The sequence below is a fragment of the Lycium ferocissimum genome, chromosome 7 (genome assembly GCF_029784015.1).
Source record: "Lycium ferocissimum isolate CSIRO_LF1 chromosome 7, AGI_CSIRO_Lferr_CH_V1, whole genome shotgun sequence".
NCBI classification, from domain to species: Eukaryota; Viridiplantae; Streptophyta; class Magnoliopsida; order Solanales; family Solanaceae; genus Lycium; species Lycium ferocissimum.
This window is the reverse complement of record NC_081348.1, coordinates 42,776,423-42,919,002: the sequence shown is the minus strand read 5'-3', so window position 1 is coordinate 42,919,002 and position 142,580 is coordinate 42,776,423. Positions and strand designations below refer to the sequence as shown.

At 34.5% G+C, this 142,580-nt stretch overlaps 15 protein-coding genes and 1 long non-coding RNA gene across 21 annotated transcripts in view; 9 read left to right on the top strand and 7 right to left on the bottom strand.

Annotated features, from left to right (window-relative positions):
* Positions 1-366, bottom strand: part of LOC132065204 (expansin-like A1) — a 2,026-nt gene extending 1,660 nt beyond the window's left edge. The window contains exons 1-2 of the mRNA XM_059458477.1: positions 190-366; positions 1-99 (exon numbers count right to left, since the gene is read on the bottom strand). The exon at positions 1-99 is cut by the window's left edge and continues 11 nt beyond it. Coding sequence (XP_059314460.1) covers positions 1-99; positions 190-298 — 208 coding nt within the window. The 5' untranslated portion in view covers positions 299-366. The remainder of the gene's footprint in view (positions 100-189) is intronic.
* Positions 367-4,352: 3,986 nt separating this feature from the next.
* On the bottom strand, positions 4,353-13,929 carry LOC132065203 (alanine--tRNA ligase, chloroplastic/mitochondrial). 3 transcript variants are annotated; one of them, XM_059458474.1, is made up of 13 exons: positions 13,650-13,929; positions 12,228-12,344; positions 11,926-12,128; positions 10,854-11,032; positions 9,907-9,985; positions 8,574-8,708; positions 8,274-8,423; positions 7,911-8,021; positions 6,890-7,807; positions 6,515-6,787; positions 6,042-6,251; positions 5,362-5,519; positions 4,353-5,119 (listed from the first exon to the last, which is right to left on the bottom strand). In XM_059458474.1, exons 1-13 carry the CDS (start codon positions 13,912-13,914, stop codon positions 4,792-4,794), a joined length of 3,126 nt encoding a protein of 1,041 aa, XP_059314457.1. In that variant the 5' UTR covers positions 13,915-13,929; the 3' UTR covers positions 4,353-4,791. The 3 variants fall into 3 exon arrangements, with proteins under 3 accessions (XP_059314457.1, XP_059314458.1, XP_059314459.1); XM_059458475.1 differs by lacking the exon at positions 13,650-13,929 and having other exon boundaries at positions 11,926-12,148; XM_059458476.1 differs by lacking the exons at positions 4,353-5,119; positions 5,362-5,519 and having other exon boundaries at positions 6,082-6,241.
* An 18,017-nt stretch (positions 13,930-31,946) lies between these two features.
* Positions 31,947-32,756, bottom strand: LOC132062229 (uncharacterized). Its single transcript, XM_059454843.1, has one exon. It carries the CDS (start codon positions 32,754-32,756, stop codon positions 31,947-31,949), a length of 810 nt encoding a protein of 269 aa, XP_059310826.1.
* A 9,398-nt stretch (positions 32,757-42,154) lies between these two features.
* LOC132065202 (lysine histidine transporter-like 8) lies at positions 42,155-46,014 on the top strand. Its single transcript, XM_059458473.1, has 5 exons — positions 42,155-42,825; positions 42,922-43,058; positions 43,707-44,137; positions 45,074-45,205; positions 45,319-46,014. Exons 1-5 carry the CDS (start codon positions 42,272-42,274, stop codon positions 45,805-45,807), a joined length of 1,743 nt encoding a protein of 580 aa, XP_059314456.1. The 5' UTR covers positions 42,155-42,271; the 3' UTR covers positions 45,808-46,014.
* A 5,924-nt stretch (positions 46,015-51,938) lies between these two features.
* Positions 51,939-53,487, top strand: LOC132062866 (phosphoprotein ECPP44-like). Its single transcript, XM_059455342.1, has 2 exons — positions 51,939-52,268; positions 52,855-53,487. The coding sequence occupies exons 1-2, from the start codon at positions 52,044-52,046 to the stop codon at positions 53,281-53,283; spliced, it is 654 nt and encodes a 217-aa protein (XP_059311325.1). The 5' UTR covers positions 51,939-52,043; the 3' UTR covers positions 53,284-53,487.
* Positions 53,488-58,165: 4,678 nt separating this feature from the next.
* On the top strand, positions 58,166-63,572 carry LOC132065201 (L-ascorbate oxidase homolog). The gene is made up of 8 exons (XM_059458472.1): positions 58,166-58,500; positions 58,741-58,850; positions 60,142-60,412; positions 60,945-61,047; positions 61,311-61,656; positions 62,141-62,506; positions 62,853-62,931; positions 63,050-63,572. The coding sequence occupies exons 1-8, from the start codon at positions 58,339-58,341 to the stop codon at positions 63,260-63,262; spliced, it is 1,650 nt and encodes a 549-aa protein (XP_059314455.1). The 5' UTR covers positions 58,166-58,338; the 3' UTR covers positions 63,263-63,572.
* A 539-nt stretch (positions 63,573-64,111) lies between these two features.
* On the top strand, positions 64,112-67,385 carry LOC132065200 (GDSL esterase/lipase At5g55050-like). The gene is made up of 5 exons (XM_059458471.1): positions 64,112-64,414; positions 65,892-66,034; positions 66,177-66,398; positions 66,496-66,742; positions 66,979-67,385. Exons 1-5 carry the CDS (start codon positions 64,156-64,158, stop codon positions 67,200-67,202), a joined length of 1,095 nt encoding a protein of 364 aa, XP_059314454.1. The 5' UTR covers positions 64,112-64,155; the 3' UTR covers positions 67,203-67,385.
* A 249-nt stretch (positions 67,386-67,634) lies between these two features.
* LOC132065199 (protein kinase STUNTED-like) lies at positions 67,635-71,861 on the bottom strand. Of its 2 annotated transcripts, XM_059458470.1 has the most exons (7): positions 71,598-71,861; positions 71,055-71,322; positions 70,858-70,967; positions 69,738-70,515; positions 68,821-69,057; positions 68,587-68,736; positions 67,635-68,059 (listed from the first exon to the last, which is right to left on the bottom strand). In XM_059458470.1, exons 2-7 carry the CDS (start codon positions 71,304-71,306, stop codon positions 67,907-67,909), a joined length of 1,680 nt encoding a protein of 559 aa, XP_059314453.1. In that variant the 5' UTR covers positions 71,307-71,322; positions 71,598-71,861; the 3' UTR covers positions 67,635-67,906. The 2 variants fall into 2 exon arrangements, with proteins under 2 accessions (XP_059314453.1, XP_059314452.1); XM_059458469.1 differs by lacking the exon at positions 71,598-71,861 and having other exon boundaries at positions 71,055-71,587.
* A 1,502-nt stretch (positions 71,862-73,363) lies between these two features.
* LOC132065197 (uncharacterized) lies at positions 73,364-78,145 on the bottom strand. Its single transcript, XM_059458467.1, has 4 exons — positions 77,744-78,145; positions 77,384-77,650; positions 76,391-76,510; positions 73,364-73,800 (listed from the first exon to the last, which is right to left on the bottom strand). The coding sequence occupies exons 1-4, from the start codon at positions 78,032-78,034 to the stop codon at positions 73,786-73,788; spliced, it is 693 nt and encodes a 230-aa protein (XP_059314450.1). The 5' UTR covers positions 78,035-78,145; the 3' UTR covers positions 73,364-73,785.
* On the bottom strand, positions 75,164-76,384 carry LOC132065198 (uncharacterized). The gene is made up of 2 exons (XR_009416696.1): positions 75,778-76,384; positions 75,164-75,690 (listed from the first exon to the last, which is right to left on the bottom strand). It is a non-coding gene; the product is annotated as an uncharacterized LOC132065198 (long non-coding RNA).
* A 10,713-nt stretch (positions 78,146-88,858) lies between the features above and the next one.
* On the top strand, positions 88,859-92,537 carry LOC132065194 (rop guanine nucleotide exchange factor 1). Its single transcript, XM_059458465.1, has 5 exons — positions 88,859-89,317; positions 89,809-89,925; positions 90,025-90,563; positions 91,051-91,404; positions 91,818-92,537. Exons 1-5 carry the CDS (start codon positions 89,041-89,043, stop codon positions 92,241-92,243), a joined length of 1,713 nt encoding a protein of 570 aa, XP_059314448.1. The 5' UTR covers positions 88,859-89,040; the 3' UTR covers positions 92,244-92,537.
* A 1,912-nt stretch (positions 92,538-94,449) lies between these two features.
* On the bottom strand, positions 94,450-97,065 carry LOC132065196 (F-box protein SKIP23). The gene is made up of 2 exons (XM_059458466.1): positions 95,774-97,065; positions 94,450-94,892 (listed from the first exon to the last, which is right to left on the bottom strand). Exons 1-2 carry the CDS (start codon positions 96,971-96,973, stop codon positions 94,866-94,868), a joined length of 1,227 nt encoding a protein of 408 aa, XP_059314449.1. The 5' UTR covers positions 96,974-97,065; the 3' UTR covers positions 94,450-94,865.
* An 8,509-nt stretch (positions 97,066-105,574) lies between these two features.
* LOC132065192 (transcriptional elongation regulator MINIYO) lies at positions 105,575-116,330 on the top strand. The gene is made up of 10 exons (XM_059458462.1): positions 105,575-105,916; positions 106,897-107,761; positions 109,095-109,213; positions 109,341-109,525; positions 110,533-110,638; positions 110,713-110,970; positions 111,082-111,270; positions 111,377-113,515; positions 114,664-114,873; positions 115,981-116,330. Exons 1-10 carry the CDS (start codon positions 105,713-105,715, stop codon positions 116,188-116,190), a joined length of 4,485 nt encoding a protein of 1,494 aa, XP_059314445.1. The 5' UTR covers positions 105,575-105,712; the 3' UTR covers positions 116,191-116,330.
* A 3,075-nt stretch (positions 116,331-119,405) lies between these two features.
* On the top strand, positions 119,406-122,145 carry LOC132065193 (acetylserotonin O-methyltransferase-like). 2 transcript variants are annotated; one of them, XM_059458464.1, is made up of 4 exons: positions 119,406-119,887; positions 119,936-119,958; positions 120,525-120,877; positions 121,655-122,145. In XM_059458464.1, the coding sequence occupies exons 1-4, from the start codon at positions 119,535-119,537 to the stop codon at positions 121,955-121,957; spliced, it is 1,032 nt and encodes a 343-aa protein (XP_059314447.1). In that variant the 5' UTR covers positions 119,406-119,534; the 3' UTR covers positions 121,958-122,145. The 2 variants fall into 2 exon arrangements, with proteins under 2 accessions (XP_059314447.1, XP_059314446.1); XM_059458463.1 differs by having other exon boundaries at positions 119,412-119,958.
* Positions 122,146-126,672: 4,527 nt separating this feature from the next.
* On the top strand, positions 126,673-128,111 carry LOC132062865 (acetylserotonin O-methyltransferase-like). The gene is made up of 2 exons (XM_059455341.1): positions 126,673-127,167; positions 127,792-128,111. Exons 1-2 carry the CDS (start codon positions 126,744-126,746, stop codon positions 128,094-128,096), a joined length of 729 nt encoding a protein of 242 aa, XP_059311324.1. The 5' UTR covers positions 126,673-126,743; the 3' UTR covers positions 128,097-128,111.
* A 6,352-nt stretch (positions 128,112-134,463) lies between these two features.
* LOC132065191 (F-box/LRR-repeat protein 10) lies at positions 134,464-140,707 on the top strand. Of its 2 annotated transcripts, XM_059458460.1 has the most exons (5): positions 134,464-134,614; positions 135,352-135,724; positions 135,801-136,006; positions 136,227-136,320; positions 139,048-140,707. In XM_059458460.1, the coding sequence occupies exons 2-5, from the start codon at positions 135,539-135,541 to the stop codon at positions 140,494-140,496; spliced, it is 1,935 nt and encodes a 644-aa protein (XP_059314443.1). In that variant the 5' UTR covers positions 134,464-134,614; positions 135,352-135,538; the 3' UTR covers positions 140,497-140,707. The 2 variants fall into 2 exon arrangements, with proteins under 2 accessions (XP_059314443.1, XP_059314444.1); XM_059458461.1 differs by lacking the exons at positions 134,464-134,614; positions 135,352-135,724; positions 136,227-136,320 and having other exon boundaries at positions 135,866-136,006.
* The last annotated feature ends 1,873 nt before the right edge of the window (positions 140,708-142,580 follow it).

Sequence of the window (142,580 nt, the reverse complement as noted above, 5' to 3'; positions counted from 1 at the left end):
CACCACAACCAGCACCATCTTTGTGAAGGCTAGGAATAGCAGCAGCAAGGCGGCCCCCATAAAAGCCTATTGCCAAATTTCCATAACCACACGCACCAGCTGCAAAAATTGGAAATGAAATTTAGATAAACAAACAAAGAATATGTTACTTAATTTTGATCAAAATTAAGGTAATTAAAAGAGGCTTACACTGAAGGGCAGAAGCACTAGAAAAGTAAGCAACTTTGGATTGATGAACACAGCGATCACAGGCTGTAACAGAGGAGACAATAAGGAAGAGAAGGAAAATGATAGCCATAATATTGTTTTTGTTTTTTTGGACACTTGAAGAAGGATTTGAATGTTTGACTTACTAAATGGTGAGTACTAAGGCCTTTATATAATAGTTTGAGATAGTGGAGATGTTAAGTGGGGTTAATTAATTGGTGCACTGAACTATCCTTTCTATTGTTTTTACCATAAACAGAGGAAAGTTAAACGAATAAATAAGCGCAAACACATGATGGAAGAAAAGGAATATAGTGTTTAATACGCGGTGAAATCAAAGGAATAATTATAATGACTTAGGGTGTGTTTGGCATGGAGGAAAATATTTTTTAAAATGTTTTATAATTTGTTGATCAAGATATTTTAAAGAATATGATCTTTAGAAAATTAAGTTTTTTTTTTTTTAAAAAAAAAAAAAGAAAATCAGGAAATTACTTTTTTGGTAGGAGTAGAAAAAATAAGTTTCATAAATGACATTTCACGCTGATTGTCTCCGTCCAACCCTACCTTGTTATCGACACTTGCCCCACCCCAATAGCGTTTGCCTAGGTTATATATAAGTGGTTTTTGGATACTACCTTCGTTTCTATTTATGTAACACTTTTCGATTATCAAGATTCAAGAGTCAATTTGACTAATTTTCGAAGTTAAATTGAATTAGATCAATTCATATTTTGAAATTAAAATTAGATACTCAAAAATTATACGAAACTTACTATACGTTATAAGTCTTGACGAAACGTAAAGTTCTGATGTCTTTTTCTATGTCAATATAATGAGAAAATTTATTTTAAAAATATTGGTCAAAGTTCACATAATTTGAATCTCAAAAAGTAAAAAATAACACATAAGTTGGAACAGATGAAGTAATTTTTTCTGCTTCCTGATCAAACACTAGAAAATAAATAAGAAAATCACTTAGTTTTTTAGAAATCATTCGTCCTGGTAAATACGTTTTCTTCCTACCAAACACACCTTTATAATAGATTGAAAGGATATATAGTGCGATGTCGACAGTTGACACTTGACGCCACCCAGCTGCGTATGCCACATTTACAGCTGTGGTGTGAAAACCACTGATCGCCACTCTTTAGTCTGCATTTACATATACTCGTATTGCTTCTGCCCCTTCTTTTTCCCTTAGAGTGACCCACTTTAGTTATTGAATTATGTGTGCGGTTTATCTAAAAGTTTAAATAGGTGAGGATAATATAGTTTTATTTAATTCATTATAGATTTATAAAAACTTCGTCACTTGCTTTTACTGCATATCTCAGGCCCGAAATAAAGGAGATAGCCAAACTAGTTAAACTATGACAAATTTCTCATATAATATAAAATATATGGTTGAAACTTGCGCAACGTTTGATATGAAATTAAATAGAGTGACATGAAGTGAGAATTCATATCCCAATATACTTGAAATTGAGGCGACATAGTTATTGATATATTGTAGGTTTACTAACGCAACGTGTACTTGTTGCGTACAATATTTTCTGTTATCAAGCATATGAAAAGACATTATCTTTTATACTATGCAAAATTGTGTGACTCGCCTTATTTAATGCAACGATTTTCGTGTTCAATTTTGAACACATTATGCATAAGACCATATGTCACCAATTGAAAGTATTTATTCTTGTTTAGAATGAAATCAAGAGAAAGAAAAGAGTGAAGCAATTTGGGATCCATCTGTATTTGCGCGTTGCTCCCTCAAAGTGAGAAAATTTGGCCCACATTTACGTGTGATGACGACTTTCTTTGTCACGTTAGATTTTAGATTACTTGCCTCCACAAAGAAACAAGAACATTTGGTTGTATTACAAAAATTAGTACGAAAATTAAACATATATTCTTTTCTTAAATAGGAGATATTCGAAAGATGAGAGCTAAGAAGAAGAAGGCTATTGGAAAGTTACTTTAGAGGTTACATAATAAAATAATACTAAAAATATGATATTGCTTCAAAGTGAGTACGTGTACAGATAGGAACACCATCATTATCGTAAAACCAACATAATAGCAAACAGTTTGCTTTTGGACCCCCTCCATTGTTCTTTGGTTACATTCTTTTGAAGAATTAAAGTAATGGGCCTTTTTGTAGAGGAATATTCCAAACTTAAATTAATTTAAATTGTATTAAGACATAAACTTAAAATCAGTTTAAATTGTTGAGACATAAGTACTACTTAAAGTTCACAATTCTTGTAAGGTTCACAATTCTGGAATGCACATGTAACCAAGTTGGCTGGCATGCAGAAACAAGACAAAAACAAGGCAAGAAAGAATCCAAAAATTTGCGACGCATTGGATGGGCCACAAAATAATGGCCTTCCAAAGTAAACAAGCTAAAGCCAGCTAGATCATTTATGTTATCTTCTTAAAGTCTAAATCCCATGCCTGCCTATTCATACCTTGACTTGAAAATTACTGGACTATTAAAAAGTTGGGAAAACAACATTTTGGTTCATTAGTTATCGGTAAATTTATTTTTGGTCCTTGTGATATATGATTCTATATTTAACCTTGAATTTATTAAAATGTGTGTTTTGATCCCTTCTTGTAGAAAATGTGTTATAGTTAACTATTTATAGAATTATATTACAGTTAACTTTGTGAACAGTCACAAGCAAAATAGATCAAAAGTAAGAAATTTAGTTAATTGAAGGCTTATAATGTGTTGAGTCAGATATCACGAGGACTAAAATCATAACTTTCAATAATTGAGGGGCTAAAAAAGCTATTAACCCTAAAAGGTTACTAATGAAACAAAACTGAACTTGTAAAGTTGGATTCACAACGTGAAAATAAGATATGTTGTCAACTATTCGTATAACATATTAAAATTCACCGATCTTATAAAAATTCTTTCATATTTCAAATTGCTGGTGTATATAAGCTAAATCCACCCCCATAGAAGTAGAACATAACAATAGCAAAATGAGCAATTTTAGTTTCCTACGAATTCTTATTCTCAGAATTTGTGCGCATAATATCAACATATATTTCACCGTCCTCATTGGATCAAGCAGCCTACCTTGACCACTGACATCATCTACTATTGCCAAAGCCTCTTGTTTTAAGTAACTTTTGACTTTTGACCTTTGATGAAAGGAAGCAATCAGAAAATTACTAGAGTTCAAGAAATTCAGGAGTTGACCAAGGGGCACATATAAACACAAACTCTATTAAATGAGCACCGGAAGTCAAATACATATACATTAAACATATTCAATATATACAATAATACCACATGGCACTGGAAATAAATAATACTACCAAGATTTGTACCGGCATCCAAGATTCAGCTTAATTGGTTTTCATGACAAACCATTAATAGTCGCAGATATGCCTGTTGTGTGAACTACAAGGACATAAGGTTCTCTTTGCTGTCGAGCCTCAACGGCTAGAAGGTGTGGATGCAGTTATTTAATTGCGGGTTCATTTAAAGTTCGAATCTCAATACTTTCGATGTTGAACATAAATTTATGTTTAAAATCAGAAAAGTTTCAATAAATAATAGGTGTGAACCCATAATTTTAAAAGTATAATGGATTCAATGCTAAAAAATTTAAAGGTTGAACCCATAAAGTTTAAATCATAGATCTGCCTCTGACAGCCAGTGCTACCAGCACACCATCACATCGTTTTATCACTAATGACGAATGTGAAAGACTGTAATATATTCTCTAGGACCGTGATGGAAAATTGGCAAAAGAATCAAATCTGATTTTTTAAGGAGATAATTGTGTTAAAATGGAGGAATATGGAACCAAGCTCTGTAAATGCCAAGTGGTTTTGACGTTCAGTATGAGTTCAACATGCTGAGTTATATATGTTGCTGAGAGTTTTTAACTTTTACTTGGAACACCTTTTACACTCGAGTGGTGGCGGATGTACAGTATAAGTTATGGCTTCAACCAAACCCAGTAGCTTTGGCTCAGACCTTATATATGAGTTAAAAAAACTCCTCTATATATGTAAAAATATTAAATTTCAAACCCAGTAAACTCAAATTGTCGGTTTAGTGGCATCCCGAACCCATAAAGTTCAAATCTTAGATCCCCTATGCTGATTCGCATAGAAGTAACAGATGAACTTTCATTTATAGATAAACGCGGACAATTTCCATGTGGGATCCAAATTGATCATTATTAGTTTATTTCAATGACAGTTTAAGCAACCTTTGTAAAATCACATGTAACAAGATAACATGAAATTTCACTTGATCAGACCCTATTTCTGCAAGTGTATTGAATGATGCTTTGTATAGAATCCCATTTACAACATTCCCTCCTCTCCTACCTAGAGCAGCAACAACTCTAACCACAGAAATGAGAAAAAGAAAAACTAAGGAACAAATGGAAGATAGGAAAGAGAGATGAGAGTCTGAACTAGTTACATGTGAAATGTTGTGATTGAAGCAGATGCACTTGCATTCATGTTCTTTTTGTGTGTGGCGAGAGCTACTCACTCCAAAGATCGATACATAACGACTTCAGTTCATACTGCTAACATTAAGCATCATTTATCAAGCAGCTTTTTAAGCTGTTCTCGAGCTTCTTCAAGAGCGCCTGGCAAGTTCTCTGGTTTTCTACCACCTGCCTGAGCGAAATTAGGCCGACCACCACCTCCACCACCACATGATTTAGCTAGAGGCTTTATAACTTCACCAGCTTTAATTCCAAGATCAACAACTCCAGGGGTTAAAGCAACAACAAGACTAACCTTTCCTTCTCCCGGGCATGATCCTAGAACCACAGCTGCTGGATCTTTCAACAAATCCACCAGATATTCTGCAGCACTCTTGAGTGAATCGGCATCAATATCACCCATGGACTCAACTATGAGCCTACAAAATATCAATTGTAACAAGATAGAAAAATTAATTCCATGTGCATATATGTTTCTGATTTCACTGGATTAGAATTGCAAAATTTTGTTTATGTGTCTTTTGTTTGAGACATTATTCTGCAGACTACCACTTCCAAGATAAACAAAGGAACAAAAGGAAGCCTACGGAACAAGTAATTTTATTGGAAAAATGTGTACTTTTCTTTAAAAAGGACTATGGATATGACGACATTTGGTTACCTAATACTTTTTGAAGTTCCAACGGTAGATGCTCTGCTAGAAAGTGTTGATGCCTTATAGATTGCTGCTTTTGCCCGAGCAGCTGAAACTTCATTTCTTGTCAATCGTAGTTCTTCCAAAAGTCCATCTACCCTGCTAGTAACTTCTTCCGCTTTTACCTTCAAAATGTATGATTACACTTCAATACCATAGAATTAATAAAAAGTTCAAGAGCTGTTACCACTAGAGCATCTAGATGTACAACAGTCACTTCTTTACCATCCTAATTAAATTATTTATATAGAAAGAACCAAACATTCTGTTTTCAGTTAACTTGCCTATTGGTTTAGAAAAATTACAAAAACTCATTTCGAAAATCATAACCAACTTAATGGAAACAACTGTTGGTTTCAAAAATCATAACCAACTTAATGGAAACAACTGTTGGTTTCGAAAATCAAATTGAAATACTTTTTCAGAAACACAATATATTTTCAGAAAAACTTATAGAGAAGTTATAAGACTTTTTCCTAATATTGTTCTCCACAAATTATTATCAAAAAGAACAATTTTCCTTGAAACATAACTTGATTCACTTGCAATTATTTTTGCACTTAGCCATAACATTATCTCCAATAACATGTTGAACAATATAAACGTCGAAGAAATTTTCCAGTGAAAATGTGTCCATGAAACCTTACTTTGAGAGTGGAGCATAGCTGCTTCATGTAGTTATCTCTGGTAAGGACATACTCAATGAAAGCATCTCCAGCTACAGCTTCAATTCGCCTAACTCCTGATGCAATTCCCTGTTCCGATATGATTTTGAAGCCACGTATCTCAGCTGTATTGCCGACATGGGTGCCACCACATAATTCCATCGATACTCCAGGAACCTCGACTACACGTACCTATATAGGTTTTCATTAGGGAAGACATGAATCGAACAAGTTGAACTTTAACACATGGTAAAATCTCATTGTCAGACTTAATCCTCAAAATGAACAGATGTACAGGTTAATCTCTATGTGTCACATACTCATAAAAGAGAAGGGCTGTTGGTCACTGCATATCAGCATTAATAGCCTAAATTAGTAAAAAGATAGCAGCCAGAAAAATCTCCCCTGCTATATAATCATCGCATTCTTAACATAAAATGGGTAAGAATTGCCACCTGTTCTCCATATTTTTCCCCAAACATTGCAATGGCCCCAGCCCCTTTTGCATCAGTCAAAGACATGACTTTCGTTTCCAGAATTGCAGCATCGCCAATCCATTGGTTGATCAAACCTTCGATTTCTACAAGTTCCTTGTCTTGAAGAGGCCGATGGAAGTTGAAGTCGAATCTAAGACGATCAAAAGCAACCAATGATCCTGCTTGAGATGTTTCCTGACCGATTACTCTTTTCAGTGCTGATTGAAGTAAATGAGTAGCTGTATGGTGAACCTGAAAAGAAGCACAAAATTAGAGTAGACAAACTTCGACTAGATTGAAAATTTTCTGGAAATGGTTAATATCAAGAAAAATTGAAATGCAACAGTATAGTACTTTAGCCCGTTGCCTCAAGTTTGCATCAACAGCAGCTTCTACTTCTTGGCCAACCTCTATAGTACCTTCTGTAATTGTCCCCTTGTGGATGAAGATATTACCCATGGATTTTTGGACATCTTTTATCTCTACAATAGCTTTCTGTTCATTTTCAGCCTCCGTGATGCATAGAAAACCGTTATCCGCAATTTGGCCTCCCGACTCAGCATAAAATGGAGTCCTGTTCAGAAAAATTTCCACTTCACTTCCTTTGGAGACTTGTGCTACGGGACTACCATTTACCAATAAACCCTCAACCACTGACTTGGAATGGAGAGTATTGTAGCCAAGAAACTCGGTATCAGGGATATCTTCAGCAAGGTTTGCACCATTTTCAACTGATAGTTTAACTGTATCATGTGCAGCCTGAGATAGCTGTCTTTGCTTCTCCATTTCTATGTCAAAGCTATTCATGTCTATACTGATTCCACGTTCTTCAGCAACTTCCTTTGTTATCTCCACAGGAAATCCATAGGTGTCATACAATATGAACGCATCCTTGCCCGACAGACAGGTTGCGGTACCAGTTCCCTGAGTGTTTAATAATGCATCCGCCAGCATCTGGTCAAGAAGTTTTTCTCCCCTTTCTAGAGTCAAGACAAAACGAAGCTCCTCCCTTTTCAATTCCTCAAGTATGCGGGATGATCTTGTCTTCACATCAGCATCTATATTGGTGCTTAGTTCAATCACTTTTTTGGCAAGTATTGGCAAAAATGCTCCTTGAAGATCACCCATCCCATCTCCCTTTACACCAAGTAACCTGCCTGTTCGAACAACCCTTCTAATGAGTCGACGTACCACATACCCCCTCCCAATATTTGATGGGTTGACACCATCAGATATCAGATAAACAACAGCACGCATATGATCTCCAATTATCTGGATTGATCAGAATTAGAATGCTTTTAACATGTTAGAAGGTAAATCAGTTCACAAACAAAAAGACTAGTATAAATATTACAATCTTTCATTTGCAACGTACTTTAAGCTTTGTTTTTGTAGAATCATCCGCAAGAGAATATGAGACATTTGCCAATTCTGCAGCCTTCTCTATGATGGGAAATATTAAGTCGGTTTCGTAATTGTTGGGGACCTGTGAAAAATGAAGAGAACCTCTAAGTTGATCCTTTTTTTTTTTTTTTTGAAGGGGAGGAAGGGGGAATAGATACTGATTACCTTGAAAAATAACAATTTTGATCTACCACAATATATTAAGCAAAAGTATCATAAATCCTAAATTATGGGAGGTTTTCTTTGCCACCAAATCCAGTAGCAAAAGAAAAGAGAGATCCGATACCTAATTTGGTCCTACACTGACTCAGAGATGTTGTTGTCTCACGATTACCTTCTGCAGAATCCTGGCCATACGCTCTAAACCAAGTCCAGTATCTATATTCTTTTGCTTTAAAGGCTCAAGTGAACCATCATCCTTCTTATTGTATTGCATAAAAACAAGGTTGTAGAACTCTATAAATCTTGTATCATCTCCCAGATCCTGATATCCAGAAGACAAGGTTAGACAGTACGAAGAGGAGCAAATAAAAAGCAAAACAGAAGAAAAAGAAAAGAAATTATGAGACCACCTCACCTGAACATGAAATGAAAATGAAAAGGCAAAAAAGCATGTTAAATATCTAATACTTACAACATCGGAAGTGCCCCTCTCGGGATGGAAATCATAATAAAGTTCAGTGCATGGACCGCACGGACCAGTAACTCCACTTGTCCAGAAGTTGTCATCTTCTCCAAGTCTTATTATTCGCTCTTTAGGAACACCTAGCTGCAGAATGAAACAAGGATAACTGTGTTAGCACCTCTGCCTGGGTTCTCATAGTAGAGTATATGTAAGGCTTTTTTTTTTTTTTTTTTTTTTTTTACTTAACCGTGGTGTAGTCCAGCTTTTGCACACCTCGACTAATTCCATGCGGTACCTGCTATCTCCCACCAGCACAGGTAACGGGTAACTCTGTCCACGAAGGCTTGGGCAGATGTGAAGAAATCACCTACTTCCTCCGTTTCAATTTATGTGAACCCATTTGACTGGGCGAGAAGACTTTTAAACTTGTGGTGTAAAATAAGTAACATATATTTTGTGTGGCTATAAACCATTGTATAAAGGTAAATTGTTTCCAAATATAGAAAGAGGTCATTCTTTGTGACACGGACTAATAAGGAAATGGGTTCGCATAAATTGAAACAGAGGGAGTAGTATTTTTTAGCCTCCACTGGGATTTGAACTTGAGACCTCATGGTTCTTAACCCACTTAATTGACCACTAGGCCATACCCTTGGGTGCTAGTAGTATCTGTAAGTATTGAAGGTTAGAGGGTAGAAGACCAAGATACGTCAAAGATGTTCCATTCAAGATCAATGTTGAACTACGTGTAGTTCTTAAACATGGTCGCTATAGACTTCTCATATTTGGCAACAGGCACTCCAACGTACAAGTGGTTCCTTTGAGTTAAACTGAGATATTGAACAATAAAATGTGCTCTTCTAGCTTTTTTTTTTTTTTTTTTTTTTTTTTTTTGATAAGGTAAATAATTTTATTGACAATTAGGGGAACAACCCCGTACAATTCTAACTTATCAAAACAAATGTGTTCTTCTAAGTCATTAACTGAGTTAATCCCCAGGGAACCCAAGCCGTAATGGGGGAGACACATTCTTCAGCCTTGAAACTCATCTAAGCTTGAGGATACATTGATAGTTCACATTATGAACACAGTATACACATTTCAGGACCCTAAAATACAGTATTTGGTTGTCTGATACACTTTACTTCACTCGAAAAGCAAAGAAGTTCTCTAGGTATATTTGAACGAACACAATACTCCTCTGTTCAGACTAAATGGAAGGCCGTGCTCCAGCATTCATTTACCAGATCCCTAGCATGCATATCTAGTTAATTGCATGAGGATTTGATGTTACCACGTTACTAACGATATAATGCATCAGACAAATCTTCAAGTGCTGTACCTCATCATGCCATAGTGCAAAAGTTTCATCATCATCTTGGTAAACACTAATCCATAATCTATCACCTGGGAGTCCATATCTGCGGGGAAAAACTATTTGAAAGTCAGTTCTTTTCAGTGCAAAGAACAAGAATTGGTAAAACTATACATATGTTTGCATATATGGATGTAAATGTTGGGTTTCCTCAAAAGATGCAGCAGCAAGAAGGTTGAAAAATATGATAGAAAAAAATTTCTTTTAAATTTAATTAACAAGTTTCAAATAGCTAGATGGGCTGTCTGAACTAAATCATCCCCCTAAAAGGAGCTATTTCTTCATCACAATGCACAACATAGAACGGTTTATTGTAGTATTTCCAGGAGAGAAAGGCATTATGTTCTAGAGGTGGAAACCAGGACACATAGGCAGATGTAGCACTTATCTTTCGTACCTCCAGCCATCACGCACTCCATTAAAATGGCTAGAAATATTGACCCAACTGGGCCTGTTAAAACGGTTAAGCTATTAGACTCACATAAGAACACAAAAGGTAGAGCCTAAGCAGCTAATCAAAAAGAATACCCACTTGTGTAGTTTGGACAGTTAGCCCTCCTGCTGTATAAGGCACTCTTTTTCTCTATAAGAAAAGTGCTCTATTTCACATTTGATGATGAAGGATAATGACACTTTTCAATTGGTTGTTAAAATGTCTCTATTTGAACCAACAAAGTTGTTAACAGATGGCCAAGTTCATTTCTGTCCTTAATTATATGCCTGAAACCATCAAATAAAAACGTTTTAGATGCTTTTGTCTCCAATTTATGGCATTCTAATCTCTCATTTTTGAGAAGGGGTCTAGATTATGTTGCCACAATAATTTCTACTTGGATATATGGTGTCATCATACTTCAATCAAATAGCATACAAAGTAGCTGATTATGAGACTACATAAACAGGACTTATCGTACTCTGAGGTGGAGAGCTCCCATGCCCACTTAATAGCTTCCTTCTTAAAGTAATCTCCAAAACTAAAATTTCCAAGCATCTCAAAGAATGTTTGATGTCGGGATGTTCGACCCACATTCTCAATATCATTTGTCCGGATGCATTTCTGAGAAGTAGCTGCACTAGGCGCTTCCCTGGGTACCTGAATAAAGTAAACCAGCATTTCTTAAAATCAAATAGAAGTATTCACACAAATCCATCAGCTTGATATCAGCACCAACAGTAAAATAAGGAAAGAGAATCAAACAATTTTGGCGGATCTTTTAGTTTGTAAGAAATCAGTAACATTTTATGTTTCCCAAGTGAGATAATTAAGAGATTCAAAATGCTATATTTTCATGTAGAGTTTTCTTTTTTTTTTTTTTTTAAAAAAAAAAAAAATTATATTTTCATGTAGAGCATTACTCCTCTCGTTTGTTTTTCAAAAGAAAAATAACTGATACAAGTAATAACAATAAAAAGTTCAGTCTAACTTTTTTTTTTTTTTTAATCAAGGGAAAAAAAAAGCCCGTGTCACACTCAGCAAAGTGATTCCACGCATTTCATTACTAACTCTATGTCTTTTAGCTTTCAAAAATGCCTTCTGAATTATAAAGCAATTTGACAACCTTTACAAAAGGTTTTTTCTCTTGGCAAATAGTTGTTGGAGAAGAAGGTTCCAAACTTTGGTTGAACAGATGTCATTTTACTGAAGATTTGAGTGTGGAAGAAGGGGTTCTCAATGAAAAATGCCCTTGAAGACCTTCATAGAAAGAGTCTTTTGAGAAAACTGCTGAAAGAAAAAAAACTTAAAGCAAAAAGACTGGAATGCTTGATATTCGCAACTTTGTGGATCAAGTAATGGTAAAAAACAACTTTAAACACAAGCATACATATGTGATAGACATATTTGCTTGATGCCCTAGAAAGTTTTGTCAGACATATGGAGAATTAGATTTCATCAAACACATTTAATTTTCAACCAAATGCTTTCCACCAATTAGATGTTACTAGAAGTAAACCGAGACTTTAAAGTTGGGGAATCTCATGTAGAACCTTTCCAAGGAATATAGGCTTAAACTGAAGCATTCCTGCAATTGTCAATAGAACTGTCGGATCATCTGGGACAAGGGAAGCACTTGGAAGAACCTTGTGACCTCTTGCAGCATAAAATTCGAGGAAGCGCTGACGTATAGCGTCACCACTTGTCTGAGGATCCCTTAACTTATCCTCTACAAGTTCCTTAGCCACAGGTAGTGCTGAAGGTGAAAATGAGGTCCTATAAAATTTATATACCTCCCAAAATGAAAGCTGACAAGAGAAAGAAGTTCTTATTATCAACAAAAGAATGGATATACCTTTTGTGGCAAACTGTACTTCTCTTGGTCCCTTAATACTAGGGCGTCCATGGGATAAACTACTTGCATAAATTAAGGTCTGAGTCCTTACAATCAAACCTGAAGAATACCTATAACCTGCATCCAATTGTCAGCTTGGTGATTAATAGTTAGAGGAACAAAAATTTTCATACTTTCCAAAATTTGTGGTTGATTGAACAATCAAATTGGGCAAAAGCTTCCGACTTTTTTTTTTTTCTTTCAGAAACATTCTAAGTTATGTTACATAGGAGACAAAACTTAATTTCCAAGCTATTTGAGTAACCTACATAGATGGGTCTCAAATTCAAATTCCTGCCACACACAACCAAAATGTCCTTAAGAAAAAAACTGGAAAAACTATCATTCACAAACTGTTAAATGAAAAATGACCAAAATGTAAAAGTGGAAGAGGAACCTAATTCCTCAAAACAAAACTTGTAAAATTTAAAAGGATAAATCCATGAGTTACATTTAATCATTAAGGACGGATTAAGAACTTTAAAACTGCCTAAACCAACTGCATTTTTTTTTTGAGAAGGTAACATAACCAACTGCAGTTTTAAAAGTTCATTTCATTGATTTTGATTTTAGAAATTTACATACGAAAACCCTGATGTACTAGTTTTGTCCAAAACAATGCCTATAAAGTATCAAGAGGCAATTCCAAATATAATCGTATCCAAAAGAACTGGCACATTATGCCTAATTGATTAGAATATAAAACTTATATTCCTACTGTTACAAACATAACATTCATTGGGGTGGGGGAAGAATCGATCGAACCAAGTGCGTGTGTCTTACTGTTCCAGATATGTCAACGGAAGGTGATAACGAAACTGAAAATAGCTCTGCACTAAAGAGTGTGACCTAGTGGTTAATGCAGCAGGTGCAAACGTAGGAGATAAGGTTCAAATCCCATCGAAGACCAAAAACAGGTAATTTCTTCTCATCTTTGGTAGATAAAAGCTACACCATACTTGTGCCGGTAGGAGATAGCAGGTACTTGGTGGAACAGTCGAGGTGCAGGCAAGATGGCCAGAAATACCACCGTCTAAAAAAAAGAAAATAGTTCTACAATTCTCACTCTTTCCCTTGATACATACTTAAAAATCACTATATAAGACAAGACCCTGTTCTGTCATAGATAGCAGTCAAAAACCAATCAAATAAAAAAAACAAGTGAAAGGGGAACTAATTACTTATGAAGTAAAAAAACATGCAAGTTAAGGCACTTTAAAACCTCACAATAGCTATGAAAGAGTGTAATCCAATCCCATAGACACACCTAATTATTGATAAACAAAAAGAGCAGCTAGTCAAATAGACCCGAAAACACATCAATAGCATATGTTTCACACACTATATTAAAATGCTAATAGGGTAATTAGAGAAAATGATTACCTCTTGAAGAGGGAAGAAAAGGTTTTGATAGGAACCTTGAAGTGGGAAATAGGAGTAGGGAGTCCGTGCCATGGCTGGTCTTTAAGGAATAAGAAAAGTTGATGTTAGTCATGGAGGGAGTTTTTCTTGGCCTGTGCTGTGTCTGTGTGTGCTTCGTTTTAAATTGGCAGTTTATGTACACGTTGGTGGTGAGATAAGCCTGCCTTTGTGTTTGTGGGTGTGGCACATGACATATCCACATAATCTCCCATTTATCCTCTCTCATTGTCCATGAAGTTCCTCTGGGTTGGACACTGGATTTGGGCCATCGTTCTACTTGGGGCCATTTGCACGATTGGCCTTCAAAGGCACTGCTCTTTAATTTTTGTACCTCAAATTGGTGGTCTTTAATTTATGTCCTTCAGCTAATACTCCTGGATCCTGGGTTCAAACCCCAGCGCAATTTAAAAAAAAAAAAAATACAAGGTTGAGTTTCGTAGCAAAATTAGGCCTATTCGGGCAAAAGTTAGGTCTTAAGGTAGAGTTTTGCAAAATTTCAACTGAATAAAAAAAAAATTGTCTTGATGCAAACCTCTACCTTAAGGCAGAGTTTTGCCTTGCCATGGCTGAAGGAAAAACTCTACTTGATCAGGCAGAGTTTGAATAAGCGGGAATTTGAACCCGAAATCAAGGGTTTTTAACGAAAGGCAAAAATTAAAGGCAGCACGATTTGAGGGAAAAAATTAAAGACCAGTGCCTTTGAAGGGCATTCCGCACAAAAAAAAAAAAAGATTACGGATTAATGCACTTCGCTAATCTAGTTTACCAATTGTAGCCAAATTGTTAATATATTACCCCACTACCATTTTAGACAAAGTTTTGGTCCTCATTCTCACTTTTCTCTCTCCCACCTGCCCATTTCTTTCCCAACTCATTTTAAAATCTTTATCAAAATAATATAGTACTCTACTAGTCTACTTAACTGCGTAGGGGCCATATTACATGCCACACGCATAGGAATCAATAGAAATTTTGCTTGGCTGGACTCGAGCCCGGAACCAAAATGCCCCAAAAAAAATATTTTCAAGCAAAATACCCCAAAAAAAAAAAATGTTACGAAAATACCTTTAGCGCAGTAATTTTTGCGCTAAAAATAGTTAACGGAGACGGTTTCGTTAAGCGAGTATAAGCGCGATAATTCTTGCGCTATAGTGTTCGTCTTTTTTTTTTTTTAAATGCTTTAGTTAACCATCTTTCGTTACACTTTTTAACGTACTTTGACCATAGATTTATCATGCTTCGACGAGAAACGTATTTTATATAGAACATACTTATTTTTGTGCGATTAATAAGGTAGGATCAACACATCAAGGATACACAAAAGTTCGGATGGCGGTTTTAGAGGTTGAAAAGTGCTCGAACGCCATTTTCGTTTCAGGCTCGGTGACATTAGCTTAAAGTTCTTTACGAATACTTAAACTTGTTCATTAATAATTAATCAAAAGTTAGTCAAAATGGCGGCATTCATACAAAAAAAAAAAAAACTTAATTAAATTGCATCGTTCATTAACCTTGAGTAGATGAAAATACTTAACATACTAATATTCTTCAAAATAACGACATAATGATATATTAAACTTAAAACTAAAATCTGACATTCTTAATCATCGTTGAGTACAAGTCCTCGATATCGTCCTCGGAAAAATATTGGCGGTTTCTTAAGACACATCTTTTTCGGTAGCGATTGGTTCTCTCTTGGTTGATGATGCTTGTTCTTAACCAAACTTTAGCATGTAAAATCTACATCGTCTTGCCGACGTCACTGTTGTTTTCTTTTCTAATCCTTTACACGGCAAGCTCGCAGTTCGGACTACTTGAGGCATGGTTAAGGAGTACGCTTGTTGGGATTGGAGCGTTGAGATTTTTTCAAGTCACGAACAAGACGTTACGATTCGGCAAGCCGATGTGACCATTCTCGGCGTAAACCGCGATAAAATATTCCGCGGATACGAATATTTCACAGCTAAGAAATCATCATTCTGGCTACATAAGAAGGTGGGGATTTAGCTTCATCTGGTTTGAAATCCTTTGAGTATCGCTCGAAAAAAGCGCTATGATTTGAACTACCATCATCTTGCTATTTGGTTCTTTTGGAAGGAGTAAAGACCAAAAGCGAGTTTTATTACTCGACATTGAATATGGTGTAGTCTAATAACAAAGAAGAGGGCTTATATAGTTGCAAACCCACCCCTAAGTACCACAGGGAAGGGGGGGGGGGGGGGGGGGGTCTTTATGACCCTACTGCCTGCCTTATTGTAAGAAAAATATTAATCTTCATCGGACATTTCACGATCGAATCCCATGGATCTAAATCTCGTGCTACCATGTATACCATATTCTACCTAAGGTAACGTATTTGCATCCGATTGTTCTCTTCGCGAAAACGATTAAGAGCCAAATTAAACTCTTGTGGAGTTAAAGCGAGCATTGACATGGCACGTTTTTTTGCGTTTAAGCCCTCTTTTGGCCTTCTTGTACTCACGATGATGATTAAGAATGTTGTGATTTTAGTTTTAAGTTTAATATATCATTATGCTGTTATTTTGAAGAATATTAGTATGTTAAGTATTTTCATCTATTCAAGGTTATGAATGATGCAATTTAATTAAGTTTTTTTTTTTTTTTTTATGAATCTTTATTTTGACTAACTTTTGATTAATTATTAATGAACAAGTTTAAGTATATTCGTAAAGAACTTCAAGCTAATGTCACCATCAATTGAACGGAAAAATGGCGTTCGATTTTCAACCTCTAAAGCGGCCATCCCAGAACTTTGTGTATCCTTGATAGTTTAAGTAGGGTTCTATATAAAATATTGAAGTTTTAGTCCCGAAACATGATTAATCTATGGTCAAAATGTTAAAAAGTGTAGCGAAGGGTTAACCAAAAAAATGAGAAAAAAAAAAAAGGCGACACTGAGATAAATTATTGCGCTAAGCGTTCGGAGCACCGTCTCGATTAACTACTTTAAGCGATAAATTATTGCGACTAAAAATATTTTCGTAACTTTTTGTTGTTGGGGTATTTTGATTGAAAATGTTTTTTTTTAGGCATTTTTAGTTGATTCCAAAAGCACAGTATTTTTCACCCTCACTCGTTATTACACAACTAATATTTCATGAATTTGTTTTTTAGTTCTTGCACTTTCAGAATATTTCACGAAATATTAATTTCGTTTTAGAATTCTGTATTTAAAAATTTTGATTTTGATTTTTAGAAAACGTTGATTTTGATTTCATCATTATTACCTTCCTGGTAGTCAAATTAATTAATTGGACTTAAATTTGAACTTTTTTATTTGCCCTCGTAAGTTTGTTGTCCGATTAAATTTATATTAGAATCAATGGCCATTTTCCCCTTTTCATTTGGCTTGTTTTTCTTTTTCTTTTTTCTCGACTTTGTTATGTATGTTCAATGAAAATTCTAATAGAGTTTTTTCTTCTTTCCCAGCTTATGCAAACTGCCAGTTGTTCTATTAATGATGCTTGAGTATAATAGTGTATAACGACCTGCTTATTTATAGTTATACAAGCAGATATATTGTTTATACGTAGTTATACAAAGCAGATACATTATCTATACAATGTATATCTACTATATATACAATATATAATAGTGTATTAGTGTATAATGATGAATATGTAATATATGATAGTGTATAAAACCTGCTTATATATGGTCATACTAGCAGATACATTGTTTATACATAGTTATACATAGAAGATACATTATTTATACACCATATATGTATAGTATACACAATATGTAATAGTATATAAAAATGAATATGTAATATATAATAGTGTATAACAGTGTTATAGATCAAATAAGTTAGCTTTATTAAATATTTTTTAGAAAATATTCACAGTTATAAAAGAGGTACATCACACTGGTTAACCAACAAAGCAAGTGGTAAATAGTAAAATAGATGATTCAAAATTTGCTTATGTAATTGGAGTAGTTATCTTAAGCCAGAGCAAACACAATACTCCCTTCATTCCATAATAAGTGACCTTTTAGGCTTTTCATTTTGTTTCAAAGTAAGTGGTGTTTTAGGATTTCAAGAAAAAATTAATTTTCTTCTTCCAAAATGACTTTTTTTTACATAATCAAGAATCATTAAGCTTTTTTTTTTTTTTTGGAATTTAATTAGGGGTAAGTTAGTAAAAACACTCCTTCTAGGAGTTTTCTTAAAGAATAATCTCACTTATTATGAAATGGAGGGAGTATATAATACTGCAAACACGTTTAAGTATTGATCTTGTATATGTATAAATGGAATTTTTTTTGAGTAAGAACAATGGTACTAAACTTTGTGAGCAATTAGGAGTGTTTTTACTAACTTACCCCTAATTAATATAAATACATTTCTACAATGGTAGTCCAATCATTATGTTACTTTATTGTCTAATAGAATTGGAAAAAAACTTAAATAACACTTGAACAAATTTTTTGGTAAAGAAACCACGGAGGGAGTACCACTTAGTTAAATTTCTCTCACTTTTCTTTGTTTATAACTCTTACAAGAGCAAGAACAAGTGGATTAAATAGGGGGTGGTTGAGTAAGTTTAACAGCGAATCAAATTTGCTTTTAAGCATTTTTAACGTATATTAATGTTAGTCACTTAACTTTGTTGTGGTTTACATATTTATTGTTTCTAAGCATGTGCTTAATACTATTATACTCAATGGGACATATTTTGAATAACTCTTTCTCGCCCATAACTGGGTCCCACCCCTACCCCAGAAGAAAAAAAATTAAGTTGGTAACTGATCGGTGATTCACTGCTTGGTAGCCTTATGCCCTTATCCAGAGTCTTCTTAGTTAAACTTTTGCTAAGCAAGATGTAATCTTTGATTTGAAACCTTTGATTCGGAGTAAGTACATATAGTTAGTTAGCATTGAATAGACTATCAATATATTGAAACCTTTGCTTGAATTTGCGTGCATTTTTTCAACTCCTTTCATCTTAACTTTGAAAAATGAAGCTTATCAAATTTCATTTCCAGGATTAGTCAACATTTCACAGGACTATTATGATTCTTTTTGTGACTTTTTGTATTTCCCATTTCAACTACGAATACGACTTTTACTAACCTGCTTACAAATATTGCGTTGAGTCTGTTAAAGCTACTAGTAGCTGACGTGGTTTAAATTTTAACAAAGATCAAAGGTCGTTTGGTGCATGGCCAAAATTATCCCGGAATTATAATCATTTATCCTATATCTTGATATTTTATCTATAGTATAAAATGGTCTAAGCTTTATATAGGTATATGCATTTTATTTTGTGTGATATTAAATTTATCATAGTTAATTTATCATACCAAACACAGATACCACAAAATTTAGTCTTGCGATATTGCACTATAAATTTAAAGAACTAATACATATGCTTAGGAATAAATATAAAGGATAATTTTAGACCTACCACAGACATCATTCTTATCATTTTCTTACAAATATTGCAACAATTGATGTATTCAACATGTCTGTTACTAGTCTATTAAAAAGCATGTAAATAACTTAATCTGTTCGTTGACATTACCATGGGCGTAACCTCCTTTGCTCTTTTGAACCTTATTTTGATTCTGCTCACGTTTTCTCAATTACCTTACTTTTTCCCTTTAATCACCAAACCTAACTACAATAAACAGTGCGTTTTTACTACTTTATTGAAAATTGAAACTAATTATCTTTCCAGATTCATTTTAATTCGGTACTGAAAACTACTTATCCATTAATTCAGATTCGTGTCGTAAAAACTTCATTATAAGAAATTTTAACGTTTGCAATCAAGAGGAGACTTCATTTCTAAATTTCAAACACGAGATTTTAATTAAAGATGGAGCAACTTTACTATTATTCAACCACGTAAATCTCCTTTCTTGTCAACATTCATACTCTACAGTTGTCTCTCCTAGAGCAGTCCGCATTTCACACCGACATTAATTGTTTTTTGACTTCATTGTAATCTGTTTCCAACTAAGAATGCGACTTTCACTAACCTTCTCACAACACTTTCGAATCGTATCTAGCTTCCTATCTATGTCAAAAGTTGAAGTTGTTGGAGCTGATAATTTGGTAAAAGATAATCATTAAATGGGAGGTCAGAAACCACCTTTAGTACACCATAATGTGGCATCAACTTTATATATGGTCAACACCTTTATCCTTTTGTATTTTGAAGGGCTACTCCGATGAATGTGTGTTTTACATTAGGATCGATACCGTGACGTTTTCTTTGACTTACGACTCTATAGAATTTTTTTAATTAACCAATTATTCTTCTAGCTCATTCATTCGTATTAACGGAATCACATTAGTAATTAGTCTTTTACCTAGTCACTTAATTTGCAGATTTTAATCATAGTATGGGGCTAAATAGCATTAATTTACTCCATCTCTTTCTAGGAGTAAAACTTGTAACAAAATTGTCAAACTTATTTTAATTTGTATGTATATATTAGTATTTAGATATGGTTCCATAACCACTTTATGAGTAGTATAATAGACTAACAGTAGCTATTCCTAGCTGTACTATTCCTACTATTATCAAATTTCATTTTACGGAGAGTATTCTACAATTAAATCGCCTGTGTGTACTAAAATTATTTATATTTGACGCATGCAAGTCAATTAATATAGCAGGACTGTTTTATGCTCTTTTATTATGCTTTATAAATAAATGTACATAAACAGACAAAATTGCGTTTTGAGATAGTTTATTTATTAAACTAAAAATATAATTGAAAAGGAGAAAATGAAATATCGAAAATAAATTAGTTTAAAGGACTAGACTATTGAGACTTTCATAAGTAGTATATGAATATTAATTTTCTGAGAAGATCTAGGAATAGGGGTTTTAGGCATGGCGGAGCTAGCTAGAAGATTATGCACGAATTCGGCCGAATCGAGTAATTTTACTACAAACTATGTGTCTATAGTGATTAGCATATCATGTTGTTATTTTAAAATTTAGAACCTATGAAATTAAAATGTCGGTTTGGCCTTTGATTTAGAAATATATATTGCATTATTTGGATGTCCAAGTATTATAATTGGAATTCGAAAAATATGACGGAGAATAATTTGGTAGGCGCGAAAGGACCAGGAGAGGATGACAAACTTGGACTTCAATTTACACACATGGATTATTGTTGTCCTTGAGCAATAATTCTAAGCAACAATTTATAAATATTTGCATATTCCAAAATGGCAGCCAGTAGGTAATATCAAGCACAGCTTCTTTTTTTATTATTTAATATGATGAATAATTTTTATATTATTGTTGTCCTTGAGCAATAATTTTATCCGAGATATCATTTTTGCTTAACTCGTAGCTGAGAGAGGCGATAAAAGACACTTGTTATTATTGTCCCGAGGCTTAGTTGCTTACCAACTACTACCAGGTTGCTCAACCTTAGCTTTCACGTTTTAATGGTAGGCCAGGTCCAAGTCAAAATCAACACCATAAGGATAAGAGATAGCAACAAAATCTCTATATGGTATTTTAAGGGTTTTAGTTTTAGACATTTTTTTCGGGTAAAATATAGAATCATAACATCAGATTATTACTTAAAAATTAAGCCAAAGTAATTTGTTTATTGTTAATTTAAATTGACAATTTAAATATTTTCACTGCCCATATATGTACACACACTTAGGAGGTGTTTGGACATGCAATTTTGATTTCAAATTTTAAATACACCTAAAAGGTAGAATTTCAATTCCGTATATGCGATTTCAATTTTTAAAAAAATTTAAACTTGACACATATTTTAAAATTTATTAAAAAAAAAAAAAAGACTCATATTTATTGCAACAACAATTGCCCAAGCCAAATTTGTATCCTTACTTTACCAACCCATATTTATTATTAATGTGGCGCCGGGATATCTTAATCGCTTATTTATGAGCCCCTATGATTTCTTCGTTTGATAAAGATTGTATAAGAGTTGAGATGTTTTGGTAGTTTTCACAAATTGCGATGTTTTCATGTTTATGACAAAAAGTTAACATTTGAGATTCAAATTGTATGTTCAAACACAATTTCAACTTTAAATCAACCTCTATCCAAATGAATAATCTCAAGTTCATGTCCAAAAGCTGCCTAGTTACTATAATATGAAATTATATATGACGACCTGTTTTTTCTTTTGAAAAAATATTAGAAGGTCTCATAAAGTCTGCTAAACTTCTTAACTATATGTTATAGACATTCAAATCAAGGGAATATTGGGAAGAGAGAAAAGCAGCCAAGTTTGTCAAACATTGACAGGTTGCGTTCCTAGCTACTTGACTACTTCCTTGTTAGGCCATGGTCAGTTTCTTAAAATCATTTTTATTTGCCAATTTGTCAATTGAGGCTTTCTGGTCAAATCATCCCTACTAGCTTACATATGTCCTTATATATATATCTCTGCGTCCACATTTCACATTTCCCATGCACTTGAAGCACATACAAACTAATTAGAGAAGCAACGTAACCAATCGAGCTATCTTAGGCTCTTTTGAGTTTGTGACTTGTTACAAGTCGAAATAATATCATCATGAGTAGAGAAAACTTGGAAACAAAAATGGCTGATGTTGATGAAGTTAGTTCATTACCAAACTCGTTAGATAACGCCACGAACGGTAACGGTAGCTCCAACGTTCCATCACGATGACCAATTCGGCTCTTTACCAATAACTCCACGGACGGCGTCGATAGCACAAACTCCGTCCGCAGCATCATTACCAATAACTCCGCGAACGGTGTCAATGGCACCAACGCCGTCCATAGTATCGTTATCTCCTTCACAATTCCACTTACCATCTCTTTCTCGATCCCCGTTACTTCTCACGGGGGATCATGCTAGTGGTGGTGCAAATCGAGCCGTTAAAACTCCACGGTCACGTGGATTAACGCCCCGTTTCATCACTCCTTTGGGTTTTCTTTCTTTGTCAATACTTTAAATGTGAAGAGAGGACGAATAATAGCAATGCAAATTTGTACCAAAAGTTATACACATTGCATACTTTAACCAACTACTTTTTTATCCCACGTGGACATATGTCATAGTACTGAATATTTATTCTTTTCTCATGTATATAGTAGAAAACACCGTATGCACTTCATTTTTAATTTTCCGACATATATTTATTTCCTCCGTGTACGTTTACTTGTTCACTTTTGACTTTTCACGTTATTTAAGAATTAATAAATGAAGTACTCCCTCCGTCCCATATTACTTGGCCATATTACTAAAAATAGGGAAAAGGACACTGTGTGTCCACTCAGCCAAACTAATCCCACATTTAACCACTATTTGGGCTTAATTTCACTAGGTGTCCGTTCGGCCCAAAATAATGCCAAAAAATGGCCGGTCGGCCCCAAAATAATGCCAAGGCTGGCCGGCCCAACAATCCAGCGCTTAAAAAAAAAAAAGACTTTTTGTGGCGATTAAGTCGCCACAAAAACGTTGCCACTAAAGAATTTCTACAACATATATACATATGTTGGAATTATATATATACACTTTATATACAAGAATTATACATTTTATATACATATCTTGTAATTAATCTTACATTTGTTATATATTAATTATACATTTATTACACACATATTATAGAATAATGATATGATATTTATTTTTAACATATACAATAGTGATACATAATATACACCACAATGATACGGTCTCTATGATACATTTTTTATACGTATGACACACTTTCTATACAAGACTGATATAATTTATGTACACATGCTGGAATTATATATACACTTTCTATACAAAAATGATACATATTATATACAAAAATGATACAATTTTCTATTCTATAATACACATTATATACACAAATGATACATATTATATACAAAAATGATACATACCTTAGTGATTCATATTTTACACAGTTTCTATACATTATAGATAGGTACTGATACATAAATACACAAACGATACATATTATATACAACAATCGTCTCAGAGTTTTTTGGGATATTTCTTATTAAATATACACATATTATACATGTTTTGGGATATTTAACCTTTAGTGGCGACTTTTTTAATTGCCACTAAAAAGCCTAATTTTTCTGTAGCAGCCCTTTAGTGGCGACTTTTAGTCGCCACAAAAAGTCTGACTTTTTTTTTTTTTTTTGTTAAAGCGATGGGGCTATTGGACCACCCAGCCTTTAGTGGCGACTTTTTAAGTGTTTTGTGGCGACTTATAGTTGCCACAAAAGGCTTTCTACAGATTTTGGCTACCGGATGGGAATAGTTTATGGAAAATTTTTTTTGGGTTTGGGAATAGATGGGCGGCCATAGGCTTATTTATGGCCCGGCGGCCATTTAATGTCCTTTCTAAAAATATATGTCAAATTACTTTTCATTTACAAACCAAAATAAAATTAATTAAATGTTTCCATCTTACCTTCTTAACCGTCCATATTATTTGGCCACATTACTAAAAATATATGTTCAAATTACTTGTTCGTTTACAAAACCAAGATAAAATTAATTAAATCTTTCCCATCTTATCCTTAATAATAAATATTCTTGAAAATAGTTAATTTTGATCAAAATGTATTTATTTGAGAGAGATAGGGATAAGATAGTAAAATATATCTTTTATTTCTATCTATACAATATAGAAGTGGGAGTGAGGTTGGACGAACACAGCAATATCATATTGTACAAGAAGCTATCTCAACTGTACTTAAAAGTTAAGCCCTTTTAATGAATTTCTTTGCTTTCTACTGTGAACACGTGTATAACACCACTGTTCTAGCAAGCCACGCGTACTCTTCATTCCCCCAAATGGACCGAGCAGCTTTCTCTTTGTGTCCCTTTGCTTCTTTAGAGCATTGTACTTGTACCAAAAAGCTATATAAATTACACACTTTAATCAACTACTTTTTTATTTCATATGGTCATATGTCATAATATTAAATATTTATTCTCTTCTCATATATATACATCTGTACTTTAATTTTAATTCTCCGATACATTTATTTCCTTCGTGCATTTTTACTTGTTCACTTTTAAAATTTTAAGTTCTTTAAGAATTAATAAATGAAGTGCTCTCTCCATCCCATATTACTTGTCACTTTCCTTTTTGCATGCCCCTTATGATTTCTTAAGGGCCGTGCAAAAGGGAAAGTGGCAAGTAATATGGGACGGAACACTTCATTTATTAAGATTTTAGATAAGATATTTTAGTTTGGAAAAACTACTTTCGACTGAGGCAACAGTTACAAGAATTGTTAACATTATTCTATAAGTAATATATGTATTTGGAAAAGAATCAAGTCTTTTTATTTGATTGAGTATTTCGATTAGATCATTATCTTCTACTTTTATTATTTCTTTCAACACTTTTAATTCAACTAATAAATCTAAACCATCAATATCAAAACTATTTTGTGTTAAAGAAAGTTCAAGGTTAAGACAATATTTTTTCAAACTCTCATCATCTAGTGATCTCAATTTTTTACCACTAAGGGCCTGTTTGGAAAGCCACCCAGGTAATTGGAATTGGGTGTAAATGGGTGTAATTACACAATTTAGCTTGTTTGTTTAATTAAGTAATTATACAGTTAGGTGGTAATTGAGTGTAATTACGCTCTCCAATTCTCAAAAGGGGGGGGGGGGGGGGAGGGGAGGGTTGAGAATTAGTGTAATTACACCTTATAATTACAGGGTTACTTTTTGTTTCTTTTTATTTTAATTTATTTTTTATTTTTACTTTTTAATTATTTTTAGTTTTTAAAATGTTTTTTTCTTTTTATATTATTTATTTTTCATTTCCTTTCTTCTCATTCCCAACCTTTACTTCTTGTTTTAATTGCTTTTTTTTTTAATTCATTTAGCCTAACTGTGTTATTGTTCTAATTTTTGAAACTACGCTTCTTAATATTGGAAAGAATGAGTCATTAACAAACTTGATATATAACGAATGACGTTATTAAAGTATAATTTCGTTGTGAATGAGGTTATAGACTTATATTTTAAAAACTTTTGAATTATTGACTTAAGTTACGTTAGAACTTACATATGTAATGTTGGAATTTGACATAAGAGTATTATGTTAAACTTTTTCTTTTGGATTTTGAATTTAGGTTATATTTTCAATTTTCAGTTTTTTGCTTTCATATTGCATGTTGTTTATATTTCACTTACATTTGATGGATTTTTTGTGTCAAACATTAATAATGTGATGGCATTATATTTATAAATATTATTTTTTTGTCAAATATCTAATCCATGACGTTCTCACGAAAAAATCTCCTTTTAAGTTTTATAATTACTTAAAATTAAATATTATTAATTTGAAATATATATATATATATATATATATATATATATATATATATATATATATATATCAATTATTTTTTACAACATTAGTTACAAATATATGATTATTAATTAATATATTTTCATTAAACAATGTGTTATTAAATAACTAATTTAATATAATTTATAAAGGCAAATATTTTTTAAATATTAATTTTAAATTTTTATAATTAAATTTTATTTTTTTAATTAAACTAATTGTAGTGCATTACACTTGTAAAACAACACGCTTGTAATTACATTATGACAAACAAACAGGTCGTTTTAATTGCACTATTGTGTAATCACTAGGCAGTGCAATTACTACCCTAGTAATTGCATCAATTCCAATTATCAGGTGGCTTTCCAAACAGGCCCTAAATAAATAAAAAAACAAAAATATTTTCATATACTTCAAATTATTGAAATCTATTTTGAAGTGACAAAATGGCTCGGTCTATTATATATAAGAAGTAATCAACTCTAAAAGATTCTTCAAGAGACTTTGTGATTTCGTTATCAACATTTTCATCAAATTGTTTCTTTCTAAATATTACGCCTTTTTTACGAAATTCAAGTTCTATATTCATCTCAGACGCAATTTCCTTAGAAGAAATCATAGTAGTTGCAAATCCTTCTTCTCTATATTTTTGAAAAAATAATAATTAGACCTCTTAGTTGATCTATGGCGGCATCAATATGCATATATCAAGATTGTAAACTTTTAGTAATTGAATTAACTGCAAATAATATATCGTACGAAATAGTCATACCCAATAAAAATCCAAAATTTTCAAGCTCATATGTTGCTAAACAAGTAGCTTCACTTTTAGTTTTTGGATCATCACTAACTTCTACTAATTTCAATGAAGTATCTCTCATTTGTGGTGATTGAAATCTTAATGCTTTAATACTTTCAATACGACTTTCCCAACGTATTTGTGGCATTGATTTAAGCATTAACTTGGGTATAAAATCTTTTAAAACTTTCCATCGCTTAGTAGAAAAAGCAAATAGCGTATATATACGTTGTATCACTCCAAAGAATGATATAGCTTTTGTACAAGAATTAGCCATGTCACAAAGTACCTAATTTAAATTATGACAACCACAAAGTGTATAAATTGCTCTAGGATTTACATCGAGAAGTCTTTTTTGCACTCCTCAATGCTTTCCCTTCATATTGGGTGTAACTAACCATGAGAGTATTACTTTTTTTTTTTTAAAAGTAGTAGTAATATATAGAGATAAAATTTAAAAAAAAAAAAACTCTATTTATCAAACTTTTTTTTAGTTTCAAAAATTATAGAAAATAAAAAAAATAGTTGAGAAAATTACTTAAATTATGACTTTTCTAGTTTGTAAAAAAAAATCACACCTCAAATTATTCTTGATTGGCATGTGATCTACACTCTCCATTTTATATAAAAATGTTGCCAAGTGTTGTTTACGTGGATAAATAATGTCACAATGGCATCTACATGGAAATTAAAAAAAAAAACAAAAAACTATTTGCTTTAAAAACAAACTGAAAAATAATAATTTTTGTAAAAAAAAAAATAAAAAATTATAGAAAATAAAAAAAAATAGTTTAAAAAATGGAAAATTTATTTTCTTTTAATTTAGTTTTCGCATTTAAAAAAAAATCAACTTTTCCACTTTTCAAATCATTTTTTTTTTCTGATTTTCTAAATTTTTTGATTTTTTTTTACAAAAATTATTACTATTTTTTCATATAATTTTTAAAAATCCAGTTTTTTTTTTTAAATGCTGATTTTTTAAAAAAAATATACAGTTTTTTTTTATTAAAAAATTATTATTTTTTAATTTTCATGGAGGTGCCACCATAGCATTACTTATGCCATGTGTACAATTTTTTTGAAATTTTTTAGGAAAAAGGAACCTCGCTTCAATACTCGCTTTTTTGGAGAGTGAGTTTCTGCGATTTAAATGTTAAATATCCATGTGTTTTTAAAGCGTTAATGTAATAGTTGCTAGATAATGATCGTTTAAGGTCGGTTTTCTCAACATTTGGATGAATAAAAATAGTTTAGGTATGAAAAAGTTTAAAAAAAAAAAAATTAATTAGAATGTGTTTTTAATCCTTATCTCTAATATATAATTATATAGGATCTTTTTACAAGTAGGGCCCCCAAAAATATGGGCCCTGGCAGATTGCATCGAATACTATTTCACCGGCCCCCTTCTAGCAGTGGTGAAAGATTAAACGTAGGCATGCTTGAATCTTGATGCCATGCAAAAAGTACTGTGATTTTTTTCATTTTATTTGTTGACGCTAGTTAAACCGTGCTTTCTTTTCCTTTTCCCAATGTAATTTCATTTTACATTAAAATATTAGGAAGTATATAGTATGTAATTAATTTCATCTGTTCATTGTCGTTGCCGTGGGCTTTCGAAACCTTTGTTTGACTTTGCCTATACTTTTTCAACTTCCTTTCATCTTACCTTTCAAAACAATGAATCTTATCAAAATTCATTTTCACTATTGTCTTTTCCTAGTGTTGTAGTCAACATTTCACACGACTATTATGATTCTTTTTGTGACTTACTGTATTATATTTCCTGTTTCAACTTTGAATACGACTTTTACTAACCAGCTCACAACACTTTATTTTTGGTGAGTTTTTGTTGGCTTCACGTGCCTGTCACGTGCATATTGCGTTGGGTCTGTTAAAGCTACTAGCTGACGCTGTTTGTTTAAATTTAATGACGATCGAATGTGTTCACAATAAATTTAAAGAAATATAGAGGATAACTTTAGACCTATCCTAGATATTCATTTTCTCACAAATATTGTAACCATTGATACTGGATACACGTAATTGCACATGTCCCGTTACTAGTCTATTAAAAAGTATGTTAATAACATAATTTGTTCGCTGCCATCACCATGAGCCCTAATCTCCTGTCTCTTTTGAACCTTATTTTGATGCTGCTTACCTTTTCTCAGCAACCTTTCTTTTTCCCTTTAACGACCAAATCCACAAGATAAACTCTTGGGTTTTTACTTTATTGAAAATCGAAGCTAATTATCCTTCAAGATTTTTATTTTTATTTTCAATTTGATCTGTGGACATTACTTGTCCGGTTAACTTAGATTCAAGTCGTGAATATTACGAGAAATGTTACGCTCCCAACTTAAAAAAGCTCCATATTCAAATTTCAAACTCGAAACTTTTAAATCAAGGATGGAGTACTTTTTACCATTGTTCCACCATGGAAATCTCTCTTTTTTTTTTCTTCTAAAGATTCATAGTACTCTAGAACTGTCTCTTGCTAAAGCTAGCAGTCGAAAGTTCTCACCACAATTAATTCTTTTTCTGACTTCTTATTGTATACGGTAAAAACCGGGTCAACTTGTGTCCGATGGGACCAGAGTAAAAGATAGGTCCGAGTGGGCACGAACGTGTTCAACTCTACTTCAACATCGAAGGTATTTTACCGGACACGGTAGACCCGAACCTAAAGAGCATACTCGGTGTAGGTCCGGATAATCAGTTATGGAGCAGGCCACGTGTCATCAAACCGTTCTGCCCATTTGCGCTGACAACAGTATGGGTGTCAGACCGTACGGACCAGCCTTATCCATTTTAGGGTTTTTCTAGAAAGGCTTTTTTACATTGTACTAAGGCCCATTTATTGATACCTATAAATAGAGGGCTATCCTTTTCTTTTTTAGGTTAGCTTTTTCACTATTCAACAAATTGTAATCAGCAAAGTTTCATACTTTTTTCTTCAAGTATTTTGGCTCGGTTAAAGGAAGATCACTCCACACCGGACCAACTCACAAGCTTTGATAACTTTTCCTCTCTAGTTTCTATTGTTATTACTAAATAATATTTGCTATTACTTACTAATATATATCACATATATGTATATGTATTCGATAGAATCTCATATCACAAAAGATTAAGTTCACTTACATATCCTATTCACCACTTACAAATTTAATTGTTACCCACTATTTGGGGGAAAACAGTTTGGCGCCCACCGTGGGGCATAGAATAATAGTGGTGGTTTAATTTTTGCTACTTCTTTTTTCACTTGTTGTTTGAAAATTTGCAGATTCGCAAAAATGTTACATTCGAAATGGAAAGCAGCGGTCATTCCGGGCATGTGAATGACAACGAGATAGCTGCTGAAAACGAAAACAACAGTGGGTTACGGAACCCGCCTGCGGATCCAACCGACCCAAATCTTTGTCAACTCGAGAAAACCTCGGCCCGGTAGAATACCGTCAATCAGGAGAATGCCGCCCTTCCAGCCACAGATCCTTTGAATAGCTATAACTTAATTACTTTGCCTCGGGCTCCAGCCTGAAAAATACCGAATATACCGGGTGAGATTAACATACGTTTAATATTTGAAATGCTGCAGGAACAAAAGACTGTTATTGCCGATCAAGGGGTTGCTATAGCTCAGCTTCAGAGCAAAGACGGCAAAGTAGCTTCGGCAAAGCCAAAAGAGGTTACCGAACCAAGGCGAGGGAAACCACGGATAGTGGAGAGCAACGGGTCCGGAGCCGGCTCGTTTACCGAGGTTTTGAAGATGCTCAAAACTTTGGCAAAATGGGTCGATTCAACGGAAAAGAGGGTGGAAACATACAACTCTCGAGTGGACCAAATCCCGGGAGCGCCCTCGATCTTGAAGGGACCGGATTCAAAGAGATACATTCAAAGGTCCTTCCCAAAGAGTGCGCCCCAAAGTTGATCCTAAAAAGGTTCAAGATGCCGGATATTACAAAATATGATGGGATAACGGACCCACAGGAGCACGTGACCTCGTACACTTACGCCATAAAAGGCAATGATGTCGAGGAGGATGAAATAGAGTTGGTATTGCTGAAAAAGTTTGGTGAAACATTGTCCAAAGGGGCACTGACTTGGTACGACCATCTGCCTGAGCATTCCATCACTTCTTTTGAGATGCTCACAGATGCGTTCATCAAAGCCCATCATACTTCACGGATAAACACTAGGGGACTACTATACCTACACTAAGCCCGAAGAAGAGCTCACCGAAGCAAAACAAGAAACGAAGGCAACATCAAAGTAATTTTTGAAATTTGTGTTGTTGTGGCCACCCGAACCTTTTGTAGTAGGTTTCAATGTAAGGGCCAAACGATCGAACGAATCGTGCCCAGATAGTATTGCTACGGCAAGAGCAGAAGGGATCGAATGAAATCCTTAAGCTTTGTGTGAGATAAACATTTGAGATTTGAAGAGAAATATTATAGAAAAATATGTCTTAAATACGTTCTTTTACTAATAGCCCTCGACCGGGGACTGTCGTCATAAAATTGACAAAGGCAAAAAGGTTATAGCTAACGGATCCCATTTTTGTTTTAACCCTCGACCGGGGACTGTCGTCATAAAATCGACAAAGGCAAATAGGTTATAGCTAACCGAGCCTATTTTCCTTTTAACCCTCGAATGGGGACTGCCATCGAGAAATTGACAAAGGCACAAAGGTTACGGTAAGCCAAACCTAATGCACTAAATACAAACAGTCGGAAGAAGGTCAAATAATTAAAGATCTCGACATAAATGCCCGAGGTGATTCAGAGACGTCTGAATTCACAAAGCATAAAAAGGCCTCGCAGGCAAGATATCTATAAGTCTTCGGTCAATAGAAAACCGAACAAAATAAAGCCCACAAATAATGAGCTCAGATGGGCTCGACTTTCTTAAAGAAATGGATAAAAGGCTTAGGGCCGAACCTCTGTCACTCTTTACGAAGCAAACGTTAAAAGCAAATATCATAGAATGTACTCGACTCAAAGATCGAAGAAAATGATAGCAAAAAGGAAATATGCATTCCATATATGGCACAATAAACCGAAACTTTACACTTATGATTTTTACATAGATCAAAAACAAAAACAAAAAGGCTCGTACAGGCCTTATTTTACTCGGTATGAGAAGAACCTGAGTTCTCAGAAATGGTCTCTTCGGAATCATCTTCTGAGCTATCCTCGAGAGTTGTCTTAGCCTTATCCTCGATCATCCTCGCATCGAGTATGCGAGCTGGGATATCTTCCATACCCCGTTCAACCTGCTCGAGTATAACCCTCGGGGACTTCCACTGCTCATGTTCAACTAAAATGGTAGAGCGAGCCTCGGCAACCTCTACATCTTTACAAGTTTCCACCAGGTCAGCTTGAGCGTTCTTCAGTTTCTCCTCTAACTCGGACTTCATGTCAATTAGAGTGATCCGAACCTCGTTGACAGATGCCGGTTCGGTCTGAAGAGCATTGTTGGCTAGAATAGCGTCCTCGAGCTGACCCTTAAGATCATCACTGATCCGAGCACGTGTCTCGGCCTTCTCTTCGATTACCCTCAACTTCTCCTTATCACTGGCTCTCTCAGCCTCGAGCTGCCTGATCTTCTCTTCTCTTTTTTCAGTATCGACCTTGACAAAATCGAGCCCTTCCCTTAGTTGGGCAATAGTAGCTTCAAACTCACCAAGTTTGGTAACAAAATTAGCATTCTCTCGGCTGAGGTTTTTGTTATCTTCGTTCAGGATTTTGTTCTTTTCGACTACGTCGTCGAGTTCAGCCTTTAGAAGAAGATTCTCTCTTTTTGCTGTCTCAAGCTCAGATTGAAGATTCGGAGGAGCGATGACCCGGCTTAGTTGATCCTCTTTTTCTTGCAAGAGAAGTCTGAACTTCTTGGTCTCTCGGCCTTGAGCATCTAGCTGGGCCTTCAAATCATCCATCAAGTACTGGGCTCAGACGAAGCCTTCATTCACGAGCACGACACTCTACAAAAGTAAAATAAACAAAGATATAGAATCAACAAGCGAAGATAAAGAATCATACATCAGTGCTTTAAAGGCACGAAATAATACTTACTCGATTGCCGGCATGCATGCCCTCGTTTATAAGACACCGCCACGGGAGTCCTTTCATCTTCTCCTTGTCCAAATCTGAAACAAGAGGTCTTAGATAGCTAGCAACCCCCACGGGACGAGATAAAAAGCTGCAGTCCTCGGGGACGGTGATTAAGGCCGACCTAGTCCTCTTCGGTTCTACACTCGGGGCCAGGAAAATATCTTCAAGTTTTGATCTCGAACCTGACTCAGTAGACCCGCTGGCAACCCTCGTTGCTTGAGGAATACGGAGGTGACCAAACCGAGAAGCTTCCGTCGTAGCAGGAGTAGTATTGGCGAGCATATCATCAAGGTTCTCCGATTTCGAAGAAGGACCAGGAGGAGAACTCGGAGCTGTATAAGCCATTGTTGGTATCTCGATCGCAGTTGCTGGTTCGACACTTAGAGGCGGGTCGGTGGCCGTTATAACCTACGCCTCTCGAGTCGTTTCGACCTTTTGAGCCGTCTCGGCCCCTGAAGTTGGGCCAGTCCTTCCTGGCCTCTTTGCCAAGGGCACCTCCTCGGATGAAGCATCACCTGTAATATCAATAAAGTCAATAGACCTTAGTGGAATCGGAGCTTGGATATACTCGGTTATTGGAGAAAAAGGAGCCTCATCCTCCCTACTTGTGATTGGGGTCGAAATCTCCACCGAAGCTGCCTCGACCCTGGTAGTTGTGGCAATGGAAGGTTTCGATACACTGGCAAGCATAATATAGGCCTCGGGTTCATCCCTCAGGCCCCGAACATCATCCCTCGAGAGTTGAACTTGAGAGTAAACGGATACGTATAAACGTATAGAAACCCTTCTTTGAAGTCGGTGACAGATTCGTCATCACCAAGAGAAAAAACTTGTACGGGGCGGTTGTCCCAGCCACACTCGGCCCGAACTCGAGGAAGACAGTCTTCTTTAATTGATGAGGGGTGACGTCTCACATTGAAACCCCGGTCCGAAGTCTCAGACTGCTTTTTTAACAGCAAATTTGTGGTTAAAATTAGGCTTCGACGGTATTATGTCTTTGGCCGTCGGCTGGAAAAGTACTTTACCCTCGGGCTTGAAAGCAGATTCAGCATTCAGAGAAGAGATCGATGGTATGTTCTGGGAAGCAGAGTCGGTATTCGTTGACATTTTGAGTTTGAAAGATCAAGTAGGAATTTATGAAGATCAAATATGAAGAAATGAAGATTGAAGGTTAAGATATGAAGGTACGCTTGAAGATATGAAGGTTGGGTTTGAAGGTATGAAGATTTGAAGGCATGCTATATGAAGATAAGGAGATTTTGAGATCATGAAGCAAATAAAGCAAAGCAGCGGAATTGAGTAAAGGTGAAAGTGAAAAGTGAAAGGTAAAAAAGCAACTGTAACTCCCTTATATAGTCGGATCTCCGTGACGGTTACCGAAACCGATCAATCAAGAAGGACACGTGTTCGGAATTTAATGAGACGTGACTTAAGGCGACGTGACTTGAGGCGACGTGACCCTGAGGCGGTCACTGAAGTTGGCCAATCGGAATGAGACACGTGGCGGAAGTCAGAAGGACGTGACATGAAGAGACGTTACAATTCCCGCTTATTTTCGAGGCAAGAATAAACTTACTGGGGAAGTCACCGGAAGAATTTTTCCACTTCCCGTCACTTTAGTGCAACTTTGATCCGGAAAGTGTAGGGACTATCTGTATACAGTAAAAATCGGGTCAACTTGTGTTCGAAGGGATCGGAGTAAAAGATAGGTCCGAGTGGGCACGAACGTGTTCAACTCTACTTCAACATCGAAGGTATTTTACTGGACACGATAGACCGGAACCTAAAGAGCATACTCGGTGTAGGTCCAGATAATCAGTTATGGAGCAAGCCACGTGTCATCAAACCGTTCCGCCATTTGCGCTGACAATAGTATGGGTGTCAGACCGTACGGACCTGCCTTATCCATTTTAGGATTTTTCTAGAAAGGCTTTTTTACATTGTACTAAAGCCCATTTGTTGATACCTATAAATATAGGACTATCCCTTCGTTTTTTAGGTTAGCTTTTTCACTATTCAACAAATTGTAATCATCAAAGTATCATAATTTTTTCTGCAAGTATTTTAGCTCGGTTAAAAGAAGATCACTCCACACCGGACCAACTCACAAAGATTTGATAACTCTTCCTCTCTAGTTTCTATTGTTATTACTAAATAATATTTGTTATTACTAATATATATCACATATATGTATTCGATAGAATCTCATATCACAAAAGATTAAGTTCACCTACATATCCTATTCACCACTTACAAATTTAATTGTTACCCACTATTTGGGGGAAAACACTTATATATTGTAATCTCTGTTTCCAACTACGAATATACGATTTTCACTAACCTGCTCACAACACTTATTAATGAGAAAATACACAAATACCCCCCAACGTATACTCGGATCAATTATGACGCACCCAACCTTTGCGGGCGACCTATTACCCATCTGGCCTTATTTTTTTTGTATTTTTGTACCCTTTTTCGGCTGACGTGGCACAAAAAAATTAGATGCCCAGTTGTACAGTGGAGAGTGTGCAACACTCTCCACCATATCGGCGCCACGTCAGTGCCACATCGGTGCTGCGTTGGAACTTTCTAAATTTCAAGAAATTAATCCATTAACACAACCCATTCAATTTCAAAAATCAATCATAAATATCCATTATCTTCTTCTTCATTCAATCCATTATCTTCTTCTTCATTTCAAGAATTTAATCAACCCATTTTCTTCCTCCATTAACATACACACATTCAATTTTATCATCAATCATAAATATTTTTTCAAGAAATCAATCAACCCATTTTCTTCCTCCATTAACATACACACATTCAATTTTATCATCAATCATAAATATTTTTTCAAGAAATCAACCAACCCATTTTTTTCCTCCATTAACACATACACATTCAACCCATTTGAATCTATTGTGAATAGCGGTCTCCATTAGTGGGTGTTTGAGGTTTCAAACCTTGTTGCTGGAAACATATTTAATCATCGAAATAAAGTTTAGAAACATGAAGAACACAGCTATCCGCCATTGTTGAAGCTCAAAGCTTCAAGTTCGAATTTTCGGGTTGCCGCAAACGAGCTCCATTTTGAGTGGGTAATATCTCAAAAGAACCGCCTTGATGAGAGGAGTTCGAAAACTAAAATTTTGGGTTGTTTGGTTGAGATTGAAATGCATTTGGGATGGATTTACAGAGCACTATGAAGAACGTGATGAACATGGCTACTACTCAGAATTTGCAGAACACGAAGAATGTGTGTGTGTTAATGGAGGAAAAAATTGGGTTGATTGATTTCTTGTGTGTTAATGGAGGAAGAATATGGGTTGGTTGGTTTCTTGAAAATAAGCTCTTTATGATTGATGATGAAATTGAATATGCATGTTAATGGAGGAAGAAAATGGGTTGAATGTGCGTGTGTTAATAGAGGAAGAATATTGGTTGGTTGATTTCTTGAAAATAAGCTTTTTATCATTGATGATGAAATTAAATGTGTGTGTTAATGGAGAAAGAAAATGGGTTGATTGATTTCTTGAAATGAAGAAGAGGAAGAAGGGTTTAGTGATGAAGAAGATAAAATGAATGGACGGTTTAATGGTTAATTAGAGGTTAATTAGTGTAAATATAATTAATAAAAAAAAAATCAAATGAAAAAAAAGAAAGGAAAAGTGGCACCAATGTGGCAATAACGTGGCACTGACGTGGCGCCAATGTGGTGGATACTCTCCATTGTGCAAATGGAAGTCAATTTTTTTTTGTGTCACGTCAGCCGAAAAAGGGTACAAAAATAGAAAACAAAATAAGGCCAAGGGGTAATAGATCACCCACAAAGATTGGGTGCGTCATAGTTAATCCAAGTATACGTGGGGGCATTGAAGTTGTTGGGAGCTGATAATTTGGTAAAAGATAATCTTTAAATGGGAGGTCAGAAACCACCTTTGGTACGCCATAATGTGGCACCAGCTTTATGGTCAACACCTTATCTTTTTTATGTTTTGAATGATCTACTCCGATGAATGTCGACGTATAAAGAAATGTAGCCTCAACACCTAATCTTTTGAATGATCTACTCTGATGAATGTCAATGTACTAGATGGCCTATGCCCGTGCTGCGCACGGGCCCAACACTTCAAATTATAGTGTATTTATATATATGTAGTTGTGTTTAGATAGTGGTAATATATATATATATATATATATACACACACACTATGTTCAAAATACGATTAATATAACATTGTAGTTTGTACTCTGTATTTAAAACTTTATTATATTCATGTTTGCTACGAAAATTTATTAATACTTTTTAAAAGAGAAGACTTGTTTAAAAGAAAACTATTTCCCTCTCTTTGAGATAAAATAATAGCAATATTTAAGTATCAGTTGATACTTTCAATTTTAATTCGATTAATTTAAAGGTGTAAAATACTTAACACTTCGGATTATAGTGTATTTTTATATATGTAGTTGTGTTTAGATAATGATAATATATATATATATATATATATATATATATATATATATATATACATACTATGTTCAAAATACGATTAATATAACATTGTAGTTTGTGCTTTCTCGTATCTAAAACTTTATTATATTCGTGTTTGCTACGAAAATTTAAATTAATACTTTTTAAAAGAGAAGACTTGTTTAAAGAAAACTATTTTCTTCTCTTTGAGATAAAATAATAGCAATATTTAAGCATCAGTTATTTTTTTTTTAAGAGTGACTGACGACGAAGCATGGGTAAACCGATGCTTCTATATAGAAGAAGAAAAATAGAAATATAATAAAGTATTTCTATCTACTTTTTAGAAGAGTTGGTAATATAAAGTATAAAATGTCATTTTTTGCCCTTAAATAAAAAAGTGGGACCGAACACGGACAACGATCTTGCCTCTATAAACCGGCTCTTCTATATAGTAGTAATAGTAAAGTAATACATATAATTTTTTTTATTAAATTTTGATTTGGATAATTCTAATTCAAATTATTATTTTAATTTTACATGTTTAAAATGAAACAAAGTAGAAATTTGATTTTCTATTTAAATGAAGAACTTCTATTTTTTAATTTTTAGTAAATATTTTTTGTTTAACTCATTTTACTTGTCATGTTATTTTTTACACGATTTTTTAAGGAAACGTCAATTAGAATTATAATTTCACTAATTTACCTTATTAATTATTTGATCTCCATTTAATATTATTTTTTCTTTTATGACATTAATCTCTTTTCACATTTATTAGAGTAAGGAAAAAATGAAAAAGTAATTAAATTCTATCTTATTTTAATATATAAGTATTTTAAGTATGTTGCATTACATAATAATTTCATTTGCTTCCACTAATGGGTTGATACGCATGTGGCAATGAATCCATCATTGTTGATTTAATTGTTTGATTTTTTAATATAGGATGCACTTTTTTTTTTAATATTATTTGTTTTTTTAATATGAGGTTCACTTTTTTTTTTATTTTTTTTTTATTTTTTTAATATTACTTGATTTTATTAATATGGGGTTCATTTTTTGTTCCTGTGAGTTTGGAGGTGGTGGGTTCCACTTTTTTTTTTTTTAATACTGGTTGGTGTTTAATATGGGGCCCACATTATGAGTTGATACGCATGTGTGATGAATCCATCATTATTGATTTAATTATTTGATTTTTAATATAGGATGCACTTTTTTTTTTAACATTGTTTGTTTTTTTTTATATGAGATTCACTTTTTTTTTTCTTTTTTTCTAATATTGCTTGATTTTGTTAATATGGGGTCCACTTTTTTTTCCCCGTGAGTTTGGAGGTGGTGGGTTCCACTTTTTTTTCTTCTCTTTTTTTTTTTAAATACTGGTTGGTGTTTAATATGGGGCTCACATTTTTTTTAATATTAGTTGTTGTTTAATATATATGGGGCCCACATTTTAAAAAAAAATTGGGACGGACGACATTTAATATTATTTTTTCTTTTATGACATTAATCACTTTTCACATTTATTAGAGTAAGGAAAAAATGAAAAAGTAATTAAATTCTATCTTATTTTAATATATAAGCATTTTAAGTATGTTGTTGTACAATAATTTCATTTGCTCCTACTAATGGGTTGATACACATGTGACAATGAATCCATCATTATTGATTTAATTTTTTTTTAAATATGGGATTCACTTTTTTTTTTTTTTAATATTGCTTGGTTTTATTAATATGGGGTTCACTTTTTTTTTCCCGTGAGTTTGGAGGTGGTGGGTTCCACTTTTTTTTTTTAATACTGGTTGATGTTTAATATGGGATCCATATTTTTTTTAATATTAGTTGTTGTTTAATATATATGGGGCCCACAATTTTTTTTTTAATATTAGTTGTTATTTTATATATGGGGCCCACAATTTTTTTTTTTAATTAGAACGGACGACGAAAAAGTGAGCCCAACTGGCTCTTCTATATAGTGTACAATTTTTTTTTTAATTAGAACGGACGACGAAGAAGTGAGCCCAACTGGCTCTTCTATATAGTGTAAATAAAGAAATGTAACATTTCCCTGGTGGTATTAAATATTAAATTTACTCAGCAATGATGCTCTTTCGAGATATTTAGTTTTGTAGTTCATTTCAAATGTTATCTTAGTTATATGATCCTTTTCACTGGAAAACAGTAAAATCACATAGGAATCTGTAAAAATAATACAAGGCAACTTTTTATAATATCGTTTTCTTTTAGTCAAATAATATGAGAGATTTAGTTTTAGTTATATGATTCCTTTCACATGAGATCAGTAAAATAACATAGGAGTCAGAATAATACAAGGCAACTTTTATAAGATCGCTTTCTTTTATTCATATGGTAAGTCGACATAAGAGATCATTTTTTGTGTTTTTTCTTACCGAATAACTCTATATAACCTTGTTAATTGTACTCAGTTAATCACATTAGTTGTTAGTCTTTTACCGGTTAACTTTAGAAATTTTAATCATGGAATATGACTAAACATTGGCTCAGTCCATCTTTTTCTAAGAACAAAAATTTGTACTAAACGTTATTTTATAAATATAAATGGTGGTTAATATATATAGCAAAATTGTTTTTCCTCTTAATGATTTCTAAATAAAAAATTACAAGAGACAAAATTACGCTCCATAATTTTGTAAGACATTAAAAGACTAGGATAATATTAAGACTCTCATAAGTGATACGAATATTAATTTTCTGACAAGATTTAGAAATTTTGGTTTTTAGGAACATACATTGTTTCATTTGGAGGTCCAAGTATTACAATTGGAATTCGAAAAATGGGACGGAGAATGATTTAGTAGGCGCAAAAGGACTAGGAGAGGATAACTAGCTTGGACATCAATTTCGCACATCAATAAATATAGGGAAAGGTGGAAATATAACTCTCAACCTTGCTATTTAGAGCAGATATACTCTTCGTTATAAAAGTAATAAATATATACTCCTACCGTTACAAAATGGTGCAAATATATCCTTTTCGCTTACAGAATTTTTTAAAACAAAATCATTTAGGTTATTTTTTAATTAAAAAAATGCCACGTGACTTTTAAAAAAAAGTCTAACCATTTTTATTAGTAGACATACTTTTCTAAAGCCACATAGTAGTAATTTTTTTTTTTTACTCAAGTGAGTCGGAGTCGTCCGTCATTTTAAAAAATATCTTTGAGATTTTGAAAAAATAAGTCTACTCATCTTTAAAACGAACCAGACCAGACTCACCAGAAAAAATTACTACGTGGCTTTAGAAAAGTATGTCTACTAAGAAAAAATTTATTAGACTTTTTTTTTAAAGTCACGTGACATTTTTTTAATTAAAAAATAATCTAAATAATTTTTTTTAAAAATTCGGTTAGCAAAATGGGTATATTTACGCTATTTTGTAACGGCAGAGGTATATTTACATCATTTTGTAACGGCTGAGGTATATTTACATCATTTTATAATGGCAGAGGTATATATACACTATTTTTATAATGAGGAATATATTTGTTCTAAATTGTAAAGTTGAAGAGTATATTTGCACCTTTCTACCGGTCATAAAATAGGAATCTGATTATTTAAAGCTTGCATGGTTGACCTTTCAAAAAAAGGTTCTTAAACAAAAATTTTATCGGAGATTCATATATCATTTTTCTTAACTCTTAACTGAGAGAGGCGCAAAAGGACATTAGTTATTATTGTCCTGATGCTTAGCTGCCTGCCTACCAACTACTCCCAAGTTGATCAGCCTAAGCTTTCACCTTTTAGCGGTTGGCCAGGGCCAAGTCAAAATCAATAAGTTTCAGATATGAGATAATAGCAAAGTTCTTTTATACTGTATTATTTTGAAGAATTTAAATTATATATATACTTGTAAAATTAGATATGTATATAAGGTTACTTAATACTCCCTCTATCCATTTTTATTTGTCTTGTATTTTAAAAAATAACTGTCCACTTATATTTGTCAAGTTTAAAAAATCAAGAGATAATTTATCATTTCATACCTATTTTATCTTGTTATTAATTTTTGAGTTAGAAACCTTAAGAAATTGTGGCTGCACAATATTTAAAGAATGTTTGATTGATTTCAATCATTACATGACTTAGCAATAATTAGGGATGATATAGTAAAATTGTCATTATATTTATGACTCTTTCAAGAGCGTGACAAGTGATCAATAAATTAAGGACAAATAAAAATGAACGGAGAATACTTCTTTAGAGGTGTGTCGAGTCCAACATAGCAAGTAAATGAGAGAGGAATAGTATATAGCGAGTTGTACTGGTGATTGTTTTATTGTAAGCATAATATGGCAACTTGAAATAAAAAGGTAAAGCAGCCTACAATATATATAATCAAATAAAACAATATATGCCTATAAAACTAATTTAAATATTTTCTGTGCCAATTTATTTACTAGTAAGTAAAATCATCATTACAATAATATGACTCTTTTTGTCTTTTAAAATATTATTAGAAGGTCTCATCGGGTCTGCTAAATTTCTTAAATCATATGTGAAAGAATTCAAATCAAGGGAATATCGGAAAGAGAGAAAGCAGCCATGTTAGTCAAACTGTCACCGGTTGCGTTCCAATCTACTTCCTTGTTAGACCATGGTCACTTTCTTAAAATCATTTTTATTTGCCAATTTGTCAATCGAGACTTTCTGGTCAAATTATCCCTACTAGCTTACATATGTCCCTATATATATCTCTGCGTCCACATTTCACATTTCCCATGCACTTGAAGCACATACAAACTAATTAGAGAAGCAACGTAACCAATCGAGCTATCTTAGGCTCTTTTGAGTTTGTGACTTTTTACAAGTCGAAATAATATCATCATGAGTAGAGAAAACTTGGAAACAAAAATGGCCAATGTTGATGAAGTCAGTTCACTACCAAACTCGTTACCGATAACGCCACGAACGGTAACGGTAGCTCCAACGTTCCATCACGATGACCAATTCGCCTCTTTACCAATAACTCCACGGACGGCGTCGGTAGCACAAACTCCGTCCGTAGTATCGTTACCAATAACTCCACGGACGGGGTCAATGGCACCAACGCCGTCCATAGTATCGTTACCTCCTTCACAATTCCACTCACCATCTCTTTCTCGATCCCCCTTACTTCTCACGGGGGATCATGCTAGTGGTGGTGCGAATCGAGCCGTTAAAACTCCAAGGTCACGTGGATTAACGCCCCGTTTCATCACTCCTTTGGGTAGTCCTCTTAGAAAGGCTCTTAAAATGACAAGATTAGACCCGCAAGACGCCTGGCTTCCCATCACTGAATCGAGAAATGGAAACGCATATTATGCTGCCTTTCATACTCTTTGTTCTGGGATTGGTATACAAGCTCTTGTTCTGCCTGTTGCCTTTACCATACTTGGCTGGTAATTTAATTATTTTTTTACTAACTTTTTCTGGTGTAAAATATTTCTATCTACTGATTGACTAACTTATGATGTGTTGTTTTGTTACTGTTGCAGGGCTTGGGGTATCACATGCTTAACTATAGCATTTGTATGGCAGCTCTACACGCTCTATTTGATGGTTCAACTTCATGAAAATCATGAAACAGGACTACGTTACAGCAGATACTTGCAACTGGCATGCGCAACATTCGGTAAGCATCTATATACGCGTTCTTAGATGTGGCAAATGGATGGGTTCTATCGTGAGCCAGAAATTTTAATTTATGGATTCTGAATCACAATTTTTTTTAAAATTTTTTACTAGGCTCTAAGTAAGTTATTTATACATATTTAGTAGTACAAATTACAGGGTTTGAGCTAAAGTTATTGAGTTCTACTGACTCATAACTCTAAGGCTGGCTCTGCCCCTGGTTCTATCAAACTTGAGGGATCATGATCTAATCTGTCCAAAGTTAGCTCGGGTCAAATAACGTGTCTGCCCAACCTACCCTTCTTTCTTATTTTGCTGTTTGGGAAAAAAAAGGTGCGAAAGCTTATGTATTTTTCTTAAAGTATCAGCTTCGGTCCTTCCATAAATTCTCAGTCTCCGAAATTGATTTTATATATTTGGGTCACACTATTTTGACCCAATCATATAATGGGTCATTTCGGATTGGATTCAACCTGTTCTGTAAATCAATAAATTAAACAGGTTATAACTCAACTCGTTTTAACTTGGTTGGATTTGTACCATATCAGTTGATTTTGCACCTCTATTGCAACATAATGAATTAAATAGGAGGAGTACGTATGCTTGATAATTTTACTAACGTCAAATTTTTTATGTTTTGGTTGATCAGGTGACAGATTAGGGAAACTCATCTCAGCGTTTCCAATCGGGTATCTCTCAGCTGGCACATGTTGTGCGCTGATTATCATAGGTGGCTCAACGGCAAAGCTATTATATCAGACTTTATGCGGAGCAACATGTAGTAATCCCAAGCCATTAACAACAGTTGAATGGTACTTGGTGTTCACTTGTGCGGCAGTTGTTTTAGCACAGTTGCCAAATTTGAATTCTATAGCTGGAGTTTCACTAGTTGGTGCTCTTACAGCCGTTGGATATTGTACAGCACTATGGACGGTCTCAGTTGCTGAGGGTAGGCTACCTAATGTGTCTTATGATCCAGTGAGAAAGGGAAGTCAAGTTGCTAGGATATTTGATTTTCTTAATGCTCTTGGTATTATTGCTTTTGCTTTCAGAGGACACAATCTCATACTTGAAATTCAGGTAACTATCTTCATCTTCCATTCCTTTATTTATTTTCTTTTTACTAAGTTTAATTTCGATGAATTATAACAAAAGGGGAAGAATCAAGAAAGGAAACACAATGACTCGCTTATTTTTACACTCTTTTCTTAAATGTCTTGATGAAGACAAACTTGATCAGTGTTATTTTTCTATATACTTATTGCCTACTTATTGTCTCGTTTTTCAAAGATAGTTACATGTAATTAACTTTGAAATGGTTTCATACGTAGAAATTTCTTTTACAGTTCTATCAGTTTATAGAGGATAAATTCAAAGATAATTAAAGATTAAAAATTAATTGTTGAAGTGGGTTCATGAACTCACCTAATGAAGCGTCGAAAGTCGTCGTAATAGGGAGAATATATTTTTACTATACATGAAGTTAGGTGGCCTTAGGTAGGTACCGCCAAAATAAAAAGCAGACAGAACAAAGTTTGTTGTTGACTTAGACGTTTGCTGACCATTTTAGTCGGACACTTTGAAAGTTGTTTGTTTGTTACCAAGTACCAACTTTTGGAAATATTAATAAAACTAGCAAGTCAAAAATAAATCAAAAGGAAAAACTCAACACTCATCCTATTTAGACAACTTTCAATGTCAGAAAATCGTTTTTTTGACGGATGCCTCCTCAGAATTTGGCTCGTTAGTAAGGGATTTTATGACCAAAAATTGGTTGAGAACGTAACGACAAGTCGAATACCGTTGAAAATTATCAATTTTCAGATAGTGTTTAAAATTAATCTCCTTAAATTATTGGCAAAACATGACCTATTCACAAACATGATTAATTAAATTGGTTGTTGCTTTAAAACAGTGTAGACAATTTTGTTTATATTAAAAGTAATTTGATAATATAATTTTCTTTTACGTTGACAATTTATATGGCAAACTTATCCTGTTATTCGATAAACGCAGGCCACAATGCCTTCAAGTGAGAAACACCCATCACGAGTGCCCATGTGGAAGGGTGTGCAATTCTCATATCTACTCATAGCAATGTGCTTATTCCCTCTAGCTATTGGTGGTTACTGGGCTTATGGTCATTTGGTATGCTCCCTTCACCTTTCTAATCTCTTTTTTAAATTACGATATAACAAGTACTCATATTTAACTTTTAAATAATTGATAAAAGTCTTAATATTTGCATAATGCTATTTCAGATTCCAGCGAATGGGAGCATGTTAACGGCATTATTTGCATTCCACAGCCAAGATGTTTCACGATCCGTGCTAGCTCTGATATGTATTTTTGTGATAATAAACGCGATAAGCTCATTCCAAATCTACGGAATGCCAATGTTCGATGATATGGAATCAGCTTACACTACAAGGAGCAAACAAGCATGTCCATGGTGGCTACGTTCCATTTTCCGGGCAATTTTCGGGTTCGTGTGCTTCTTCATCTCCGTGGCAATTCCATTTTTGGGTAGCTTTGCTGGCCTTATTGGAGGAATTGCTCTACCGATTACATTTTCCTATCCATGTTTCATGTGGCTTAAATTCAAGAAGCCCAAACAATATTCTCTAAGTTGGTGGGTAAATTGGGGATTTGGGCTTTTGGGAATGGGCTTAAGTGGGATTTTGGTTGCTGCTGGTTTGTATGTTGTCATTGACACTGGTGTGAAAATTAGCTTCTTTAATCCTCAGTGAGTAGTTTTCTACAACAAAAAGTGTGGAGAAAACTGTTACTAGTATGAACATATTGGCCGACTTCGAAACTAATACGGAAAAGGTTGGTGAGAGTTGGTTCGAACAAGAATTTAATTTGTTGTTACTTTGAGTTGGTAGATCTTTTTGTAATTCTTTAAGGAAATTCAAAGGAATAAGTTGGTAACTAAAGAAACTCTTGATTCCACATGGACACGTTTGAATACTTTGCTTTTGGTACTTCACGAACACAGATTATGGGGAAAATTCAACTTCCTGAGAAGTCTTTGGATAAATGTCTGCTAAGTTGTTTGAAATCGTAAAAGTTGTCTATATTAATAGTATTATTAATGAAATTGTGTAAAACATATGTCAAAAGAAAAGGAGGGTCATACAGAATTGGGACATAGGAATGTGCTTTTTGTTTTGTGAAAAGCAGAATTAAAATTAGTAGGCTTAAGTAAGCCTGTTAACCGGTTCAGCTAACCGTTTTAACGAATCGAGAATCGGACGGTTAAACCGAACCGAACCGAACGGTAGAACCTGTTAACAGTTCCGGTTAACGATAATTGTTTACCGGCCCGTTCCAATATTTTAGGAACCGGAACACCGTAAAACCGAACCGGACTTGTTAAACCGGTTTAAGTGAAAATTAAAAAAAAAAAAAAAAAAAAAAGAGCCGTTGGTTGGGCTGCAATTAATGGACCGATTAATGCAGACGGTCCATTTGCAAAAAATGGCCGTTGAATTTTGTTAATTTTCCCCATTTTTTTTTTTTTTTAACACTTTAACCCATCCCCCACCCTATATAAACCCTTCTTCATTTTCATTTTAATTCACACCAATTCACTCTTCTTCATCTTTCTCTCAAATCTCAATCTCTCAATTATAATTATTTTGCAATAACTAGCCACAAAGTCTTATTATAGTTTCAACTTTTAATTATTAATTTTGCAATTATAATATTGTTGGTGGAGTTGGTGATTTTGCAACAATCCGAAGTAGCTTTGGTGGATTTGCAATTCTAGCCGCCTTGACTTTGTTAGAAATTAATCCGAATTTGGTACCTTCGTTCCAACTCTATCTTTATTTTTTGCAATTTAATTCTAGCAATTTAATTTACGCAATTTAATTTACGTAATTTAATTTGTTGTAATTTATTTTCTTGTGATTTATTTGATTGTGATTTAAATTAATTCTATTTAATAATGTCAAAGAGATTAAGACGTGGTGCCGTAGTAGTAGTCGTATTGTTGTGGTGCGCTTAATGAGGAAACATTTGTGGAAGAAACACCTAATGGTATTGATGTTGGTGGAAATAATCCACTTTTAGGTCATGAGGCAATGCAACAACATTTTACCGACACTTTTAATGAAGACTTAAATGATGATGATGAAACACAACCCCCCGAAAATCCCATAGGAGATACATGTCCCGCACAATCACATACACAAGACAAACCGCCTGAACTCGTAAGCCAAAAAATTTGGAAATTTATGACTAAGAATAGGGAAAGCCAATCAGCTACATGTAACGTATGTGGACAAGTATTTAGTTTTAAGCAAGGAACTGGTAAGGATGGTGGAACGGGTACACTAAATTCTCATATGAGAACCAAACATATGGATGTTTGGGGAGAGCAAACGGGTTCAAATGTCGGGGGGATTCAAATGACGATAGACCCACGAACCGGTAGAAATTTTAAGTATGACAAGAAAAAAGAACGCGTAGAAATAGCTAAAATGGTAGCTTATGATTGTTTACCATTTTCCTTTCCATCGGGTATGGGTTTGTTACTTACATTCAACGTTGTTATAATCCGTTATTTGAGGGTATTCCTAGAAGTACTTGTAGTGTTATAGATTTGTTTAAAAAATATAGATTTTATTTGCGCCACGTATTTAATTCTTTAAATTGTAATGTTTGTCTTACCGCCGATTTGGGTCTTAGTATTAACCATTTAGATTTTTTTGCTATTACATGTCATTGGGTTGATGACAAGCGGTTATGCAAAAAAGAATTATAGCTTTTTTATATGACGAAGGAAAAGGTCGTCACGATGGAAAATTTTTAGCCGATTCAATGTCTACTATTATGAGATTTTTTAACATTTATAGAAAAACACTTTGTATTGCTTTAGATAATGCTTCTAATAATACAAAGGCGGTTGGTCTTTTAAAAAAGAAATAAACCCTCCTAAAAAATATTTTTCATGTAAGATGTAGTTGTCACATTTTAAATTTAATTGTTAAAGATAGTCTTGAGCATTTTGATGATTCTCTCAAAAAGTTAGAAATCTTTGTTGCGTTTCTTTTTGTAATGCTAATAGGGAAGAATTAGAGATTTTAAGAATGCTTGTGTGGAAAATAACCTTAGACCTAGGAAAATTCAAATAGAAATTGAGACTAGGTGGAACTACACTTACATTATGCTACAACAAGCATATGAGTATAGGATTCCCATACAACAAGTTCACAACAAATATAATACCGATAGTCAGGATTGGTTAAATTTTATGCATTGGGAAGATGTTAAAGAATGTATTGAACTCTTAGAAAATTTTAATAATGCAACTCTTGCTTTTTCTAGACAATTTTATCCCACTTCCGTAACCGAATTTTAGCCTACTTAGCGGAAATAGCTAGTTTTACAAGAGTAAACATAAACCCGATTATCAAGTGGCTATTTTTGAAATGATAATCAAATTTAAGAAGTATTTTTTTCCCATCCCAACTTTATTTATATTGGGTTCCCTTTTAAATCCTTGTTTAAAACTGTTTATACTAAAATTTGGTTAGTCAAATTTATACATTTTTAGAAATTGAACGGGAACTCAACCATCTTTAGTCAAGCCAACTCGCTATTGATGATGAGTTTAGAAAAGTTTTTACTCATTATTCTAGTTTGGAAGAACGTAAAGACTACGCCCTACTACTTCTCAAAGTAGCAAAAGGGCTTGTCGGGTTTAAAAGTTTTACATTCCACAAACCAACTTCTTCTTCTACCGCAAACTTTGATGAATATAACTTTTATTTGATGCACCCAAATGTAGATATCAACCAACTGTGAGGTGGACGTCTTAGCATGGTAAAAGTACAAGGCAAGCTATCCGACTTTCAAGAATGGCTCGAGATATCCTTACGGTTCAAGTATCAACCGTGGCTTCGGAGAGCGCATTTAGCCAAGGAAGACAACAAATTGAGACCATAGACATTCATTATCCGGCTTTAGCTTGCAAGTACTAGTGTGCATTCGAGATTGGATTAGATCGGGAGCGACGCAACCAAAAACTCGAAGCGGAGGAAGGCGAAGAGGAAGAAATTGAAGATTTGATAGCTAGTGGACCGGACCAAATGGAAGACTTTGAAGATATTTCCATGACCGAATATGATGTGGGGGAAATTAACGAAATGGTTCAAAATTGGTGATTTTATTATTCTACTATTTTTGTACAACTCATGTATTATTTGCAAGTTAAAAAAAAATACAACTTGCAAATAAATGTTATCCAAGAATGAATAAAAATATGGCTCATTGAGCTTACTTCTATTTACTTGTGTTCATATTTTTACTTTTATTAAGTTAGGAATATACCTAAAATATACTAAGAATATACTTATAAGTATATTAAGTTATATAGTATATATATACATATATAAGTATATATAGTATATACTTATAGTAAGTATATATAGTATATATATTAAGTTATACATATATTTAGTATATATATTAAGTATATATAGTATATATGTATATATAGTATATATATTAAGTTATATATATTTAGTATATATATTAAGTATATATAGTTATACACATATTTAGTATATATATATATATATATAGTATATATGTATATATATTAAGTTATACATATATTTAGTATATATATTAAGTTATACATATATATAGTATATATATTAAGTTATACATATATATAAGTATATATAAGTTATACATATATATGTATAACTTAATATATATATAGTATATATATTAAGTTATACATATATTTAGTATATATATTAAGTATATATAGTATATATAGTATATATGTATATATAGTATATATATTAAGTTATACCTATATATAAGTATATATAGTATATAGTACATATATATACATATATATAGTATATATATTAAGTTATCCACATATTTAGTATATATAGTATATATGTATATATATTAAGTTATACATATATTTAGTATATATATTAAGTTATACATATATATAGTATATATATTAAGTTATACATATATATAAGTATATGTAGTATATAAGTATATATATATATATATTAAGTTATACATATATATAAGTATATGTAAGTTATACATATATATGTATACGAAAAATACTATATCCGTGACTTAATTATTTAGTCGGTAAATATTTAAACTTTAATTATAAAGTTGTATAACATATGTAAATATACCTACAATATACAAATAAATACTATAATATATATATATAATACAAAAAAATAAAAAAAAAACATATTTTAAACACTCCAAACCGGACCGGTTCCGGTTTGGAGTTTAAAATCTCCGGAACCGGTTAAAAACGGTTCCGGTTTTTTAACTGAACCGCCGGTTCCTTAACCGGTTCCATAACCGGTTCAGGTTGGAACCGGTTAACAGGCTTAGGCTTAAGTATGTGTGACAAAACATAAATAAAAAAGTGATGCAATTGAGAAGCCGCTAAATTTATGAATGGGATTAAAGCAATGTGACAACCTTGATAATTCTTTCATGACACAGGGAGTTAGGCTCTATTTTTCTAACTAAAACATGGTACATCAGACTGATGAGTGACACGTCTCTCCTTTTCTTGGAAAATTAAGTTTTCCTACATATATTTAAAACTTAAGTTAAATCATAATTTTATATGTTTAGTACTTTCTCCGTTCACTTTTAATTGTCCACTATGGACTTTGCACACCCCTTAAAAAATAATAAATGAAGTCCATAATTTATCATCATACCCATACTAATTCGTGCATAGTTTTAATCAACTTGAAAAATTGATTTGAAATTAGTAATTAATGCTATGAGTAAAACAAGAAAAAAGAAATTGTATTCTCTTGAAATGCTATAAGTGATAAGTAAAAGTAAAAATCTATTTTTAGAATACTGGACAAATAAAAGTGAACAGAGGGAGTACTACCGCAATGTGGTATCATGAAATAACACCCAACATGGGTGTGTTTGCCATGAATTATAAGGATATATGCACACCCACAATGGGTGCGTTAGCATTTAAATTTTTTTTTTTTAAAAAAAAAAAAAAAAGTTATTATAATCCCCTTCCCCATTTTCTCTTTCCCTACCCCTATGTAATAAAAACAATTAAAAAAAAAACAAACAGAGGGAGTACTTGCCAATTCCAGTTGGACCAATTCTTACTAGTATCGCTGCATGTGACCAGGGAAAATGATTTTTTTTATTTTAAAAAGTGATGTTCAGGCTAACTTTCGCACTTCGACTTTATTATTTTATCGAATATCTATTATCTCCCACAAGATTATAAGGCCCTAATATTTTTTTTCTCCGCGAAAATTTGAACTTGAGATTTCATATTCTTCAATTGTTTCATTAATCCCTCCACATCTTTGAGTGCAAGACGTTTTCATCAATTCTCCAACTCTGCCTTCTTTCCAAACAAAAAAAAGAAAAATCTGAATCAACATCAACAATATTAAAATGTGAAGCAGAGTCGTCCAATACCTTGTAATTATCCAGACTTGTTTGGACCAATGAATGTGTTCCCAGTCTCAACTCTCAATTCCCAACCGTGGTCGGTGTTAAGATTCTTTGCATTTCATCCTCCAAGAGCCACTAACATTGCTACACTTACCATTCTTTTCTTAAACAAATAAATCAAAAAGGTCATTGGCCTTTGCTTTATTACAATGTACGACTTGAGCCATAATAAACAAGAATATCAAAATCAGTACAACATTAAACATCATAATAAATCCCAAATCTCAATTTGCGTAAACCGTCCAAACCGACATTTTACTTTTTTTTTTTTTTCTAGCACCAATAGCCGATACATGAACGCATCTCTGCACATTCCCAAATGTCCAATGTAGTACCTACGATTTGTTTCGCCTATATAAGCAGAGTTGATCAAGGCTATAAGGCACAAGCATTCACTCAAAGCACACTAGCAATTTTTAACTGATTCAGTTCATATATATCCTACTTGTACGTACTAGTCAAAGAGAAAATGGCAGAGCAAAAAGGACACTCAGAGGAGACAATCAACAAGGGTGTAGCTCCAGAGACTACTGATCGTGGATGTGGATTGTTCAATTTCATGGGAAAGAAAGAAGAAGACAAGGCCCAATGTGACACTGTCGTGGTTGACACGCCGGCCAATGTGCAAGAACCAAAGGAGGAGAAGCACAGTCTCATGGAAAAGCTTCATCGCACTCAGAGCAATTCTAGCTCGGTAAGCTACTTTAAGTCCTACTGAAAATTTGTAGCCTCCAAAAAGGCAAAAAGGGACAATGTTGCTCCTAGAAGTGGTAAATGGACATGTTAAAATGTGTCAAATCAATAAACTGGTCATGATCTTATTGTTTGCCTAGAAAAATAAGTTAAATAACTTATCATAACTCAATCCGTCCAACAAAATCCTAGTTGAGTGTGTCTTCCTCTTCTTCCTTTTTTCTATACTTTTTGAAAAAAATGAATCTATAGCATTTTTCTTAAATTATTAGCTTAATCTTTTTTCAAATTTACATAATTTCCTATTTTGGCTCACTTTGGCTCCTCCCATAGAGTCAAGTCCACAAAGTGAACATCATCCAACTAATTTAAACTTTGACCGGATGGGCGGAGCTAGGGCCTAGGATTCATATATATATATATATATATATATATATATATATATATATATAGTAGACGTTGAATTCCCTTACTTCTTCATATTTGAATCGTGAAAATTCAATCTCCGCTACTAACACCTGTGCATAAAGGACAGTGACTTTCTCAATTTTCTTCTTATGATTTCTTTGTTTCACTTGGAATTTCAGTCAAGCGATGAGGAGGAAGTAGAAGAGGGTGGTAATGGAGAGAAGAAAAGGAAGAAGAAGGGACTTAAAGACAAGATCAAAGAAAAGATGTCCGGTGATCATAATAAGGAAGATCATCATCAAACCACTGATCAGCAAAAAGCTGAATTCATTTCCATGGACAACTGCCCTGCTCCTTATGCAGAACCAACACACGAAGAAGAGAAAAAAGGATTTATGGACAAGATCAAAGAAAAACTTCCAGGCCACCATAACAGGACTGATCAAGAATTCAATAATTCCCCTGCTGCTCATAGTAGTGTAGATGAGCAAGTCCATGGTGGTGAAACAAAAGATCACAAGAAAGGATTACTTGACAAAATCAAAGAGAAATTGCCTGGTCAGGGCCACAAGAACAATGAGGACGAAGAGAAGCAGAAATCAAACTGAAAATGAGAATTAATCATCTTAGCTTCTGCACCACAATGCAGATAGCAGTTTAATTTCACTTGTGTGTGTATTTGCTTTTCAATCTTTTTCTTTGCTTAGTCTTGTTTGGGGTATTGATGTGATCCTTGTAAATGGCCTCATGCCATTGCTTTTCCATTGTATGTTCAATTCCAAGTAAATGAAATTTTCTATTGTATGGGTAAAGTATTGATGTCATACTTGCTAGCATGAATATGATGGTACCTCAGCTTTAACCAGCGCTAAAGGTTAATTTTCCGTATGACCACTCAACTTTATCTATTATAACAATAAAACCAAAAATTATTTTTAATACAATAAAATAATTGAACTTTAAACCACTATAATAGTGAACTCAAAATTGTTTTTGATCAAATTAAAGTAACTGAACTATGTATGAATTGTTCAGTAAATACAAATGACCAGAAGGTCAAATTTCAGACTCTAAAAATGCAAATATAACGTAAATAACGAAGCAAAATGTTTCACATAGATATAACGCAATTTCGTCCTGAAAACGAAGGCAAAATATGCAGGAGTGACTGGACATTTATTTTACTTCTACTTTAATTTGTAATTTTTACAAGTGTAGGCAAGCTTGAAATCCTGAACACAAACAACTTATTAATCAGCGAAAATGAAACTCCAATTTTAGTAAATAGACTGATAATTTGATAATCTTGAATTTTAAGAAAGCGGGTCATTTGTAGAGCGGTTCAAAATCGAACCATTACCAATAACCCAACCGCAAAGCTGGTTTATTGGCTTATTGGTATTGGGTTATTGGATTAACGATTGGCTAGAGGATTGAAATTTTGTAGTTAACGGTATATCGGTGCGGGAGAGGATTACTCTATTTCCTTATTGGGTAAACCGTTACCCCGTTAAGAATTATCATATTGACAATTTTACCGTGAAGTATATAAAAAAATAAAATATATATTATAATTTGTAAACCCTTTAACAATAAAGCTAAAGCCCCAACAGTTTAATGTGCCTTCGTAATTGTCCGAATACTTCTGCATTGCAATCTGTTGTGACAGATTTGAAGCTTCATCATCAGTGGTGGTAATGGAACACTAAAATAATAGAAGAGGAGAAGAGATATGTCGAACAAAGGAGGGATACTTTATCAATTGCAATTGATCTTCTTTAGATAAAATCTTACTTGGCTAACCAACTTACTAATAGCTTCTCAACTAACTTATCTAATTAACAACTAAACTGAATTAGTTAAAGTGATAGTTGTTACATAATTTAGTCTATACACCGCCCGATAATTGCTAATCCGATACAGAATCAACCGACATCTTATCGGTTGGCTAGCGGATTAGTATATTTAAAAGCCGATAACTGATAAGCCGAACCGTCAAGCTTAATTATCCGCCCGATCCATCCGATAAGCAGCCCTAGTCATTTGTACGTTTGTCCCTATTTTGTGTTGGTCTTTAATTTTTGTCCCTCAACGCAAACAACTTTTTTGTGGGACATTAGTTTATATTCCGCATCATAATATCCCACAAATTATGCTTCGCGCCCTTAGAGAACTTATACCCCACAAGACATAAGTTCGATTCTGAAGGATAAAAATTAAAGACCAGCCCATTTAAAGGAAAAGCCCATTTGAAGGGAAAACCGTGCAATTTATATTCACTAGCCCAGTGAGTTAAGGGCTGCTAAATTGGTCTTTAATTTTTATCCCTTAAATTGGTGGTCTTTAATTTTTGTCCATACTTCTCATTTAATGAAAATTTGTGGGTCAAAGTACCTTATTCATTGGTCTATGAAACCAAAGATAAGGGTTCGAACGTAGCGGAGGCAAAAAAAAGATATCGCAAGGCAAGATTTCATAGCCAATTATGCCTATTGGGGCATAAGTTATGCCTTAAGGCATAGCTTTGTAGTATCCTAGGCATGGTTCTGTAGGATAATACAGAACTATACCTTAAGGCATAGTTTCTATGTAGTTCCTTTTCAGACATAGTTTTGTAGTATAACTTAATTTTTACAAAATTATGCCGGACAAAGTATATTTTACATAGAAACTATATCTTAAGGCATAACTTTTGTCCGGATATGCATAATTTGCTATGAAATCTTGCCTTGCGATTTTTTTTTATACTCTGCTAGGGTTTGAGCCCAGGAGCTCAGGAGTATTTTGAACTACTTTAAGTGCTGAAGGACACCAATTAATGACTAGCGATTTGAGGGACAAAAATTAAAGACCACCCCCGAAATAGGACATTTGTGCGAATGATCCCACAAAAAAGCCTCTTAGATAATTATAATTTTAGCCCGGCAGTCCCCACTCAAATAGTCTTAATAGGGCCAGCCAGACCTCATTACAGACTGTCCAAACATAAGGGTCAATTGTTAGCCTCTTATACACTGAGGACGGCCATAAAAACTACTAGGCCTTGATGCAGAATTTTCTGGGTCAAATTTTAAAAATAACCATTTTTCGGACTTGTAAAAGAATAATAGCCATAAATTCAAAAGTCACAAAAATAGTCAACTTTTGAAATCCATGACATTGTCTTCGATTTCAATCTTTAAAAGATAGAATTCGATCACAGTATCCTAGACGAAATCCAGGACATTGTCTTGGAGTTTGACTTTTTTTAAGTGCGAAATCCATAACAGTATTCTAGAATTATCACTTGTTAAGTTCGAAATCCATGACAATGTCATCTATCTTGATTCTTTCGCATCAAAGTGGCAATCTTTTAACGAATTTTTGAACACTGGTTATTTTTCAAAAATTGGTTTGATAATTGACTAACTCATTCAAATTTTTACAATTTTCTCCTGCTTGTATAATTAAACTCAACAGCAAAATCAAAAGCGACGGTAAATATAAGGTTTATGAATACTGAGTTAGAAGTTTAATTAAATTAGTGCTCGCATTTAGACTGAGCAAGTTACAATGCCGAAGGGAAATAAATAAAGAACAAAATCAAAATTGACCAATAGCAAATGAAAAAGGGAGGAAGGGAGAAGCTTCCCATGTTTGTATCGTCTTTACATTTATTTATTTATTTTTATCGATTTCTATAGTCTTTACATCAACAACCCAAATTTTCTCAAACATGAAAGGCAGTTGTACTTGTACGGTTGTCCAAAAATTAAATAAAAAATTACGGAATACCCACAAGAATTCCGTGTGCCACGTCCATAATCACGGATACACCCAAGTTTCCAGCCTTGAAGAAAATAAAATAAACAAAATTTACGAATACAATCAACGCGGTGCAGGACTAGAAACTAGAAGAATGAAATTAAATAAAGTTGCCAGCTTTTTTTCTGTTGAAACCTACATGTTCAGACGATATGATAACAAAGGCAATATTAATTTGTCACCAAGGACTAATGACCTTGCGCAAGTTTATTTTATGATTTATCTAATATTTGACTTGGCTTAATGCCGTCCCAAAAGTTTGCTGTCATTATGTTGTTATTGTGGGAATTAGTTTAACTAAGCTACTTGCAGGCAGGAAATCCATGTTCATGCATAATTTTAATTCTGTTAAAATGCTTATACTTTATGACAAGTAACCATGTGTCGTACATATTGATTAATAAGTTGAAAGTAACATTCAATAACTTGTCTCACTTAATTAAGCTATTCTGATTGTATAAATGTATTTACATTGCTAACAGAGACGAATCTAAAATTCTAATTTGATGTATTCAATCTTTAGGTCCTTACCATTGAACTTATTATACTCTTGACATTATGGGTTTATAAACTATTTTTTGTAAAATTTTTAGTAATTTTTCACATATATTTCTATGTTCCGTGTAAAAAAGATTAGGTTCAATATGAATGCAATACTTATATTCTTTATCCGCCCCTGATTGCTACAAAAGGAATGCAATTCAGAAAGACTTAACTTATCTCTAACTCAAGATTTTTTCGATCGCAAAATAAATTTATGTAAAAAATTCACTAAAATTGCAACATAGTAAGTTTGAACCCAAAAGTGTATCAATATAATAGGTTCAATGCTGAGAACATTAAAGCTGATTGAACCACAAAGCTTAAAACCTGGATCCGCCTCTAGATTATTGCTATTATGTATAACTTAAATTCATGTAAAGAATTTTTTTTAAAATTTTTTGGTTCTTTTTTAGCTTTATAAAGTTACCTTTGGCGTAATTCACTACTTCCTTCCCGCACGAACAATTTTCTCATCAATCTTTAAGGAAAATCTATGATCGAGTATTCAAAAACCATAATTTGTAGTCTAAGGAACTCAAACTGGGAAATATTCTCCGTCACATTAGTAATTATGAACAAAACTTATTCACCAAACAAAGTAATTTAAGTAATCTTTATATAGTCGTTAATTAAAGTGAAAATGAATACACAAAATTTGATTACGGTTAGTAACAGTAACAATTTGTTAGATTTACTTTTTATTGAGCAAGCACATCCTTTGTTTCAAACTTAATTAATAAAAAGACCTACCAATTTTGGGATTTTAATTTTAGACAAGCTTATAAGCAAAATTTAGACCTAGTTGGGTCCCAGCAGCAGCAATTAGACTACGGGGAGTATACGGAATAAAAACAAGTGGAAAATGCATGGTTGGGTCAGTTTTACAACTAAAAAACAGCATGAAAAAACTTTCTTTTACGGCTCTTTTTAGTGTCTTTATAGTATTACTCATTCATACTTAAGCCAGCCTGGCATACACCACACCAAGATTAATGGCACTTCTAAACCATAAGTCACGGATGCGTGTTTTTCATTCTGTTACTACTAGATAACTAAACCATACTTTACGATGCTTCTTTTCTTCTTCCTATTTCCCACTTCCATCTATATATATAACTCTTCATTTCTCATTTTCCAATATTCATTTTGCAGTACTTTGCAAAGTATTCATATTAATTCCCTATATATTAGTGTTGTTAATACATACACATCTGCGGTCATCAATCTCCATTCAGTACTACGTACTACGTACAGTCTATCACTTCGCACGTATAATTAAGATATATATTAGTTGTTTTTAAAAACAATTGACGAGAATGATGTTGTTACTACCGGAAAATGGAAGAAAATGGTGTCGAATTGCGCTAGTGCTTGCGCTCTACATGACAGTTTATGAAGTAATTGCTGAGGATCCTTATAGATACTTCGACTGGAGAATCAGCTATGGCGATATATATCCTCTCGGCATCCGCCAACAGGTACTTTTTAGTTCAGTATTTTCTCTATTTCATTTTATATATATAACGATATTTGACTGGGTACAAATTTAAGAAAGAAGTGGCTTTTGGCACATACCGAACTAATTAAAGTTCGCTTAGAAATCATGATTTTAAACATGTCGTTATATGACTATAATAACCTGTCATTAGAGGAAATTATTACGTTTGGTTTTGTCTTTGTTGCTTGTTATTGACTACATGATGGATGGTGATGAACAGGGGATTCTGATAAATGGGCAATTCCCAGGTCCTGATATTTACAGTGTTACCAATGACAACCTTATCATTAACGTCCATAATGACTTGCCTGAACCATTTCTTCTCACCTGGTATGTCCTTCACTTCTTTTTATTTTATATGCACTAGCCTTGTTTGTTATGGCCTGTTAAAATATATTGATAGTGTAAATATTTGTTATATATAGATTAGGTCTATAAATTCAACACTCCCTTTTGTTCTCTTTTGCATGCATTTACTAAACTGACATAACGTTTCTTTAGCACATTCTAATAAAGTGTATATCGCCTTGTAAAGTCTGTAGTTCCATTTTTTAGAACTCTTATCTTTATTACATAGAATGGTTAAAAGTTTTTACCTTTTGCACAATAATTCCTAGTGATCACGACTTAATTCCACATGAGTAACTAATAAATGAAGCATACAAATCATCCATTCAATTTAAGTTAGTTGTTAGAAGTATTGTCCAGGACGAAACGCCAGTAGCATAAATGAAGAAATAAAAGAGAACCACTTTCTGATTGTCCATATACGTACCATCACGAGTTTTCTACTATACATTTCTTCCTTTTTGATTGGCTTCTTAAGAAAATTTTAAGTTTTCAAGATGTATCATTTGGGTCTTTGATCTAATAGTAAAAGCAAAACAAATGAGAAGCATTCTTTATGAGTTACGTTGAAAAGATAGAACGGTAGTACATTAATTTCAGAAATAAAACAAAGACATACGATCAATTTTTTCCTTTTTAAGCAAGAGATATTATCAAGTATTAGCTTGACCAAATTTGTATTTGACTTTTTTAAGATAATGAAAGTCATCAAAAGCCGGCAATAAGCATTAACTAGCGGCATCTAGTTTCTACTCTAGAACTAAATTAAATTTTAGTCGACTTAATTAGTTTGTTAGGCACCAATGTACGTAATAACCAATTTGGCCAAAATTTCATTTTGCTGTTTATTTTGTAAAGTGTTATTTATTTTTTATTTTTGTCAGGAGTGTTTTTCGAAAAAATACTTTATTTTGGATAGTAGTAGTTTGTGTTTGGCTAATCTTTAAAAACCTCTTTTGTATTAGAGCAACAATCTGAGGAGAAACTACTTTTTTCAGCTTCTTGAAAACAATTTCTATTACTACTTGACCAAAACCGTGTATTTCTTCCAAAAACAAACTCGGTCAAACACATCAACTTTCTAAAATACATACTTTTAACTTTCCATAAGCTTGATCAAACAGACTATAACAAAATTCTAAAATATGTTGTAGGAAAATATGTCAAAATAGTCAAAATGAACCAAATTAATATTCATGAATTAACTAATTGCATTTGGCAGTAAGAATAACACTGTAATATGTTAACATTTTGTAATTAATTTACAATGCAGGAATGGACTCCAACAAAGGAAAAATTCATTTGAAGACGGTGTGTATGGAACAACATGTCCCATCCCCCCAGGAAAAAATTTCACATACACAATGCAGGTTAAAGATCAAATAGGAAGTTTCTTCTATTTTCCATCACTCCAATTCCATAAAGCTGCTGGTGGATTTGGAGGAATTAGGATTCTCAGTAGGCCAAGAATTCCAGTTCCTTTTCCTGAACCTGCTGGAGATTTCACCGTTCTTATTGGAGATTGGTACAAAACTGATCACAAGGTAATTAATCCGACACAATTTCATTTCACCTTCCGAGTGCATTTGGTATGACAAGTTATTATTCATGAAAAATATTTAATGTTCGCCTGGTGAGTGGAAATATTTTTCAAAAAAGAATTATATTAAAGATTAATAATAATATTTCCAAATCGAAGAGTGTCTTGATGAAATTTTTTAGTAGTGGAGATTGATAATAATATTTAGGTGTGTGTCAAGTGAGTAATATGAGGTTAGAAATTAATAAAGTTGCAAGGAAAATGACTTCTAGGAAGAAAAAAGGCAAGGAAGATGACTTCCGCCCTGAGTTGGGAAGTCATTTTCCCTTCTTTCATAAAAAGTATTTTCCTGAAAATCCATTTTTTGATATTCAAACATCAGAAAATGACTTTATCGTTGAAAATATTTTATTGAAAAATGACTTCCATCCAACTAAAAGGACCCTTAATCTTAGCATATTTCCTTAATAAGGAAAGGGACTATATTTAATTTGCCTTGACGATATTCGAATTGCTGATTTTGGATACATTTCCAGGTATTAAAAACGATTTTAGATCGTGGAAAGAGGCTCAAATTCCCCGATGGCATTCAGATCAATGGCCTTGGTCGTGATGGTGCAAAATTCACTGTTGAACCAGGTATGCAAGAAACAAAATGGACCGCTCCTTCTTCAAGAACCATTTTTTAACTTTCACATGTAGAGTAATAGGGCAGGAGCTTCGACAGAACTCAATAGCTTTTGTTCAAACCCTGTATATGTATAAAAAACGGCCACATAGTATGTATAAATAATATATCCGGAATCCAATAAGTTGTTTTTTTTAGAATTCAGAACCATAAACCCAAAATCTTAAGTTTTATCTACGAGAGTAATGAGCTGAAATGGGTGATAATTTTCCAGGGAAAACATACAGGTTAAGAATATCCAATGTGGGACTTCAAAATTCACTGAACTTCAGAATTCAGGGACACAAAATGAAGTTAGTTGAAGTTGAGGGAACTCACACAATTCAAACTATATTGTCTTCTCTGGATGTACATGTTGGCCAGTCCTACTCAGTGTTGGTCACTGCAGATCAGCCTGCTCAAGACTACTACATAGCTGTTTCTAGTCGCTTCACCACTCAAATTCTCAATTCTACAGCCATTCTTCACTACAGCAACTCGAAAAAACCGGCTTCTCGACCACTCCCTCTAGGGCCGGCGGACAACATTTCTTGGTCCCTAAATCAGGCTCGTTCTATCAGGTATGACACCTTTCTTGAAATTTTGTTGAAGTGTCTCACCATCTCGTCTAAAAGCTTTTAAATTGTTACAGAGAACACACGTTCACTTACTTAGGCCCTCTTTGGCCATGAGAATTATAACAATTTTCACTTTATTTCAAAATCAATATTTGGTTATAAAATTTCCAAATCCAACCTGAAGTTGGATTCCAAATTTGGAAAAGTGCTTCAAACCTGTTCCCATCTTCATATATTCCAAATAAAATGCTCTCTTCTCTCCTTTGCAAAAAGTACAACCAAACACTAATCCATCACTAACTCCAACTTCATAAATCCCAAAAAATAAAGTGAAAAATAGTTGGAATCTTAGGCCAAACGCCTACTTAATTACGAAATGCCCCTTATGTGTTGACCTGATTTTTTTCATTTGTCGCTCACTTCAACACATTGCTAAATTCTTGAATTATAAGTACAATATGAAACAGAATCTTTCTATGATTTCCAGGACTAATCTTACAGCCAGTGGGCCAAGACCAAACCCTCAAGGCTCCTACCATTATGGTCAGATCAATGTCACTAGAACAATAAGACTAGCCAATCATGCTGGCTTAGTTGATAGAAAACAGAGATATGCAGTCAATGGGGTATCATTCATCCCTGCTGATACGCCACTTAAGCTAGCAGACTACTACAATATCAACGGAGTATTCAAAGTCGGAAGCATCCCAGATCGGCCTGCAGGTCGAAAAATACACCTTGACACGGCAGTTATGGGAGCAGACTACAGAGCATTTGTGGAAATTGTTTTTGAGAACAGAGAGAACATTATGCAAAGTTGGCATCTTGATGGTTACTCTTTCTTCGTCGTCGGGTAATTACACCTCAACATCTCATTCTATCCACAAAAATTACATGCATTTAGTTACTGAAGGAAAATAATTTATTTATGATATATGAAACTCTGAATGATCTCTGCAATTCTCCTCTACTTCTTTATACTATATGAAAATAGGTAAAAGCACCCCTATTTATAATAGTGCAAAACCTAGTTTAGCTAGGAACTAGAAAACCTATTCCTGTAGTATTATTCTGACTAAAAATCATATTTAGACATGAATTAAACAAATTCTAAATCCTAAACAAATTTGGTTTCCTGCTCCAACTTTGAATTATTCTTCCAACAGTTACTAAAGAGTCAACTACTGTAATTTTCACAGAATGGATGAAGGTAGATGGAGTCCTGCAAGTAAAAAGCAGTACAACCTTATTGATGCAGTTTCACGCTGCACCACACAGGTTAGAATCAAATAATGAACTCATAAACTATTTAATATTACAGTTTTCCATTTTGCTAACTTTTGTATAAGAAGTCCAAAATGTGATGCCATGTGAATTTTGGAATTGGCTTTGACAGGTTTATCCTAGATCATGGACTGCAATATATGTGCCCCTGGATAATGTAGGAATGTGGAACCTGAGGACACAATTCTGGGCAAGACAGTACCTTGGCCAACAATTATATTTGCGAGTTTATACACCAGTTAAATCATTCCGCGATGAATATCCTATTCCAAAGAATGCTTTGCACTGTGGCAGGGCAAAGGGTAGAGCCATAAGAGCATCATAGTTCTTTTAAAGGCTAAAGGCACTTGTAAACTGAAGACCAAGAAGAAACACTTACTAATACTCCTATTCCAAAGAGGAAAAAAAGAAGAAGAGAAAAGATGACCCCTTGTCATCTTTTTATTGCTGCTAATCATTTACCACTTCCAATTATTTTTACTAATCCAACCCCATTCATTCCCACTGTAATTCATACTATTATTTATTATTAGGCATGTACTTAGTTGTATTGTATTCTATGCTAATTATGTATAACATGTGGTTTAAAGTTCCCCAATTACTAATAACAAGTTTCAGAAAGTTTACACATTCTATTTTCCTTGTTAAGAAGCCAAGATTAGCCCATTCCAGGGGCAGGGTCACCATCACAAATATCAAAATAGTAACCATTTCCAATGTAGAATGGAAGTAAGGTCCAATAATAAAGAACAACTATAAAAGACATTTTTCACTTGCTTTCATCGTAGATTCGTAGTAACGAGAATTTTTCTATTCTCTTGCATAAAGCAATAAGACAAGTTTCCTCAAGACAAATAATAATAATAAGACTAATAATCCAAGTTGATAAATTCGCATCCAAAAATGGTATTTTGACTATTTCATCAGAATAAGAATAATTAATTAACAGTGTGATTATCACCACAAGTAATGCAGGTAAGGGACACAATATTGAAAAATATATACACCGACTACTGCACAGTCCGCCCAATCTTGTGCTTAGCTGGTAAAGTGTCTTCTTCTGCTTTGGAAATTAAATACATAATTTTCTTAATCTCAATTGAATAGCCTATAAATTACCTCCTCTCCCCCTGGAAAATATTGCATCGGTATGTAGAACTAAAACATACGAGAATATAGCTAAAGAGGACGTTACACTAAAACAACCTCATTCTCGCCATGGAAAAGATGTGTCCTTTCTCTCTTCTTATTCTTCTGGCTCTATGGATATTTGGCCCCAATTTAGTCAATGGAGATGCACAGCAGCCAGCCTCACCGCCTATTTTCATACTAGGGGATTCAACAGCAGATGTTGGAACTAATTCTTACATCCCTCACTGCAATGCAACAGCCAACTTTCCTCACAATGGCATTGATTTTGTCAACTCAAGGCCAACTGGAAGGTTCAGTAATGGCCTCAACAGTGCTGATCATCTTGGTTAGTGATTATTGAAGTTTTAGCATTAGGTCTAAGGAACATAACAAAAAAAAGATTTTGAGCAGGCATTCCTGCTTAGCCTACATGCATGCCATATATAAATCATTTCACTATCTTTTTGATTTTCATTTTTGATACGGTGGTGTTCGAGCTAGCTTGCACACACCTCGACTAATTAATTAGGTACCTGCTACCTCCCGCTAGGCATAGGTATCAGGTAACTGTTGCCTCTTAACTAAGGTTTAAGAAAATATAAAAAATGTTTGGGCGTGCGAACAAAGTACCACATTGGTAGCTGAAAAGAAAAAGGAGCTACTTATAAGGTGTTGGATGCTCATGAGGCCTTTTGGGGAAAACCGTGCGGCTTGGCCCAAAGCGGACAATATCACATCATGTTAAGAGTATCTTTAGGTCATTTTAGCCCAACAACTGGTATCAGAGCCAATGGTTTGGCGGGACGAGTATGAAGATGGTTGAGTGTGGCGTGGGGCCCGGCTTAGTGCCTTTGCCCTTCTATGGGCCGGTTTATGACCTTTACCCGTAGCTTTGAAGACGCATACACAACCTTTGAGCTTCGGTGACCATAAATACACTGACGATGTCGGTAGCACACAGACATGTTGAATCTCTGACCCGTCAATTATGAAAATGAGCCATGTGAAACTTTGTTCGAGGGGAGATTGTTTGGGTGTGCGAACAAAGTACCACATTGGTAGCTGAAAAGAAAACGGAGCTACTTATAAGGTGTTGAATATTCTTAATGATGTGAGGCCTTTTGGGGAAAATCCTGCGGGCTTGGCCCAAAGCAGTATCACATTATGTTAAAGAGTATCTTTGGGCCGTTTTAGCCCAACAACGTTCCTGAAAATAAGACCTAAGTTGGTAATATATATCCTTTTCTGACGGACCAATCATTCCCTGAAAAAATCCGACTCTTCCTTATTATTTCTATTTTTTGTATTTATTACTTTTTTTTTATTTACAAATTTCTAAATAAAAATAAAAAGCAAATTCTAAATAAAATTTGAAATACTAAATAATCTAAACTAAAATAATCAAAATAAATTCAATTGAAATAATTCCAAAATTAAAAAATACTACTACTAGATATTTTCAACCTTAGAGCATATATTAACTCACATTTCCTTTTCGATCGTTTCAATTGTAATTACAATTCATTTGATAACCTTTTTAGTCGATGAAAGCATAACGGGCTTTAGGGAAAAGTGGGCTAGGGTCCAAAAGATCCACATAGGAAGGGAAAAAGCCCAATAAACTAAAAAAAAAAATCACCTAGTGTTTTTGGTCTCTAATGATATTTGAACACTGGTCTCGCATGGTTTTCACTTATTTAGTTTTTTATCAAGAAAAATATACTAGATAATATATATTCACTCATTTCATTGACGTTAGGTCGCAAACATTTCAGTATTACATGTACAATGCTAATGTAGTGTCTCGCACTTTCTAATTGCAGCAAGGCTTTTCGGGTACAATAGTAGCCCGCCCCCTTTTCTATATCTCCATAGCCTGAAATACGGTCTTCAATTGGGTATATATCGAGGTGTAAACTTCGCCTCAGGAGGTTCTGGTCTCCTTGATGACACTGGTTTAAAGCTGGTGAGCCTTTTCAATACTATTATTCAGATTCCTGAATAATATGCTCAATAATCGTCACTCACAAAAGACTGAAAGAGTACAGAAAAACTTTTGATCACTCCAATGTCTAAATATGTATTTGTACCTATCTCTCTCCAAACAGAATGTCCTGAACTTGCCGCAGCAGATCAATCAATTTGTCACTGTACGCGAAAATCTGATTACTGCACTTGGTCATGAAACAACAAAAGCATTGCTTGCCAAATCTTTGTTCTGCATTACTACCGGAAGCAATGACATCTTTGTTTATTTCAAGACCAGAAGTACAATGCCTAAAGAAGAGTTTATCAACCTTCTCATGGAAGCATATGAGAACCACATAAAGGTTGGTCCTGTATTAAAAAAAACTTCCTTCAACTTGCGTAAGTAGAATCCCAAACACGGTATTTGTTATAAGATAACGCCAGGTTTGTATATAATAGACTTTGTACAGCCTCGGAGCACAGAAGTTTGGCATCATAAGTGTACCACCAGTAGGTTGTTGTCCAGCGAACAGACTGCTGAACGCGACAAGGTGTTTCGAGCCTATGAATGATTTTGCCAGATATTTCCATTTAGCTATTGACAAGCTAATGTGCAAGCTAAGCTCAGAGCTACAAGGGATGAAGTATGCTCTTGGGGACTCATACAAAATGACCATGGACGTTATAGATAATCCACGTCCCTTCAGTAAGCACTTCTTTGGACAAATTACTCTGTTCTAAAGATTAGAAGTTCTACAACTAAGAAAGAATTTATGAGCATACTACTCTTAACGCTATATATGCTAAAGTTTTATCTAGAGCATACAACATATAAAATCCCGTTTTTCATGTGAACTAATAATATTCAATTTTCATTCCTCTTTACTACCATGTGATCATGATAGAACTAAACATGAGAATGATGTTTTCCTTGTGTTTCAGACTTCAAAAATGTGGACAGTGCCTGCTGTGGACATGGAACACTAAACGCTGAAGGAATTTGTAACGCAACAGCTAATCTCTGTTCAGATCGCAAACAGTACATATTCTGGGACATGTTCCACCCAACACACGCTGCTGCACGGTTGGCAGCTAACACACTTTACGGTGGTCCAACACTCTATGTTTCTCCAATCAACTTTGCTCAGCTGGCTGCAGAAAATTAGTGTCATTGAACCTACTGAATGAATGTCACAGATTGTTACTTTCTCCTCTTAGTCTCTCCATTATACTTTCAATAATTTCTATCAGTGGTTCCTCTGCCTTCGAGGGTTTGGAAAAAATTTCATTATGTGTGAAGTAATTTGTAGACATTCCATGCATCTCAATATTAGTTGAGAGGACTGAGGCAATGTCTCTCTTGTTCCTTAATGTTTCATAAAATTGAAGAAATAAAAATCATCACCTTCAGGCGAGCTCATATAACCCTCCTCACTCTGCCAGAGTAGCCAAAAAGGAGAAAAACAAATCAACACAATCTCTTCAATTGGATCAGCAATAGAGAAAAGAAAAAAAAATGTAAGGGGCACATGATATTCATCTAATGAATTAGCAAAGAAGAAAATCAAATTCTAGGTCAAAAGAAAATGCTGGCAATGTCGTTCAAGGTAAAATCTTCAACATATTTCTGAGGCGAAAGACAAAATGGAGCTTACACTTCAGGAATAGTGTTCGACACTTAATGACATTTCTATTTGATACTCTAATATCACTTTGATATAGAACTACAATCTCCTACCTAAATGGTTCGTGTTTTCCCTTTTCGTCCTTTTGTTTAGTGACTGGGTTGAGAGAGAGTGGTAGCATTGGTGAACAAACAAAAACCAGTAATATAGTTCCAATATATTACGGAAAACTCAAGCATATGTGATTAGCTATCCTCTACGAACATGCCTTCATCAGAATCTGATCCGTAATATCTGCACAAGCTAGTTTCATCTTCTGAACCAATTCCATCAAGAAGCTCCTCTCTCTTTCTCTGCAGCTCTAACCAGCGCCCTGGCTCCTCAAACAAACGCAGGATCTGCAAACCAGCAAATACTAAATCTTCCGTCTATTTCATCACCATTCACATTATTTATCGATAATAGCAATAATATTAGTTTCCATCATCGTGACTCACAAGTTTATGTCAGCATATCCCTGCTAGTTTATGCCGCTTTTGTATGTTGAATTTTATCAAAATGAAAGCAAATTTAAGTATGTACTTTTGTTTTTTATTGGTGTAGAATGAAATTTGTAAATGAGGACGAAACTTCCTCAGATCTTAGAATCCCTGCCAGGATAGAAGGGAACGTTCTTGTTTTGCATTTTGCTGTAAATATTAGAGCAAGTTCTTAGAGCTAAATATAATCGATAAGACGTTGCTTTATTGATCAAAAAAATTAGAAGAAAAATCCAAAAATATTTGCAATTAATCATGATTGAAAATTCATCAAAACAAGTAACTATGAAAAAGATTCTCTTATAATTGGTTAACAGGCTGTTGAGATGACGTTAACATAAAGGAAAATGTTCCAAAGAAAGAATAGGACAAAGAAAAGGACTTACTGTTTTCATTGTTGGCCTCCTTGAAGATGAATGCAAGAGGCATAGCCGTGCTGCAAACATCATCATTTTCATCTCATCATTGTTGTAGTTCTTATTTAAGTTGGGATCAACAAGACGGTCACTACGACCACAACTGAGCAGAGACCTCGCCTGCAATTCACATTATCTATAGTCAAATCATTGAAGAAACATTGCTTATATTTTGCAGCAAGCATACATGCTTCATGTTATTACCCACAGCACTAAGCTTTCATGATGGGCTTCCAGGTCTTTCTCGATGGCCCGTTTTCCTGTGATCAATTCCAGCAGGACCACCCCAAAAGAGTATACGTCTATCTTCTCATCAACTTTGCCATACATGATGTACTCAGGTGCAAGGTATCCAAATGTCCCAACAACGTGAATTGGTTTCACAAAAGCTGAATCTTGCTGAGCTTGTTGGTGTACCACTGCTGCTCCAAAATCTGATAGCTAGATTTCAGCTTCAAAAATCATCAAGTGTAACAAAAGCAGATGTAGAAATTTTATCATCTAGAGGATACAGTATATCAGAATTGAGCATCTAGGCGTTGGACGTGCATAAAAAGTTTTTGAAGTCACCTAAAAACACTCCCCCACCCCCCCAACACCCCTTCCCATTTTATATGACCCTCTTTCCTTTTTAGTTGATCCAAAAAAAAAATTACATCTTCCCATATTTAGTAACAATTTAACTTCAAACTTTCCATTTTACCCTTCATGAAATGATTTATAGCCACAGAAATTTATATGGCTTATATTAGACCACAAGTTTCAGAAATCTTCCTTTTTTTCTTAAACTCCAAGCCCAATCAAACACCTTCACATAAATTGGGACGGAGGAGTAATAGGTTCAGAATTCACCAGGTACTGTATACAAACACCATGGTTCTGTCATTTTCTTTTAATCTTTAAGGGTAAATGCTTTAAATGTGCTTAAGAGGCTTATCATAGGTATAGAGGGGAAAACCAAAAAACAAGGAATTAGATAACCTTTACATCTCTTAGACTAGTCAGCAAGCATCTTCCTATAGCTTAGTTTCACAATGGCAATCAGTGAAACACCTACAGGCTTATGAATATGAGACGCCATCCAATTCTAATGTAAGAAAGCGAGCTAATAAGAGACTTACTTGTGGGTGGAAATCATCAGATAAGAGAATGTTTGATGATTTCACATCTCTGTGAATGATAGGAGGGGCTTGCGAATGGAGGTATTCCAATCCTCTTGCCACTCCTATAGCAACTTGCATCCTCGTGTTCCAATTAAGCTGCTTTAGCCTTTGCTTCAAACTGTCCTTCAGTAGATTATACACGATTGCTCGCATATCCTTACTGTAACAGTATCCGACTAGCTGCATTACGTTCTCGTGCTTCAGATTACTCAATATTTCAACTTCCCGGAAAAGATCATCTTCAGAATATTGTGTCTCCTTAAGGACCTTCACTGCTGCAAGCTGCCCATTCTCGAGATTGGCTCGATAGACTCGACTATGTCCACCCTCTCCAGTCAAAAGATTGGGACTGAAGTTGTCTGTTGCACATTTAAGTTCGTCCAATGTGAAGCGTCTGGCACAATCCATTACTTCTAAGCAAGCTAATCTCTGAAACAGATTCTTAGGTGCAGCATTATTGAGCTTCAAATTCTTCTTGATCCTAGGAAAAGTTGCATTTCTGCTCGGCTGTGATGATGTTGTTGTTGAGGAACAAGGCATTGACAGAGATTTTTGAATCTGACACTTATTTCCTGATTGGGTAGAGCACTCAGTTGATTGAAAAACTTTAATTGGAGTGCCTTCTTGGGAAGTCCCCGGCCTCTGGAGTAGGACTTTTCCTCCATTATCCATTACTAGAAGGAAGCAAGTAGGAGGCAATTCTTTCAACATGTTGCCAGAAATCTGATCATTCGGCCTGAACATCAAAAGCAAAAGTGAAACAAATAGAAGGAGAAGAAGCGGTCCAACAACAACAACAACATACTCAGTGTAATTCCACTAGTGGGGTTTGGAGAGGATGGTGTGTACGCAGACCTTACCCCTACGTTGTGAAGGTAGAGAGGCTATCTCTGAAAGACCCTCCACTCAAGTAAAGCATAAGAAAGCAAGTTTGAAAAGGGGAATACAGTAGCGAAGAAATGAACAGTATCAACAGCAAATAGTATGCCAACTGAAGCAAAGGAAACAACAGGTAATTATAAAATCAAAGAATAAGGTAGAGGGGAGTAATGATACTAATAAAAGGAACTGTGTGTACCAGAAGCTGCTGCATCCGACCGCAAGCATTGTGGCAAAGTTTATACGTACTTGATTACTCAACTCAGTTACATACGACTCTCCTACGCAAACCTTGATTTGAAAATCTACCTGAAAGAAAAATATTTGTACACTACAGAATTAGCAATATAGCAAAATAGTTGGTGGGCATGAGAAATATAGGAAGTGTAAAATGACCTGCTTGGATTTGCAGAGATCCTCATGGATGTGAAACGTATTCGGATCAAGCGTATCATTTGGTTCTTGTACATGAACAGCCAGTACATAGTCTCCGGGCATTACAACTAAATTGAGCAAACGAAGCAGCATTTCTCTACTGCTGTTATCAGATTTGAGACCAAAGACAATTGTTCGCTTCTTGGCCTTAGCTATTCCCCTGCATCTCAGGAGTGAGGAAATTCCTCCTTTGGCACTTGAACTACCAAACATTGTTCAGTCAAACACCCTTCAACAGAAAATTATACTGTGTATATAAGTCAAATGTTACTATTCCTGCATATATAAATCTTGAAAGTATCCTTGAACACCCTTATCGAAATTTCTGACTTCACCACTGAATGTCACCATGCCATTGCTAATTGCATGGAGCATAGGTATATATATGAAAAATTACTAAGAATCCAAACACATTGAAAATATAAGAATTGAACTCATCAAGTTTGAATTTTGAATCGTTGTCAGGGTTCATATGGAGGTGGTTTTATGTTTTAAATTACCTACCAAAATCAAAGAAGCCATGACGTAAACAACATAAATTCTGGCGGGTGATGCGATCTGTGGACCTTCACCATAAATTTCAGTAGCTCGTTGTTTGGTATCAGCATTTACTATAAGGTTGATAGGTACCATACTACCATTAAACCAGAATTAGACAAAATCTAACTCGCTCGTAGTGTGACACTTCAATTAGTTTAAAATGAACTTCCATTTTTATAACAAATGACATTTTCAATGCATTCGGTTGGTGCCATAGCAGCATACCTACTATAGTTCTACGTTACCAAATAAATAATTGTTAGATAGTTTGTAATATATAGAGGTTAATGAACAGACACATATGTTCGTGAAAGGCACGAGTATTATGAAAAGTTCTCTCTCAAATTCTATAAATATAAGACCACACTTGAAGTTGCATACAGAAAAATCTGTAAGTATAAACAATGGCTTTGTTGTATCCCGAAGAAAATTGTTTGTATTGTCCACAATTTGTATATGGGGAATATCTCTTTAAGGAAAGTCGATTCTTCACATTGACGCCTCAAAGTCATTTTTCTTCGATTATTTTTACCTATTTTTCTAACAATATTAATATCAGTTTGCATCCATTGATGTGACCCAACAGTCAATGAATTGAGTGAAAACTATAGAAACCGAAGTCAAATTCCAATATAGACAAAAAAAAAAATGCAAGATGATTTTCTCCCATTTGCCTTAATTTTGATAGGCACAGTTACTCAATGCTTGCATTGGTGAAAGGCAATGAAATGATCAAGATGAAGTCAAATTCAATATAGACAAAAAAAAAATGCAAGATGATTTTCTCCCAATGATCACAGACTCAATGCTTGCATTGGTGAAAAACAATTAATACGATGAAATGATCAAGATGCCGCCACTATTAAACAAAAGTTAAATAATATCCATATCGTTCTCACTGATTTAAACTATAAATAGTTCGCTCTCGGAGGAAACTCAGAAAGAAAGATTCAAGTAGTTTGATATTGTCGCTCTCGGAATGCAACACTACTAAGGATTAAGTGATGTAGTCCTTTCGTCATTAAAAGAGGTAAAGAGACAAAAGCTTCTTATAATTGCTCAAACACGTGAAAGATATTCTGCAGGGCACTTGCCATTTCGGACACGTCGCAATAAAAGCGAGTTTAATGGGCACCAGAAGTTGGTTATTTATCAAAAGCATATAAATGCACCTGGTCCGGTGAATAACCAACTTCATTGCGTGCAAAAGCTCCATTCTGACTGACTACTGACAACGGCTCAACTTTAATGTCCCTTTATTGTACTTAAATACCTACTCATGTGATACCCAACAGAACATAGCAGCTCTTCGTACAATGAGTTTTTTTTTTCCCTAACAAGCTATTGGATTATTTGTGCTCAACCTAACAAACTTATGTACATCTTTGTTCTCAAGCATTAATTCCACAAACGAAGTACTTCTGCACAAAACAATAGTTTTTTACACCTGGCATATCAAGATTTACACCCCCGACTTTGTTACAGATGTAGACACCTTAACCTCTAACCTAACCTTAGACTTTGTTACAGATGTAGACACCTTAACCTCTAACCTAACCTTGATTAGCTGTATAACATGATCTGTACTCACCACAACTTTTTGTCTCCCCAAATAGGCATTCAACAAATTTCGTGAAGTGTCCACGCCCACCAATTGAATAACAGCCAATTGACTAGAGTCGTGTCTACTGAGAACACAGAGATAAAGATATAGGAGATATGATCGAGAGTTGAAGGATTCCGGCTACTAAACAGGAAATTATCTGATGGCTTCACACATTTTCCCTTCATCAATTCGATTACATTCCTTCCTTTCAGCTACTGAGAAGGTCAGAAAGTTATTGATTGGATCTTTCACGGTCAAATACCGAGGACTTATTTAAGTATGTTATTTACTGTTAAACAAAGGAAGAACATCATGAGTGCCATGGTGCAGAGATTAATTTAATAAAATACAGAGGGGTATAGTATCTAATTAGGAAGCATTACACTTCAACCAGAAGAAACACACTATTAAGCACACCCCAAATGTTTGGCAGAAGACTGACAACACCAACCAGGTCACACTATATACCATCAATGTATCGCCAAAGCTGCAACGGTGTCCATAGGACTATTGCCAGCCACATCAGCACAAAGGGCAATGCACCTATTATTTATCTGCAATCTGCACAAAATTAAGATCATAAGATCAGGCAACAATCCGCTATAAGCCCTGCAAAAAGTTAAAACTTTACAGTAACTCAATAGGAGGAGAAACTTAAGAACCCCAACCCCGTAAATTATCCAGCGCTGATAGAAATCAAATTGTGACCGCTGACACTTGATCATTCATCATTCAGCAAAGCTCTTCAAATGTTTCTTACATGGAAATCTAAAGCTTTAAGAAGTCCATTTATTATATATCAACCTACATCCTATTTAATAATCAACGTTCCGGGAGAAGTAATCCAAATAATTGAGGGTTTTTAGCTTATTTTGTCCCATACTATTTCTAGGAACCTTAAAACAAAATATCACTAGAATTGTTTTCATAAAGGTAAAACTAGACTAGGGAAGAAAATGCAAGGCTTTTTGAGGAAAAAATAAATCGATAATTACAGTAAAAATTAAAGATGTAAATCCTTACTTTCTTTTTGGTGAAACATGGCTCCAATTAATGATGTCAAAGCAATTGTTGATTTTTTAGCACTAGCATATTGTTAATAGTAGTCGATAAAATCATCTGTCACTGATTAATACTTCCTCCTTTGTCTTAGTTTGAATGGGGTATAGAGTTTTTAAGGAAGTGCGAAGACTTTTCAATCTTGTGGTCTTAAATTAAAGATGTATACGATGTACCAAAAATGCCTTTTAACTCTTGTAGTCTTAAATATGTCATGAGATAGATTGGAATTTAGGAGTTACTAAAAATAGAAAGTATAATTCAAACTGAAAAGGAAAGTAAGACACAAATTGAAACATAGTAAAAGGTAAAATATACAGGAGAGCAAAACCAAATATATATGTAGGAATTTTTAACTTTAAATTATTTTTCTTTAGTTTAGTATTTAAACGTCATAAAATGAAAGTGATACGTAAATACGTCACTATAAGACATGAAATCTAAGCAATATTCTGCACTAACAATAAGTTTTAAAGTGAATTCTCATCACGTAAAGATCTTTTAGTTATCGCTTTTCCGACCTATGATTGTTGGCTTTTATTCCTCTCCCTCGTAAAGGTAAACTTGATTTGCCCCATTCTTAGGGATAAGAAAGATTCACTGGAAAGAATGGAGCAAAATATTCATTAGCCAGAAGGAATTAGTCACCACTAGCATCATTCGAAGAACAAACTAGAAAAGGGTTATTTTTTAGGTAGATTAGATGCATGTGGCCCGATTGGTAAAGCTCCACAAGCTTCTTATGTACTGAACTCTCTTCTCTTTAGGCTCCAAATTCATTTTGGGGAATGATCTTAGCTTTACTTAAACTACATCTAAAAGTAGAAACTACATTAAATCAAAAAAAATTAACAACAAAAACGAAGTAAAAGAAGTTGATAAACAAATGAGATGCTAATTACAAACATACTCTAGTATGTGTGCTACATCACATAACCTCAATCTACCTCGTTTTTCTATTACATATTAATTTGTTCATAAATTGTTTTCAATTCTTAGTTGTTACATTGGTTATATTTTAGTTTAATATAAAATTGCGCACACATTAAAATAATGATTCTTGTCCAAGACTAAATCCAGGCAAACGAAATCCAAACCACATCTTAATTATATGTAAGCGTGCAACCAGAAGCCAGTTGCACGCCCTCAAAATGATTTTTTATCTCAAAGATCCTAAAGCCAAGGAGACCAATCCAAAATGCAAAGAGAACCCTTGTCCAGTGTAATCATGTTTTCTCAAATGTGATTCAACGTTTCACTATCTGACTATCAATAAACTCCATGTATCCAGATGGAAGAGCAATAAAACTTTCAAGTTGCTTTGGAGCTAGGGATAGAATGAGAATACCCGGCAGCTGGAATAACAGATCCAACCATCACATTAACCAAAACCTATCACTCTCCAAAAATGATAATCCTTCAAAAATGCACTATTTTTGGAGGATCCGAATGTCCATTTTTGAAGAGTCAAAACAAAACCATAGAAATTGACAAAACACCAGCATAGGATTTAGAAAATGAAGTCAGATCATTTTAATAATCAGTTGCATAAGCCTAGAATTGTTCAATGTGAAATTGGTGAACATTATATGATACTATCTATTTCCAAATCTATTAAGTATGGAGATGTCGGCACAAGAAGGCGAACTGTCATTATAGATCAATCTTTCGCTATACACTTTGCCTTCTACAAGAGAAACTGTGTCACTCGCCACCAAACAATCATTTCCATCTAAAAAACTCATTTTGAAACATTTAGTTTTAGTTATTTCACAGATCAAGTCCAAGATCAACATTCACAAGCATGAAATGTGCAGAAACTTCAAGATAACGGTTCCATTTCCATCAGTCTGTAGTCAATAGCTCAGGTCATGTAATTGACTATGCTAACCTTGTTATGGTAATCATCCAAGGAGCCACAGGGATTATTCAATTCTTACCTATGCAACTCGTGTGCTTGAGACAAATGTCAGGAAACTAAGCATAAGAACCATTTAGAAAATGAAACCAAGGTGAAGATCATTTTCAAAGACAGTCCCAATTTAAGACCCTCTCTTATCCATTTCATACAAACATCGTTAAGCTGAAGTACCTGGTTAAGAGGATTATCCGGAGATTTCTTCCACATCTTCCAAATCAAGTCTTTGTACTGAGTGTGTGTCAGACCCGGTTTCTCCTCCTTCAGATTACGAAGCTCAGCCTCCTCAAACGCCTACAAGTACCAGAATTAACACCCAAAATAAAGATCAACTGAATCTTAATATGCTAGTGTAAAGTCAGAAAGCAAAACACTGAAAACATTGCATACAAGTATTGATATATGAATCAAATAATTGACTATCACTTAAAAGACCCGGCATAGGATCAAGTTAGACATGTAAACAGAACATTCAAACAAAGAGGTTCAAGTTCTCTTCTCACAAATTGCGTTCAAGTTCTCTTCTCGCAGATTGCTCCAACGAAAATCGATCAATCAACCAAACAAGTTAACCTTGGTTATATGTATCTTCTATATCATTCTGCTCTATTCGGCCCTTCAATTCCAACAAAAATATATTTTATTCTTTCCTCTGGGTATTATGAATTGCAATCAGCGTTTTGCACAAGCCAGCTTGTTTAGATGGTTGTTCCCCGTTGTATTGTATTGCGTTGTTAGTTTAAATACAATGTTTGTTTTGATTGTTACTTAAATTTTATTGTATCGTATTGTTAAATCCACCGTTATGTAACGATGAAAAATCTCATTTTACATAACGACCAATTTAGTGTGATCGCGTTGTCACCTTATTTTTCCCTCATTTTGTCTTCACTTATTATCTAGTAATAATCATATTTCATCATTTACCAAATATTTTTATAAAAGCTCTATTCCTACCCTACTTTTCTTGTAGGGTTGTCCTTCAAATTATTGATGTCTTACCTTACGAAACGACGGAAAATGATGCAAACTATCAAGATATGGTATTCATCAAAACAATACAACACAATAATACAGTACGATACATTATGATACAATATGTAACAACCATCCAAACAAGGTATTAGAGTTATATCTAAAACAGCAAACAAAGCTACTGAGGAATACCTTAAAGGCTGCCCTGAGTCTCTTCTCAGGATGCCTATCCGGTGGCAAACTATCAGAAATAGCCAAGTGAGCAATGGCATCATCCACAGTACTAGCCTCTATAATTGAATCATCACGATTCCTATTGGTTACAAGCACCATTTTCTCATACTCCTCTTCCCCTGCCATACGGCTCTGCCTCCGCTTATCCTCCTCCGCCTTCTTCGCTAACGCTGCCTGTTCCGCCTCCTTTCTCTGCCTTAGTTCCACCTCAGTCACCTTTGGTACCTGTTGGAGCAAAAATGCATTTTTAATATCAAAATAATAATATTATTTTTATTTTCAACAGTAATAATTTATTGTATTTTCACGAAAGAATACCGGAATAGCGACACGATTGGCTTTCTTGTCCGGCTTCTTCAACGACTTCTCGAGCTCTTTCTCCTCCAGCTCAGCAAGGCGACGCGCCTCGGCTTTCTTGGCTGCGGCTTCTGCTTTCTTCTCGGCTTCTTCTTCACGTTTCTTGGCGGCGCGTGACTTGGCTCCTTCGGCTTCACGCCAATACTGATCTTCTTTTTCTCGAGATTCACGATCTTTGCGCTCCGATTCCATGGCGCCTTTGCGAGCCCTAGCCGTTTCGGCTTTACTATTCACTCCCATTTTCTTCGGCATCTTTCTTTCCCAAAATTTCACCGATCAATCTCAGTGATTTCTGGAGAATTTGGAATTGTAATTGGCTTGTCGAAAGGGTTCTTGGTGTAGATGCTTGTACCAAAATTTATTTCTCCGTTACCGACTTGGAGAAGCGGCAGATGCAATTGGGCCACCATATAAGGTGGGCTGAGCCCATACTTCATTGGATTTGTTTGTACGATTTGCATCATATGACTACACGTATTTCCAGTCATTTGCACTTTTGTCGCTATTTTGTGTTGGTTTTTTAATTTTGGCCTTCTTGACAAACAACTCTTTGCGGATATACGTTTATATTTTCACATCATAATATTCCACCAATTATGTCCGTGCCCTGACAAAGATTTTGCTAAACTTATGACCTACTAGAAATAAATTCGATTTTGAAGGAAAAAAATTAGAGACCAGCCTATTTGAAGAGTTAAACGTGCAATTAAATAGTATTATTTAATTTATTTCAAGTTTCCTGAAATATTTAATTTTTAGCTAGTATTGGCAAACTTCATACATGTATTCCTTCTCCTTCTTCTCGTCTTCTTCTTCGCTTAATACTGAAAAATCAAGCACTACATGGCATTTTTGTATTTCATGTCAAGACATCAACTCATAGTATTGTAATGTATACGAAGAGATAAGTGGTTTCGTGGCTAGACCACAAAAATTGAGATACAAGGAACTTGCAACAGAACAATTAAGACAATATTTAATTCAGATAAAATTGAAATTGTGTCTATTTCACATAAGACAATGATGATGATCTTTGTATGCCTACCACATTTGCAACCACAAAGTAGTTTCATATCTTTATTCCTCATATTTAAGTTCCTTTACTAGATTGAGGTTTAAGGTATTCCAAATTTATATCTGGGCTAATGTCAATTTCAGACATTCAGAATCTGAAGTTAGACTCTGCAGAGCATAGATTTGAAATTTTAAGTTCGAAATTTTCAACTTCAATCCCACATGTCTCAAGTCGACTATGAGGTGGCTAAATTTCAAATGTTTTGTAATTTTTTATTGTGCCTTAAATAGCAGTCTTCCAAATGGCTTTTTAAGCACTTGCATCGATTTATTTTTCCTTTACTTTCACATAGTATTGCCTACGTGACTATTGGTGCTTGAGATGGTTTTGGAATGACTCGACGTTCGAATATAGGACGACATGGTGTGGTCGAGATGGTCGTAATTTGATTGGGAAACAACGAGTTGGTGAAAGACATAATAAGTCGAACTAATTACATGAGTAAGAAAAGTTGGGACAGAAAGTTTTAACAATATAGAAGCCAACTAAACTGGTCTCATGGACACAAGCGTAACTACTACACAATAATCTCTAATGTGTCAATCACAGGTACTATGAACATGGAAAATTCAAATATAATAGATGAGACGACATAATTCTCAGTGATTGTCCCAAGTTCCAACCTTAAAAGGAGAAGGGGAAAAAGGATGTCCAATATTGTTTGTTTTTTGTTTCCGGTCTATATTCGATATTCATTTTAGTGTCTTGATTAATTCAACATTCGCATCGGATAAGATTCATTAAAGAAGGAAGCGTTCTTTACCGACTTTTTTTTTCTCATTTCGAGATTCAAACCCTATTATTTGTTGACAAGTGCTCATGGTGTTGCCATTCTTAGCATATATATTTTTCTCATTTACTTCACCTGCGAAGTTTATTGTGCCAATTGATTCGTAGCCTTTTATAAAGTTATCTTATATTTATTTCTATAAAATATTTTTATTTTCACATAAGAGGCATGATAATAACACACATAAGATATTTACGGAATCATTTTCTTCTATTCAAATTATAAAGGGTGCAACAACATATCCAGTGAAATCCCACAATGTGGGCTCTGGGGAGGGTAAAGTGTACGCAGACCTTACCCCTATCTCGGAAGATAGGGAGGGTATTTCCGAATTCAAATTATAAAGGGTGCAGTTGACCAATTTTGACGTTTTAGTTTGGATTGTGAATCAAGGGTCTATCAGAAACAGTCTGTCTACCTCCACAAAGGTAGGAATAACATCTGTGCACATCCTGCCTTCCTCAGACCGCACTTGTGGGATTACACTAGATATGTTATTGTTGTTGTTGTTGTTTGGATTGTGAACTAGGTCAATAAGTTTTATAACCCATTATAATTCTTTTTAAATTTTTATGCCAAATATATATAGAGATATCTTTATTTTCCAGACTTAATACATAGAGTGCCCCATGAGGTTGTCCCTAAATACCTCTTACACACTTTTTTACCACGGAAATCACATTATGCACCAATAAATTTCAAATGCGTGTTTATCACGCACCACTTTTGTGTTGAACTCCTTCAGAAAAAAGTGGTGAAATCAAAGTCGATTTGTTTTATAAAAAGAAGATGTCTCTGAATTTTTATGAAATGGTTTCACGAGATTTGGCTAATTGTTTTGATCATGGAATAGCATTGAGAAATAGAAATCTTGGTTATCAAAGGAGGTATGTCACACACTGTTAATGACGTGACACATTTCATTATTATTATTTTCTTAAAAAAAAAAAAAACCCACTTAAAATTACAAGTACACCCCTTAGCCATTCTCCCTCCGTCTCTATTCCATTCTTCCTCCATCTCTATTTCTTCTCCAATGCAATTACCCCACTGCCGATCACCAGAAAAACACATACGTGTCAATTGAGCTGAATTTGGGCGGGTCAAAGGTTACTTAGGCCAAAATGAGTTAAAAAGTGGGTCATAACTCAACCCCTCCGATTTTTACTAAGTTTTAATATGTTTAATTGTTTTTTTATAATTCTTTAGTACATAATAAAATTATTTTTTCTTTATTATACCATATATAACATATCAAATAAAACAATGACTTTTTAAAAATATTTTGACAAGATTTCTCATGATTCAATTTGAGGTACATACCAGCCCAATTTTTGATGAACTGAAATGGGTTGAGCTAATAAATAGGCAGATCAATAACCAATCCAAACTTAAATAAATTGGGCGGAATATATTTTTATGCACTAATTTTGCCACCTCCGCTCACGATGTAAAGGTAGATAAGATACAGTACATGTAATTTAGTACTTATTATTTCTGATACTTCTCCTATTTTGCATTTCAAAGCACAGAAGGATTCACATAACAAATACTATTAGATTAATATTTTTATTAAGGGCATGTTTGGAAAGCCACCCAGGTAATTGGAATTGGGTGTAATTATACAGTTTGGTCTGTTTGTTTGACTAGTTAATTACACAGTTAGGTGGGAATTTGGTGTAATTGAGAGAGTGTAATTACACTCTCCAATTCTCAAGGGAAGGGGGTGAGAATTGGGTGTAATTACAGGGTTACTTTTTAGTCTTTTTCTTTTTAATTTTATTTTAATTTCTTTTCTTTTTTAATTTATTTTTTATTTCTATTATTTAATTTCTTTTTTAATTTATTTTTATTTCTATTATTTAATTTCTTTTTTATTTTTACTTTTTAATTATTTGTATTTTAAAAATATATTTTTCTTTTTATAGAATTTATATTTCATTTCCTTTCTTCTCATTCTCAACCTTTACTTCTTGTGATTCCATGTAATTGCTCATATTTTTTTAGTTTTTTTTTATTCATTAGCCGTGTTAATATTCTAATTTTTTAAACTACATCTCTTAATATTAGAAAGAATGAGTCATTAACAAATTTGGCATATAATAAGTCACGTTATTAAAGTAGAATTTCGTTGTGAATGAGGTTATAGACTTATATTTTCCCTTTCTTTTGAATTATAGGAGTATTTACTTATGTTACGTTGAAACTTACTTATATAACGTTGCAATTTGACATAAGAGTATTATGTTAAAAAAATTTCTTTTGGATTTTGAATTTAGGTTATATTTTCAATTTTAACAATATTTGCTTTAGTACTATTGACTTGTTATTTTCACATTGTATGTTGTTTATTTTTCACTTACAGTTGATAGAATTATTATCAAACATTTGAATAGTGTTATGGCATTATATTTATAAATATTTTTTTTTTTGTCAAACATCCAATCCCATGATGTTCTCACAAAAAAGGTATGCTTTTAAATTTTATAATCAATTAAAATTAAAATATTATTAATTTTGAAATTATATATCAATTATTTTTTACAATATTAGTTACAAATATATGATTATTAATTAACATATTTTCAATAAACAATGTATTATTAAATAACTAATTTAATATCATTTATAAAGGCACATATTTTTTAAATATTAATTTTAAATTTTATATAATTAAATTTTATTTTTAAATTAAACTAATCAGTATAATTACGCTTGTCATGTACCAAACAATAACAGCTTAATTACATCGTAATTACATTATAATAAACAAATTCGTGATAATTACGATCTTGTATAATTCTTTAAAATTGTGTAATTATTAGGATAGTAATTACACCAATTCCGTGGCTTTTCAAACAGGCTCTAAGAGTTGCGTCAAGTTGAAGTAACACTGTAGATTCGAAGCCAGACCTAATTGAAGTGGCAAATTGGTGGCTATCGGATCAGAAAAGTAATAAGAAATGAAAATAAAGGTTGAACGGTTTAATGCACATGGGAATCAACATCATTAATTTCAGTCATCCAGTTGACTGATTATTTATTTTCGAAGTAATTAACTGCACCAAATTATTGATTGCAGCACACTGAAAATAGCACGAGACCCCTCAAATTCAACAACTACAAGCCTACGATGACCTTTCATTGGTTAAAAAACGACATTAAATTCATTTGTTAAAATTAAAGCGCCATCATTAGATCCTTACCTAAACATTATTGTTGTCATAGCCCCTGGAAACGCTATGCTAGTGTTTTCTTTCCTTCACATATTTGATAGTACTCGTTTAGTCCTTTTAAATTTGGTTTAAGGCTTTGATATACAATCATTAAGAAAAATTCTCAATGGTACTAATCATAACGATTATTTAACTAAGTAAAATACCAGCTTTTTTCTTTTATTAACATTAACAACATCATCGAGCTGACTAACGTCCCTTTCCGCTGTGTATGTCTCACATGTATAGAATGTGGTCTTTTTCTATTCCAGCCTAAGATAGGTACAGTTGGATGATAAATAGTCCCCTCTCTATTGAGAGGCTTTTTTGGAAAATTGTACTCATTAAAGTAAGAGTAAATTTTTTATTAAAAAAATAAAATTAAACCATTTTTAATTAGTTTCGTAAAATAACACTTATTTTGAATTTAAATTATTTGACTAAACAAACATTTAAAATGAACAGAAAAGAGTATAAACTAGGATTGCATATCGGTCGGTTCGGTTCGAGTTTGAAAGTTATCGGTTCAACTTATCGATTATCGGTTTGTAGACATGTTAAACCGTTAAGATATCGGTTAATGGGTTATCGGTTAATCGATTGTTGTTTATTATCGGTTTATCCGTTAAGATTTCACACAAAAAAAAATCCAGAACAAAGAACCCATCTTCAAAACTGAAAGTAGCTTCAGCTCCTAAGACTATGTCGAACAAAATAATACAATTGAAATATGAAGGACGTAAACAAAATTGGACCAACTAAAGGTGTGATTTTATCAAACATGTCACTGCAAACACCAATGCATAAGGAAAATAAGAAACATTCTTCAGGATAGAATTGTAATTAAATAAATGATTATCGGGGTTATCGTTTCACCCGTTAACAAAATTGGCCAAACCGTGACCCGACCCAATAAGCCAATAATCACAGAGCACCACCTGATACCCGAACCAGTAATCCATTAATCCGAACCATTAACCCAATAATTAATTCGGATTATTGGTTTAACTATTAATATGCACAGCTAAGGCTGTTCACAGTTTTGGTTAAAACCAAAACCAAACCGAATAAAAAACTCGACATTTGGTTTGGTTTGGTTTGATTTGGTTTTAAATTTTAAAAACCGATAATATTTGGTTTGGTTATGGTTCTATTAAAAAATAACCGAATAAATAACCGAACCAAACCGATAAATTATATACATAAATTTTATAATTATTTATATGTATAATATTAGTTTTTCATAAATAATTATAAATATTTTATACCTTTTAATCACTAATTTGATTTTTGGTCTACTTATTTCACATGATTGTTTAAGGAGAAAAGAACAACTCTGTAGTCGAGACCCTAGCCTTGGAGATAGGGTCTGAAGATTGGGATTATTACACAAAGTTTTTTTAATAAAATGGGAGAATTGAGGGCAAAATGCAAGTACTGCCCCAAAGTTTAGGATCATTACACAAAGTTTTTTTATTTCATATATTTTAATTTTAATTTTAGGTAGTCTTTATGTTTAATTTATAATATGTATGTTTGTAACAACAACTAAAATCTCTTACGCTCTACTTTATTTCTAGGTATGTGTATTAAGATGACAAAAATGGTGCAGCCACTACTAAGATAGTTTTTAGCTTTATATGTAATAGTTTAGCAACTTTGGATAACTTGAGTGCTACACTATCACTAATAGTGAAAATATTTCTATGATGTATGTTTCACCTTAAATTATAAATAAAAGTTATCGTTTGAACCAAAAAAAGACATGTCTTTTTCAACTTTTTAATGTTTTACTGATAAGTCTCATGGCTGCTAGTCATAAATCGAAAAATTGAACCAAACCGAACCAAACCGACAATAACCAAACCGATGGTTATTATTTTATTTGGTTTGGTTATGGTTTTAGACATTTAAAAACTGACTAAATTGGTTTGGTTATGGTTTTTAATCAATAACCGATCCAAACCGAACCATGAACACTCCTATGCACAGCCCTAGTATAAACTAAGCAAAGCAATGAGAACTCTCATTGTAACACTACTATCCGAATGTTGATCTTCAAATACAGAAAGCTTGCTAACAGTGGATGCATGCATATTAATTGTATTTGGTACGAACATTAGGCTTAATACATGGATAACTTCTTAAATTTGTCATTAAATTACATTTAAATACTCAAAACGACGATTTGTTTCCATTACTCAATACCTAAAAACATGATAAAATAATCCTATTGGACACGTTTGATCAAATTTTTGAAAACCTTTTGCACGTATTCTCAAGTATATATTAGGAAGTTAAGTTAATCACACAAAAATATGTCATCGCGTTTAATTATATACATCGGCCTCAATTTGAACATGCTAGAGGTTTTACGGCTTATTCACGCAAATGTGTATAATTAAAGATATGACATATTTAAATTGTTTACCCCGAATTTACGTAACAATTAGATTTGTAAGCGAGGTATAGGATACGTGGATGAACCTTAATCTATTTGGTTGGTGTGAAGTGTTAATGGATTTGTTTGTAGTTATATCTATATATATACGTGTTTGCGCTATATGTATGTGTACTATGATTGATGATTTATGCCAAATATATTAAGCAATATTGAAAGGATGAGCAAGCTAGCCAGGAAGAACACCACAAAATCCCAGGATAATATCTTTAAGAGAGTATTTGTATATTTGATGATTACAATATTGAGATGAAAAGGAAGCTAACCTAAAAAAGGGGAGGAATGTCCTCTATTTATAGGTATGCTTCATGGGCCATAGATACAATACAAAAAGCCTTTATGAATAAAAAACCCTAAAAAAGATAAGGTTGATCCGTACGGTCTGACACCCGTACGGTCGTCAGCACAAATGGCGGAACGGTTTCATGACGCGTGGCAACCTCACAACCGGTTATCCGGACCAACGGACACGCTGATTTAGGCTCGGTCTATCCGGACCAACGGACACGCTTATCTTGTGTCGGGTCAATTACATCCGATACGACACCCCCGGTGTGGAGAAAAGATGGAACATGCTCGTGTTCGTTTGGACTTATCCTCGGCTTCAATCTCACCGGTCACACATTGATCCGATTTTTACCGTATACATAAATGTTTAACTTATTTATGTAATTAACACTTAAGAACACGCGCAATTTTTTTTTCAAAATCTGAACCAAAAGTATTTAATATGAACACTTTATCATGTATTCAGTTTAGCCTTCAGATTGCTCAATTGAAACAAATTTTTTTTCAAGTGTCTAAATAAATTTTATTAACAAATTTAAGAGGCTAGCGATGTAGAACTTTATGTGAAAATTGAAAGTTTTTCATGTAAATATTTGTTCTCCCGTTTTCCCCAATTTTATGTGAGAGTGAAGCATAACTTAGTCGTTAAAATTTTAAAATTGTTTTTACTGGAAACTGGAAAGGTCTGCAAGGAAATTTGGCAAATCGCTTTTCCATAAGCACGCTGGACAAAGAAGGGTCCATCACGCCAACTGCAATCCTACGAGTCTCCGACCAGCCGACCTACTGTTCTGCAACAAAAAGCTCCGTCACGTGCAAAAATGGCTTAATTCTTCCAATTTGAGTAGCAAATTATGAACAGTTCCAATCATATGAGGTCCCATTAATGGCTGAATTCCATTTATTCAGGAAATAATTATCCATCCTATTTTCCTCCGGTCAAACTGAAATATCATACCATGACGTCGGAAAATCTCTAATCTGAAACTCAGACCCCGAGTTATATATTTTTCCACTGTCATTTTTATTTCTGTCTGTGTCAATATTGATGATCTCTAAAGCTTAAACTAGAAATATAAAATCTAAAAAGCAATTTCTTACTGGCATTTTCCCTGTTCTTTCAGCAAACATAATTTTCAAAACGAATAAAATATCTTCTCTTGTGGCTTTAAAGACCGAAAAAGAAATAACTTTCTCGTGAATGGAAGTATCCCTGCATAGGAAGTTAAAGAAGAGAAAAAATTAGGAAAACCAAGCAGAAGAAACAGGTAGGAAAAAGGAAGAGGAAAAGTTGCAAATTCCCAACAGATTCAGAGATCCGACGCCTAGGAAGGAGAGCTTATAATATCGTATCACTAGGACATCAGTTTTTTATTTTCGTCTAATTCACACGCAATTCCCTCCGGATTCTTCTTTTCATTTCCCCGCCATTTATGACTTTCTGCAATGATTTTAGCATTCCTTGTTAGACTTAATTATTCTCTCTAGCTCAAATTATCTTCTTTTTTATTTTTGTATACACCTGGGGTATTAATGACTAAATTATAGTCTTTCTCTATTAAATATTTACTGTGTCATCTCGATTAATGACAAAATTTTAGATAAAATGGGAAAAATTAATAAGTTGAGCTTTGAACTTCTATAACGACAAATAACTCAGACAATTATTTTTAGTAACTACGATATATAATTTGAGATGGAGAGAATATTTAATTAAGGATAGTTTAGTCAAAATACTTTTTTTTAAAGAAATTTCAAAATACCTATTTTTTTAGAAATTACTCCCTCCGTCCCGTAATAAGTGGTTTTTTAGACTTTTTATTTTATTTCAAAATAAGTGGTGCTTTAGAATTTCAAGAAGAAATTGATCTTATTCTTCCATAATTATCCTTATTTACATAATCAAGAATCATTAAGCTTTTTTGTTTTAGCTATGCATTTAATTAGGGTGAATTAGTAAAAACACTCCTAATTTTTTAGAAACTAGCACTTTCTAAGGGGTATTCATTAACATAAACTAAAAAAATTACTACTACTAATTATGAAACGGATGGAATAGTATTTTCTTCGAGCGTGTGGTGGAGAATAAGTGAACACTTATTTGAAACCAAGGAGAGCATAATTTCCATTAATTCAACGCGGAAGGCAGAGCAAACAAACTAGTCTAATCTTTTGGACTTTTGGAGGGATGTGAATGTACGATTTAAACATTGTGTGAAATGTTCCGTGAAAATAGACATCTAATAAAATATTAAATCAAATAATTTAATCTTACCGTTTAAAAATCAAAGTGACATTGTCTGCAAATATATGTTGAAACAATGTCCATCCACCTTCGTTTCGAGGACTTAAGATAAGTAAACGATACAATTGTGTTTTTTTCCTAGTCAACACCTATATGGTTCTGCTACATAGCTAATTTCACACAGCCAACTGACCATTTGAGATGCGTATAAATTTTTGTTAACCGTGATTTAATGTAAAACCATACACGAATAACATATGTAAATACATTTCGTGCATATGTTGGTCTGGATAATCTTTTGTCGTTTTTCGGCTATGGCCATATATTTTTTTTAGAAGTAATTCAAAAGTCACTACCGCTAACCTAACTAGTCTACATCGATATATGTTAGCAAACATCAAGATTCATGCCTAGAATAAATCTGTCACAATGTAGAAGTAATTCAAAAGTCACTACCACTAAAACCACTAACTAATTTACATGGATATATCATATACTATATGTTAGCGAACATCAAAATTCATGCCTAGATTATATCTGTCACAATGTAGGACAATCTTTTCGATAAAAATATATATTCATATCAAATTATACCAACTTACTCATGATTAAAAAATTTAATAATATAAAAATATATATCAATATTTATGATTTAAAGAGTGGAAAAAATGGAATGATAAATATCAAGTACATTATAAATCTTTTTACAATATTTTCATGTAGTATTTTCTTAAAACACATATTTATTACACATCCGTTAAATTTTCCCAAGTCACCAAAATTCAATCGGATGAGGTGGCCACTGGCAACTGGCAAAGGCAAATGCTCCGCAACGAAGAAAAGGACCGTGTCGGGTGCTATTTCACCTTTTTGTCGTCAACCTCAACTAACGCCGTTCTTTTTCACCCAAACGGACGTTCGTCACTATAACGGCGTCTTAATTTCACTCACATCGTACAGTAAAATTTCCACGCACCACTCTTTTGTCACAGTGACTGAAAATATAGTACTGTGTGTGAACCTGCGCTTTGCTTTATCTTCATTCTCCTTTTTCACATTTCCTCCTCCACTGCCATATCTGATAACTCCCATTTTCGCCATTTATTTTACTGTTTATTACTACAAAATCATTTGCATCTACATGAAGGTAGTAATTTGCATCTAGGATCTTACTACTATTTACAATGGGGAGTGTATCATCTGAAGAAGGTTCTAGTGAGAGATGTGGAAGTTACAGTTTAAGTGCTGATGTGAGTGAGTCTGAAAGTTCTTCAAGTAGTTTCTCTTGTCGGCGTTATGATGCTGAAGGAGGCGCGTCATCTCCACTCGCTTGTCGGAGATTGCCCGGTAAATCAGAGTTTCCGACACCAATGATACCACCATTCATGTTCCCGGTCATTGGCGGCAAAGATGTAGTGCTCTGTAATGACAAATCCGACAAACGCCAAGCAGATTTATCTGGTTCGTGCACTGTAAAGAATCGCCATTATTATCTTATTTACTTTGATTCTGATAAACTAACTACTTTTTTGCTACAAGCACAAATAAAATGGAGTCATTGAACTTAGTGCTAGTCAACATTTATCTTTTTGGTTGCAATAACAAGATCTATTTATGGAAGTTGATGTTTAATACTTCATTATTACCTTTATTAACTAGATTTGTTACTGTGCATCTGTTGATATGTGGACATTTGCTGCTTTCTTACCTTTACTCTTGTGGTTTATGCATTTTCTTATCTATGCGATTTCACGCTAACCTGGTGGTGATTTATGGAGGTTGATGTTTAATACTTTTACTGGACTTCGTTATTACCTTCATTGACTAGATTTGTTACTGTGGATATGATGAAATGTGTGGACATTTTGCTGTTTTTTTTTTTTAATACCTTTACTGTTATTTCTGTAGAATGTAGGTTATCCTTTTTTGACTTTTACTTGTGTTTCATTTAGAAATTGATTTGATGAAGGAGAGATTCGCCAAGTTGCTTCTTGGTGAGGACATGTCTGGAGGTGGTAAAGGGGTTTCTACGGCACTCGCAATCTCAAACGCTATTACAAATCTATCTGGTTAGTTTAAAAAGAAAAAAGAAAATAAGATAAAAAAATTACATCTGATTTTGTATTGAAATTGTTTTTTTTTTTTTTTTTTCTGTGTTATAATTGTAGCTACTATATTTGGGGAACTCTGGAGGTTGGAGCCACTGGCTGCTCAAAAGAAAGCAATGTGGTGTAGGGAGATGGAGTGGTTGTTATGTGTTAGTGACTCTATTGTGGAGCTTGTGCCTTCCATTCAACAATTTCCTGGAGGAGGCACATATGAAGTAATGGCAACGCGACCACGTTCTGATTTATATTTGAACTTGCCTGCTCTGAAGAAACTTGATGCCATGTTGATTAGCATACTTGATGGGTTTCGTGACACGGAGTTTTGGTATGTGGATCGAGGGATAGTTTTAGCTGATGGAGATGACTGCGACTCTTATCCTTCCGGAATAGGGTATGGTAGGCCTTCAGTTCGGCAGGAAGAGAAGTGGTGGCTGCCTTGCCCAAAAGTTCCCCCAAAAGGGTTGTCAGAAGAAGGTAGGAAGAGATTGCAACAGTGTAGGGATTGCACAAACCAGATATTGAAGGCAGCCTTGGCAATCAACAGTAATGTTCTTGCTGAGATGGAGACTCCAAGTCCTTATATCGAAACTTTGCCCAAGGTTTGCATCCAGTTGAATTGCTTACTTAAAGTTGAATTTTCTAGCTTGTGCAGCCTATGTCAGTTACTTTAATTCTTCCTGTGTTTCCTTTGCCGCCTTCCTTGCACCAGTGATTATTGTGCTGTATCTGTTATTTAGATCACTTACACACAAAAAATGAGATGAAGTAGGTTGCCGGTGTCCAATGTTAGTGGTAGCTCAACGTTTATGCTTTAGAAAACCCAGTAAAAGGATACAAAATAAAGTTTCCTCCTCATCCAAAAAAAGTTAACAAAATAAAGTTTCCTATTTGATCGGCAACTCTAAAATTAATTCTCAGGAAATTTGTTCGTTTTCCCCCCTGCATTTGCAGTTGTTATCCTCGTATGGGTATTTCTATTATCCTCCTAAGGTCATCTAGAGTGCTTATTTGATGAAAACAAATGATTGTTTACTTGTCAGTTGCAACTGTTCATTTCTTTAATTGTATCTTAAATTCTTATTGCAGAGTGGAAAAGTGTGTCTAGGTGATATCATCTATCGCTACATCACTGCTGACAATTTCTCTCCTGAGTGTCTTCTTGATTGCCTGGACTTGTCGTCAGAGCACCATACACTGGAAGTTGCAAATAGAATTGAGGCTGCTGTGCACGTTTGGAGACTCAAGGACCAGAAGAAACATCCACATAAAAGAAAATCTAAACGCAAGTCATGGGGAGGGAAGGTCAAGGGCCTTGTTGCAGATGGTGATAAGAATCAATATCTGGCAGAACGAGCAGAAACACTCTTGCATAGTCTCAGGCTTCGCTTCCCTGGTCTTCCTCAAACTGCACTTGACATGAACAAAATCCAGTATAACAAGGTAGGTGATACGAACTCATATGAAGAGTAAATGACAAAGTAGAGCAGATAAGAGACAAAGTGCAACATTTATTTTGATAAGAGAAGAAATATTATGAGATATTTCTTGCTTTATAATGATAAATTCTATGCGACGGGACACGTAAGCAGTGGAAGTTCTTGTTATACATTTTCTCAATGTGTGAAGAATGCCTTCAGTTCTGATCTTATGGAACTTTATTCTTGGTTCTATTTCTATATCGGTGATTGATATCGTGAAATGTTTCTGATGGCATTAGAAGCAGTGGATAAAGTAGTGTGAAAAGAGTGGAAATGAATCTTCACTATAATAAATGCAGTAACAATTGGATACACAGGGGACATAACTGTCTTCATCTATTGTGCTCTCTGAAAACTTAATATGTTCTGCTGCAGGATGTTGGACAGTCAATTCTCGAGAGCTACTCAAGGGTCATGGAGAGCTTGGCATTTAACATTATGGCAAGGATTGATGATGTGTTATTCGTAGATGATGCAACAAAACGATGTGCTGCAGCAGAGTCCATATCCCTCTTCAATAGGGGAGGTTTGGGTGGTCTTCCAGTTCAAAAGCGAATGTCACCAAGCCCCTTCTCTATACAGCATTCCCCTTTTGCCTCTCCATTTGCTACACCAACCTTTTGCTTATCTCCCCTGATTGGTAGCCCAGGGAAGGCAGTTTCTCCTTCTAAGGCTTGTTCCAAGGTACCGCCATCGACTAAACTGGAGAAAGTGACACCAACTGATTTGGATAAATTGTGGTCATATGCAGGGAATCTTAGTGCAAGAAGACCTTCTAAGGATGCTCCTGAACGGGACTGAGAATTAACAGATGACTAGTCAAGGATGCTTTGATCTCAATTATGTTCTTTATCATGTATATTTCTTTTAGGATAGTGCGGTTCAAAATTGTCAACCTGATCTTCATTGGTTGTTATATTGAGAAGGATAGCATTAATGTAGCACAGTTTTTGCCTGGCAAGTGCAAAATAGCAGCTTTCTTGTGGTATAGAAAAGAAGAAATTGCTGCTTGAGTAGCTACCGTTAGATGTAGCAAAGTGATTGCTCCATGGCATAACCTTCTATATTTCAGTCTACAATATTTTCTTTCTAACATACTAGCATAGATGTGTTAGTACTTACCAAATATCTCAATTATTATCATCCTCAGTTCATCATCTCTAATGGGCTGTTTGTGTGGGGTGTCCTTCCAACTTTTTCAATAATGATTGTCCTTCTATCATCTCCTCTCTGTTTAGTGTCCCACACTAAGCCCTTACAGATTCAGAAAACATGTTTGAGTATATTAGCCTGGAATTTCCCAGCAATTATTGTATTAAAATAAGTATACTGATCATATTTATAGCACTAAGACATCTGTCAAGTACTTAAAAAAAAACATCAGCTAGTTTACGCTCACCGTGGGAAAGTTAGGAGCAGTGAAGATGAAGAGTGATGAGAGCTCTGTCTTGAAGAAGAGAGCTATCGTGTCATTCGGGCAGTAAAGTTGTTAAATTCCCAGTATGAAAGTAATACTTGCAGAGAACATATTTCTCAGGTTCCTTGTATTTTTTCTGAATAGAGAACAAAGTAGGCTTGTGAGCACATATGACTGTATCCGTAATATTTTCCTGTTGCAAGAATGAAGTCGTGAGCCTGATGATTCGTTTGCTTTTAGACCATTTTGGTTTTTGTAATCTTCTAGAACCAACACATGTAGCTCACCATTCCAATCTAAGAGATTGGTACTGCTCAACTTAGGGAAGAAACCTTTAGGGAAAGTAGTATGGCCAATATAGCTCTCATTCTCCATATCCAAAATATCAACATCATCATCCTTTTCAACGAACCAAATTCAATAAGCAACTCCCTTCCTAAAGAAAACCTGAGTTCTCTTCCTATTCCTATTCCGATCATTGTTCTGCAAGTCATCATCAGTAGGCACCTCAACAGCTCGCCAGCAATAAGTATTCCCGACAAACCCAACATGAAGAATTTCATAACCAAGCTGTGATTGATGATTTTCATGAATGGAGAGCAACTTCACGGCTTGGATAGAGGGAACAAAGTCCAAGGATGCACAAACTAGGGTCTGTGGGTTGGGGATTTCAATATACTGGTCCAATAAAGGGTGGCTTATGCGGGCGGTATCTCACAGGTGAAGATGAATATTGCATCACAAATAAGCCCTGACTACTCTGGCTTATATTCTGTCTTATGGGGGTACGAAACCATGCATGAAACAGCGCACGTTAATGTAATTGAAATCCGAAAATAAGAAGAAAGGACTTGACTTGATCGCGCTACTCAATATACTAGTATAGTATAGAATGGTGTGTTCCAGTGATAGATTGGTTAGAAATATGGTATCGAGATCGCCTTTTCTCAATCTAGTAAGAGGGATTGGTTAAAATAGATGGATTCCTTTCTTCAATGCATTCCATTTAAACAAATCATCCAATCCCGATTGCCAAATGCGAAGGTACGTGAAATCATGGTGTAGAAATAGGGCATTTCGAAGCTTCCAATTAACTAATTTGAATCTCCACATACTTAAGGGCAACGTAGCTTAAGATGTCAAGGATGATTTTATCTGGAAGGCACGAGTTGGTCATGGCTAATTTTGCTTCAAGGGGATCAGAGATGAGATTACAAGCAGGTTTTCAAAGTATAGGTTATACAATATATTTATAATAGTTTTCGCCATCCAAATTCCAAAACCAATATAAACAACGAGTACTCTAAATCCAAACAGCAATAGGTAATACGGTTTGCAAATCCAATATCAATAAGGTTTCAGACGGATATCAAATTATTACTTACTACTTTTTAAGTGCTAGAAACCATGTCCATTTTTGGGTAAATAGAAGCCGATCCCGACTAGATTGAAATTAACACAGTTGTTCTTGAAGTAGACGCCAAAAGTACTTTAACAGCGTTATGCAGTGCTCATAAAATATTAGAACCTACAAAGAACTTAAATTAGGAAATGAAATCACTTGTTTGTAAATATTCTTAAACTGCCAAGTCTTAGAACTCAATGCACTTGCATTTCATGAATCTTAAAATTTACTCATATGTAACAATCAAATGATCAGAGGGAACTAACATAAATATCCTAATTTAGCAGAATTGCACAATCCTCCATCCAATAACTGGTAAGCATATGCACTGTACTTAAAATAAGAAAGGTGGAATTGAAGCAAACCCCATTGAGTTAAAAACAAATGAAGATCCTTGATTCTTTACCATAATACCAACATGTCAACTTATTAATTTATTAGTGCAAGTCAGTGCCTCACAAGCACGTCGTTATGGGGGTTAAATCTTGAAATAAATGTGAAATTCCGAAGAAAACCATATGTACAATTTCAAGTAGTCCAGCATATCATCAGCTTTGACTAGCTCCTTGTTTCTTTTTATCTCCATTAAGCTCCACGAGAGTTAGATTTTCAGCTCATTCAGCTCAGCCTGCATGAAATCGCAAATATAATAAAAAGAGATACATTTTAAGTCGTTAAAGGGTGTGGGGGGGAAAACCAACAGAAGGACAGAAAGAAAAGGCAGGATAGTTGCGGTGGCGGCAAATGGAACCCCCAAGCTTTCCCCTTTTTTTTTGGTGGAGTTGCCAAAGCATTAGGCGTTTGGGCAATATTTGATTGAAGTTAAAAAGAGTAGTTGAAGTTGAAGTTGAAAAAGCGTACTTGGAGTTGTGCTCGACATGAACTTCACTTGGAGAAATGTTGAACTTATTTGAGTAACACCATTAATTCACAAAAAATTCTCTTCAAACAAGTAATCCAGCTTTACATTCTCTATCCCAAGTTGAAGTTAAAACAATGAACCAAGTTGTAAGACAATCATTGATAGGAAAATAACATTTGAAATTGAAGTTGAAAATAGTTTTCAAGGCGGACCAGCTCTCGGCTGGTAATATGTGCTTCTAGCACAAAATATTTTTCACCAAGGAGCTGGGGCATCAGCAGGTGATTTTCAGTGATTCAATGTTTAACGAAATACTATTTTCTTTCAAAGGAAGGCTGATAGCTCGTTATCCATCTTTAACTATTTCAAAAGTTTAATTGCCAGAGTATCATCCAAACACAAAAGGTCCAACACTAGTCTAAATCTAGATAACATGGTGATGAACAGATAAATCAGAGAGAACATATACACAGAACCAAATCACAAACGAGAGCAAAGAAGAGCCTCTATCTATATCCCATATGAACCAGCAGGCAAGCCATGGAATAACATAAAAGTATCACATTGCCTAATCAAATGCACAATCTTATAGCATAAGCAGTGTAAAGGCAATCAGACCTAAAACAACAACATAAAACACCACTTACATCAATGGGCTGAGGCGAACAAATCCAAGGAGGAGGAGGCCAAAACAACTCAGCATAGCCTCGGAAACTGCTTACAGGACCAATGCTTCCATTTTCCAAACTAAACACACCTATCCCGTGATTCTTCCACAATCCTCCACTATCTTCCGTGCTACAAAAATTCTGATCCGCGAAAAGTATACAGTTCCCTTTACACCTAGAATCAAGCTCGGAAACCAACACGGAAAACGTACAATTATCCCCCACAAACAACATCCTATCTTCCAACTTAGTTACCTCAACCCACCTCTGCATATCTCCATCCAATTTATAAACTTTAAACTTAACCGTCCTTTCACTCATGTAACTGTCAAATTCCTCATAAAACTCAACATTCTCATTGTATCCAAGATCATCTTCAGGTCCAATACTCAAATACTTATCAACCATCAACAAATCCCCACAAGATTCCATAAGAAACTTTTTATCACCCCCAAACACAGAATTAGCAACAACTTCTAATTCTGGAGTTTCCCCACAGCTCAATTTAACAAGAACTCCCTTACCAGTATTATCAACAGCATAAAAGTTTCCATCTTTCATAATAACATCATCATAAGGCAAAGATAACTCATCAACAATTTCCCACTTTATATCACCAGATCTATACATTACCAATTTCCCAGAAACATGAATTGTCAACAACACAAACCCATCTTTTTCCAAACGAACAGCAACTTTTTCCATGTAAAGATTCCCAGCATCAGCAATCGAATTAGCCATAGGTCTATACTTAATAAACTGAAGAGTATATTCTTGACACAATTCAAGAATTGGGTAGTTCGAGGAATCAAGAATCTTGGGGAAATTCAAAGGAAGGGGTTTAAATTGAGATCTAGAAAGAGGATTAAGTAAATTTTCACGATCAAGTTTGACAATCCAACCATGGTTGTTCTTATTAGATGATGTTGTTTGATTAGGTGAATGGAGAAGGTAAAGGGGTGATTTTGAGAGTCTAAAACCCCAACTATTTTCAGTGATACTAATACCATCATTAGGGAGAATGGGAAAACGGGAAGGGGAAGAAAGGTAAGGTTTAGGAGGAACGGAAGAACGCCATGAAGAACAAACGGAACGGAAACGGAGGAAATCGATTTCTGTCAAGAGGTGTTTGGATATGAGGTCTATGAGTTCTCTTGGTAGTTGAGACCATTCAGCCATTATAGTAGATTTGATTGATTGATTTTCTGATTCTTGAATGGTGAAACAGAGATTTGTAACTTCGTACTTATACTTTTTGAGTGCAAATTGCAGAAGATAGCTTCCTGGAAATAGCCTCTGCCAATTGACACATGGATGAGAATGTACAAGGTTGTTTTGGGCCTTGTGAAACCCTTTTGGGCCACCCACAGGCCGGGCATGGGTCAAGGGTTGTGTTGTGTTTTTTTTCTTCTTTTCTTCCTATAATTCTATGATTTTGTATTCTTGGCAAACTTGTTTGGATGAAACAAAATAAGCGGTACTTATAAGTTGGAAACGGTTATAAATCGAAAAAAAATAAGTTGGGGTAGGCTAAAATTTATTTTTTTTAGACTTATAATTTGTTTAGATAAATTAGCAAAAGGACCTAATTACTTTTTTAGGCTTATTTTATGAATAAAATGACTTTAATTTTGAGTAATTAAAATATTTAAAAAAAAGTTGAAAACAGCTTATGAGCAACTTATAAGCCAATCCAAACGAGCTCTTAACCGGGCAATTTGCAATATTGTCCTTATTCGGGGGTGTTCTTTAATTTTTGTCCCTCAAATTGCTAGTCTTTAACTTTTGTCTTTTCGCCTAAAATATCCCAAAATTCTGAGTTCAAACCCCGGTTCAGTTTAAAAAAAAATCACAAGGCAGAGTTTCATAGCAAACTTAAGCCTAGCCTTGCGAAATTATTTTTTTACTGAGCGGGAGTTCGAACCCAAATTCTCAGGATATTTTCGGTCATTTTTTTTAATCGAAGGGAAATAATTAAAAACCACCAATTTGAGGGGCAAAAAATAAAGCTTCTTTGAAGGGAAATCCGTGCAGAAAAATGTATTTAAATTACGAAACATAAACATAACTACATTTTGGGTTGTATAGCAAATACATGAGTTGATACAGTTTTTTCATGCGATTTCAGCTGATACAATTGATACCCTCTAATACAACTCCTTTGATACCCCAGATACAACTCTTTCGTTGATACATTTGATACCCGCTTGATACAGCTACCGTAGCTATGTTTTGTAAATACGCAAACTATAGTTATGTTTTGTAATTAGGCTCTAAACAATAGCTATTTATGAATTTTTTTCTCTGTATTTTTATATCTTATCTTATAGGTTTTAAGTTATTTTCTTATGTAATTGAAGTATACAACACGCCCAGTGTAATCCCACAAGTGGGTTCTGGGGAGGGTAAAATGTACGCAGACCTTACCCCTATCTTGGAAGATAAGGAGGTTGTTTCTGAAAGACTCTTAGCTCAAGAAAAAGTAGGGCAAAAGGTAAGATAAGAATTGACGAAAGTGAAGAAGCCATGGCACAATACTATAAATAAGCATTATGAAGAAAAGTAACAGTAATGCAGCAAACTAATACGATAAATGAAGTACAAGAGATAGCAAATAGTAAGAATCGAAGTGCGGGAAACTACAAAGATAATACTACGTCTACGTCTACAAAGATAAGTGAAATTCTACGTTACCAAAACATCATATTAAGTTGGTACTGTCACGACCCAACCCCGTAGGCCGCGACTAGTGCCCGAGCTGGGCACCCGTACACACTCATTAACCATAATCGGTGCACAAATCGCTTATACATATACAAAGATCAAACGGCGGACCATAGCTAGCATAATCGGATCTTATACATACGAGAGAGGTGAAACGTCGCCCCCAAATCTGTCACAAATACATATATACATATCGACATGTCACAACTTTCGACAAATGATTTCGCATATAAGCCGGCAAGGCTATCGAATACGGGGGACGTCCAAAACACAAATCACGCGATACATGGTGAACGGTGACTACCCGTACCCACGCATATATGTCTACGGACCTGCAAGAGTAATAACAAAATCACATGCGGGACGGGGACCCCGCCGTGCCCGTGAATAGTCATATACATATGCATCGGAAGGTACGTACCCAAACATAGGCTCGGAATAAGGGAGCGCTCCAAGACAGGTGAACAGGGAACCCTAGGCAGTGGATCATCCAAACAAGTATCTGTACAACGCGGCATGAAACGCGACCCGAAGAAAGTGGGTCAGTACGGAATATGTACTGAGTATGCAAAGCAGGAAAAACAGTAAATAGGATCATAATCAGTACAAGAGGTATAGAAAGTAAATGCAATATCCAAAATACCAAAATGCTTACTCATTAAAACACAAATCATGCATGGGGCTCTTAGAATATGGTCGCCCGCCCGTCATTGGCGTCATAACACAGCATAACACCAGAAGGTTTCATATCTCCGTATCCCCGTCACACATCATAACATCATATCACAGCATAACGCCATAACACAGCATAACACCAAATATACACGGTACCCGGCCCTCTAGCGAGGGCTCGGTGAGCCGGATACATCATACTCCCGAATATAACATAGTGCGCACGATAACATAACCGGCCCGGGACTCGGTGAAAGATATAACAACCATATGCACGAGCAGAGTCGTGGGAGACTATATGCAGTTTAAAACATTTTCGAAAACTCCATAAAATAGTCAAATCAAGTTTTCCCCAAATGTCACTCGGGAACATAGCAAATAGAACTTTAAAAATCTTAGATACGTATCAAAATCATATGAAGTAGCTTATGGAAGTCAAGAACATAATCGTCGTTACAGACTCAATAGGTAAGTAAGTAATCGACGCTCGAGGGTTAACACGATAGTCATGTTAAGTTCTTTCAAAAGTCGTTAGAACTATACAAAGGAAAGTCGCGGGACCCACGGACGAGCGTCAACCCAATCCGAGCCCGCCTATGGAAGGTATAGTCATCATACGCTACAGAGCCTTACGAGCATATCGAGGCGATCCGGTTAAATACACGAAAGTTACGACCCTTTTCGGCATAGAGCCGTTTAGGAACAAAACTTTTTGTGCAACGTTTGAAAACTAATTATTCCAAAGACATAAGGATCATTATTCAATTATATTACGAATGCCAACGTTACAAAGGTAAATAAGAATCGTAGACACACTCGGATCGCAAGAATAGAGTTATCCCGAGGCTCGTAGCACAGCCTACTTATAGCTAAGACATGCCAAAAGAAAGAAGGGTTAAGCTTTACATACCTCGTCCGCTTCCTAAGCTAATCCAAACTTAAGTGTCGACTTCTCAAATCTACAATAACATCATTTGGCACCAAACATTAGTCATGAGCGCTTAGAAATCCAATTCTAAGTTAGCATTTTATTCTGAGAAATTTGTTTCCCACCTGTAAATTCAACAACCCCGAGAATCCAACTCGGCCAAATCTTCAACAACAATCCCAACAACCATACCAACAACATCAACAATCAATTCAAAATGCATTCTAACGTCAATAACTCTTTTCTACATAATTCGACAACATTCCATTTACATTCAAATTAACCACATATGATCAAGCCAACATCAATGCCTTTACATTCAAATACTAATCCGAACCTCTTCAACATGATTCAAGAACATTTCAAACAATCCGCGCGACATTCAAAACGACTCAACCAACATACCTGAACCCGAAACCTTCCAATTTCAATAGACCACACAACAACACATTTCTTTCTTCCGAATGAACTACACCAACAATCTACACATTAACAACATTACCCTCAATAATACAAGAAACTATAATAAAATCACATTATCTTCTCCAACAATCTACAAACGATTACAACTTCGATTTGCATCATTAAACCATCATTTTCATTATGGAATCCATGCAACAACAACCAAAAATATTAAATAAGCATTAGTTCATCACTCTAACACCACCAACACCTACACGGCCCAACTTCAATACACAATATTTCATGAATTTCATTCATTTCCACACACCACAACACACATAAACCGTCCATAACATATGAAAAGAGGATTAAAACTTACCTTCTTCACTTAGTTCTTCAACATGGCTTGGGTTGAGAATTACAAGAATAAATGGTTTGCTTGCTCTAACAATTACTCCATGTTGTTTAGGACCTTCCAATGAGTTGAAAAGCTAGAAGAAATTATTTTTTTGATGGAGATTTTTGGACCTCCATTTCCCTTCTCCATGGCCGAATGGCCTTCATTTTTTTTCTCTCCAAGTTTCTTGATTGTTCTAAGTGTAGAAGATGAAAAATACACTTGACTTAGTCATATTTTATTAACATATACAAGGCATCCATGTGGCCATGGCCCACTCTCCATGTGTGTCATACCCTATTTTAACCAGGGTCAAAATAGTTTACAACATCCGGGTAATTCCGGGGTTAATTAAAGTCTAAGGAGTCGCCACCTAATTATTTATGGTGAATTAGGGCACCTAAGGTAATTAAAGTTATTATCTAAAGTTAATTTTATGTTAAAGTCTACGAAACCGAAAAGACCTGAGTAAGGGTTCAACTAACCTAGAGGGAAGGTGTTAGGCATCCTCTAAGTTCCGTTAATAATGGTTAATCCGACCAGACTTAGATGAATTAATAAAGAAAACGGTCCCAAAATATAAGTATAGCATTTTAATGTTTAAGAAAATAGCTTGCATTATATGTGAAATATAATACATGGTATAAAGTTGACAAAATATAGTGTTTAGGAAATCATATTTAAAACAAAAAATAAATAAATAAAAGACTTTTGATTGGCAATATCCCAAAAATAGTCACGGACTAATGTCATTTGACTCAAGTTCTAGTTCAAAGTTGAAACGTTTCCAGGTTCTAAGATTTAAGGATGAGATTGGCCATTTGACTTCCAAAAATGTTACAGCCATTTGCAAGCTCAAAAGCTCCTCTTACGATAGTTAGAAAAATAATTGTTTACTAACTTAAGGTCCAAAATACTAAATAGTACTCTGTTTTCATAAAACTAAGTTCACAACCAAAATAAACAAAGGCAATTTAATCACCAACAAAGTAATTCATCACGCAAAAGAACGAGATGGAAATAAGATAAAATAAACTTCTCAAATCCGACTTTGCGAAAGGATGGACCCTCTCAATGTCACTATTTAACAAAATGGGAACGAGAGAATATGACATATGGCTTCATGTGGCAATGGCATCGTTGAGTCTCAAAGTGAAACTCTTCGGCTCCGGTATTCATGCAAACAAAGAAAAAAAAAAGCTTGTTAGAAGAGATAATCTGCTCCTTAGCAATATATGCAAACCAAAATATATCAACAAAGAAACACATTGTCACCTTAAGTTCTACAATAATCTGCAAACTACGAATATTTTCACGTCATATTACATGCTACTTTAAATAAATCAATCACCTATCCTTCAGATTCTAGACAAGAACATAACCGAGGGAATAGCAACATCTAAAGTTAAAAAGGGAGAGTATTAAATGTGAAAGAACACACATCTTTATCAAAACAGTATTAAACAGGCATATTTAATGCTAGCTACTTTGTATAACGATGTTTAATTAAAATAGAAGAGAAGAGAAACATACTAACAGCCAACATTATTACTAGACTTAGGCCAATGAGTACATTTAAAGAATCTAACTTTTAAAGTTATCTTAGGATGGGAATATGCCTGCTAAACACGAGTATTTTAGATAGCCAAAATCAGTTTCAGCATACTTGTTCTTAGTTTAAAAGGAAACTAAAACATTTTATCTTACAAGAAACTAATCATGCTGATTTAATAGCAGATTAACAACACATAACTGGAATTAAACAACTTGTTAAAGTGAAAATGGGGCTAGAATAAAACTAACTCAAACTAAATTAAAACTAAACTAATCTACATTAAACCAGAAACAGACAGCACTGAGAATGCAAGACAACAACATTAAGAAGAGAAGAAATCTACTAAACTAATGTCCTAATCTATCTAATAATACAGCAACTAAACCCAAATAAACACAAAATCATATTACGGATAGAAAACAAATTAGGAGAAAAACAAAAATGTAAAAATGACGAGAAGATCACGTAATAAACTTTGCGCCATTTATAAAAATTCTGTTTCAAGCTTGACATACGAACTTGCCCAAGAACTTATACTTTCGCGTAAAACATAATGATTAGATTCAAAGGAATAACACTGACCTTTTTTGGGTGCAGTGAACTAGGGCGTCGAAGCCTCGAATCTACTCTCTCGTTATGAACAGATCCTAACCTCGAACCGAATGAGTTCGAATGGCCCGTGGATGAAAATGTTGCGAGTTCCAGCGCGCTAGAGTTTTATGTTTCTCTTGGGATAAGTCGAGCGAGCAACTATAAGCTTTAGAAGTAAACAGAGACCAAGAATATGAATGAGCAGTAAAGTTATAGCGATGTAGAGGCGGCTGAATTTTCCGTGGTGTTCTTGTGTATTTATAGAGTGAGGCTAGGTTTTTTTTTCTTCTTTACAATGTTTTTTGGGCGGGATTTTAAAGTGAGATGGCCGTTTGAAATCAAAATCGAATCTTCAAAAGCTGATTTTTCCAGAAAATTCAAAAGTGTTTTGGCCATTTGCATTGACCAAATCGTTGAAGATAGGAGAGAGAGAAACGTTTATAGGATGCTGATATAGAGAGATACGAAAAAGGTACAAGGTTTGCCTAAAATGGTGTAACAAAACCGGCTAAGAATTGATGGAAATAGGGAACTTTTGTTGAAATGGAAAAAAAGGAAGAAGAAGGCACGGCTGCTGGTTATTGAGGGGATTTCAACCCCTAACTTGGAAAATATGTATTGGGCTTTTTTTGAAAGGCTTGGGCTGCTGTTATGAGCTGAGTAGAGGGATAAGTGGTCTGATGACTAAATGGGCCGACTACAAAGTTTGCCTACATAAATTGGCCCATCCGTTTTCCTTGTATTCCTTTTGGGTTTTTTAAGTTAAATCAAATATATTATGTAGTAGAAATAATAATAATAACACTAATAAATTTCGGAATTAGCATTAATATAATAATCTTATCATTAGTATGTAAAATACAAGTAAGGTAATAATAGGGTAAAACGTTACCTCAGTTATTTTCATGATCAATACATAATAAGTAAGTAGCGATGTACGACATATTAATACTTAACAATATTAGTACAGTAGTAGAAATTAAAATAAAGGTAAAAATAAGATATTGATTTATTAATCGACAGAGAGGGCAAAATTGTGGCCGAACCTAACCCCCCCTCAAGAAATATTTTTTTCACTTCTAGTCCACTACAATTGTAAAGTAATCACATGCACCCTTCATAGCTTCGAGCTAGTCAAATTTAGCCAACCAAGGGTGGGTCCCACACCCCACACGACCACATGGCCATTTCATGAAATAATTTTTTCCAACTTTTAGCCCTCTAGTTTTTAATATTTCCATCCAATAAAATCATAAACAACTTGTACCTTAAAACAAAGTCGAAAAAATAGCCTTGTCATTAACTTTCCACAACTAGCTCGGAATGTCCCGACGTACAAAATACGGGATATAACAGGTACTCCCTCCGGATTAAAAAAAGAGTCCACTTAGCCATTTACACACCCCTTAAGAAAATACTAACTTCTAGACAAAAATAAGTAATTTGACTAAACTATCCCTAATTAAATAGGCATTGAGATTTGATCATATAACACTTAATAGGGGCAAATATGAAAAAATAAGGTTAATTCTTTCTTGATTTGCTAAGTAGACTCTTTTTTTGATCCAAGAAAAAAAGGCTAAGTGGACTCTTTTGATGATCCGGAGGGAGTACTACTTAACTATAGTAATTTAGCAAACACTTCTTACTTTCTAGCACAAACAAAAATACCAGCTATATATGGACAAAATGGATTATTAAATTACCCTTTACATTATTTGTTATCTATATATTAGTAAAATTTAAACAATTATGGAGCCATATTATCGTTTTCAACTGGAGCTAGCATTTATTAGATCTTACTAATTACTATTGTCCCCGCTTTAATTTATGTGACACTTTTTATTTCCCAAGAGGCAATTTCACTAAATTATGAAGCTAAATTGAATCAGATCAACTTAATATTTTAAATTAAAATTTAGCTATTAAAAAATGCGAAAAATACTATAAATTGCAATATTAACTTAGAATTAAATTTTTTTAAGCATAAACTATATATGAAGAACTAGATTGATTCTTGACGTTCATTTAATGAATTTAATTTTTCCCTTAATTTCGTCTAAAATTAAACTTAATTCACCGCATTTAGCTAGCATAAACTCTTGTTACATGAGATATTATGAGTAAAATCAAAACTTAATAAATACCAAAAAATGTCAATACTTTTTAATTTATGATTTTCATCGAGTTGTATTATTTACATAATTTAAAAAATATTACTTTACATATGTCTAGTCACTTGTGTCCCTTTGATATTTGATAATTTTTCTACCAAACTTCCTTCCTCATAAATAATTTTTTGTTTAAAATTATCTAATTAGTTGACTAAAGAACATTAATAATAATGAAGACTTATCAACAATACATGTTTAACGTGCCAATGAATTGTTAATTATATCGTAAGAAAATTTGCAATAAATTGTAGTACTTTTTAAATTAAAATATTACTATTATTTATTGTAGCAATAACACAATAAGTACCCCATTTTTTTTTTTTTTCTTCTTTTCTATACTTTCTTTGTTTCTCCGTTGGGACTTTCAGTGAAAACTTGGGTCTCTGTTTCTTTGCTTAAACCCCAATACCTGCAAAAACCCATTTGGGTACCTCCTTCAAGAACAATAATACTGTTTTTCCCAAATAGTGTATCAATGAAGAAGGTAGACCCCAAGAAACCCACAACTCAAAAGATATTTGGAAGTGTTATGAATGAAGATGATGCCTCTCACCTGGTTGGCGGCATAGTTGAAAAGGGTTTTACAGAACAAACATTAAAAATACCTACAACTTCCTTTTCTGCCTTTCGCCCTACTGTTCTTCCTTTTCCTGTTGCCCGTCACCGCGCTCATGGTCCAGTAAGTTCTTTATTTCAATTGAAATTTGGCAAAGATTTGATCTTTATTGTCATTATATAAGAGTTGGTCAATCTTTATCCTCTGCAGTTTCTCTTTGGTAGTAACTAAGCCTCCATTACTACCATCTTTCTATATTGTAATTCAATCTCAGGCCAATGTTATACAAAATAAGAAATAGAAAAGACTAGAAGTGCTTTATATTTTCTACTTGCATAAGAATCTCAAATAGGGCTAAGAGACGCTTAGAAAGCTAGACCTAAAGTAAATGTACTAACAATCCCTATGTAAAGCTAAGAGAAATACAAAGATGAACTGACAAAGGAATCGTATTAGACATTGAGGGTGTGTTTGGTACGGACCAATTTTTTCATGTTCGGTTGGTCAAAATTTTTGAAAAATAGTTTCTCTAGGAAAACAAGTTCCTTAAAATGAGGAAAATGACTTTCCTTGTGGAAGTATGGAAAACAAGTACCGCAAGTGGCATTCCATATTGATTGTGTCCTCCCCACCTTCCAACACACCTCATCTTCACTGCCCCCCCCCTCCCATAGTATTTGTCTAGATCATATACAGATGCTTTTAGGATAATATCTGTTTATGTACCGAACACAAGAAAATAAGTATGAAACCCACTTATTTCCCTAGAAAACATTTTTCCAAGAAAACATTTTCCTTCATACCGACCACACCCTCAGTGTGTTATATACTCATATGCATTAATAGAAGAATATGATCTTTCTTTTCTGGCTACGAGGAATATGCTTTTGTTTTGGCACATTCTAGTATAAAGTAACCTTCTTTCTTTTTTAGTTCTATATTTGTGATGTTATGGATCCGTGTGAAATTGGGATAGGATCTTGACACATAGGTTGAAAACTACTTTTTTGAAAGTCTTATGTGTAGAAGGAACCATGAACCTTTTGGCTATCTGGGTGTTTTGTTCCTTGCATTAATGTGCATCTCTCTCCATATTTGTATAGCATTGGGCCCCAAAGTTTGGAGATGTTAGTGGCAACAATGATCACGATGGTGAAGAGAATGAGGAAGGAGATGAAGATTTTACTGGGATGGACCAGATTGGAGCTTTTGCTAAGCCCGTGGAAAGAAAAGAGAATAAAGGGCTGGATTTTAGTCGGTGGCGGGAGATAGTAGCTAGTGATAATAGTTCTGTACCATACAAGAGGGAAGAAAGTGCTCACAAGTTGAAGTCAACATCAAAAGAGCGAAAGGCTGTTGCAGAAGTATCTCGGAACAAAAACAACTCAAATGAACGCACTCCAGATAAATATGGAAAGGGTGCTACTTTATCCGCAGACGATGATGCAAAATCTCAGGATGTCAGCATGGAGGATAGGCATCCTACCTTACAGGTTAACACTCAGACACATAACATTTTTGCAAACAAAACCGATGCTAGGTTTGACTCCCAGGAAGCGGAAGGAAGGCAGAATGCCAGCAGTCTTGAGAGTGAAATAGATGCTGAGAATCGAGCTCAACTAGCGAGAATGTCAGCTGATGAAATTGCTGAAGCACAGGCTGAATTAATGGCAAAACTTAATCCTGCAGTGATGGAAGCACTGAAGAGAAAAGGTCAAGAGAAGTTGAAAAGAGGAAAATCTAGTAAATCTGGTTCTCATCAAAGTGGCGAAAAGGGTAGCTTGCTGGATCAAATGAAAAATGCAACCTCGCAAGGCACACGGAGAAATGTGGAAGATGATACTCCAAAGTCGAGTGCAAGTACCGGTGTATGGGATGAGTGGAGTAAAAGAGTTGAGAGTGTCCGAGAATTAAGATTTTCTTTGGATGGCAATATTGTGAAGAGCGAATTTGATGTCCCAAAAAGTGGTAAGCATAAATTTGTTTATACCTTCAAAGCTAATATTATCTGGCACTGCAGGTTCGTTTTTTATCTTTCCTTCTAGTGTATGATTCATCTGAGCAAGAAATAAATTTACCAAGCATCATATTCATCATTATTCATATGATGGATACCACTTTGTTGTAGTGGTATTTTAGCTTTTTTTTTTTTTTTGGGCAAAAGCTCTTTCTTTGTACTATTGGAGAATTTCCAAAGGAGTTTCATTTTCCAGATCAATTTTTTCTGCTTTCATTGCTTGCGAAGGGTCAAATATATTTTTTTTCGCAGGAATTCTTTTCCAGTTTAACATGTCTCATTCGGACTGATTTTATGGGGGATTGGACACACCTTAATTTCTTAGATACTGTAGAATGTGATGGGTATCTGCATTTATTTGAGACCTGCCAGGTTTCAACCAATGTTTTCGCTCGAGGGAGGACAGTGTTGCTCTGTCGAAGCTAAGAACCGACCCTGTGTATATTGACCCTAACTATAGACATGTATCAACGAAAAAAAAAAAGAAAAGAATTTCTGGTGCCTATTTCCAGACTGGAAGTTAAGAACTGACCTACCCTTGTTGGCAAATATCGGACCTTTATATTTATGTACAAAGTGTTTGTGACACCATTGTCTTTTTAAAAAAAATGTAGATAATGTTGCCTCGTAGGTGTCTTGGTTGCAGCACATGCTGTCCTAGTTAAGATCTTCTGAGTTGGGCTCACCAAAGGCTTCCTTCCGTAACTGGCCGTGCTAGGGAACTTGAATGTTTTTACTTCTCTTGTGTATAGCTCCGTATGACTGGCTTAGCTTTAGTGGACCTACCAAAGTTCCTAGCTGCTTAGTCATGAGCCCGCAACTTCCCTCTGGCCTCATCAAAACATCAAGGTTTCTTGCTCGACGGTGCGCTGTCATATTTTCCAGCTCCGGTAACCTCTCTCATGGGAACAGCCTCTTGCAGAAATGCAGGGTAAAGCTGCGTACAATAGATTCTTGTGGTCCGGCCCTTCCCTGGACCCACGCATAGCGGGAGCTTAGTGCACCGGGCTGCCAGTAACCTCTCTTTTGTCTCTCTGTAGATTAGGTCTTTTCCCTCCCTGAGCACTGCTCCCAGTCTCATTTTTTCATATCCATTTAGCAATCTGGGCATCAAGTGGGTTGATAATACGACATAATATCTGCTTATTCTACTAACTTAATAGGTGATGCTCTATATCAACTTCCTTTAGATTTGTAGAGTGCCTCTCGTGTTATTATGTATCTCTATGTTGTGTCTCACCTGATTCTGCATTTTCTGAATAAAGTTTTTGAATTTTGTTGCAGGTAATATATCAACTTATGCCGAGCAAAATCTTTCCGAGCGTGACTATCTACGAACTGAAGGTGATCCTGGCGCGGCTGGTTACACCATCAAAGAAGCAGTTGCTCTTGCCAGAAGTATGGTTAGTATATTTAATTTTGATTGTAACTGAGATCCAATCTGTAAAAAAGAAAAAAAAAAAATCCGTTGGATGTTTAATATCATGCTTTTTTGTGTCTGTTTAAAGTACTTGAGCTCCTTGTCTACAGGTACCTGGACAACGGACATTTGCATTCCATCTTATTGCATCTGTGCTTGATAGAGCAATACACAATATTTACCAGAATCAGCTGGGGTGTATCTTAAGGTCGCAGGACAGACATGGATTTAATGACTGGGAGGCCATTTGGGCTTTTACACTAGGCCCAGAACCCGAGCTTGCTCTATTGTTGAGGTAGATTTAAGTGCTTCCTCTTTATTTTTCTTGCCCTCCTCTTCCTCGTGATATGTTAAATAATGACTTGTCTATGAGATAGTGCCATGTTTGTTCATTTCAGTGAAATAGATATTACCTCCTTTTCCCCCCAAAATAGTTGTCCTTCTAGATGTAATCCTTTTTTTTTTTTTTTGGTTATAGACATTAGTGATATTGCATTTATGTTGTCCATGCATTGCCAATTATTCGTCTTTTTCTCCAATTGTCCGCGATCTTCCTTGTTGTCAGATTTCGTTTCACTTGTTTCTTTTGCCTCCACTTGGAATAAGAATAGGAAGGCTGTTGTGTTACCTGTTTAGAAGGCAAAAACATCAAACGAAGTGTTTAGTCTTTTTTCGTATCTGAAAGGTAAAAACCATTGGGTAATTGATTTCGTTGACTTCTCAAAGTTATTTGGAAAATGACTAGAAAAGAATATAGTAGGTAAATAGGTGGAAATCGTGAAGAACTTTCGAGAAAAGGGGGCTACTTCGGTAAAAACTATTAAGTGTAAAGTTGATTGCAGAACTAGCAAGTAAACAGAATTATCTCCCACAGTTTTTGTTTTTGGTGAACCTCCATGTAAGGAATCTCAGTTTCTGCAGTACATAGATTCCTCTCCCCACCCCACCCCCGTTCTTGTGGATTTCTGCGTGCCTTCTTATAGAATCTTAGAACCAACTAGCCCTTTAAAAAATATGGAACCCAGAACAATTGGAGTTTGTTTCAAGGAAATTGCATTTGCCCTATTTGTAATTATTCACATTATAGTTAAAGGATATGGACTAGGACTGGTTGGGTCATGGATAACAGCACTTCGATCTGAATATAATGTACTTCAATATCGCTCGTGTTACGTTAGGATTCCTGGAAATAGTGAACTTTACTATGCATGGAACAAGATCAATTTTCTTTGAGGCAACAATCGTTTGTATTCTTTCTTACTCTAAGGAAGTGTTTGATTAAAAAGCATTTTTTACTTGTAGGATGTATCTGGATGACAACCATAATTCCGTAATTCTGGCTTGTGCTAGAGCCATTCAGTGTGCTCTTACCTGTGAGATCAATGAGGAATTTTTTGAAATCTTGGAGGTAAGACTGAATTTTAGCCTCTATGAACTGTGCATTGGGAGATAGTTTATTCTTGACCTCTGTGTTTTTATCAGAGGATACCTACTTTCCAGAGGGATGCACCTACTGCTCCTATCTTTAGAAGTCGACCAGAGATCGAAGATGGTTTTCTCCATGGTGGTTTCTGGAAATACAATGCAAAACCTTCCAATATACTTCCTTTTACCCGGGATTCTCTGGGCAATGGCGAAAGTGAACCCACTATTCAGGATGATGTTGTTGTTGCTGGCCAAGATATAGCTGCAGGATTGATTAGGATGGGGATCCTTCAAAGGATTCAGTATCTCTTTGAGGTGTGTTTCTTCTGATGGACTCATGCTTCTTTTTCATTCTAGCTTGTGAAATCTGACTCATAAATGCCGACTGAGAACTGTAGCATGACATGTCATCTTTCTTTATGCCAGACTGAGCCTTCAGCAGCATTGGAAGAATGCCTGATTTCCATATTAATTGGGATAGCTAGGCATTCACAATCATGTGCAGCTGCAATTATGGAGTGTCAACAGCTTGTTCAAACGATCATCGACAGATTCACTAGTAAAGAGCAAATGGAGATTAGTACCTCAAAAATCAAGTCAGTTACACTCCTGAAAGTAAGCATGAAGAATCTATGCTTGAAACATTTGTGCCTGAAATAAATCTTTATCCAAATTTTATGTTGATTCCAACATTTACATTTTGTTCCTTAATACGTGACAGATTTTGGCTCGATTTGACAAGAAGAACTGCCTAGAATTTATCAAGACTGGAATAGTTCAAAAGATGACATGGCACTTGTATCGGTATACCTCTTTTGACCAATGGGTGAAGTCTACAAATGAGGCTTGTAAGCTTTCATCAGCTCTTCTGGTTGAACAGTTACGGTTGTGGAAGGTCTGCGTGCAACATGGATATTGTGCGTCATACTTTTCTGATCTATTTCCTGCCTTATGCATTTGGTTGAATGTGCCTGCATTTGGAAAGCTGACTGAGAACAATGTCCTCAGCGAATATGCCGCCATTGCCAAGGAAGCATACCTTGTACTGGGTGCTTTAACTAGAAGACTGCCCAATTTTTATTCCCACATGCAACAAATGGATGAAGGTACTACAGAAGAAGCAGAAAACTGGTGTTGGGCCCAGGTTGGTCCCATGATTGATTCCGCGCTAGAGTCAATTAGGATAAAGGAGATGCCACTCCTATCTCGTCTATTTGAGTGGCAAAATGAGGAGAAATTGAATGGGGATATGCAGGATTCAGCAGTTTCTCCCTTGCTGTGGTTGATATCTTCAATTATGGACATGCTTTCTGCAGTGCTTGAAGCTGTAATCCCAGAAGATAATGCGGAGTTGTGCCATGGGAGTCTTCCATGGCTGCCAGATTTTGTCCCTAAGATTGGACTAGAAATTTTAAAAAATGGACTTATGAGTTTTGATGGTGTTGCTGGCAGCGGTTCGTTCGTTGAGTGTTTGTGTTATTTGAGAAAAATATATCAACAAGAAACATCAATAGCATCCAGTAGTTGCCTTCAGGGATTGTTGCGAGTTGTTTGGTGTGTTGATAAGATGATCTCACTAGCTAACAATGAACCTCGGAATCTATTGCAATACCAAAGTTTGACAAGAGAGGAAGAAACTCTTGCTGCTGGGATTCTCCACTCCTCTCTGCCTGAGTTAACAACTTTGATGACAAGTTTAATGGAATCAAATGGTTCCAAATGGCGTCATATGCAATCAATTGAGACGTTTGGTAGAGGTGGTCCAGCACCAGGAATTGGTGTAGGCTGGGGTGCCCCTGGTGGTGGATTTTGGTCTAAAAAACTTTTATCAGCTCAAGTAGATGCACGATTGTTCATTTACTTGCTTGATGTTTTTCCCATTGTATCTGTCAAAGATCAGTTTACAACTGAAGGGATGAACTCTGTAATACAAAAAATAAATTCTGTCATGGGAGCGTGTTTATTGCTGGGGCCAATGGATAGTTATGCAGTAGATAAGCTGCTTGATTTCTTGTTTCAAGTTCCCACTCTGAAGTACATTGATTTCAGTATCCGCCAATTTCTTAATCTTAATCAGGGTTTTCAAGAAGAGGACTATGTACTGTTGAGTGATGTCTTAGCTTCTCACTTCAAGAAGAAATGGTTGTCTGCAAAACAGAAGCGTAAATCTGCTGCTGGAGATGAGAAAGTATTACATAAGAATTCTAAAAAAAGAAGTGTTTTATTGGACACAATTCCCGAGGAAGTTTCTGAATCTAAATGTTTGGTGGCTGAGTGGGCTCACCAAAGATTGCCTCTTCCTTTGCATTGGTGTCTCAGTCCACTTTCAGTGCTTTGTTCTTCCAGTCATGAGTCTCTGGATTTTATTAAAGTTGCAAAAGGTGGACTCTTCTTTCTCTTAGGGATTGAACTAATGTCCACAACCCTTCCTGCAGAGTCGCATACACCAGTTCGAAATGTGCCTATAGTATGGAAATTGCACGCGTTGTCTGCGACTTTACTTTCCGGAATGGGCATTTTTGAGGAGGACAATAGCAGGGATCTCTACAAAGCTTTACAAGATGTCTATGGACAGCTTCTTGATAAGGAAGAAAAAGTTGATGCAAAGAAGCTGAAATTTAAGACGGACATACATGAGAACTACTCCACATTCATTGACAATCTGGTAGAGCAATTTGCTGCTGTTTCTTATGGTGACATGATATTTGGTCGTCAAGTAGGAGTCTATCTGCATCAATTTGTTGAAGCTCCTGTAAGGCTTGCTGCATGGAATGCGCTGTCCAATGCTTGTGCTCTCGAGCTTTTGCCTCCTTTGGAGAAGTGCATTGCTGCAACTTGTGGATATCTTGAACCTGTTGAGGTATTTTCCTTACAAAACACTATCAGCAATTACATTTAACACTTGACAATCACATTAATTATTAAGCTGTCCTTTTAGGGTGTGTTTTGTACAAAGGAAAATGTTCTCCGTGAAAATTGTTTTCCTAGAAACTGTTTTTTTGGAAATAAGTGGTTTCTAGTGTTTGGTAAGTAAGCAAAAATATTTTCCCCAGAGTTTTTATATGTAATCTAGCAAAACACTATGGGGGTGGGATGGAATAGGGAGTGGGGGTGTGGGATGGTCAAGGGGTGGGGGGTGGGGGTTGGGGCGTGGGGTAGGTGTGGAAGAGACAATGAACTAATGTCAATTATGGAACTTGTTTTCCCCACTTCCATTTATGGAAGTCATTTTCCTTATTTTTAAGGAACTTGTTTTCCGAGCAAACGTTTTCCAAAATATCTTGACCAACCAAACACACTTAGTGTAGTGAAAGCTATATAATTTCCTTTTTCTGTTCTATGGATGTTTGTTAATTACGCATATCTTCCAAGTAATCTAGAGTTTCATGTTGACTATTGGGTAAACCAGGATTCTGGAAAGGCGCTCCATACAGGAAAATTTGTTTTCTGTCTAAGGATATTAGTATAATTTCGTCTTGATCCAGAAACAATAGGATATCCAATACTAGATTCTGAAACGAGAAGGAAATGGGAAAGAGAGACACAGTAAAAGGGAAGGGAAAGGAAAAATGATGTTTGGGGGGAGGGACTGCTTTTGGCCATGTCACAGCTATAAAAATAACGTTTATGTTTTGGATGGTTAATAAGGGTAGCACAAGATTTCTAGTACTTGTGTTAGATGTCCAGGATGGCCTCATATATAAATCGAGATCGTAATTAATCTTGTTTATTATCCTGCCACGCACAAGACTCGGACACCTGAGAGCAAGGCAGTATTGCAACAAAAAGTTACAAGGTAAAAAGGAAGGTTATTGGAAATATGATGATAACTGTGGCATTACTAAACGTTATTTGGGAACGAGTGAATCGAGAGGCTGGTTGATTTGTGTTTTTGAATATTTATAGGAAGGTCAAGTCGAGTTGAGGAAAGCTCTTACAAAATGTCTGCTTGAAAAGAAGGATTAATTATACTTTGCTTACTTGTGGATTATTAATTATTTGATGCAGGATGATGAGAGGATGTTAGAAGCTTACTGTAAATCATGGGTATCAGGAGCTCTAGACAAAGCAGCACGTAGAGGATCTGCTTCGTTCACTTTGGCGTTGCATCATATGTCTTCATTTATTTTCCGGACTTGCTCTGGGAACATGCTTCCTTTACGAAACAAGCTTGTTAAATCTCTTCTACGAGACTACTCCCGTAAGAAGCAACATGAGGTATGCAAATTACTGCAAATTTGTAATAACTGCTTATTAATCCCTTATTTTGTTGTAAAAGGCTCATCTTGAGGTGTGCCTTGAGAAATTCCCGCCAACCAATAATTTGTTTTTGCTTATATTTACAAGTTAGGTTAATTTCTAAAGCTTATGGCCTCTATCTTGTAGAGGTCATCGCTAACAGATAGATATAGCCGGGGAAAAATACCACTAATCATTAAGGAAGCATTATGGACGCGTACATTATGATTAGGAAATGGAAATTAGAAATCTAAATTAAGCAAACTTATTCATCTTCATTTTAAAAACTTAAATGCTCTCACTGTATTTGATTCAGAATTTGCTTTTTTCTTCACTGAGTCATTATCTTTTTTCTTCATTTTGAGTCATTATTCACTAATGCTCGTGGTTCAATTAGCTTTGTCAGTAAGCCTAGATAGAACTCAACACTTTCATGTCTTTTCGCATTTAATGATGCTCCCTTTTACTGATTTAATTTGCCCCTTCAGAAATTTGTTGTCATGCACATTAACAATGAAGTCGAGCAAAGGATTATGAAATTCTGCAATTCTATTGCCATGTTTGCTTTCTTTCCATGACTGCACTATGTAACCTGGTAGCTTGAGTAAAACAATTGACGGTCTCATATAGGGGTGGAAAATTAGCCCATGAAAACATAACCTTGGACCCGCCGATTTATTGGCTTAACCCATTTTGACCCTCCAATTCAGCCCATCTAAAAATTGTGCTGATATGCCGCCCAAATTGACCTATGAGAAACTTTGTCAAAAAATTTTCAAAAGTACATCTTTATTCATTTGATATGTTATATATAGTCATAATAAAGGGACAAAAAATTTATTAGATACTTAAAACTTATTATAAAAGAAAACAAAGAACTTAAATCTTACTAAGAATTAGGCAGGTTGGATTATGACCCGCTTTTTAGCCCAAGTAACTCAGCCCATTTTGACCTGCCCAGATTCAGCTAAACCCGCCCACATGACACCCCTAGTTTCAGAGATATAGTGTTTGTCCGGAAGTGCTGTTCCTGGTTCTGTGATTCTATTTTGAGATCTCATTCATACTTGTTTTATCCAACTACAGGTCCTTTTCATTAACTTACTCGAGTACCAAAGGCCGGATACCAGATCTGAGCCCTCACCCTCCCTGAAGGAACGTATGCCTCTTCACAGTCGAGATGTGGTAAATAGACTACAGATTTTGAAAGAAGCTTGTGAAGGAAATTCCTCATTGTTGAGTGAGGTTGAGAAGCTCAGCTCGGTATTTAGTGGGAAACAGCATGTGGACAGCTAAAATATTCTACATGGTGGGATCTTATACTGCCAGATTTGTATATATGAACTTATTTGATGATAGGAGATTAACTCTTTGTACATCTTCCTTTAATTTTTATTATATATAAGTCAAAAGCAAATGAAAACTTGGAGCAAAAAGTGAATGAGGTCGTATCGCCGTATCCCCCCAATTATTTTGTTTTGAGGTTAGGATCTCGTTGTGATGTCACCCCTTTTTTTTTCCTTTCTTTGAACGTGTTATCTTTTCCTTGATTTTCTTAACTATCTTCTATAGGAGGTTTTTCATTGTCCCATAAAAAATGATTTCATCATTTTGAATTTCACAATTCAATATAGATGAATATATACACCATATGTCTCTCCAAAAATATTTATTCCTGAAAGAGCTCACTGGAAGTGGACAGAAACTGTGATTGTAAGATCACAACTGTCACCACTCATGAAAATTATGACTTCAGTGTGACTATCTTTATTCCCTTTTTTTTTCTTTTTCTTTTTTTGAAAAAACGTTTTTCTCTTTTTTATTTCAATATTTGGTGGCTCTTTATCTACATACTCCTTTGATGATGTAGGAAAAGCAGGTACAAGGTGGGTCTATTTATTCAGTAGGCGCTTAATTTTTTTTTAAAAAACGTGATCAGACATCGTAAATTTAACTTTTTTATATAATAGTCGTATATTAGATTTGTAACCGTTCAAGTGTCAAGACTCCATTTGAGAGTTTCCAGTATACCGAAGTTGAGAAACTTTAATAAATTCATATGCAACAAGTGGAATTGTCGTACTAGATTTAGTAGACAGTTGTAAATTTGGAATTCTTCTAATAAGATCTATCAAAGAAGTACATTTTGTCGGATTCTGCAGGAAGATCTGGTGGCCAGATTTTTTTATTTTTATTTTAATTTTTTTACACAAAAGAAAGTTTGGTACATCTAACTTGTCTAATCTGTTGTTAAAGGCTCGTCTGACGCGCGTTTAAGCCTTGGTAAGGTTCAGGTTGAATGTTTTGCCTCCCTTTATGTGCGTTCTTCTAGACGAATATATGAGTTTTTATGCTTCATTCTGATTGAATTTTTTCTTAGATTGAAATTTTTAGGGTCTGTACAGTAGAATATTGCAATTTGACATATTTGTTCGAACACTTTACGAAGGTATGTTAAAAAAATTTAGTTTTGCACTCGTTGGCACCCATATTGTAGTGATTGGATATGAAAGCTTACTAACTTTTTTAAAGCAAACAAAATCTTTTTTACTATTGAAGATTTTATAAAGAGAAAACTAAAACTTGAAAATAAAAAATAAAATGATCAATTGAAGTGATTGGATATGAAAACTTACTAACTTTTTTAAAGCAAACAAAATCTTTTTTACTATTGAAAATTTTATAAAGAGAAAAACTAAAACGTGAATATAAAAAATAAAATGATCAATTGAAGTCATTTCTGAGTGGATGACAAAAGTTATTTATGAGTGGATGATTATATAAATCGAATGAAATATGTGATTGTAAGTGGATAATTAAATTAAAGTCGAATGTGAATAATTTAGGATTAATGACGCATATATAGTTGTTTGATTATTTGAATTAACTTGATTATTATGGCCACTTAATGCTATTGCTATTTTCTTGATTCTCCGAGTGCATCGTGATTCTTCATATATCTGTCTCCATCAATTCATTTCCAAGTTCCGACCAACTTGATCTTTTGCAATCTTTCCCATGTGATATGTAATCAATAAATTTTCATTAGTTGGTATCCCAGCGGGACCGCTTCAGTTTTTTTTTTTTTTTTTTGACGTCTTGTTCGACTGGAAGATTCCTGGTGAGAAAACACGTTATTTGAGGGCCAATATTCTGGGTGAGTGATCATCGAGGTTGCCTCGATATTGGACAAGCAATGACTTGAAATTCTTTTATTTTTATTTTTGGGTAACTAACTATATTATTTACCAAATGAAGACTTTACAAAGCAAATCTCAAAACCGTGCAGTACTTGGACAGAAGGCCCCAAGTCTGCAATTCCTGTTAGCTATGCAATGACTTGAAATTCTAATGCACGCAAGAAACACGTTAATGTTGTTTGCTTTATTTTTAACGTTATTATCAAATCAAGTTTGTTGTATGATCGAGTTACATATTATTGAATGTCGAAATTTAACCTTCAAGGCAAAAGGTTATAGATACCTTAAAAAAATTGTGGACGGTAAGTACTCTTTCATCCTACAGAGATCTTGAGTTCGAGTTCAGGAAATGAAGTCACCTTTAATAGGAAGTATTTTACCCCCAAAATAAGGCTTTACAGTACGAATCTGAATTACTCGAAATGCATATGAGACACTAAATAAAAAGAAAAAAGGAAAAAAACCCAAAACTAAGGCTTGTCACACATCTAAGACCTAGTTCCCAATTAACAAATATTTACGTATGTGACTATTTCATCTAAAAACTTAACCAATCACTTTTATGTTCTTGATATGTCTTCAACACACCCTTTCGTGTAGGCTTGATTCTTTTCCACGAGTCAATAGGGATGATACTTGGAGCGAGATAGGGCAGGTTGAGACAGGAAAAATCTTAAAGGGCAAGAGCAGGGGAATATTTAAATGGGGTGGGGTAGGACAGGACAAACTTATTTTTCGAAAAGATTTAGTGGGGTGGAGTGGGGTCACGCCGAGCGGGGCGGAGCATAGCAGAGGAATATTTAAAAATGAGGTGGGAGAGGGCAAAACTTATTCTTTGAAAAAATTTAATAGGGTGAAGTGGCGGTAAGACTAAAACGCAGGATCTCTACTTGCTTTGGTATCTCATATTAAAATGTGTGACCATTTAATTAAAAAACTTAGGAGTCGTGAATTATTTATTTTTTGTCGGAACAATTTTTCACTTTTTTTTTTTTTTTCAAAATCAGTGGTTGATTATAAAAGTTTCAAATCCAACTTGGAGTTGGATTCTAAATTTGGAAAAGTCTTCCAAACCTGTTTCCAGTTCCATCTTCTTAAATTTCAAATAAAATGTTTTCTTCTCTCCTTCGTAAGAGATATAACCAAACACAATTTCATTTTCAACTCTAACTTCATGAGTTCCAAATAAAATAAAAGATTATTTGAAATTTCTGGCTAAACACCTACTTAAGTTATCAGAGAGAACACAGTTTTATTTCTTAATTATGTTAAGAGAGAAACATCAACCATTTACGGAGGCTTTTTGTGAGGAAAAAAAAAACATCAACCATGGACTACTTGTAGCTAGAGTAAGGTGTAATTCTATAAATAGCTGAATCACTTAATTAGGTTGCACCACTAAATAGCTAAATATTTTTATCCTTCTCAAACAACTGTTATATGGCGGGAAAAACAAACGGAGTTGCAAGAATCCATGGAGGAGACCAAGTTGAGTCTCAATCTCAAGAGGATATATGGAAGTGCATATTTGGTTTCACTGAAATGGCTGTAGCAAAATGTGCTATTGAATTGGGGATTTCTGATTTCTTGGAAACTCATCAAGAACCTATCACCTTAAACAAATTGTCCTCTGCACTAGGCTGTTCTGCTTCTTCCCTACATCGGATCATGAGGTTCTTGATAAACAGGGGAATATTCAAAGAGGTGTCTAATGGACATGGTGAAATGGGCTATGTCCAAACACCTGTTTCTCGTCTGCTGACGAGAAATGGAGGACATAGCATGGCTGCTCTTATGCTACTTGAAAGTAGCCCAGTCATGCTTGCCCCATGGCACTATCTCAGTGCCCGCGTTTTGGCAAAAGGTTGACAAATGATCGGGATGGGTCAGATTTGGGCAGTTCAAATTGGCAAAAATCAAATATAATCTAACCCGTTTAAACTTTACTTGGGTCAAATAACAAATTATAACTCAATCCGTCCAATCCAGTCTCATACTTTTTAAGAAAAATCTGAAAGCTAACACGTTATTCTTAACTTGTTACGTAAAAGATATATCAAATTTTCATGACATATTTGGGATTTGATCAGTTTGTAATTGGACTCGTTGGCTTATCCAATTTGATCTGTCTTGACCCAAAGATAGCTTGATGAGTCATTTTTAATTCAATTTGTTGGGCTAAATTAGCAAACAAGTATTTTGCCACCTTCAATCTCATATAAAGTTTAAGTCGTTCAAGTGAGCACACTTACTTTATCTTAGACTTTTCTAATGTTAGTGAGATTCGAATCCGGAATGGTTAACAATGATACTATATTTCTTTTTTACGGTTCTGATACAATATTGAATTAAGTGATCATTTTATTTGAGAGATCAAGTTATTGAGAATGCACATATTTTTAACTACTTGATTATATTATATTTCTACAGGGAATACTGCAGCATTTAGTGCGGCTCATGGAAAGGATGTGTGGGAGTACGCGAAAACCAATCCACAGCATAGCAAGCTGATCAATGATGCTCTGGCGTGCCATGCACGGGTGACAATGCGTGCCGTTATCGATAATTGTGTGGAGATATTCAAAGGGATAGAGTCATTGGTGGATGTTGGTGGAGGTAATGGAACAACTCTTGGTATGTTGGTGAAGGCATTTCCGTGGATTAGTGGGATCAACTTTGATCTTCGTCATGTTGTGTATGTTGCTCCTCATTGTCATGGTGTTGTACATGTTGAAGGGAATATGTTTGATTCTGTTCCCAAAGCTCATGCTACTTTCCTCATGGTAAGTAGGGTAGACAAATTGAAGTATTTGTCTTCTATTTACTGCAGATATAAATTAGGAAAATCTTTGAATAAACTTATAAGTTGATCAAATTGATTTATAAGCGTTTTTTTTTTTTTTTTTTTTGACTTATTAGATTTCAATATACATTCAAAGGGTTTATAAGCGAACGCTTATAAGTAAACATCAGCCAACAGTCATAAGATGATCACCACCTTATGACTTTTCAAAAATAACACACTTTCTGCTAAAATAAGGCTTTATGTGCCTTTCTGATCACTATAATACTATTCCAAAATATATATAAAATATAAAAAATATTGTACCCCAGCAAATCTTGTGCACATAGTCTCATAAAATGAAAATCTATGAATTTTAGGAATAGAGACAAGGGGTGAGCATGGTGTGGTGGCCAGCTGGTCGCTATAGCAATTTACAACTTGTCTCTATTTTCGACAAAATGAGAAAAAATGAAAAAGAAAATTAGAAATGAATGCAACTAAGTATTTCTAACTTTTATATGTTGGTCCTCGACCAAAACTATTTACATCCACTAGCCAATATACATATGAATGCAGCTAAGTATTTCTAACTTTTATATGTTGGCCCTCGGCCAAAACTATTTACATCCACTAGCCAATATACATAATATATACATACTTTATGTGCTGACTCTCTTTTTGGGTGCAAAACTAGTTATGTCAATTTCCTTTAATTTGTGTACGCTCTTTATTTCTATTTAAATTTCGAGTTTTTTTTCCTTGTGGTAAAAATCAGTCGGTCTTACATGACTGGAGTGACAAGGAATGCATTCAAATCTTGAAAAACTGCATAAAAGCTATTCCAAAAAACACTGGAAAGGTGATAATTGTGGAGGCAGTTCTTGAGGAAAAAATGGGCAATGAAAAAGGGCTCAAGGATGTTGGTTTTATGCTAGATATGATAATGATGGCTCACACAACTAATGGAAAAGAAAGAACTGCAAAAGAATGGGCTCATATTCTGACTGCTGCTGGATTCAGTAGGCACTCTATTGTGGACATTCCTGCTATTGAATGTGTTATTCTGGCTTATCCTTGAATTGGATCTTCTCTTAAAATTTGTTTTTTCTTTTTGGCTTTGTTTATTCTGTTTTTTGTGCTATGTCGGTTTAGGTTTGAGGTTATTGTTTGGTTAAATGTGGAATAATTTATTCAGTTGTTGTGTGTCAATCTGTCCAATTGCTTGTTTCAAGTAATTATTTGAAATAATTATTTTTTGTTTAACCATCCGATATCTGGTACTTACTGATTTGGAGTCGCATCATGTGTGATTCATTACATGAGAATTGCTCCCTTTTAGGAATTCATCCATTTTCAAGTTTTGAATTCAAATTCCTTAATCAGTAGTGGAGATTGGATATTCAAAACACTTAAACAAGCACATCAAAAAAAGCGTACAAGGATCTTATAGGTATCTACCAACAAATCAAAGAAGTACAATATATGAACAAAATAGCCTTGATAATATTTTCTACTCTTTCATGATAACAAATATTGAATGTTTGGCAAGTTTCACTTGTACTTTAATTATGAAACTATCCTTTCAAATTTAATGTGTTTCGTCTTTACAAACAAACACAATTTATACATGTAGTTGATTGAAACTTGGTATCGTATATGTATAGGTGCACTCGTGCTATATTAATAGGCTCAAACGAACTTGTCTTATGATTTATGGCAGTACGTACCATAATAACAAAGTCAGCTTTAATAATAGGAGCCTGTTTGGATGGGCTTAAAAAAAGCAGCTTATAAGCAAACAAAAAAATAAGTTGGGGTAGTTCAACTTATTTTTTTTTTATGTTTGTTTTAACTTGTAAGTTCTTTAGATAAAAGTTCAAAAGCTAATTCAATTAATTTTTTGGGTTTATTTTAAGACAAAAATGGGCTTTTTAAGGCTTACTAAATCAAACACTCAAAAAAAACTGAAAACAACTTATAGGTAACTTATAAGCCAATCCAAACGGGTTCCAGGACTAATAAAGATTGGGCCCTGGGGGCACGGGCTTTGTATCTATTTCTTCTAATAAGATCTGGAGTATCAAAGAAGTACAATTTGTCGGACTATGCAGGAAAATATGGTGGCCAATTTTTTTTTTTGACAAAAGACTTACAAGTAGGTAAATTTCATATCTCAAATTCTAGTTACTCTACAAAAGAAAGTTATGTACATCTAACTTGTCTAATCTGTTGTTAAAGATTCGTTTGAGGCGCGTTTAAGTCTTGATAAGGTCCAGGTTGAATGTTTGGCCTCTCTTTATATGCGTTCTTCAAGATATTTGGTTAATTTTTTGACGAATAGATGATATTTTATGCTTCATTCTGTTGAATGTTTTCTTTGATTGAAATTTTAGGGTCTGTGACCGTAGAAAATAGCAATTTGTCATATTTGTTCGACACCTTAGGCTGGTATGTTAAAAAATTTAGTTGTGCACTCGTTGGCACCCCATATTGTAGTGATTGGATATGAAAACTTGCTAACTTTTTAAAAGCAAAGAAAATCTTTTTTACTATTGAAAATTTAATAAAGAGGAAACTAAAATGTGAAAATAAAAAATAAAAATGATCAATTGAAGTCATTTATGAGTGGATGACAAAAGTTATTTCTGAGTGGATGATTATAAAAATTGAATGAAATACAGTTTGTGTTTCTTAGTGGACGATTAAATTAAAGTTGATTGTGAATAATTTAGGATTAATGACGCATATATCACTACAAGAAAAAATATATTTGGCAATAATTTTTTTTTTTGTCATAGATTGATTATTGTTGCAAAAAGTACTTTTGGCAATAAAAAAAATATTTTGTTGCGTTTAACTTTTTCGACGGTACATATCGCGAACAACGCCAAGCAACAACTTTTTTTTTTTGGTTGCTAAAAGATTTTTTGCAACAATAATCAATACAAACAAAATTAAATTCTTTGGCAACAAAAAAATCATTGCCAATAATAAAACTAAGTTGTTGCCAAATATAAAATTTTTTGTTGTCATTTCTATACTTTTTTGTAGTGTATAGTTGATTGATTAATTGAATTAACTTGATTATGGACACTTAGGGCACATTTTGGAAAGCTTTTGGGTGTAATTACACGGTTTTGGCTTTGTTGTTTAGCATTACTTACGATTATGTGGAAATCCACTCTCCATTCTCAAGGTGGCCGAGAATTGGGTGGCGTAATTAATAATCGAATTATTCTTTTTTTTAGTTTGTTTATTTTTTTTCTTTAATTTCTTTTTATTTTTAATTTATTTTTTATTTCTATTATTTTAATTTTTTTGATTTTTAATTTTTTTATTTCTATTATTTTAATTTCTTTTTTATTTTTACTTTTTAATTATTATTTTTAAAATGTATTTTTCTTTTTATATTATTTATTTTCCATTTTCTTTCTTTTCATTCCCAACCTTACTTCTCGGGGTTATTTTTTTATTTTTTTATTTTATTCATTTAGCAATAATTCTAATATTTGAAACTACACCTCTTAATATTGGAAAGAATGAGTCATTAACAAACTTGACATATAACGAGTGACGTTATTAAATAGAATTTCATTGTGAATTAAACTTATATTTTTCCTTTCTTTTTGAATTATTTACTTAAGTTACGTTGGAACTTAACAAAAAAATCATTATTATGTTGAACTTTTTCTTTTGGATTTTGAATTTAATAACTTTAAGTTATTTGCTTCACATGCATGTTGTTTATTTTTCACTTACATTTGATGGATATTTTGTGTCAAACATTTGAATAATGTTATGGCATTATATTTATTAATATTATTTTTGTCAAACATCCAATCCATGTTCTCATTTCTTTTAAGTTTTATAATTAATTAAAATTAAATATTAATTTGAAAAATATATATCAATTATTTTTGTTACAATATTAGTTACAAATATATAATTATTAATTAATATATTTTCAAGAAACAATGTGATTAATTAATTGAATATTTTTTAAATATTAATTTTAAATTTTTTATAATTAAATTTTATTTTTAAATTAAACTTGATTATGGACACTTAATGCTGTTGCTATTTTCTTGATTCTCCAAGTGCATCGTAATTCTTCATTTAGATGTCTCCATCAATTCTTTTCCAAGTTCCGACCGACTTGATCTTTTGCAATCTTTCCCACATAATATATAATCAATAAATTTTCTTTGGTTGGTATCCCAGTACGGACTAACTTCAGTTTTTTTTTTCTTTCTTGTTCGACTGGAAGGTGCCTGGTGATAAAACACGTTGATTGAGGTTGGGCTAATTTTCTGTGTGAGTGATCGTTGAGGTTGCCCTGATATTGGACAAGAAATTATTTGGAAATGTAATTTCACAAGAGACAAATTAAGAATTTAAGTCATTTTTTGTTTTTTTTAGTTAAACCGTCTCTATTTAATCATTGATTTGCAAAAAAATACACCTTGAATTTGGCATCCCAAACTTTTTACATGATCATGAGATGGGACTATCTTTGTAGGTTAACTTCTACGGATGACAACAAAAAAATTGCTCTTAGGTAGAACAGTAAGCTAACCTATGACTATATGGATCTCTCCATTATGGAGGATCAAATACAAAAAGAGATGGTTTGATTCTAAAGCTAGGTATATTCCATCTGTCAACATTTATCAAGCAAGTCATCTATTTGTTGTATGATCGAGTTACACATTATTGCATTTCAAAATTTAACCTAACGTACGTAAAAGGTAATATACACCTTATAAAGATTGTGGATGATAAGTACTCCTTCATCCTATAAAGGTCTTGGGTTCAAGCACACGGAATGAAGTCATCTTTAATAGGAAGCACTTTACACCCAAAATAAGGCTTTATTTACGGTACGAATCTGAATTAATTGAATCTCGAAACACATATGATATGCTATGTAAAAAGAAGAAAAGAAATAAAACCCAAAACTGAAGCCTGTCACCCAATTAAGACCTGGTTCCTATTTGGCAACTATTTAAGTGTGTGACTATTTCATCTATAAACTTAACCAATAGAGATCACATTTTTATGTTTTTGGTTATTGGTTATGTCTTCAACACACCCTTTAGACTTGATTCTTTTCCATGAGTCAATATGGATGCAAAATTGGGGCGGGATAGGGCAGGTTGGGACAGGAAAACTCTTAATGGGCAGGGGTATATTTAAATTGGGTGGGGTAGGACAGGGCAAACTTATTTTTTGAAAAGATTTAGTGGGGTGGAGTGGGGTTGTGCTGGACGGGACGGGGCGGAGCGGAGGAATATCTAAAAAGAGATAGGGGAGGGCAAAACTTATTCTTTGAAAATTTCAATAGGGTGAGGTGGCAATAAGACTAAAACTAGGATCTCTACCTGCTTTGGCATCATATTAAAATGTGTGATTATTAAATTTAAAAACTTAGAAGCCGTATGGATATGAGAATTATTTATTTTTTCTCGGAACAAATTTTCACCTTTTTTCAAAATTCATGTTTGGTTATAAAAGTTCGAAATCCAACTTAGGGTTGGATTCTAAATTTGAAAAAGTCTTTCAAGTTTTCTAGTTCTATCTTCATAAATTTTAAATAAAGTGCTTTCTTCTCTCTTTTGTAAAAAGTATAACCAAACATAACTTCATCTTCAACTCCAACTTCATGAATTTCAAATAAAATGAAAAATACTTGAAATCTACGACCAAACGCCTACTTAAGTTATTAGAGAGAACGCACTTTTATTTCATAATTATGTTAAAGAGGTTAAAGAGGAGTAAGGTGTAATTCTATAAATAGCTGAATCACTTAATTAGCTTGTACCACTAAATATCAAAATCTTGTAGCTTTCTCAAACAATTGTCATATGGCGGAAAAAACAAATGGAGTTGCAAGAATCCATGAAGGAGACCAAGTTGAGTCTCAAGCTCAAGAGGATATATGGAACTGCATCTTTGGTTTCACTGAAATGGCTGTAGCAAAATGTGCTATTGAATTGGGGATTTCTGATTTCTTGGAAACCCATCAAGAACCCATCACCTTAAACCAATTGTCATCTGCACTTGGCTGCTCTTGTTCTTCCCTACATCGGATCATGAGGTTCTTGATTAATAGGGGAATATTCAAAGATGTATCCATTGGACACGGCGAAATGGGCTATGTCCAAACGCCGGTTTCTCGTCTGCTGACGAGAAACGGAGGAAATAGCATGGCTGCTCTTGTCCTACTTGAAAGTAGCCCGGTCATGCTTGCGCCATGGCATTATCTCAGTGCCCGCGTTTTGGCAAAGGGTACGAATAAATTAAATTGTGTGATCATCTGGTTGGGGTTGTAGGGGGCGGGGGGGGGGGGGGTGAGGGTGGCTAAATCAAAATCTAAACCGCCTAAAGTTTGCTAGGATCAAAATAACTTGGGGTTAATAATATAGGTCAAATAACATCGTTATAACTCAACCCCTCAATACAATTTTTGCTTTTTGCCCAAAAAAATAAATAAAATGAAAGTTAATTATCTTTTTTTTTTTAACAGTGATAAGTTTTATCAAATTATGAGATTACAAGGCGGGGAATCGAACACTCACCAATAAGGTGAAAATTCAAATAGCTAACCAACTGAACTACTAAGATCCCCAACCATTGTGTTAAGTTAGCAAACGAGTTATAAGTAAATGCGTTCAAATTTGGCAGGTCAATAAAATTGGTTGATTTTGACACCTTCAATCTCATTTAAAGTTTGAAGTTGTTAAAGTGGGCGCAACTACTTAATCCTATATTACACCGTAAAAAAAAATTCTTTCTTTTTTAGTGACAGTAAGGTTTGAACCCAAAACCCTTGATATCATTTCGGATCGTTTTATTTAAAATTTATATTAAGAATACGTATATTTTTAATTACTTAACTACATATCTCTACAGAAAATACAACAGCATTTAGTGCAGCTCGTGGAAAGGATGTTTGGGAATACGCAAAAACCAATCCAGAACATAGCAAGCTGATCAACGACGCCCTGGCCTGCCATGCACGGGCGACACTGCCTGCCGTTATCGATAATTGTGCGGAGATATTCAAAGGGATAGAGTCATTGGTGGATGTTGGGGGAGGTAATGGTACAACTCTTGGTTTTTTTTTGAGTATTTTTGGATTAATGTGGGATAATTTATTTCGTATTTTGATTATTGTATGTGTTATGTCCCATTGCTTGTTTAATGTAATTATTTGATTTTTTGTTTAACCATCTGGTATCTGGTACTAACTGATTTCATCACGTATGATCTATTAAACAAGAAGGGGTTTTCATTAAGAATTCCTCTATTTTTAAGACTCGAACCGGAAATCTCGAATTAATGATGGAAACTGGATAAATTCAATGTTACACATAAGGATCTTAGGTCATCTACCAACGAAATAAATAATACTAAAGACAGATAACCTTAACCATATTTTCTACTCCTTCGTGATGAAGATTTATTGAATGTTTTGCAAAATTTACTCATACTTTATGAAACCATGCTCTCAAATTTAGCGTGTTTCGTCTTTAACATTGAATATCAATAAGGTCACACAAAAAAATGTATTTACATGCAATTGATTGAAACATGCTACTATCATATATGTATAGGTGCACTCATTTAACGTTATATTAATAGCCTCAAACGAACTTATCCGATGACAGTATGTAACCATAGTCATAGAGTAGCTTTAGCATATTATTGCACCTAGCCATATAATTTTGCTAGTTCTGAAATACCACTTACAAGTTACATCTATAATTGGTTTGAAGGAGATAATAGTCAAAATACCCCCCAACGTTTGACCAAAATGCCAACTACACACCTAACGCTTTATTTGGACCTATTACCCTCCTGGATAATTTTTTTTAGTATTAAAATGCCCTTTTTTGCCGATGTGGACAAGAGCGTGACTACACCGCTCTATAGCCTTTAAAAAAAGCATCGATGTGTTTTAAAATGCCAACCGACCGCCACATAGATGCCACATAGATAAATTTAAATTCCTCCATTTTTAGGCTACTTCATCTTCTTCTTCACCCTATTTAACACCCATCTCCATTTTTTTGGTCAAAATAATACCCATTATAAATTTAGAGCTAGGATAGTGATTATTCTTATAATAACTGTTTTCCCAAATCAAATTCACAAAAAAAAAAAAAAAATCTGAAGAAAAAAAAAACGAAAATCGAAAAAAAAAAGAGGTTGAAAATCTAATCTTGTTAAAGAAAATGCGATTGAAAGTTGCTTGTTTGGAGTTTTGTTGCTTGGTTGGAGTTGTTTAAGCACTAATTCTTTGATTTAGGGAGAAAACTAAACTCCATTGTTAGGAATTTGGAGAAAGCTATGAAGAACACCAAGTGGGTTTCTTTAAAGGGCAATTTGGTTTGGGGTGGTCTTTAAATTTTGCCCCTCATATTTGAAATCTTTAAATTTTGCCCTTCGGCTAAAACCCATAGGTTCCAGTTCGAACCCACACGCATTTGAAAAAAATTCGCAAGGCGTAGTTAAATTTTAACGGCATACCTTTTATACACCGCAAAATATTGCCGGGTATAACTTTGATAATTCCTTCACAAAGTTATGCTCGGTCCGGCATAAAAGTTATAAATTTTGCCTTATAAGGCAAACTTTTTTATACCTTAAGGAAAACTTACGCCTTTTACTTTTAGTTATGTTTTATGTTTTAAAGGCATGTTTCAAAAGTTAAAAAAAAATATATATATATATCATATTTTTAGTCGTTCAACTAAAAGTCAAGCTTGTTTAACTTAGAGGGGGCAGACTTTTAGTTGTGTTTAAGTAAAAGTCGGGGGGCGGACTTTTAGTTTGTTTAAGTAAAAGTCCGCCGATTTATTATATATATATATATATATATATATATATATATATATATATATATATATATATATATATATATATATTTACTTTTCAAGGTAAACTTTTAGTTATGCCTTAACTAAAAAGTATGCCCCAAAGACATAACTAAAAAGTATGCCCATAATGCGAAAGTTTTTCTTAAGGCATAACTTAAACTTTGCCTTATAAGGCAAAGTCTATGCATTAAGGAAAAGTTAACCACTAGAAATGGGCATAATTTTGTTATGCCTTAATCTAAAATTAACCTATAAGGCATAACTAAACTATGTCTTAGAAAAATTCGCCTTATAAGGGGCGGACTTTTTAATTATGCCGGATCCGCATAACTTTAGCTTTTCCTTAAAGATTGTATGCTCTGATCCGGCATACTTCTCCCCAGTCTCCTTGCGAAATTATTTTTTTATTTTATGCTTGAGCGGGGGTTCGAACCCAGAACTTTATGTATTCTTGATTGTTTGATCAAATTAATGGATGAAATTTGTTCTACTTGGTGTTAGGAAGCTTTTTCACATTTGAATTTTTTTCCCAAATCAAATTCAAAAAAAAAAAAAATTTGAAAAAAAAAAAAAAAAAAAAAAGGGTTGAAAATCTAATCCTGTTAAAGAAAATCGATTGAAAGTTGCTTGTTTGGAGTTACTACTTGTTGCTTGGTTAGTTATTTAAGCTAAGCACTATTTTTGAGTTGATTTGGGAGAAAATTAAACTCCATTGTTAGGAATTTGGAGAAAACTATGAAGAACACCAAGTGGGTTTCTTTAAATTCTTAATTGTTTGATCAAATTAATGGATGAACTTTGTTCTACTTGGTATTAGGAAGCTTTCTTTCACATTTGGGTTTTTTTGGATCAAATTTGAGAAGTTGGTGTGATTTTTTTTTCAACTCCTAATGAAGATGATGATGATGATGATGTTGATGAAGATGAAGAAGAATTGGGTATGGGTTTTTGGATCCTCATACTAGGAGTGTGGAAAATTGAGAGATTTTTTTTTTTTTTTTTTTGAAGAAGAGTAAATGGATGGAGGAAGGGGGAAATTAATAAAAAATGAGGGGAAATTAAAGATGTGGCACGTGGGCCGCGCGTGTGGACAAGCACACGTAAATAATTTGAGGTTGTCATATTGACTGCCACATCAGCAAAAAAAGGGGCATTTTAATATTGAAAAAAATTGTCCAAGGGGGTAATAGGACCAAAGCAAAGGTTCGGTGTGTAGTTGGCATTTTGGTCAAACGTTGGGGAGTATTTTGACTATTATCTCTGGTTTGAAGTGACGTGAATCTGCAATTTATTTGTATAAAATTGTAAGCATTTTAAAAGTTAAATTCTAATGATCGTTTCATTGGCCGAATAAAGAAAGATCACCGCTAGGGGTGTACAAAGTAAACCGATAAACCGCACCAAACCGATAAATCGAGTAAAATCGAGAAAAAAACCCGACTAGTGGTTTGGTTTGACTTGGTTTGGTGTTGGAAAAAAAAGACCCGACCATAATTGGTTTGGTTTGGTTTTAACTAAAAAAAGTCAAACCGAACCAAACCAACCTGACATTACATGTATTCAATTTTTAAAATATTTTATACATAAAAATATTTATTTGTAAAGTAATTTATAAATATTTTTTAAATTTTTTCGTAATGTTTTATCTATTATCATATTATTCAAGCTTGAACTTAGAATTTTGAATGTCAATAAGTTTTATATCCTATGGATGTTAGTAACTCAAATAAAGTCTAAATCAAAATCAACTCAACACTAATCCTAACAAAAGAAATTCAATTTACCACTAGAAATGACAATAATGTTGGATATCTATTCTTTAGTTTTGCATAATTGATTTAGAGAGTAAAAATACATAACTTAAGTTTTTTTCTTTGTCATATAATTAATACTTATTTTAGCATGACTTAGTATTTTTAGATTAAGGTCACTTTCTTTCATGGCTTGTTAATTAGCAATATTTATTTTAACCGATTATATTAGCTTTTGTTGAATATTTTAATACAATGTCATCACTCTTCTCACATTTTGTGTTATTTTCTTAAGAAACACCTTAATTATATAATTGTATCTTACTAGGACTAAAGAAATATTTAAAGTAAAAGTTATGTCTTTTGTGTAACACCTCGTATCTTTAACCTAAGCTTTGACCATGATCCTAGACTTAGAGAAGTAGATAAAGGATGTGAGAATTGAAATTTCCTGTTCAGTTGTAAGATGGGGGTTTACGCCCATGAACAAGTGACGTATTTCGGATACGGGCCGTAAACCAAGTCGTAAACCGATGCCAAGAATTTCGAAAGATTCCGGAATTTGACATTTGAATTTTACATTGTTAAATACGGACCGTATTTCAAAATATGGCCCGTATTTCAAAACGTATTTGGAATTTGAGAAAACTTCCTTGATGAAAGTTGTAGAGCTTTGAAATACCTTTCCAACGATATATTATGGGGGTCAAACGGACGTCTGTGCAAAGAGTTATGACCATTTTATCAAAGAGACGCAGTGTATCCTATTCGAATACGGGCCGTATTTCAAAATACGGCCAAAGACCGTCTTGCACGTAAACTACAATTTTCCGATATATATCGTCCATATCAGTTCAAATCATTAATTTTCATTCCTTCAAGCCCTAGAACGACCTCCTACCCTCTCCCATCATCAAGAACACCAAGGTAAGCCTACTCTAATTATTCCAACTCAATTCTAACATATACTCTAATGATCTAAATAAGAAATTATCATTTCCTAAAACTAGGGTTTTCAAGAAAACCCATCTCAAGGTTCAAGAATTCAAGATTTTGGAAATCCTCTTCAAAGCTCAAGTCTTTAATTCAAGTTTTGGAGTGACTAAGGTATGTAGAACTTCCATCCACGTGTGGGAATCTCTACGTTCTTCCCCATGCTCCGTTTCTTGATATCCATGAAGTTCAAACCCTAAGGCATTAAACCCAACATATTGGTAGCCATAGTTATGTATTTATGTACATGAATTCTGTATCTATATTCGTTATTGTATTCCTAATCTTCCATTACGGTTATTAGGAACCACTAGCTTAATCCATGAATCATGAATTCTTCCTCATGTATTCTCATTATGTTTATATGAAATTTTATGATTTTATGTAGCAAGTTACAAGCATGTTTTCAAGTCAATTATATATATATATATATATAATTATGAACTGCTGTTATTACTCATGAATCAAGAACATGTTTGCAATACTATGACAAGTTATCTTATGAAACCATATTACAAGATATTTCATGAAACCATGTTACAAGTTATTTCGTGAAATCATGATTACAAGTTATTTCACGAAAATCATGAGCTTCTTAGCCAACTATATTATGTTCATGTTTTTGGGATTGCTTAGTTCACCGAGAAGGCTCAGATATCCTGAAACTACGTCGCCACCGTAGGATAAGGGTTGTCAACAAGGAGGCAACACCTTCATTATGCAGTTTGGATCCTTACATGCAGTTTGGATCCTTACATGCTTATTATTACTTAAATCTCATATCCCCTGGCAAGGTGTGAGTGTTCTCCTGGTAGGACGCAAGTACCAGATCATGTTGTCGGTTACACTATAACATTCCCCACGTTACAAGAAGTTTTATATACATGTATTTTCATTGATTTACTATTTTCAGACTTTACTCACGTTTCATGCTCATGTTCAAGTTACATTCAGTTTCAGTTCATGTCCTATACCTATGTTGTGTCATGTTCTTCATTTCAGGCCAGGGTTTTACATACTAGTACTATTCATCATGTACTAACGCCCTTTTGCCGGGGCCTGCACTTCACGGTGCAGATACCGATTTTCGAGCATACACTCGCGGCAGGATCACCTCGCTTATCGCCTTATGGTGAGCCCCACTCCTCTCTGGGTTCAACATGGAGTCTATATTAGTATGCAGTTTATGGTAGTCCGGGCCATGTATGCCGATAGTTAGTATTCGACATGTTTTAGAGGTTTCATAGACGAGATATTAGTTCACGAGCCGGCGCATGCTTTCATGTTTGCGTACTATTACGTTTTCATGAATTTTCATGCTATGCGATAATTTCAAGACTTTATTCCGCAAATTATATTTTCATGATTTATTTAAATTGCATCATATAGATATATTGTTTTGATGCCCATGTTGACAAGCAAGCCATGAGGTTCGCTCGGACACATGCAAGCAAGGCCCGAGTGCCGTGTTACGCCCAGGCCATGGTTCGGGGCGTGACATTTTGTATCAAGACTATTCTGAAAAAAAAATCCGAAAAATCCGAGAAAACCGAACAACCCGAGAAAACCCGAGGTTGAAAAACCCAAATTTTATTGGTTTGGTTTGGTGTATAAATTTTAAAACCCGACGCAATTGATTTGGTTTGGTGTTTAAAAAATCCGAACCAACCCGATCCATATACACCCCTAATCACCGCAACATAATAAAACGTTCATAACCAATAGTATAATACAGTTACGTTGTTTGACACATAAAACTCTGAATCATTAAGGATTCATCATTTATGATTTTTTTTTTTCTTCTAATATTCGAAAGAAAAAAAATAACGAAATGTAGCACATAGAGAAGGTGAAAAATACAGCAATTTGTATTTAATAAATAAGTATAGTGTACTTATTATTATAATTGAGATAGAAGAATCTAAATTCTACAATAATAAGTAGAAAGTTTTAAGTTAAGGTGGCTAAAAATGTCAATTTTTGCAAGTTGAGAAGGCACGCCGTATTTCCATTTCCATTCAGCAGTCACATCGAACTCCGCTATTCGGACTGGGAATTTGCTTTCTTTCTCTTCTCCGACGACCTAGCTAATCACGACATCTTTATCTGGTAATTTCTTTTTCTTTTTCTGTGTCTTTGGGGGCTTTTTTTCTCCCACCAGATTGTAAATCCTATGCACTTGTGATGGTAAATTGGATAATTTAGGGTTCAATGGATTTTGTTGGAAATTACTGAACTTTTCTGAAAAGGGGTTGAGAGGTTTTGGTGAAGTATCAGTAATAACAATTTACCAAGGAAAGAAAAAACCAGCCTTGTTACAAAATAGGAGTAATTAATAGAATGTAATAATGGGTATGTCATTATTTTATGAGCTTCTTGTCTGAAATCAACTTACATGAAATGTAGACTCCGCTGAGATTATCCTGTTGTTCACTTTAAATATCAGTGTGTGTGTCCACCAAGAATGGAGAGATATATCGACTCTTTCACCCCATTACCCTTTTCCTCTTTTGTTCACTTAGATTCAATTTTAGAAGCTACCTATTTCTAAATATCAAATACATTACCTTTCTTTACTTGTGCTGAAATTTCTTTAATTGTAAATTTCCTTTCACCAAATTTTTCCTTTTTTAGTTTTATAAACTTTTTGCAACTTTGATATCCTAACTGAAAAAAGAAACGAAAGCTTTGCAAAATCTAGAGAAGAATTGGACTATTGGTTCCTTTGAAACTGGATAGGAGCTTCACATTAATGGAGTTTATACTATATATATATATATATATAACTATTTCTTTGTAGATTTTCTGCATTTCCTAATAACTTTGTCTGACAAATGAAAAAGCAGAAGAGAAACACAACCAATGTTGCTTTGCTTGCGCTGAGAAATAGTATCTGATGTCCTCTTTCCATTGCCAACAACAAAGTGACTGGAGCAACCGACATATTCCAGTTTCGACCCACACCTTAATCTCATCTGCCCGTCAACTCAATTTTTCTCCCATCTCGGAGTCTGGTCTGGCAAAGAGGAAAAAATGTCTAAGTCTTCAGATTCTGGTGCACACCAGCAGATGCGCCTGGACCTTCTTCCGTCAGCACTACTGGCCACTGTGATGACAAAGCTGGACATAGCTTCCATCCGTTCCCTGGCATGCACTTGCAAGGCCTTTCATTCATGTGCCTCTCACATGCTTTGCTTCATTCCCGATTTTCATCTCCTCGTATGTCTATTTCTAATGTTCTTCTACATGACTTAGCATCAATTTCCGTTCTCTTAAGTCAGTGTGTTCTTATCAGGAAATTGCTCCGTCTGCTGAATTTCTAAGGCCGTTGCTACCTCCCAATCCTTACCTTCGTAGCTTGAAGGTAGATTGCATGCGACTTGATGATTCATGCCTTGATTATCTTCTTCAGCCAACTTTACAAGAGCTTTGCCTCCATAACTGCGCTGATTTCAGCGGAAGGCTTCTGTCTCAGGCCGGCCAGTACTGTAAAGACCTCAGGTTATCTCTCTCTCAAAGCTTTTTTTGTTTGTTCTCCTTCTAAGTCCATGTATGAGTTTTTCTTTGTTTCTCTTTATTGTGGAATGAAATAGAGTCTAGTTTGAGCTTGTATAATCATGAGAAAAAGAAAAGAGAAAAAAGAAAGAAAAATAGAAAACTCATTTGATGTTTTGTTCAGTTGGGCATCAGCTTGTTTGTTATCTTTAATTTTGCTCTTCAGGTTTCTTTATTTGAGCTCTTTGGCGGAGAACAGAGGCAGATCAATTGACGTATCTGATCTAGAAGTCTTATTTGGCGGATGCACTCAGCTGGAAGTAAGGCTTCTTGAAAGTGTGGCATAATAAATATATAAGTTAGTAGGATAATAAATAGGCTAAGCAATTACTTCAAAATATAAATAGTTTGGGCTTATCAGCATTCTTTTAAATTGAAAAACATTAGCTAAGATATCGTTTGAACAACGTATCAAAAAAATGATAAAAATTGAACTCAAGCATAGCATTTAAGGTGGTACTACTGTAACTTTAACCTAGATGGGGGGTAACTGTCCTAGGGAAAATATTCTGTTTTTCTAGAGTTCTTTCCTTTTCATAATTCCTATCATAGCCTTTATGCCAGGGTGGATTCTGGATGAGTTTCTCTGATTTAGTTCTCTCGCCCCACGATGGTTTGAGCTAAGAGTAACCAATGCTGCATGTACCTAGTATAAAATCATAATAATAATTGGCTAGATATAAGAAGGTTAAGAGGTGTGCAATCATTTCACCATTGGAATTTTGAGATTTCTTTTGCTTTTTCTTTCTTTCTTCAGGTTTTAAGAAAGACAGAAGCATTTCGAACTTTATGCGTAACTTTCCTTGAGAGATAGAGGGAGTAAATCATAATTTTTTTAATAAATTAAATAGATGGGTCTAGTGATTTTTACGAGTGAAGTTATTGGCTTATTTCCAAATTTGTTTAGATGACAATATGTAGGCTTGTAATTTAGAGAAAATAGCATATCAAATTAAACAAATAAATTATCACGTGACAATGCCAGTCATCTATACCTTCTGTTTATGAATATATGTACTACTCTCTTCATTTATATGACGATGTTTAATTGAGCGCGGAACTTGAAAAAGAAAGGGAGTGTGAAGAAAATGAATTGAGTCTAACTCAAACCAAAAGCTAGCTCATGACGTGAGGATTGTGCAAAACCAGGTAAGGAGACAACCAACCAATTCTTCCATCATTGTAGGATACTTAACATCCCCTGTGCCTGACATCATCCATTGTAGCTCGAACCATCTCAAAATCTCACACCGTAAACTATTTCTACGTGTCAATGTAGGAGATGGTGGTTCACATTGCCTGAACATTTGCACATGAAGCGCCATAGAATAGAAATGTCAAAATTAAGGAGTTCTTAAATATTGAATGTCTAGCAGTCTCTTATCCCTATTTCCAAGATGTTGGAGTAAGATCCAGAACTGCAGACCATGTGTAACCCTATCTTTATCAACTTTCGTCTTTGCATGTTTGCTTCCTCTTCTCTCACAGTACGTGCACAACCCTTCACACGTGATTCCATCCTAAATAGTGGAGGTTGATGGAAGGTTGGCATATGAAGAAGTTCCTATAGCCATACTTGATAGACAAGTTTTGTAGCATGTTACATCTCTTAACATAGTTTGATATTATTCTCAACAATGTTCAATGCCTTATTTAACATCCAAACATGCCAAAGTTGGGTATTTGTATGCTTGGTTTTGTCATTAAAAGATTGGACAAAAAAGAAATAGAGTGTCATTAACAAAAAGAGTTGACAAAAAAGAAATAGAGTGTCATTAACAAAAAGAGTTGACAAAAAAGAAATAGAGTGTCATTAACAAAAAGAGTTAACAATTATAGATCTAGCTAGCTAGCTCCCCTACAATTATTGGAAAGGTAACTAGGTCGTTGTATTGTTAGTTAGGAGTTATTTTGTTGTTCCACTCTTTTTCTCTCATCACCACATTTTTGCACCCAAAGGTGTGGCCTAGTGTCAATGAAGTACGTTGAAAATCTTGACGTTTCAGGTTCAAATCCCAGCAGAGGCAAAACTCTAGGTGATTTCGTCCAATCTAGCGAGGTGCGCGCAAGCTGGCTCGAACACCAGCTTTGATCTGCTAAGGCACCACAAATTTAGTGCACTTAATTTGTTTTAGTTTTTGCGTCTTTACTCCCACACTTGCCAAAACCATGAGAGAGAGGCAGAAACTGGCGAGTTTACGTAGTGTTAGGTTGACGAGTATTATGGATTTTTTAGTTTTCTGTTCCTCCATAAACAGACAAAATGGTAAACTTATTGGCAGCTTTGTGATTGATAGTTTTGCTAAAATTTTGAGATAACATATGCTTAAAAGTGATTCAATTGTAAATAACCCCTAGGTTCTTTCCAAGATTTCCGCTGATTTGAGAAACTCGGGCTTACCTTTTGGTATAATGAGATTCCTTCATGAATCTGTTTAACCTCAATTTTCTCCGAAGCTGCAGAACAACACCATATCCATTTCGTTGGCAATCCTTTATCAATGATCCCGTCCCTCTCCCTTTAGAACTCCAACCTACCTTCACCGTCGAAATCTCTATGTTGTACTTAACTTAAGCTTGTGATCTCCCCTTCCATTGATTCATAAGTGAGCAAGCAGCTAAGCCTCTTGTGATCTGCTTCGCTCCTTTCTTCCATTACGACTGTTTTGTTTCGGATCCATTTCCCAGTTAATTAATCACAGGTTGTGTTCTGTTTTGGGTTTATATGGCATCAGATGCAGTTTGACCATTGGCTTATTCGTAGATATTCTAGTGGCAGTGGGGAATACATTCTTTCTGTTTCTAAATAGTTTTCTGCCAATTTACAAGTTCAAATAATAAATGAAAAACTGAAACTCAAAAGTACTCACAGAGAAAGCAAATGGCAAATCCCCCCCACCCCCACCCCAAAACCCACAAACCCCAACGCCAACAACAATTAGGTTTTAATGATACAGTTTGTGCTAAACATGTCTTTTGCTTTGTAGACACTGATCCTGATGTTTGATGTCTCAATGTTTTTGCGGCACAATTTCGCTCGTGTTTGGGCTGTAGCCCCTGCAACACTGTCATCTCTTGAAATGGGTTATATTTCTTCGGTAATGGTGACAGAATTGCTTAGCCCGCCTGTGGCACCTTATCAGTCAATGGAGAATATTCGGCCATCCATATTACCAGGAATACAGAAGTTATGTCTTTCAGTGGATTATATTACTGACACCATGGTCAGCACAATAATTAAAAATCTCAACTGTTTGACACATTTGGACCTTCGAGACTCGCCAATTATGGAACCAAGATTGGCGTTTGATCTTACCAATGCAGGTATGCAACAAATTAATCTGCAGGGGAGATTGAAACATCTGTCATTGGTGAGAAGTCAAGAGATTTTTCCAGCTTACTTCAAGCGAGTTAATGATCTTGGTATTCTTCTTATGGCTGATAGATGCTCAGACATGGAAAGTATTTGTCTCGGTGGTTTCTGTCAGGTTACAGACACAGGTTTTAGAACAATTTTGCATTCATGTGCTAAAATTTACAAGCTGAGGATCTATCATGGGCCCCACTTGACTGATCTTGTATTTCATGACATTGCTGCAACTTCACTTACATTGACACATGTAAGTTTAAGATGGTGTAATCTTTTGACGAACCATGGTATTGCACGATTGGTTTCCAATGGAAATCTTAGTGTGCTTGACTTGAGGGACTCTAGGAATATTGGGGATGAATCCCTTAGAACCATTAGCAATCTTTCAAAACTGAAGGCTTTACTGATTGATGGTTCTGATGTTAGTGATATGGGATTGTCCCATTTATCAAAAGGGGCAATGAGTTCGCTCGTATCATTGTCTATACGAGGGTGCAAGAGACTAACAGACAATGGCATTTCCTTTCTTTTCGATGAATCTTCTAATTGTGAATTGAGAGAACTGGACTTGTCAAACATTCCGAACCTATCTGATGCTGGTATACTTTTGCTTGCAAAAAGACGTATTCCGCTATTTGAGCTTAGAATGCGTCAATGTCCGCTGATAAGTGACACTTCAATTATGGTGTTAGCATCAATGAAGGTTGATGAAGAAGGATGGTATGGGAGCAGTTTACGGCTGTTGGATCTCTATAATTGTGGAGGTATTTCTCAGCTTTCATTCCAATGGTTAAAGAGACCTTATTTCCCAAGGTTGAGATGTTTAGGAGTATCAAGTAGTGTCAGCAGGGATGTGCTGGATGCTTTTTCCCGGAATAGACCATTTCTGCATGTAGCTTTTCATGGGGAGGAGCTGGGGACGACTGGCCAATGGGATAATTCTGATGATCTCTATATGCATGACTATGATGAAGTTGATGAATTGGAACAATGGCTTGAAGGAGAAAATGAGGGTGACGATGAAGACATTCAAGAAGCAGAAAACAATGCACAACTCATGCTGTAAGTTGCCAATTAACAGTTCTACTGTTGTAATGTATATATTGTTACAATTTTACATTCGTACCTGGCTTTACTGTTGTAATTGTATGACAAAACTTGATTTCGGATGTTGTATAAATTGTTACAATACAACGTTATGTATCTATCTGGCTTGGCGACCCTTGTAACAATCAGTTTACCGAGTTAATGCTTATGTTGGTGTTTATCAGTTGGAATGATTGGTTCAATGTTCAAATAAAACTTTTGGTGTGGGAATAAGCTGAGACTCTTTGCATACATTTGATGAGCATCATCTAGTGCCACTGCTGCAAAGTGAGAATGTAAACCGTCCGCGAGTACATCTACCTTGTTTGGCTTCACATTTTGGCCATATCTGTTTCTGTGTATCCATGTATTTATCGCTTGTTTTGATTCCTGTCCAGACAAAGTGGATTTTAGCAGAAACACCAATGGAACATGATATCCTGTTATGGCACTGGAGAACAATGGAACATTGTCCTCATGCAAGTTTCCTATAGATAAAGGCCAACAACAAAACGTGAAAACTTAGGCCCTATCACATGATCGACAAGTGCCTGTCAGAACTTTGAAATATTTGATGGTTGCATGGATACCAAGTGGCTTATTTGGCATATGTTTGAGTTTTTGCAAGAAATAGTTAGTATTTGAGTTTTTGAAATCAGTGTATGTTATCGAAGTTTTTTGCAACGTAGAGTATTCCTGAAAAATCTTAAACTCAGCCTTTCAATTATCATGAATTCCGAAAACTAAGTAGTAGGATTAGAGTTTTTTATAAAGATTTGAAAGTTTGTGTGGGAGCAAGAACTCAAAAAAACGCCAAAAATGGTTGCTGTCTAAAGCTCTAATAATTAAAAATGAAGACTTCTATACATTATACTAAGCTGACACTCAAAAGTCAGATTAATTAACTATATAAAAAGATATGTATGTGAAATAATTTCGTTTCAGAAATATGTCGGTGGAATAATTATATAGATGGCAACACGGAGTCGGAGGAACCAAAAATTTTACGTGAATCTATATTTATTTAGTTAACCTAAGGTATGATTATCAAAAACTTCTCATGGTGTCACGTGCGACGCCAGAGACGACCATCGCAAGATGGTTTTCTTTCCGCATCTAAGGAGCCCGTTTGAACATGATTTGAAATTATGATGATTTGAAGTTAAAGTTTTATTTAGACATGTAATTTGAATTTCTTAAGTTGTATTTTTTTTTTTTAGACATAAAAATCCCACAAGTTGTGAAAACCATCAAAACTTTCTCAATTCTTTTACAATCATACCAAATGAGCAAGTCATAGTTCATAACAAAACTAATACGCTACTAGAAAGCCTTTCTAAAAAATACAACATCAATTGATCAAACTTTAGTTCAATAAAATGGAAAATTGAACACGAGTCGTAGTGTAAATACTTTTTAATATAATCCTCGCACATGATTGGTAAGAGTGAATTTGTTATAAATATACTACCAACTTGTAGATCTTTTAATAGTTGATATAAATGGTTGATAAACACGATTGGTAAATATATCTACCAACTTATGGATCTATTTTTACAAAATATAAACTTATAAGTCAACTTTTACATGTAAAAAATTTGAAATCATGATTTGGAATCCCAAATCATGCCTTTTTGGATGATTTAGAATTTCATCTCATGAGATGAAATCGCATGTCCAAACGCCTACTAAGTTAGATACATATTATTGTTTCTCCAGACGGACGGAGCTTAGATTTTTCAAACCATTAGGTAAATCAAGTTTAATTTTATGGCTGGACAAAGTATAGAATTTCTTTTCAAAATGAACTTAATATGGTAATCTAAAAGATAATATATAATAATAATCTATTATAATCTGTTAAATTGCAATGTCAATGCAAAAACCTTTTTACAATGTTAACGTAGATAACGTAAATGCAGTTGTTATTCCTTGTTTGTTTCTGCATCTACTCCGACTCCTTATTTAATATCTTAATTTGCTAACAATTTTGAATCAATATAGGGTATTTTTTTTCCAACTCTAATTTTTTTTTTATTTTTTTATAGCAAATACAACGTATAA

Coding starts and splice junctions, on each gene's coding strand:
- LOC132065202 (XM_059458473.1), top strand. CDS start 42,272: ATGAGTAGAGAAAACTTGGAAACAAAAATGGCCAATGTTGATGAAGTC. Junction 43,059..43,706: donor ACTGGCATGCGCAACATTCG/GTAAGCATCTAT, acceptor TTGGTTGATCAG/GTGACAGATTAGGGAAACTC. Junction 44,138..45,073: donor ATCTCATACTTGAAATTCAG/GTAACTATCTTC, acceptor CGATAAACGCAG/GCCACAATGCCTTCAAGTGA.
- LOC132062229 (XM_059454843.1), bottom strand. CDS start 32,756: ATGGATGATTTGAAGGCCCAGCTAGATGCTCAAGGCCGAGAGACCAAG.
- LOC132062865 (XM_059455341.1), top strand. CDS start 126,744: ATGGCGGAAAAAACAAATGGAGTTGCAAGAATCCATGAAGGAGACCAA. Junction 127,168..127,791: donor TGCCCGCGTTTTGGCAAAGG/GTACGAATAAAT, acceptor ATATCTCTACAG/AAAATACAACAGCATTTAGT.
- LOC132065196 (XM_059458466.1), bottom strand. CDS start 96,973: ATGGCTGAATGGTCTCAACTACCAAGAGAACTCATAGACCTCATATCC. Junction 94,893..95,773: donor GTTCGCCTCAGCCCATTGAT/GTAAGTGGTGTT, acceptor GATTTCATGCAG/GCTGAGCTGAATGAGCTGAA.
- LOC132065191 (XM_059458460.1), top strand. CDS start 135,539: ATGTCTAAGTCTTCAGATTCTGGTGCACACCAGCAGATGCGCCTGGAC. Junction 135,725..135,800: donor TTCCCGATTTTCATCTCCTC/GTATGTCTATTT, acceptor TGTTCTTATCAG/GAAATTGCTCCGTCTGCTGA. Junction 136,321..139,047: donor GCGGATGCACTCAGCTGGAA/GTAAGGCTTCTT, acceptor TTTGCTTTGTAG/ACACTGATCCTGATGTTTGA.
- LOC132065201 (XM_059458472.1), top strand. CDS start 58,339: ATGATGTTGTTACTACCGGAAAATGGAAGAAAATGGTGTCGAATTGCG. Junction 60,413..60,944: donor GGTACAAAACTGATCACAAG/GTAATTAATCCG, acceptor ATACATTTCCAG/GTATTAAAAACGATTTTAGA. Junction 62,507..62,852: donor TACTCTTTCTTCGTCGTCGG/GTAATTACACCT, acceptor TAATTTTCACAG/AATGGATGAAGGTAGATGGA.
- LOC132065193 (XM_059458463.1), top strand. CDS start 119,535: ATGGCGGGAAAAACAAACGGAGTTGCAAGAATCCATGGAGGAGACCAA. Junction 119,959..120,524: donor TGCCCGCGTTTTGGCAAAAG/GTTGACAAATGA, acceptor ATATTTCTACAG/GGAATACTGCAGCATTTAGT. Junction 120,878..121,654: donor CTCATGCTACTTTCCTCATG/GTAAGTAGGGTA, acceptor GGTAAAAATCAG/TCGGTCTTACATGACTGGAG.
- LOC132062866 (XM_059455342.1), top strand. CDS start 52,044: ATGGCAGAGCAAAAAGGACACTCAGAGGAGACAATCAACAAGGGTGTA. Junction 52,269..52,854: donor CTCAGAGCAATTCTAGCTCG/GTAAGCTACTTT, acceptor TTGGAATTTCAG/TCAAGCGATGAGGAGGAAGT.
- LOC132065197 (XM_059458467.1), bottom strand. CDS start 78,034: ATGCCGAAGAAAATGGGAGTGAATAGTAAAGCCGAAACGGCTAGGGCT. Junction 77,651..77,743: donor CCAATCGTGTCGCTATTCCG/GTATTCTTTCGT, acceptor TTGCTCCAACAG/GTACCAAAGGTGACTGAGGT. Junction 76,511..77,383: donor GACTCAGGGCAGCCTTTAAG/GTATTCCTCAGT, acceptor TGGTACTTGTAG/GCGTTTGAGGAGGCTGAGCT.
- LOC132065194 (XM_059458465.1), top strand. CDS start 89,041: ATGGGGAGTGTATCATCTGAAGAAGGTTCTAGTGAGAGATGTGGAAGT. Junction 89,926..90,024: donor CGCTATTACAAATCTATCTG/GTTAGTTTAAAA, acceptor TTATAATTGTAG/CTACTATATTTGGGGAACTC. Junction 90,564..91,050: donor ATATCGAAACTTTGCCCAAG/GTTTGCATCCAG, acceptor TTCTTATTGCAG/AGTGGAAAAGTGTGTCTAGG.
- LOC132065203 (XM_059458474.1), bottom strand. CDS start 13,914: ATGAGAGAGGATAAATGGGAGATTATGTGGATATGTCATGTGCCACAC. Junction 8,424..8,573: donor AGAGGGGCACTTCCGATGTT/GTAAGTATTAGA, acceptor TCTGGATATCAG/GATCTGGGAGATGATACAAG. Junction 6,252..6,514: donor GGGAAAAATATGGAGAACAG/GTGGCAATTCTT, acceptor AAACCTATATAG/GTACGTGTAGTCGAGGTTCC.
- LOC132065200 (XM_059458471.1), top strand. CDS start 64,156: ATGGAAAAGATGTGTCCTTTCTCTCTTCTTATTCTTCTGGCTCTATGG. Junction 66,035..66,176: donor ATGACACTGGTTTAAAGCTG/GTGAGCCTTTTC, acceptor CTCTCCAAACAG/AATGTCCTGAACTTGCCGCA. Junction 66,399..66,495: donor CATATGAGAACCACATAAAG/GTTGGTCCTGTA, acceptor TGTATATAATAG/ACTTTGTACAGCCTCGGAGC.
- LOC132065192 (XM_059458462.1), top strand. CDS start 105,713: ATGAAGAAGGTAGACCCCAAGAAACCCACAACTCAAAAGATATTTGGA. Junction 105,917..106,896: donor GTCACCGCGCTCATGGTCCA/GTAAGTTCTTTA, acceptor ATATTTGTATAG/CATTGGGCCCCAAAGTTTGG. Junction 114,874..115,980: donor CCCGTAAGAAGCAACATGAG/GTATGCAAATTA, acceptor ATCCAACTACAG/GTCCTTTTCATTAACTTACT.
- LOC132065199 (XM_059458470.1), bottom strand. CDS start 71,306: ATGTTTGGTAGTTCAAGTGCCAAAGGAGGAATTTCCTCACTCCTGAGA. Junction 70,968..71,054: donor ATCTCTGCAAATCCAAGCAG/GTCATTTTACAC, acceptor TTTTTCTTTCAG/GTAGATTTTCAAATCAAGGT. Junction 70,516..70,857: donor GTCGGATGCAGCAGCTTCTG/GTACACACAGTT, acceptor TTTGATGTTCAG/GCCGAATGATCAGATTTCTG.